General features: G+C 43.7%; 4 protein-coding genes across 4 annotated transcripts; 2 read left to right on the top strand and 2 right to left on the bottom strand.

Annotated features, from left to right (window-relative positions):
• The first annotated feature begins 1,430 nt into the window (after positions 1-1,430).
• Positions 1,431-26,430, top strand: Ddx43 (DEAD-box helicase 43). The gene is made up of 16 exons (XM_075967740.1): positions 1,431-1,711; positions 5,480-5,535; positions 7,564-7,690; positions 10,030-10,158; positions 11,729-11,810; positions 15,007-15,163; positions 15,399-15,517; positions 16,324-16,434; positions 17,875-18,016; positions 18,536-18,636; positions 20,840-20,927; positions 22,010-22,137; positions 22,302-22,411; positions 23,281-23,419; positions 24,848-24,935; positions 26,317-26,430. The coding sequence occupies exons 1-16, from the start codon at positions 1,456-1,458 to the stop codon at positions 26,428-26,430; spliced, it is 1,947 nt and encodes a 648-aa protein (XP_075823855.1). The 5' UTR covers positions 1,431-1,455.
• Positions 26,431-32,184: 5,754 nt separating this feature from the next.
• Cgas (cyclic GMP-AMP synthase) lies at positions 32,185-42,387 on the bottom strand. Its single transcript, XM_075965142.1, has 5 exons — positions 41,592-42,387; positions 39,358-39,577; positions 38,005-38,247; positions 37,175-37,277; positions 32,185-34,415 (listed from the first exon to the last, which is right to left on the bottom strand). The coding sequence occupies exons 1-5, from the start codon at positions 42,249-42,251 to the stop codon at positions 34,073-34,075; spliced, it is 1,569 nt and encodes a 522-aa protein (XP_075821257.1). The 5' UTR covers positions 42,252-42,387; the 3' UTR covers positions 32,185-34,072.
• Positions 42,388-46,971: 4,584 nt separating this feature from the next.
• Positions 46,972-70,287, top strand: Mto1 (mitochondrial tRNA translation optimization 1). The gene is made up of 12 exons (XM_075965141.1): positions 46,972-47,285; positions 48,263-48,462; positions 48,537-48,654; positions 51,219-51,508; positions 55,106-55,218; positions 55,314-55,504; positions 55,812-55,942; positions 58,572-58,776; positions 59,056-59,227; positions 62,995-63,113; positions 67,220-67,380; positions 68,758-70,287. Exons 1-12 carry the CDS (start codon positions 47,072-47,074, stop codon positions 68,872-68,874), a joined length of 2,031 nt encoding a protein of 676 aa, XP_075821256.1. The 5' UTR covers positions 46,972-47,071; the 3' UTR covers positions 68,875-70,287.
• Positions 70,288-76,737: 6,450 nt separating this feature from the next.
• On the bottom strand, positions 76,738-79,923 carry Eef1a1 (eukaryotic translation elongation factor 1 alpha 1). The gene is made up of 8 exons (XM_075965140.1): positions 79,784-79,923; positions 78,667-78,844; positions 78,377-78,556; positions 77,997-78,293; positions 77,765-77,915; positions 77,425-77,681; positions 77,106-77,340; positions 76,738-77,012 (listed from the first exon to the last, which is right to left on the bottom strand). Exons 2-8 carry the CDS (start codon positions 78,808-78,810, stop codon positions 76,888-76,890), a joined length of 1,389 nt encoding a protein of 462 aa, XP_075821255.1. The 5' UTR covers positions 78,811-78,844; positions 79,784-79,923; the 3' UTR covers positions 76,738-76,887.
• Between the last annotated feature and the right edge of the window lie 30,537 nt (positions 79,924-110,460).

The following is a 110,460-nucleotide window of genomic DNA, read 5'->3' as shown; positions in this document are numbered from 1 at the left end:
GTGAAACTGGCAAAGAACAAAATTAATATAAGATAAAAAAAATCTAAATTTATCCTCTCTGAATGTAAAGTGAAAGGACAAACTATAAACAGAAGTATGAATTTGATGTTTGTATGAAGTTAAGGTTACTCAAAAATGACACTTGAATCTCAAATGGCTCTAGAAATCTTGGGAGCAATGCATTTCTTTTGGGAGTGGTGTTCAAGACAGGGTTTCTCAGTGTGTAGCTCTGGGTGTCCAGAAATTGCTCCATAGACCAGGCTGGCCTCCAACACACAGAGATCTGCCTGCCTCTGCCTCCCAAGTGCCAGCTATTTACTGTGGCTACTGGGACTAAAGGCATGTGTTACCACTGCCTGGTCTGTAAAGACCAGTGTGGCTGTTTTATGCTATGATCTACAGGTGAGCTCTATTTATTGAAATACAAATGAAATATCACCACAAGCACCCAGACACAATTCCTCATTAATGTTAGCACATCAAACCCAGCAAAGTCATTTCTAAAGGCTGCTAACCACCCATTTCAGATTAAGGACCAGATACTGTAGGGACATTCAAGACTTGCTCTGCTCCCCATGTCTCCTTGAACTCCTTGTCCACACCCCATTCTGTGCTGTTGCTATATCTGGGTATGATGGCAGTCATCTGTAATCCCAGATGACTGTAATCCCAGCACTTGAGCCCCTGAAAGGAGGATTAAGTCTAGCTTCAGGGAACCTAATACTATAGTTAATTGTGTGGAATTATTTCACCTAGGATGGACACGATCCTACACTTTTCCCCCTGTCCCTACAAGCCCAGTGCTAAGATTCTAAGTGTCCTCTGAGGGATGGTTGACCCTCTGAGACATGTTCAGACAATTTGAGGATCCCAATCCCAGCAGAGACACTGTGGTTTAGCCCAGCCCTGAAGGAGTATATCCAGCTCCAGAATCCTTGCAAAGCGAGGTGTGCTTCAGCCTTGCCTCTAGTCTTTTACTTGCATTAGGTATGGGAGATTGTACATTGGGTCTCCTATGGTAGGCAAGCGCCCTACACCTGAGCTGTATCCCCAAAGCTTCCATCAGTTTATTTTCGTTTTAAAGAGTCTTACCAAGTTGCCAGGCTGTCCTTAAATCCATTGTCGCACAGACCCTCCTGCCCCAGATCTTAAGCCTGCACCATCAGTCCGGCTTGAACGTGAATTTCGAGGCACGGTTGAGATCGTGTCCCAGACTCCAAGGTGCGACGTCCTCAGGCTGGGTGACACCAGGAGCCTTACAGGTCCAGGCGGCCACGTGACTGCGAGCGCAATTGGCCAGGCCGGGCAGGCCCCGCCCCCGAGGCTCGGCGACCAATGAGCGCGCCGAGGACTGGCGGGCGAGCTCGCGGGCGGCCGCAGAGCTTCTCCGACGCCGCGGCCTGTGCTGCAGAGTCGGGGGGAAACGACGTGCGACGCGCGGCTCTCCTGAGAGCCATGTCTAGGCGGGAATCCGCAGCCAACGCTTCCTCCTCGGGCGTTGCTCCCCGGCGAAGCTCGGCGGGGTCCCGCAGCGCCGGTCGAACGGCGGCGGAGGAACCTAACCGGAGGGGCCGGGTCGGCAGCAGCAGAGGGGCTGCCGGCGGCTGGAGAGAGCCAGCGGGTGCCACCGCCGAGGCCACGGCCGCCGCCAGCCACCGCGAACCGCCGCTCTGCTTCGGGGTGAAGAACGACGTGGTGGGCGCGGTGATAGGTGAGCGCGGGTGGGCGGCGGAGGCGGCGGGAGCAGCACGGGACGCGGTTCTGGGGCGGCCGGCGGGGTGTACGGGAGAGAACCTCCTGGGAGACTCGCGCGGGGTCCGCGGTGAAGCTGGGTGCCCTCGAGGGTGAGCCCAGAGGGTGCGGTAGTGACTAGCCAGAGCCTGGGCTTTGCCATAGTTTAGCTTAAGGTGAACTGAAATGCGGAAAGCTGCATCGGGGAGTCCTAGGATTGCAATGTTCAGTTTATCCGAGATGCATGAACAGTGTTGGGGATGTTTCCCTCTGGCGTTAATTCCTAGCTCCAGTTACAGTTTTTTGTTCTGGGTCCTTGGAGTTAATGTTTTTAGTTCTAAAAACCTGCGTTGTAGCATATTTATCGTATTTTTAAGACTGTTTACTGGAGTAAACAGATTCCGTTTCCAAGGTTCATGCCCGAAGAATCTGAGCAAGAATCCAAGTATTTGAGCTGGGCTATAGTGGCGCACGCCTTTAATCCCAGCACTCAGGAGGCAGAGGCAGGCGGATCTCTGGGAGCTCGAGGCCAGCCTGGTCTAGAAGAGCTAGTTCCAGGACAGGAACCAAAAAGCTACAGAGAAACCCTGTCTCGAAAATAAAAAGAAAGAAAGAGAGAGAGAGAGAGAGAGAGAGAGAGAGAGAGAGAGAGAGAGAGAGAGAGAGAAATCCCAGTATTTGAACAGGATCCTCACCAGAGAGCCAATAGGGTTTTTTGTTTGTTTTTGGTTTTTTTTGGAAACAGGGTTTGGGTTTCTCTGTAGCTTTGGAGCCTGTCCTGGAACTAGCTCTTGTAGATCAGGCTGGCCTTGAACTTCCAAGTGCTGGGATTAGCGGCGTGTGCCGCCACTGCCCGGCTTCTTCACTCTCTTTTCCTTCCTGTTGGTGCTCAGGATTGAATCCAAAGCTTCATAAAGGTTAAGCAAATACCTTCCCCTTAATCGGCTACCCAGCCTCACCTTATTTTTGTATTTAAAAATAAATATATAGTTCAGTATTAGCGATAAATGGAAGATTGTAACCATCTCCCATGGTTAGAACTATGCCATTTCTCAACTCGCTTTTCCTTGTTCTTGGACCTCTGCATCGACTTTCTGTGCTGCTGGAGCATTTTATTTTAGATCCTCAAGTAGAATCAAGACACTGTAGTTTGAGATGGGCTCACTGTGCGGAAATAATGCCCACAGTCATCATCTGTTTCTCAGTATCTGACAGAATTTCCTTAAGACAGAAAGTTAACTCCTTATTATATGTCTCTTCCACTGTTGTGGCTATTCACTATCCCTTGGTGATGTTTGAGTGGCTTCCAGTTTTTCACTCTCGTGAGTAGCACCTCTGTGAGCACAGCAGTGGAGATATTCGCCACCATGCTTCTAATTCTTATTACATGTGCGCTCAGACATGGCAATTGCTGGATTAGATGGTAGGGTTTTTTGTTTGTTTGTTTGTTTTCCAATTTGTCCAAATCCTTACCAAACATGTGTCTTTGTTTTAAATAATAGCCATCCTAGCGGTAGTGATATGGGTCCATGGAGCCTAGCATGCACAAAGCTCTTGGTTCAATACCAAGTACTGCTGATTATTATATATTTTTCTCAAGACAGAGAGGGTTTCTCTGTAGCTTTGGAGCCTGTCCTGGAACTAGCTCTTGTAGACCAGACTGGCCTCTAATTCACAGAGATTCGCCTGCCTCAGCCTCCCAAGTGCTGGGATTAAAGGTGTGTGCCACCACTGCCCAGCTGCTAATTACCTTTTTAAAAGAAGGATAAAGTTGGACATGGTGATGTAGGCCTTTAACCCCAGCCCTCTGGAGGTAGAAGCACTTCTGGTCTATATACCAAGATCAGGCAGGTTGGCACTATATAGTGAGACCCTGTGTGATAGCTATTCGTGGTTGTAACTTGACTATATCTGGAATGAATTGAAGTACAGAATGGAGGGCACACTTGTGATCTAGATCTTGAGGCAGGAGGGACCACACCTTCTGCTGGAGTCCTATATAAAGACAATGGAAGAAAGAAGTGTTCCTTCTTTGCTGCTTGCCCGCGCCTTGCCTAAAAATCCATTCCTTCACTTGCAATGGAGCCTACCTCTTTGGGATTCCCGCATATTCTACCGAAGACCAGTTGAGACACCCAGCCTTATTTCCATTCACAGTTGGCCTTTCTCCAGTTCTTCCCCAGAGGGACCTACAGCCTCTTCCCCAGAGGGACCTACAGCCTTTTATAAGGATAAGTGTACATTAGGGGAAAGGAAACAACTTTCCGGGATTGCTTGGATACTGGTTCTGAATTGACACTGATTCCCGGAGATCTCAAGGAATATTGTGGCTCTCCCATTAAAGTAGGGAATTATGGAAGTCAGGTAACTAATGGAGTTTTGGCTGGTGTCCAACTCATAGTCGGTCCCTGAACTCATCTGGTGGTTATATTTCCCCAGTTTCAGAATGTATAATTAGGATTGATATACTTAGAAGTTGGCAGAATTCTCATATTGGTTCCCTGACCTGTGGAGTGACGGCTATTATGTGTGGAAGGGTTAGAGTTGCCTCTGTTAAAGAAAATAGTGAACCAAATACAATATTGCATCCCTGAAGGAACTGCAGAAATTAATGCCACGGTCAGGAACTTGAAAGATGCATTCAGTGTTGGCTCCCACACATCTCTCTCCCCTTTAGCTCTCCTATCCGGCCAGTGCAGAAGACAGATGGGTTGTGGAGAGTGACAATGATCAAAAACTCGATCAGGTGGTAACTCCAGTTGCAGCGGCTGTACCAGATGTAGAGTGTCCTTACTTGAGCAAATTAACACATCTGGTATTTGGTATGATCTAGCAAATGCCTTTTCCTCAGTACCTGACCGTAAGGACCACCAGAAACAATTTGCTTTCAGTTGACAAGGGCAAGCGTATACCTTTACAGTTTTTTCCGCTCTGTGTCATAACTTAGAAAAGATCTTGATCGTTTGTTTGTCTCTTCTACAAAATATCAATCTGGTGTACTATATTTATAACATTATGCTGATTGGATCAAGTGAGCAGGAGGTAGTAACCACTTTGATAACACATATGCATATCAGAGGATGGGAAATAAATCCAGCCAGAATTCAAGGGCCTTCTACCTCAATGAAATTCTTAGGAGTCCAGTGGTATGGGGGCATGCAGAGATATTCCTTCTAAGGTGAAGGATAAATTTTTGAAGCTGTCCCTTTTCACCACCAAGCACAATGTTTACAGGTCTCTTTGGATGCTACTCTGTCCCACACTAAAGTGACTTGGAAAACTGCTAGCTTTGTGTGGGGCCTGGAACAAGAGAAAGCTTCTCAACAGGTCCAGGCTGCAGTGCAGGCTGCTCTACCACTTGGACCATATGACCCAGCAAGACCTATGGTACTTGAGGTGTCCATGGCTGATAGGGATGCTGCTTGGACCTTTGACAGGCCCCTGTAGGTGAATCACAGAAGACCTTTTAGATTTTGGAGCAAGGCTCAACCATCATCTGCATGTTCTTCTCCCTTTGAAGGAGGGATATTGGTCTACTATTGGGTCTTAGTGTAAACTGAATGTTTGACAGTGCGCCACCAAGTCAAGTAGGACTTGCATAGAAGCAGTTTATTATCAAATGGAAGTGGTATATACAAGATTGGGCCTAAGCAAATCCTCAAGGTACAAGCAAGCCACACAAAGGCCTTTGAGGGAACTACATAGATTTCAGTTCATAATCATAGATTTCTTTATTTTTTTAAAACAGGTCGTGGTGGGTCAAAAATTAGAGAAATCCAAAACACAACAAACACTAGAATACAGGTAAGTGATTGGTTCTTGACCCCTGAGAGCATAGCTCTTCATAAGGAGCCCCTGACTAGCATGTGCTTTGTGCTTAACATGGTGAAGTGAGCTGTCAAGGCTCTTCATGTTCTTTATCGTACTGACAGTGAAAGGCATCACTGAACTCTCAGGCCGAGAAAGCAACCCTTGTCTTCTACAGAGTCTTGTCTCTACCCTGTATTTTGCAGGGAGATGCCATGGTTTTCATCTTCCCTTAGTTGTTCAGCTTTCTTCTAGTCTCCTCACCATTCCCCACTAGTCAGAGGAGTCTCCCTAAAATATAGTCATATAGTTCCTTTTCTGCATAAGAACCTTTGGTGGTTCTCTAGTCTTTGATTTTTTTTAAAGCTATTTAGTTGGGGTACTGGGGATTGGACCCACAGTCTCGTATGTATTCTAGGCAAGCATTCTACCACAGAAATACATATCAGGCCCTTTATTTTTATTTTATTTATTTGTGAGTCTGTACATATGTGTGCATTAGTATACTAGCACCTGTGACATGTGGAGGTCAGAGAACAGCATTCAGGAGTCGGTTCTCTCAGTATGTGGTTCTTAAAGATCTAGCTCAAGTCACTGGGCCACTGAACCATCTCACCAGCCCAACCCAAGGTCTCAATTTTCAGCACAGTTTGGCCTGGAACATGGTGTTTAGTTCAGACCGGCCTATAACTCCAGAGTCTCCTGTCCTTCAGCCCGTGAATGGTGGAATTACATGTGTACACTACCCGCAGCAGCTAAGATCTATGCCTGGTAATCCCAGACTCCTTGGCATAGTCCACTTGGCCTGCCATATTTGAAGACTGCCATATACTTCCTCACATTGTCACCCTGTAGTTGTCTCTTTCTAGGCAACTTCTGCTGAGCTTCAGACGAGCCAAGTTATGACATCCTCCCAGCATCTTATAATGGCTTCATTTAGCACTTAACACAGAGTTGTTTATATCTGTAAACCCTGGAGTTGACAAACATTGAATAACCAGCCAAGAAAGACAACACTTGACGTAGAGTAGTTTTCAAGATAAATATTGATAAGTACATTTAAATATGTCATTTGCTAGCCCTGGTGCTGTGGGCTAAAACCCATTTGCTCAGGAAGATCACAAGTTCAAGGCCTGCCTGGGCTACAGTGTGAGTTCATAGCCAACCCCGGGTAAATTAGCATGACTCTGTCTCAAAATACAAAGTGGAAAGAGGGCTGGGAGATAGTTCCCTGGCCTGTGTGAAGCTCTTGATTCAGTCCTCGGTGGTGTGATAAATTGTATTCTATCCTAGTTCTCATTACCCTAGCCTTGAAAACCTAAATCTGAGCCGGGCGGTGGTGGGAGTTCAAGACCAGCCTGGTCTACAAGAGCTAGTTCCAGGACAGGCTCCAAAAACCACAGAGAAACCCTGTTTCAAAAAACCAAAAAGAAAAAGAAAAAAAAAAGAAAACCTAAATCTGCAGGGCAGTGGTGATGCACACTTTTAATCCCAGCACTCAGGAGACAAGGGCAGGCAGCTCTCTGAGTTGAAGGCTGACCTGGTCTACAGATTGAATTCAGGGCTACATAAAGAAACCCTGTCTCAAAAAAACTAAACTAAAAGCAAAACTAACTCTATCATTGCATACATGTATTACTTAGAGAATCCTTTTATTTTCAATTTATTTTTTATGTAGGGGGGAGCACAAACACCAGAGGGTTGTGTGTGGCATTCAGAGAAATCTTACAGAATTGGTTCACTCCCATCTTCAGTGGGATCCAGAGATTAAACTCAAAGCCAAGCTTTGGGAGCGAGTTCCTTTGACTACTGAGCCATCTGGGCAGCCCCTGAATTGTTTTATTTTCTGAATTTAAGTTCACAGATTGTCATTGATACCCATCAGGAGACATAGGATCCCAGTCAAACTGGATATGGAATAGTAGCAAGACCATGTTTACATTCTTTCTTTCTATTTGAAGTAGAGTAATTATTGGCTTGATGAGGAGACTTCAATCTTGCCTTTGTTTCTCCCTTTTTATTTAGGTAATAAAAGGAAGTCCTGAGGCAGAAATCAAAATTTTTGGCAATAAAGCCATGCAAACAAAAGCAAAAACAGTGATAGATAATGTTGTTAAAAAACAACAAAATTACATTCCAGGACACAAACTTGGTAAGTAATCTTTACACACTTAAGTGCTTTAGTCTATTGTTGTTATTGCTGTTGTTATTGAGACAGATTCTCACTATATAGCCTTTGGCTGGTCTGGAACTCTTTGTAGACCAAGCTGGCCTTGAACCCATAAAGATCTGCCTGCCTTTGCCTCCCATGTGTTGGGATTAAAGGCATGTACCACCATGCCCAGCTGCTCTGGATATTTTTTGATTTTCTTTAATTTTATTTATTCTTCTCTGATATATTACATCCCAACTACAGTTTTCCTTCCCTCCTCTTCCCAGGCCCTTCCCATACCTCCCCTCTCCCTCCGATCCACTCCTCCTTCATTTCCCTTAAAGAAAAAAGCAGGCCTCCCATGGATATCAACCAAACATGGTATAACACGTTACAATATGACTAGGTACAAACCTTCATATTAGGGCTGACTCAGTGGGGGAAAAAGGGCCCCAAAAGCAGACCAAAGAGTCAGAGACACCCCCACTCCCACTGTTAGGAGTCCCACAAGAACTCCAAGCTACACAACTGTACACATATGCAGAGGACCGAGCTCAGACCCTTACAGGCTCCCTGATGGCTTCAGTCTCTGTGAGCCCCCTATGAGCCCTGGTTGATTATGTGGGCCTTGTTCTTCTGATGTCCTTGACCCCTCTGACTCCTATAGTCCCTCCTTTCCCTCTTCTGTGGGGTTCCCTGAGCTCCACCTAATGTTTTGGCCCTGGGTCTTCTCCCATCAGTTACTGAATGAAGCCTCTCTGGTGAAGTTATACTAGGCTCCAGTCTATAAGTATAGCAGAATATTATTAGGAATTATTTCATTGATTTTTTTTCCTGTCGTATTTTAAAGATACTTTTTACCATTATTTTTATTGGTTTTATTCTCTTCTGTGATGCGGAGTCTCCATATGTAGGACAAGGTGATCTCAAATTCATAATCCATTCACCTCAGCCTCCGGAGAAATGGGAATACAAATGCGCTTTGCCATACCTGGTTCTTTTTCAGTGTTATAAACATCATACTTGATTCCTTTCCTCAGGCAAGGCTTTAGATGTTCCAGATCTACACATTTTTTTCAGTAAAGGGCTAGATTACTTTGGCTTTTTTAAATTACGTAATGTCAGTAAAGGTGCTTACCACCAAGAATAACAAACTAACCTGAGTTCTATCCCCAGAACACATATAGTAGAAAGGGAAAACTACTTCCTACATGTTGTCCTGTGACTTGTACCCCATGGCATATTCAGGGACATGTCGGTGCACACATATACACACACACTGTAAAAATAAGCAAAAATAAATGGATGTAAAAAACATGTGTAATACCTATTGCTACTTAACTATTATGGTTAAATCTAGTTTGACTTTTAGCCACAGGTAAGTTAAAATGAGAGAACTCTAATGCACACTTTAGTATTAAGGGTAAAGATTGGTCCTGTGTGTGTGTGCTCTGACTTGTGTTCAGAGGCCAGCAGTAGATCTGAGTGCTCTCCACCTATTTTAGGTAGGTTCTTTGATCTGAATGCAGACTTTACTGACTGGGCTACTCGAACTAGCCAGCCTGCTCTGGAGAACCTCTGTGTCTACCTCCCTAGTTCTGTGATCCAGGAGGACCTCCATGCCCACTTGGAACAGACATGGGGCTGGGGATCCAGATCTGGAACAGACATGGGGCTGGGGATCCAGATCTGGAACAGACATGGGGCTGGGGATCCAGATCTGGAACAGGCATGGGGGCTGGGAATCCAGATCTGGAACAGACATGGGGCTGGGGATCCAGATCTGGAACAGGCATGGGGGCTGGGAATCCAGATCTGGAACAGACATGGGGCTGGGGATCCAGATCTGGAACAGGCATGGGGGCTGGGAATCCAGATCTGGAACAGACATGGTGCTGGGGATCCAGATCTGGAACAGACATGGGGCTGGGGATCCAGATCTGGAACAGACATGGGGGCTGGGGATTCAGATCTGGAACAGACATGGGGCTGGGGATCCAGATCTGGAGCAGACATGGGGCTGGGGATCCAGATCTGGAACAGACATGGGGGCTGGGGATCCAGATCTGGAACAGACATGGGGGCTGGGGATCCAGATCTGGAACAGACATGGGGCTGGGGATCCAGATCTGGAACAGACATGGGGCTGGGGATCCAGATCTGGTCCTTGTTCTTGCTTGTGTTTACATAGAACCATTGCCCTAGACCCTGGAAATTACAGATTTCTTTACATTTTAAATATTAATATTCTCATATAAATAAACACAAAAATATTGCATTGGGGATTTTGTGCTGTCAGGATTTACTTCAAAGCTAATTTTGTAAAAATCTTTTAACAGATATTGAATTCCAACCTTCTGTTGGAGCAGACACCAGCACAAGTGACAGTGTAACAGAAGATCAGCCATTGATAGACTGGGACCAAATTCGAGAAGATGCTTTGAAGTGGGAAAAGAAAAAGTGGGCAGGTCAGTGCTGTATCCTACCATTTGTGGGCAGTGATGCTATTTCTTTACTGAAGTTCATGTCTTCTGTAACCCAGCTTCTTAACCTGTGAGTCAAGACCCATGTAGGATCATGTAACTGAATTTAAGGGTCATGAAAAATGTGGCAACAGTACAAGGTTTCTGGACACTCAGTGACCAAACATTAATTCAAAGTCAGAAGCATAACAGATCTGAAGCGATTCGGGCTGTGCTCACGTGTGTCACAGCGCAGGCAGCCTTCACCATAGCCTCGGTTTGGACATGCGCTCTGCATCTACACATAGATGGTGCATCCATCCCACCGCAACATACTCTCACACAGAGATGTTTGTATACACACTCATACATACTTCACATATACACAAAAATAATGCACTATTAATAAATTAATCAAAGTGTTAGTGACTATATCATCATGTGGGCCTGAACCTCTACATGTTAAGTTTTTAGGCAGTTGATGCGCTATGGGGCACTGTGTAAGGATTTAAGCTTAGAAGAGGTGCTTTTACATCCTCGGGCTGCAGAGCCACAACAGAGCTTGTCACATAAGCAGCAGGACCAAGTTCAGATCTCCAACACCACATATAAAGCAAGATGGGTGCTGATCGTCTGTAATCTCATGGCTTGGGGAATGGAGACAAGTAGATCCTAAGAGTTCACTGGCCAGCCAGTCTAACCAGTTGGAGAGCTTCAAATTCAATGAGAGTGCAACTAAGGAGACACCCACCGTCATCCTCTGGCTTGCACATGCACACATGTATGCATGCATGCATACCAACATACATGCATGCATACACTATGCTCACACAAAGAGAGACTCAGCCAGACAGAGACAACCTCAGAAAATTGAGGATTTATATTTAAGGCCAAAAAGTATGGGTGCTGGGAATTTGTGGATCAGTGGTAGAGAAAGTTTCTGAACAAGAAGGTCTGGGTTTGGTTATCAACGTTACAAAAAATAAACGCTAAAGGTGTGGGCCTGAAGAGATGGCTTGATTAAGAGTGTATGTACATGTCAACCTGGTCTACATAGTGAGCTCCAGGACAGTCAGAGCTACACAGTGAGACCCTGCATAGAAAAAAATCATGCTTTCCTTTCCTTTAATGTAAAAGATTCCTTCCTGGAGGCTGTAGACGTGCCTGAATGGTTAAGGATACCTGCTGCTCTGGCAGAGAACCCTAGTTCAATTCCCAGCACACTTGTTGGGCGACTCACAACTGCCAAAGCACCTAACTGCCTTTTCTGGCCACCACGGGCTCCTATACACATGGCATACGCCCACAGAGACATGCATACACATACATAATAAGTAACAAAATACAAATATTTTTTAAAAGAGTCCTTCCTGAGTGAAAAAATATAGTTGAAAGAGAAACCAAAAGGAGATCTTTTAGACTGGCATAAGCCTAGACAGCAACATGTGGAACTATCAAAAACTGTATGCATAGAAAACTTAGTATCATTCTAGTTTGAAATCTGTAGTTTTGAATAAGTGTTAGTAAATGTACATTCTCGTTTTTATCTAAGTTTGGATTGTCATCTTTGTCCCAGATTTACCTCCAATTAAGAAAAACTTTTACGTAGAATCAGCAACGACCAGCTCAATGTCACAAGCGCAGATAGACAACTGGAGGTGGGTAGTTGTTTCATTACCTCAGTGTTCTTAGGTTCTTACTGTTGACGTGTTAGGCAAGGATTTTGAATGGTTGTATTGTAACACTATTCCCAACTTTCATGTTTGTTCTACTGAAACCTTGGCTGCATCTTATGTGATGAGTTTTAGAGCAGTGTTGTCAAATACTGCAGTGGAGCATGGTGGCACACGCCTGTAATCCCAGCACTCAGGAGGCAGAGGTAGGAGAATCATGAGTTCAAGGTCAGCAAGACTGTCACAAACAACAACAAATGTCCAATTGTGATGATGGAAGCTGGTCTGTTTGTGTCTCAGAGGCCATAGATAGCACCTGAACACTTAATGTGGTTCTTATAGCCGAGGAACTAAATGCAATGCTGGGGATGTAACAGTCAACCTCAAACTGCATGATAGTGACCCCACAGATTATAACGTACCTGAAGAAATACTATTTTGAAGTGACTGTAGCTGCAATAAACAATGCAATGCATTGTTCACATGTATGTGGTGACATGACGGTGGTAAACTAAAGCTATGCTAGTCAGAGTATACTATGTTTACGTACAGCTTATAAAACTTTATGCTGAGAATAGACAACTGCTACTAGTTTATATATTTGCTATACTTTTATTATTTTAAAGTATATGCATTCTGACAAAAGTATACTAAGGGCTGGAGGTGCGTCTCAGTAGTAGAGAGTACGTGCCTGGCATGTGCAATACTCTGCATTTGGTCCTCCCCACCCCACTCCTGCCAAATGAAAAAGTTACTCTAAGACTGGGGATAGCTCAATTGGTAGAATGCTTGCCTAGCATGCACAAAACCCTAAGTTTGGTTCCTAGTATCATGGCAGCAAGATGGCACATGCCTGCAATCCCAGCCCTCTAGATAAAGGCAAGGATCAGAAGTTGAAGATCATTCTTGTCTATACAATGAGATTGATAACAGTCTGGAATACAAATCCCCGTCTCAAAGAACAAAGAGCTGCTGTATGTCACATTATCCTCCTGCCTCCACTTTCCTTATGATGAGATTATAAGTGTGTACCGCCATGCACTCGAGGCCACTACTCTACAGCTTAGCTATGTCCGCAGCTTACAGTGAAAAGGTGAAAAGCTTTTAAAAATTGTTTTTTAATATGGTAACTTCTTCTATAATGAATCCCATTGCTTTTGAATTACATTTCTATATGCATGTATGTGTGCATACATATATGCACGGCATTGGCGCACATATGGAGGCCAAAGGGCCACTTGCAGCAGTTGCTTCTCCCCTACTCTGTGGGTCTCAGGGATGGAGCATCAACTTCACTGTCACGCACCTTTACTCGCTGAGCCATCTGGCCAGCACTTTTCATTTTTAAAAATTTCATATATGGCTGGGCGGTGGTGGCGCACGCCTTTAATCCCAGCACTTGGGAGGCTCTCTGTGAGTTCGAGACCAGCCTGGTCTACAAGAGCTAGTTCCAGGACAGGCTCCAAAACCACAGAGAAACCCTGTCTCGAAAAACCAAAAAAAAAAAAAAATTTTATATATATGTGCTGTACTTACATCATTTCTCCCTTCCCTCTCCTCCCTCCAACTCCTCACGTGTCCCTTCCACATCTTCTCAAATGCATGTTTTTTTCTCTTTGTTACTATTACATATCATTGTTACATGAATTAAGCAACCTGCTGAGTCCATTTGTTGTGTATATGTATGTTTTCAGGGCTGACTATTGGTGATAAATAACCAATTAGGGCCTTTGTCCTTGGGATGACTGATTCTTCCTCCCTCAACATTCATTAGTTCCCATAGCTCGTCATTTGGGGGTGGGGCCTTATGAAATTCCCCCTGTCAATCTTGGCATGTGAACTGGTATTTAGGAATATATTTGAGATTTCATGGGTACATCTTCACTCTCATATTTAGAAGATGCAATTTCACCAAAAGATGACCTGGTCCTCTGGCTCTTATAATCATTCCACCTTGTCTTTGGTGATGTTCCTCTGGCCTGAGATGTAGGGCTTGTCTCAGATGTAGATGTATCAATTGGAGCTGGACATTACAGTCAGTTTGTTCTCTCAGTTTTGGCCAGGTGTACTTTTCTGTAATTATCTGTCTACTACAAACAAAGAATAATTTCTCAAACTCTTGAGTTCTTATCTGAAGTCATTAGATTTTTTTTATGAGTCTGTGATTGTTTGGGCTGCATGTATATATGTACACCACATACATTAGGTTTCCAAGGAAGTCAGAAGAGGGTGTTAAATCTTCTGGAACTGGAGTTACAAACTGTGATAGCAAGAGCAAATAGGACTCTTAACCACTGAACCATCTCTTCATCCCGTTAATAGCAACCTTAAAAACTGACACAAATCTTACAAATAATAAGTTTGTTGTAAAAATAATGGGTGGGCATAGTAGTGCATGTCTGTAATCTTAGCACTTTGGAGTTTGAGGTAAGATGATGAGGAAAGAGTTCAAGGTCAGTGTAAGCTACGCGTGGAGTTTGAGACTAGCCAAGTCCACACGAGGTTCTGCAAAAAAAAAAAAAGGTGTGGCAGAGAGATGATTGCGACAATGCTAAGCCTTGGTCAAATAATTCCTCTCAGGACTATTTGTTAGCCTAGTTTTATGTTATCATGCACATGTTTGGGTCCTGTTTTCCATATTCATTCATTCACCCACAGAATTAGGTTTCCCTTTACCTCTGTACCCTCATTTAAGAGGGAAGCAGTCCTATTTCTTTTTTTGTCTGTTCATTTATTTACTTATTTGTTTTGAAACAGAGTGTATAGCCCAAGCTGGCCTCAAACTTTCAATCCTTCTGTCTCCACTTCCAAGTGCTAGCATTCCAGTTGTGTGCCACCATGTCCAGCCCTCCATTTCTTAGTCTATATCACCTTAAAAATCTGGTTTTAATCAGGCACAGATGACTTTCTGGCTATTACCTGAACTGACTGTAAGAAATATGCTTTTCTTGGGCCAGGCCGTGGTGTCACACGCCTTTAATCCCAGCACTCAGGAGGCAGAGGCAGGTGAATCCCTATGAGTTCGAGGCCAGCCTGGTCTACAGGATCTAGTTCCAGGACAGCTAGGACTGTTAAACAGGGAAACCCTGTCTCAAAAAACAAAGAAAAAAGAAAGAAAGAAAGAAATATTCTTTCTCAAGTCAATTGAACAAATCCACTAATACTTGTATTTTCTATAAAGGAAAGAAAATTTTAATATAACATGTGATGACTTGAAAGATGGTGAGAAACGTCCTATCCCTAACCCTATATGTAAATTTGAAGATGCCTTTCAAAGTTACCCAGAAGTTATGGAAAACATTAAAAGAGCAGGCTTTAAAAAGCCTACACCAATTCAGGTATGCTTTTGTTAACTCCAATATTTCATTGAACACTGCCCCCCAGATAATATCTGATAATGTTAGAAGTTAAATCACTAGGGAATAGCTGTGTCTTAATAGCATGTGCCCAGTACCTCCTGCAGCACTGCTAATAACTGACAAGATGTGTTTAAAAACCTAGAGCTGATGGGCACAAACAAATGGAGCAGGAGTTGTGATTCTTGTTTCAGTATTGATCTTTTTTTTTTTTCAGTCACAGGCGTGGCCAATAGTTCTACAAGGAATAGATCTTATTGGAGTAGCACAAACTGGAACAGGGAAGACACTGTCCTATTTAATGCCTGGATTTATCCACCTAGACTCTCAACCACTGTAAGAACTCCCTTGACTCTATTTTCTTATTAGGGATTTAATAGTATATAACAAAAAACTATAATTAAGTTCTGTCATTTCTTCTCTTCTTTGCCAGTCTGCATATGACTATGCTTATGATGTATATGGTCATAAAACCATTTTAGGAAGCAATAGATACTGTCTACCAAAAGTCAATAAAAAACACTGGAATCAAAGTGCCTAAATTGTCCTAAATCATGTTGTTTAATTAAATTTCTATGAATGTGTTGTCCAATATAGTTCTAACCAATGAAAAAAATGTTTATCATTTCAAATGTAATGTTAAAAAAATGTCATGTTAAATGAACAAGTAAATATTTGAGGCAGTGGACTTGTGGTGTATGTGACTTATTTTCTGGCTTTTGTCATTTTATGGTAGCTCTACCTTTATAATAAAAAATTATAGAAACTTATACCAGCAGCTTATTTTTAGGTATGTTAATTGTAATTAATAAAATTAAGTCTACACGAGGAACTTTTTATTTATTTATTTTGAGACAGGGTTTCTCTGTGTAACAGTTATGACTATCCTGGCATCTGCCTTGTAGACCAAATTGGCTTCAGATTCACAGACATGCCTGCCTCTGTCTCCCAAAGGCTGGTATTAAAGGCATGCACCACCACCACCTGGCCTACAGGAGGAACTTTTTAATCATACACTTTACCAAAAAGTAAAAATATGTTTTTTCTGCTTCTTTTGACACTCATCATTACAAATCTTGCTCTAAATGACCTTGCCATGCACTTGAGACAAATAACGTAATGTTATTGTTTCCCTTTTAAAGAGCTAGAGAACAAAGAAATGGACCAGGCATGCTAGTCCTTACACCAACCCGGGAATTAGCCCTTCAAGTAGAAGCTGAATGTTCTAAATATTCATATAGTGATCTTAAAAGGTAAGTCGTTTCTCTATGAGTGTTATATTCACCTCCACATTTGTAGTAACTTTATTTAAATTGTGTGTGTGTGTGTGTGTGTGTGTGTGTGTGTGTGTGTGTGTGTGTGTTTCTTTGGTTCAAATTCAGTCTTGTGCATATTTGCCAAATGCTCAGCTCCTGAACTATCACCCCAGCTCTACAAATTAATTTTCAATTGGTACACAACAATAAAATCATGTTTATTAATGAGGTACCATGTTATGCTTTGGTATGTCCATGAATTATGTAATGTTTAGGTTGAATTAAACATTTCCTCAAACCTTTCTTTTTTGAGACAGGGTCTCTCTTGCTGTCCTGGAACTCACTATGTGTATCAGGCTGGCCTCAAAGTCACAAAGGTCTCCTTTTCTCTGCCTCCCTAGTGCTGGGATTAAAGGAATGTGCCACCACTGGGCTTCTTAAATATCATTTTTTGAGTTGTAAACATTCAAAAGCCTTCTAATTCTTTAAAATGTACATTTTATGGACTGACAAGCTAGCTCAGCAGTTAAGAGTACCTGCCCACTTACAGAAGACCCAAGTTCGGTTCCTAATACCTAAGTCAGCACACACCCACTTAGAACTTCGGCTCCAGGGAAATCCCACACCTACAAGAGCACATGCACTTATGTGCACATACTTGTGTGCAGACAAACACATAATTTAAAATAGTAAAAATAAATCTTAAAAAACATACACTATACACTATCGCCAGGCAGTGGTGGCACACTCCTCTAATCCCAACACTTAGGAGGCAGAGACAGATGGATCTCTGAGTTCAAGACCAGCCTGTTCAACAGAGAGGGTTCCAGGACAGCCAGAGCTCCACAGAAAAATCTTGTATTGCAAAACAAAAATACATTGTATTATTCAAATCACTGCTGTATGGGGCTGAAGAGACTGCTTAGTCAATAAGCGCACTGACTGCTCTTCCAGAGGACCCAGGTTCAATTCCCAGCACCGACATGGAAGCTTACAACTGTCTGTAGTTTTAGTTCCAGGGGATCTGACACCCTCACGCAGACACACATTCAGGCAAAGCACCAATGTATGTAAAATAAAGATAAATAAATAAATAAAATTTTAAGTTACTGCTGTGCTATAATAACACAGCAAGTTCTTGCTCTGAGTTTACCTTTTATTATCATAGCTTCTGACATCTTCATTAGTTTCATACCTTAGGGATCTGATTTAATTAACAATAGCCATGTCATAAAGCTCAGAAATGTAGAAATATTGTTTTTTAGGAAACACTATAGGCTGGCAGTGTGGATAGTTTGCATAATGGGGTGGCTACTCCTAAAAACATCAAATCTTTTATTTCATCTTATCTGTAACTGAAATGCTTAGGTTAGTTGCAATTTTGCATTATGATGGGATGTTCTTTGCTTAAACATGAACTTCTGGATTTTTTTAAAGTGTTTGTGTATATGGTGGTGGCGATAGAGATGGACAAATACAAGATGTTTCAAAAGGTGTAGACATCATTATTGCAACTCCTGGAAGATTGAATGACCTACAAATGAATAACTTTGTCAACCTGAAAAGTGTAACCTATTTGGTAATCATGGAGTGAGGGTTTGGAATACTGGGAGGAAAAAGAACTGAATTTGTAAAAGACGGGGGAGGGGATGGCTGTTTTATAGGGCTTTGTATTCTGGAACTATTTCCCATTCTGCTTAGCATAGTAGGAAAGTTAGACATTCGGTTTTTCTCATTCAGTAGCCATAGAAACTGTTGGGAATCAAGTGAAACAAATCAGTCTGCATTCTTTGTCCACAGAAAGTTTATTCTGGTCTTGAGAAGTTGAAATGTCTTAGATAATAGGGAAAGTAAGTGTTTAGAAAAGAGATTGGTGGGGCTGGAGAGATGGCTCAGAGGTTAAGAACACTGTTCTTCCAGAGGTCGTGAGTTCAATTCCCAGCAACCACATGGTGGCTCACAGCCATCTATGATGAGATCTGGTGACCTTTTCAGGCCTGTAGGCGGACGTGGAAACTAACACTGTATACATAATAAATAAATACTTAAAGAAAAAAGAAAGAAAAGAGATTGGCCACATTCTTAATTTTGAATACAGGTTTTAGATGAGGCAGACAAGATGCTGGACATGGGATTTGAACCCCAGATAATGAAGATTTTGTTAGATGTACGCCCAGACCGGCAGACTATTATGACAAGGTAAGTATACCTAATTATGTATGTATTCAGAATAGAAGTCGGTAGATTAAAAACTTATTCTATTAAGTTACTTTCTCAACTACCTTTCAGAGCATTACTTGAAAGTACTTTGAGGTTCTTGAATGTAACAATGAATACTTTATCTTTGACTATTATACCTTTCCTACATAATAAATGGGTTTGTTATTTTTGTGAGCCACCATGTGGTTGCTGGGAATTGAACTCAGGACCGCCTGAAGAGCAGTCAGTGCCCTTAACCTCTGAGCCATCTCTCCAGCCCCCGGGTTTGTTATTTTTGTTACTTTTTTTTTTTTTTGATTTTCGAGACAGGGTTTCTCCGTAGCTTTTGGTTCCTATCCTGGAACTAGCTCTTGTAGACCAGGCTGGCCTCGAACTCACAGACATCCGCCTGCCTCTGCCTCCCAAGTGCTGGGATTAAAGGCATGCGTCACCGCTGCCCGGCTTTGTTACCTTTTTTTTGAAACAATATGTAGTTCTGTCTAGCCTGGAACTTTCCATGTAGACTAGGCTGGACTCAAACTCAAAGAGATCTGCCTCCCAATTGTTGAAATTAAAGGCATAACTATACTTATTTTTTTGTTTGTGTGTGTGTATGCACTGTGGCACATGTAGAGAGGTCAGAGGACAACTTGCAGGAGTAGGTTCCAGCCACGATGTGGGTTCTGGGAATGGAATCAGGTTGTCAGCCTTGGCAGCAAGTACTTTTGCCTGCTTGAGCCGCTCACAAAGGGTTTTACATGAAAGTCGTGTTTCTTGGAAAGACCTTATGTTGAATAAATGATCACTTATCTTTAGAGATAAATATTTGATTTCTGATTACTTTTCCTGACATAAAACTGAGAAAACAATGATTGTCTGTGTAATCTATAAAGAAAAATTCTTCCTAGGCCCATATTCTCTGTTTGAAAGATGGTTCCGTGATTAAGAATGCTTGTTGCTCATGCAGAGGACCCAGATTCAGTTCCCAGCATCCACATCAGGTACATATGAGCATCCACTACCACCTGTACCTCCATTTCCAGGAAGTCTGATGCCTCTGGCCTGTAGGGGCACCTGCAATCATAAGCATATCCCCATGCACACATATGCGTGTAATTAAAATAATATGACTCCCCCTCCCACAAGGCTCATGAAATATACAGAAAATTGAGCAGAAAGAATATAGAAACCAGAGATCAGGGAGGACTTTAAAACAGGTCTTCTGGACATGGTGAGCAGTTGCTACACAAGACCTGCATACAATCGACTGAGTCAATATCCTAGCAGGGATTAAACAGCGTGGGGTGGGATACTCAAGGCAGTTGCCACTTGCCAGTAGAAAGCCAATTTTCTTCAGGGGTGGGGCCCTGTTAGGCTCTTATGCTAAGGTAGGTAGCCCTATACCCACATGCATGTGGCAACACATTTGAACTCAGTAGGTTGTGTGTGTGTGTGTATTGTGTGTAAAGAAGACACAGAAAAAGGGTGTAGGCATGAAGTTGGGAGGTGGGAGAGAGGAATTTAGTAGGAGTTGGGGGTAGTGTAATAAACAGTAGATTTGATCAAATAAAATGCATTTGTGTATTAATGGAAAATTTTTAGTTTACAGAAAGGATAGTTGAATGGCTTTAGAAAAAATACTAAATCACTTCATTTTCTGTTATCTACCATTTCAAGAAAATGGAGTTATATTTCATTGTATATGAAGGTACAAAAGGGGACCAATTTCATTATTTTATATATGTTGAAGAAAAGTATGAACTTATAGCCTTTGACCAATATACTTAAAATGATTTGTATGGGCCTAAGCACTTGATTTTCCTTGCTGACATTGTGTGATAAATATAGATTGTTTAATTTTGGTGGTTTGTTTGTTTTGGCTTTTATAAAGGATGAAACACAACTAAACTTTTGTTACCCTTTTATAGGTAAAAATTTATTTGATGTTATAGAGGCATTCTTAACCTTTTGGATAATATAAACAAAGAATAAGTAAATGAAAAAAGACTTAAAAGTTATGTCCAGTGGCTTGACTGCAGCTAGACAGCTCAATAGAATTTAACTGTAAATTTCTTTGACTTATTTCAGAGATTAGGAACATAAAGATGTCTTTCATGAGTAGCTTGGTACACAGCATGCTTAAAGAAATTTGGTAACATGTTATAATAAAGTTTTGATGTTTGTGTATCTGGTTTGTTTCCAGTGCTACTTGGCCATCTGCTGTCCGCCGTCTTGCGCAGTCTTATTTGAAAGAGCCAATGATTGTCTATGTTGGTACTTTGGATCTAGTTGTAAGCTTGTTTTTATTTCTATTAAAACTTTGTATAATTATACTTAAAGAACATAGATAAAGGCAGTGGGATGTACTTCAGTGATGGAGTAGATACTTAGCATCCATGAGGCTCTGGGTTCAGTCCCAACACAAGGGGAAAAAAGCCTGATTTTGATATGTCTGTTTCATCAACTCAATTAGTTTACAGAGTGTGTGTAAATATTTTTCTAATATATTATGCATATTTCTAATATGCATATATACTAAATTCTATATATATACATATTAGAAATATATATGTATTAGAAAATAGAGGGGTTAGGAAGAGGGCTCAGTGGATAAAGTGCTTGCTACTCAGGACGTGGAATTCAGATCCTCAGAACCGAAGTGAAAAATTAGGCAGATGTGGCAATCACCAAGACAGATTCCCTAGGACAAGCTGACTGACTAGTGAGACTAGCCAAAGTCAGAGAGCTCCAAGTTCAGTGAGAGACCCTGTCTTATTTATTAAAGTGGGGAGCAACTGAGGAAGATCTTGTCGACTTTGGGCCTCCACACTCAATGTTTCTGCACACATACACATAAAAAATAATAGTAAATATAAACTAATACTCTGAAAAGTGATAATCATTCAGGAAAAACTATGTGAGTACTTCATTCTTGACTAAGTGCTACTATAATCTCTTTTATCTAAAGAGATTTTTAATTAATTATTATTAGTTAAAAAAATGACACTAGTCAATTTTGTATTAAATTGACAAAGTACTTCCAGAGTTGAGATTCATGTTGTATCACCTCATTACTGAAAGTCTGATATGCAAAGTTCAGGAATATAATGCTTACAAACATGATATTACTTGATGGTTGTCCTTACAACAGTAGTCAGTAGCTTTTAGCATGCCTGCCAATCATTCATGTGTTCCCAGACTCAGTGGGGGTAAATAAGTGATAAAAATCAAAGACTGAGCTTAAGTGTTGAGTAGAAATAATAATTTTGCTATGCTCACTACCTTTCTATTTTCAAAGTCTTAGCTGATTATAAATGCATTTTGAGCCATTTGTGGTTGGTATTAATATACTTATATTCTCTGAATTATTTAGGCTGTAAGTACAGTGAAGCAAAATATAATCATCACCACAGAAGAAGAGAAACGAACTCATATCCAAACTTTCCTAGAGAATATGTCACCTAAAGATAAAGTCATTGTGTTTGTCAGCAGAAAAGCCGTGTAGGTATTTCTTTGTGCTTTCTTTATCATCAGCAATCCAGATGACTTACTCATGGCTGTTTTTGTATATAAAATTTCAAATGGGGAAGTTGACAGACTGTTTGCTAGTTGATGAAGGTATTAGAATAAGCACTTAAGTTCATTAACTTTATTCTTTGGTTCAGTGCTGATCACTTATCAAGTGACCTGATTCTCCGACACATATCAGTGGAGTCTCTGCATGGCAACAGAGAGCAGAGTGACCGAGAGAAAGCATTAGAGAACTTTAAGACAGGTGAGTTATAATTGCTGTCTGTTGCAGTTTCGGGGATTCCAGTACCTGGGCTTGACTGAGTGATGATATCTTTTCATATTTTCTATTTCTCAATCTGTCCTCACTTTGTAAACCCAAAATAGACTGAATATTAATATCTGCTTCTGAGAAATAACTAGCTAACTTTACAAAGACCAATTCATGAATGAGTGACGTTAGAATACTAACTTGTAGTTGAGACTGTATTAGTTTCCCTGAAAGATGTATGTCTTAGTTACTTTGCTATTGCTGTGTTAAAACACCATGGCCAAGGCAACCTATAAAAGAAAAGCTTTATTTGGAGCCCATCACCAATGAGCTTGACAGCAAGCAGGGAAGGTGTTGGCGCAGCAGCTGAGCTCTGCCCTGGGAATGGTGGGAGGCTCCTGAAACTTCAAACCCTCTCCCAGTGATGTACATTTTCCAACAAGGCCACACCTCTTAATTCTTCCCTAAAATTATACCTACAGGGACTAAGCATTTAAACATAGGAGTCTATGGGGCCATTTTCATTCAGACCACTGAAACGTTTCTCTTTCCCACATTTGTTCAGATAGTTCAGGAGAGGACCATTTGCTGAACTGTGGTATGTGGTGTTGTGACTTGCCAGTAGTTTTAAAGTCTTTCTTGGGTGTGAGGGCGATCTGGCTGCAACATCTGTCACCCCATTGATCGCCAGGGTTGATTCAGCTGATCTGGCTGGCTAAGCGGGTGTCCCCTTCCTCCCTCACCGCTAAAAAAATAAGTCTTTTCTGCTTTCACTATAAGCAATAATCATTTAATTAAATTTCACATGTCTTCAACTGGCTTTTACCAGACAAGTTTAGTGTTTATTTGCCTTTATTCTTTAGGTAAAGTGAGAATACTTATCGCTACTGACTTAGCATCTCGAGGTCTTGATGTCCATGATATCACTCATGTCTACAATTACGATTTTCCACGGAACATTGAAGAATATGTACACAGAGTAGGACGTACTGGGAGAGCGGGGTAAGCCAGCTGGGTCAGCCCAGGAGAAAAGTTCTGGTTCTGGATTCTCTTCACTCTCGCAGAAACCCATTTTATTCTCTTGTATATGTTCTGTTCTTCTCTAGACCCTTATTGACTCTTCTATCCCTTTTTATCTGGATGAACTAGATCCCGCAGTGATTGGCTTCTCGTAATTTAAGTTCTTTTCAATTGTCGGTCATAGGTTTTGTGTGTTTTGTTTTTGTTGTTACTTAGCATTTTGTTCTTCTTTTAAAAAGATTTGTTTACATAGATGAGCACTTTATTTGAATGTTCATCTGCACATGAGAAGAGTGTAGGATCCCATTATAGATGGTTGTAAACCATCATGTGGTTGCTGGAGACCCAGGACTCTGGAAGAGTGGCCAGTGCTCTTAACTGCTGAGCCATCTCTCTAACCCCTGTGTGTTTGTTGTCATTGTTGTTGTTTTCAGTACTGGGGCTGGAATTTAAGGCCTCACAAACTAGGAAGTGCTCTATCACTAAGCCATATCCCTGGGCCTCTTTGTACTCCCCCCACCACACCCCTACCCCACAGTCTTACTAAGTTGCCCAGGCAAGCTTTGAACTTTGTGATCTTCTTGCCTTAGCTTCCCAAGTATGTACTTGTTTGTGCTAATGTTTTAAACCTGCAGTATTCCGTCAGTGAATGTGTTCAGCTATCACTTTTATTGTTATTGACAAAGTATTCAGATTTGCACTAACATGAGAAGAGTACCTTTTCATCCCTGTTGAATCATTGGGCTGTTTTTAAACTGAAAATTCCACCAGCCTTCTGAACCCAGAATTTCTGTGTTTCAGGTCTGATGAATCATAAATCAAAACTATTTTTTTAAAAAGTACCTGTGTAGGATCCGTGGCTGCTCTTCTAGAGGTTCTGAGTTCAATTCCCAACATCCACATGGCAGCTCACAACTGTCTGTAACTCCTATTTGGGCATCTGGCACTTCATACAAACATACAAGTAGGCAAAACACCAATGCACATAAAATTAAAATTAAAGTAAATAAATTAAAAAAAACTACCTTTGGTGAACAGATTTTTTTTCTTGTCTTTGTTCCCAAGATAAAAAAATTATGACATCTGTTTTTGTAGAGTGTGTATGTATGCATATAGTAAGTAATCTAGATATGATTTACATTATACAGGACAGTACATAGATGTGATACCATTTTATGGAAGAGTCTTGAGTATCCTCTGATTTGATGTCCTCGTGGGGTCCTGGAACCAACTCCACTGAATGCAAAGAGATGACTTTATTTAGATTCTAAATTGCAGTTTATGTGATATTTACTCTATAACACATATGTGTAAAGGTTGAGGTTTCTTGTTTTTCTTCTGTTTTCTGTATTAACCAAATTAAGAGTATATGGTATAAAATAAATTATATGAACTTTTTTCCTTTTAAAGGCGAACTGGTATGTCAATTACCCTTATCACAAGAAATGATTGGAGGATTGCCACTGAATTGATTAATATTCTGGAAAGAGCAAATCAGGTAAGAATTTGCAACTTATAGAAATTTTTATATTAATGTGTTAGTTGTACGTTATGCCAGATACTGAAGGCCGTGCTTGGCAAGTAAGATATATAACCAAACACTAATATGAGGGTTGTGACAGGGCAATGATTGTGAGCTGTGGGAGTATATGACTGAGAAACCTAATGTGATATGAGTGAGCAATAGATAGCCGTAGGAACACTCTAAGTTCAGTAGTGAGACAGAATACATGAGAAATGATACCATTAAAAGGGGGTGTTGGAGCTGGGTGGTGGTGGCACACACCTTTAATCCCAGCACTTGAGAGGCAGAGACAAGTGGATCTCTGAGTTCAAGGCCATCCTGGTCTACAGAGTGAGCTCCAGGAAAACCAAAGCCACATAGAGAAAAACCGTGTCTCAAAAAAACAGACTGAGGTAGACTGAGAGAGAGGAGTTGACCAAAATGAAGGATGTAAAAAAAAAAAAGTCATATAGTAGAAACCTACCTACTGTTTTATGATTCAATTAATATATACATATATATATATATATTAGTGTGTGTGCGTGTGTGTATCTAAATGACAGAAGGGTCATTTAGATGGCTCAACAGGTAGAGGCATGTACATGTAAGGCTGACAACCTAAATTTGATCCCCGGATCCCTCAGTGTGACAGGAGAAAACTGACTCCCAAGAGTTGCCCTTGGGCTGAGCTTGAACATACACAAAATCAAATATATATATATATATATATATATATATATATATATATATATATATATTAAAACGTAATGGAGCTGCAGAGATGGCTCAGCAATTAAAAGCAAGCCGGGAGGTGGTGGCGCACGCCTTTAATCCCAGCACTTGGGAGGCAGAGGCAGGCGGATCTCTGTGAGTTCGAGACCAGCCTGGTCTACAAGAGCTAGTTCCAGGACAGGCTCCAAAACCATAGAGAAACCCTGTCTCGAAAAAAAAAAAAGGCAATTAAAAGCACACTTTTAGGGAACCCGGATCAATTCCCAATACCCACATGATGGCTCATGATCATCTCTAATTCCAAAGAATCCCCCTTCTGGCCTCTGCAGACACCAAACTCGCAAGTGGTATATAGATATACATGTAGGCAAAAGTCATACACATAAAATAAAACAAAAAGATAAAAATAAAAATGTGTTAAAGGAACTGTTAGGCAGCTAGGAAACAATAGAAACGGAGTAGAAGGATGGGCACATGATTCTGTAGCTTAGACATATTTAGGACTTAACTGGCAAAGAAAGACCTTTTTTTCTCTTTTTGAAAGATGTCTTGTGATTGTGGGCTTCTCTGAAACAATTTAAAGGTTATTCAGCATATTGTAGGAAGGAACTCAGAATCCTAATAACACATTTAATAATTTCAGAGTATCCCAGAGGAACTTGTCTTAATGGCCGAGAGATACAAAGCAAATAAACTAAAAAGAGAGATGGAAAAAAAAATGGGGAAACCTCAAGGGAAGCCACAGAAGTTTCACTAATTTACTCGTGCGCTACAGGTAAGTTTTTATGGTGTAGACATTCAGATCTTTGTCTTTCTTTTTGTTTTGTTTGTTTTTTGAGACAGTCTCTTTATGTATCACTGGGTGTCTTGGAACTCACTATGTAGACCAGGTTGGTTCTGAACTCAAAAGATCTGCCTGCTTCTGCCTCCCAAATTCTGGGATTAAAGGTGTGCACTCCCACAACCAGCAAACCTCTGTCCTTCAAAACTAGGTTTATATGGTGCATATATTACAGTCAGCATAATCTCTAAGAACTGCTAACATAATAAATGATGAATTTTTACTTTTTCACCTATTACCAAAGTCTAGTTAATAAACCTTTTTTTAGACATATGCCACCCAGGCTGGCCTCATACCTGCAACCTTTCTGCATTTCTACCTTAGCTTTCTGAGTGCTAGGGGGTTACAGGTACATACCAGAATATGCAGCCCAGAAGTAATTTATATATTTATCAAATAACTATCAAAAAGTATCAGGTTTTGGCAAGCACGTGAAAAATTTGGACGCCTTGTTGACTGCAGGTGAGGTTGTAAGTTGATTTGTCTCCTGTGGAAAATACCACAGTGTTCCTTAGCAATTATCTGATGTCACCAGTCTGCTTCTGGGTATATATTCAAAATGAATAGGAAGCAGGACCTCAAAAATGTATGCCCTTATTTCAGAGCATATACTTAAAAAACAGCACTACTCTCTTAGAAGGAATCCTGTTGTGGAATATTTTTTTAAGTATTCAAAAAGATGTGTTGCCTGGGCTACAAGAGCTAGTTCCAGGACAGGCTCCAAAACCACATAGAAACCCTGCCTCGAAAAAACAAAAAAAAAAAAAAGATGTGTTGAATTTGTTTAATATGTAAACTAGTGTTGCGTATGTTTATGTTGCAAAATATTTGCTTAAAGCCGGGCGGTGGTGGCGCATGCCTTTAATCCCACTCGGGAGGCAGAGGCAGGCAGGTCTCTGTGAGTTCGAGACCAGCCTGGTCTACAAGAGCTAGTTCCAGGACAGGCTCCAAAACCACAGAGAAACCCTGTCTCGAAAAAAAAAAAGCGAAAATATTTGCTTAACTATGTAAAGATGTGTTGCATTTGTTTAATTTTATTATGTAAAGATAGTATTGCTCTTTTGCCTGCCTAAGGCACCTGATTGGTCTAATAAAAAGCTGAACAATTGTGAGGGAGGAGGTATAGGCGGTACTTCTGAGCAGGAAGGGTAAGTAGGAGGAAGAATTTAGGCACAAAGAATGAAAAGGAGAAACCAGAGAGATGTTGGGACAGACAGACAGACATGGAGGAAGCAGGAAAGTATAACATACAGAATAAAGAAAGGTAAAAATCCCCGAGGCAAACATGGGTGAATAGAAACAGGCTAAATTAAGTTAAAAGAGCTAGTGGGGTAAGCCTAAACTAAGTCCGAGCATTCATAATTAATAATAAATCTGTGTCTTTATTTAGGAGCTGTTTGGCAGCCTTAATAAATTTCCAACCACACAACCCAAAGGTCCAAGAATAAGTTAATGCAGTGCCTCCCATCCATAACAGTGGGACAGGCAACCATAAAGGGTATGTGGCCTGTTGCAGTCAGAGTGAATCTTGAGGCTATTATGCTTTAAATGAAAAAGTTGCAAAAAAAAACCCAAATACTATATATGAATCTAGTATGAGGCATGTTAAATAATCAAATTCCAGTGAAGACAGCAGGATCAGCAATTCTAGGGTAGCCTGGGCTTATTGAAACCCTGTCTCAAAGAAGAAAAATCATGGGAACAAAATAATGCTTTCGAGGATGAAGTAAAGTAAGCAAAGTGGACGATACTGTTTAGTGGATGTAGAGTTTGAATTTTGTAAGTTGAAGACTATAGAAATTGCACAACAGTGAATATAGTTATCAGCACTGAACTACACAGGATATATATTTTACATGATGTAATCACACTGCCCTTTTAAAAACTGGAAAGAATTTTGAGCTAAGCAGTGGTGGTACATGCCTTTATAAGCATTTGGGACGCAGAGGCAGGCAGATCTCCGAGGCCAGTCTGGTCTACAGAGCAAGCTCCAGAACAATCAGGGCTATACAGAGAAACCGCGTCTCAAGCAAAACAAACAACGAAAAAAAAAGAAATTTGTAAGTAGTAACCCCCCCCCCGCTTCTTTTTCAGGATTCAAGATTTTATTCAAAGTGGAATTGTTCAAACGTACATCAATGTGAAGAGACTTGGCTGATTCTTAAAATAATAGTGTTTATAAATGTAGAATTCAATGTTTTATACTTTCTTTAATAAAAAGCAATAGTTTTTAACCTTGTTTAACTTTTTTTCATTGTCATTAAGGTAGTACTAAAAGATTTTATTTATATTTTTAATTTAAAAAGAGAACTTTTGGGGGCTGAAGATGTAGCTCAGTGGTAGGGTGCTTGCCTAGCATGTACAAGATCAAGGGTTCAACCCTCAAGTCTGCAGAAGACAAAAACAAGAAGACAATTATCACCTGTAATGTTGCTGCACCAGCATCTATGAAGAGTCTGGTGCTTGCTCAGATGTTATCATGCACTGAAAAGATGCTATGAACAAACTTGTGGATTTTTGCAATAAAAAAAGTTGACTTTTTTCTTTCTGGATGGTATTTTAGTTTCATATTATACAAACAGTTATCTGGATGTACTGTGTTCAGAAAAGCACAGATCCCCTTCTGGAAGTGTGAAACAATTAACAGAGAAAAGGTGAGCCATTTGTCCATCTTTACATTTCAACCCATAAACTTAAGCGGACATCCTGGGAGAATCAGACTGTGTTTGCATCAGCGTTTCTTCAGTCTCATTCATGGTTTTGTGTTACCTGTTCCACTGTAGGGTTATTGTAGCTCTAATCTGTGTCTGTATATTTGTGTGTTATGTATGATGGTGTTAGGCCATCCTCACATCTACATTATTCATCCAGTGTTTGCTGAGATTTTGTGACAAGATTAATAATAGAGCCTGATAGGAGCAAGGAAACCATCAGAAATCAACAGCTGGATCTTCAGAAAAATACACAAGTATCAAGTAAATCTGAGGTTATCAGAAATCAACAGCTGGACCTTCAGAAAAATACACAGGTATCAGGTAAATCTGAGGTTTTCAAGACAGGGTACCATGTGTCCTAGGCCTGCCTTGAACTTGCTGTGTAGCCTAAGATGACTATCAACTGTTGATCCTCCTGCCTTCACCTCCTGAGTGCTGACATTACATGCATGTACCACCACTCACATACCCGTCGTTTTAATGTCTTCCTTCTTTAGATACCCTTTGAAATGTGACCGTTACAAACAGTCCCTTATTTGAGGAGACTGCATTCGAAGCCCCGCAGAAGATGCCTGGAACTGGATAGTACTGAATCAAATGCTTGTTGTTCCTACACATCATATCTGTAAAAGGAGACTGCGCTTTGTTTCCCAACCACCCAGACCCGAATAATCACACAAACTATATTAAATACAACATGATTTGGCTGATGGCTCAGGAATATTTCTAGATAGCTCTTACACCTTTAATTAACCCATTTCTCTTAATCTGTGTATCACCACGAGGCTGTGGCTTACTGGTAAGGTTCTGGCATCTTTCTCCTTCGGCTGCTATATGGCATCAGCCTGACTACACCTTCTTTCTCTCTGTATTCAGTTTAGTTTTCCCCTACCTATATTCTGCCCTGCCAGAGGCCAAAACAGCTTCTTTATTAGCCACTGGTAATAAAACATTCATAGCACACAGAGGGGAATCCCTCATCATTTCCCCTTTTCTGTCTAAAAAAAAAAGGGAGGTTTTGACTTTTAACACAATAAAATTACATACAACAAAGTTGGTATCAAGCAAGAATTAGTTATAATATTTCTCTGAGTCTAAAGATTCATATCTAATTTATCTTTTACCATAACTAAGGAAAACTATAATTAAAACTATCTAGTCTTCAACTCCATCAAAGACGCCAGAAGGATATATTACCTAAGTAAACAGGAAGTGCATTGTAAGCAACTTTCAAATTTCTAGAAACGACAGAGATATCTCCTGAACAGTCACCCAAAGTTCATCTGTAACATTGGGGCATCCATATTTATAGGCCCAGAGTATCTGGCAGGGTTTCTCTGTAGCTTTGGAGCCTGTCCTGGAACTAGCTCTTATAGACCAGGCTGGTCTCGAACTCACAGAGATTTGCCTGCTTCAGCCTCCCGAGTGCTGGGATTAAAGGCATTCACCACCACTGCCCAGCTTGTCAGACATTTCAATGAAGCAGGAAATTTGAAAAGCTGTTCTCTGCCTTATAGTGGCAAAGTTTGTCAGTTGCTTTCCTCTGTGTCCTGCAGAATGTCTGGCAGTTTCTTCTGTGAAGAAGTCACATTCTCGAAAGTTCAGCAGTCACTTTTCTGTGGGTCCTGCACATCCAGTTAATACAACATACTATTAAGCAGTCCAGGCAAGAGCAATTTCTTGCCCAAATGGCTAGTCTTGGCACATTAAAGGCAAATTCCGTAACAGGTTTCTTCAATGCCCATCAACCTTTCTAAAGTAATTGGTGCTGCCAGAAGCAGACATGTCTCACTGTCGGGAAAAGTCTAAGTTCTTAAAATCTTTTAAATGCCATATTCTGTAGGTCTTTGAAGTGTTGAAGATTATCTAACTGAAATATCTCTGTATATCTAGAAAAACTAACATAACAAGTTTGACTATTATAAATGACTATTAATCTAATTTTTAATTATGTGCTACATTTTTAAATGAGCTGTATAAACCATACCTTAAACAAGAGTGACAATTGTACAGTCTGGGCACTGGGCAGCTTTCTATCACTTGATCTTACAGAACCTGCACCCAAGTACTGGGATGATCTGAGAACAATCAGAGCCCCAATAACCATTAGATTAATCCTCATTTAATCCCAGGACTGAGGCACAGGGCTCTGAGTTCAAGGCCAGCCTGGTCTACAAAGTGAGCTCCAGAACAGACAGGACTATAAAGAGAAACCCTGCCCCAAAAAAGCAAGAAAGAGGAAAAAAGAGAAGAAAAACACACTTTTTGAGGGAGTAAAGTGCTGGACCAGCATGTATGTGGTCCTAGGTTTTATCCCTTTTTGTGACAGAAAACAAACAAACTGCAACCATCACATTGAAGGTGAACTGACAATGATTTGGGGCTGAGAAGATGGCTCTATAGTCAAGAGAACTTGCTGGGAATGGAAAGATGACTGAACGATTGGGAACACTACTGTTTTTACAGAAGACCAGGTTCACCATGGAATTGTACACTTCAAATGGATCAATTGTGTTGGGTACTTGATATCTCAAAGTTTTCCTTAAAGTGCTTTAAAAGCCATCAGAACAGTAAGAAACTAGTTTTCCAAAATCTAAGCATGAGTTGAACTCAAAAGAGCGGTACAAACCCAGCCTGGTAGTATATGGATGGAATCCCAGATACTGGTGAGGCTGGGGCAAGGGGAGCTGAAGTTCAAGGCCTCTGGTTTTATTTTTATCATATTTAGGTGCTGGAAACTAAATCCAGGGCTTTGTGTACCTTTTTTTTCAGGAGTGGGAGACAAGGATACATTTGAAGATATTAAGTAGAGCTTGATTTGGGGGTGGTCTGGCATTCTACTTGTCTGTTGTTAAAGCTTTCCTCCCCACGCTGACACTTTTTCTATGACATTCAAACCTTCTGGTTGTTAAGTGCAAGGTGCAAAGACTGATAAAGTCAACTACATTAAAACTTTTAAATCTTATTTATTGTAAGATACCAAAAAGTAAAGAGAACACATATGGTAGACATGATTTGTTACACAAGAACTAACACCTGCAGAGCGACGAGGACAAGGCTCCTGTGACCATCCATGCACTAAGTACCCTGGTGAGTCAGCCTCTGCCCCACACCCATTTCTCTGTGCTGAGTACCACTGATTTCATAGAAACACATATGAAACAAAAATAAATAAAATAGCCGGGCCGTGGTGGCGCACGCCTTTAATCCCAGCACTTGGGAGGCAGAGGCAGGCGGATCTCTGTGAGTTCGAGACCAGCCTGGTCTACAAGAGCTAGTTCCAGGACAGGCTCCAAAACCACAGAGAAACCCTGTCTCAAAAAAAAAAAAAAAGCAAAAAAATAAATAAAATATAAATTACATACATATGCGCACATGGTAAAGGACCTGAAGTAGAGATGATGCAGAAGTTGATTCTCCTTTCTTTTCCTACCCTGGGACACAGGACAGAACCAGGCACGGCTTCCATGTCCATTTCCTGTATTTGAGCAAAGCCTAAATCAACCATTTCTGATACTGTCTCCCACAACCCTCTGTAGACTTCTGTATCACTACTGTAGGTGTGAAGTGATACTCATTCAGTACTTAATGCATTTAATTGGGGAGATATGTATGTTTTCCAAAATGGCAAGGTTTTCATTTTCATCACTTAACTTTTCTTTATAATCTTAATATTTTAGTGAATATATGAAAAACTGAGAACTAAATAATTGTATTCATTTCAGTCACTTCTGCAAACTTTTGAGTTATTAGAATCACATTTGGGGGGAGTTGTTTTACATTCAAAGAAACCATGAGCCACATGATCGACAAGCAGCCTTGTCTATGGTGTGTGTGTGTGTCGAGAGGTTGGGGGAACTTCAAGAGAAAGAGAAAGGAAGCACAAATACTAGGAAAGCCTCCTTAGGTTCTGACCAGCCCCCAAAAGAAGAAAACCAAAACCATTGTACCTTTCTAAGTCAGGACAGATGAGCAGACTCAGGCCAAACCTCATGGTGATTCACAGGGATTACTGCTGGCTTTTGATGTTTTGTTTTTTGAGACAAGATCTTATTCTGTAACCCAGGCTGCCTTGCATTCGTGGCAACTCCCAAACCTCAGCTTCTCAAGTGCCAGGATTATAAGTAAGTGCCAACACACTTAAAATATCATGGATCATTTCACAGTTTCATTTTCTAGTTTTTCTACTTTTAAAAAATATTTATTTTGTATGTGTGTTTATGTGTGAGCACCAAGTGCAAGCAGGATCCTGCAGTGGTCAGACTAGATTCCCTAGAACTGGAGTGACAGTTATGACCTGCCATTGGGTGCTCAGAACCAAGTCCTCTGAAGGAGCAGTAAGTGATCTTCACTACTGAGCCATCTCTGCAACTCCCTTCGTACTTTGTTTTAAGTAGGTTTCAGGTAGCCCAGGCCAAGGATCACACTGAGTTCTTTTGTTCTGCCCCTGCTTCTTCTGTGCTGGGACTAAAGGCATACACCACCACAATGGACTTAAGGCACTTTAACCCAATTTCATCTCAAAATACAATTTCAGGCTAGGAAGATGGCTCAGTGAATACAGTACCTGCTTTGCAAGCATAATGACCTGAGTTCAGATCCCAGCAACAACGTAAAAGCTATAAAGGTAAGGCCCATCTATGATCCCAGGTCTGGGGAAACACAGACAGGTGAATCATGGGAGCTCAAGGGCTAATCATCCTGGACACCTCCATGAGCTCTGGGTTCAGAGGCAGACTGTCTCAAAAAAATGAAGTGTGATCAAGGAAGACATTTGGCATCAACCTCTGTTCTAAACACACACCCACAAGAACACATTATAACACATAGACAAATGCATAATCTCAAAACTTATCAAAAATTGGAAATCCATTGTTTCTTTCATATTCTATTTTCTCTATCAGAAATTCTTTACTTTTTTGGTCAATTAGTTCTTGAGAGAATAGATTGAACTTTGGAATAAAATAATGCATCAGTTTCTCTGTCCTGAGGCATTCAACAAAGAATGTCAAAAAGTTATCAAAGCATCTGCTGAGTTCCTTGGGGTCCCACTCTCTGTCCTGTGGGTGCTCAGTCCACATGTGAAGGATGGCAGTTTTCACGTGGTAAGAACAGAATGCTTCTAGTTCTTGATACTCTTTTTTCAACTGTTCCAAAAGGTATTTCATCAATTTTAAACAGTCTTTCCTGTGAAATAAAAAAAGATATTTTGACTTATTTACAACCTACATCTTTTGAGACGGGGTCTCTCTTTGTAGCCCTGGCTTTCCAGGAACACACAGACATCCACCTGCCTCTGCCTCCCAAATACAAGTGTTGGAATTACAGATGAGCACCATCTTGTCTGTCTTTTTCCTTTTTAAATGTATTTCCTTCTTTATTTCCAGTGCTTTGAGGCAGAGTCCCATATAGCTCAGGTTGGCCTTAAACTTGTCACGTAGCAGAGGCTGGCTTTCAGCTCCTACTTCTTTCCCCCTCTCAAGTGCTGGGATTACAGTGTGTACCACCACCCTTGGCTCAGGCTCACTTCCTGATGGTGTATATTCTAACAAGAAAAATGACCCACTTAGTGTGATTTAAAGTCTGGCCAGTCAATTCCTAACAGCAACAAAACTACTCCTTGCCAGAGCAGCTACCATTATCCAATGAGAACCACTCTTTGGCCTCTTCACCTTTCATGAAAATAATCTACTCAGTCAGGTATAGTGGGTGTGCCTATAATCCCAGCACTTGGGAGATTGAGGCAGAAGATTACAATGAGTTCAAGATCAACATTGACTACAGAGTGAGTTCATGGCCAGCCTGGGAGATCCCAGAAAAAAAAAAACCCACAAAGAAAGAAATTAAGGGAGTATAATAAATATTATGTTGATATAATATGTATATATACATACCTCCTCTGCTTCCTTCCCTTCCTCCATTGCTCCTTCCCCCTTGATCTCTACCCAAAATAATCCCAGCATCACCTTCTCCCAACCCAGCCCAGCAATAATCACCCCCACATCTGGGAGTTAAGCATGGCTTCTTAATAGCAGCACTCTCTTGGGTGGGCTCTTCTTGCTAGAGGCAAGCACTCTCATTTAAGAGAGGCTTCCTGACTCAGCTTTAGCTACAAAACCTTGCAGTTCTTTTAAGAGGTTCTGCCATGAAACACTTAAATGTTGTTGATGAAAAGCTGACTGCAAACTTTTTGGTGGTGGCAGGGACCTTGAAACAACATGTGGCAATAAACATGGCTCCAGTCAGTACCTCTGCCATGAGGCTAGACTGTCAGAAAAAAAGCTAAGGAATGGGCTGGATCCAGCCATCAAAGACATAGCTTTAATCCTAGCCACATCACTTAGCAAATTAAAGACTCGTGTAGTAAAAAAGAGAGATACAGTAAAGATAGTTCCAGACCAAAAAAAAAGCCTCTAAACAATTTACAGTGTGTTTAAAAACATATGCAGGCTTTGGAGGGAAAAAAGGATAAGTTCTTAAAAGAAAAAAGAAAAAAAAGAGTTGGGTGTATTGGCACACACCTTTAATCCCAACACTTGGGAGGCAGAAGCAGACAGATTTCTGTGAGTTCAAGGTGTAGTAGCACATACCTCTAATCCCAACACTTGGGAGGCAGAGGCAGACAGATCTCTGTGAGTTCAAGGACAACCTGGTCTACAGAGTGAATTCCAGGACAGCCAAAAATATACAGAGAAACCCTGTCTCAAAAAAGCCAAAAATTAAAAATAAAATAAATAGAGGTTAAAATAAAGCCACATAAAGATGAAAAATCACAGAGAGTCTGGATACTGTATGTTATTGTGTTGTCTTTAAATTGTTTGATGACTGAGGGAGGAGCAAAGGCTGCTAAAAGACATTTGATTATAAATGCTGCTGGATTAATCCAATATATACATATATGTGTATGTATGTGTGTATATATATGTGTGTGTGTGTGTGTGTGTGTATAATTCTTTGACTTTAAAATTTAAGTCAAAAGGTATGTTACTTTGGAGAAGAGGTTTTGCTTTTGTTTGCACAGGCAATGAGGGACTGTGCAAATTCATTCTGCATTAAGAAAAATCAGGTTTGACCAAGGAAGACCACCTGAGAAATCTCCTATAGGAGGAATGGCCCAGATGTCTGAGTTCTGTATCCAGAATAGTTCAAAGACTGCTGCCTGAGATGATCAAGCCTCACAGGATACTCCAGTCAGGACTTGATCATAATTCTAAATTTTCTTTAGGTCCCCCATAAGATTATCAGCACCCCCAATCAGCAGGAAGTATCCTGGAAGACTATGCCCACATTCCCAAAAAAAATGGATTATGGATGTTTGCCTTTGTTTAGAATGTTAGTTACAAGTTATTATGGATAATGGCCAGTAGAAAAGCTAAGCAAAGGAGATTCAATTCAGAGTTCTTGTTTAAATAAGGGGAGGAGTGTGAGGGCCTGCCACTTGTATTATTTTTAATAAAATGCTGATTGACCAGTAGTCAGGCAGGAAGTATAGGCGGGCCATGAGAACAGGAGAATTCTGGGAAGAGGGAAGGTTCAGTCTGGAGTTGTCATCCAGACACAGAGGAAGCAAGATGTGACTGCCTCATTGAAAAAGGTACCAAGCCACATGGCTAACAAAGACAAGAATTATGGGGCAATAAAGTTATAAGAGTTAATAAGAAGCCTGAGCTAATAGGACAACCAGCTTATGATTAATGTAGACCTCTGTGTGATTTCTTTGGGACTGAATGACTACAGGAACCAGGCAGGACAGAAACCTCAGTCAACAACATACCTCCTCTGTTTCCTTCCATTCCTCCATTGCTCCTTCCCCCTTGATCTCATCCCTGCACCACCTTCTCCCAACCCAGGCCAGCAATAATCATCCTCACATCTAGGCTATGACGCCAAGAGAGCATTAAATGTTAACATCATAGGCAATATTCCGTTTAAATAAAGGACATTACCTGCAACATTTCGCTCCACCAACCTCACAACATGTTTTCTCTATTCCATGATTGTTCAAAATGTATTTTTCAATGTGAGAGAAAGAGAGGCGCCATGTCTTGCCTTTAATTTCAGAAAGAAAAACAGCTATTTTACTAAAAGAAGCCATATGTAAATAATACAATATTTACATTTAGATCATACAGTAAAATATCATTCTGAAGACATTTAAGAGGAAGACAGACCAAAAGAAGTGAATAGATACTCAAAGTAATTATTAAAATAAATATTATGCACCAAAAGTGGGTTTGAGGAAAATTCAGAATTCAAAACTTAATATACTTAGCCAAGATCAGATATATTATCTCTTATATTGTGCTAAGTTCATGTCATTAATATTTTGCTTCTCTGGTGGTTTAACTCCCCCAGAATCTTTCAAGACGCTTTGATTTGCAGAGATGAGCTGCTAAGCAGGTTTAAAGAGGCTCTGAAACTAACACAAGATCACAGAGCTGGTCAAGGGAAAGCCTTGAGATTCAGAACCACAACAGTGTGAGTCCAAGCAGCACTGTCTTTGCTTAAAAAGAAACACAATTTAGTATTCACTATGTAGCTGAGATGACCTGAATCTCCTGTTCCTCCGTCTCTTGCCTCTGCTGCTCCCCTCTTGGCAATACCACAAAAGCCATGCATTTCTCAATCCTAGCTAGCCATGCTCATTTTGTGATCTATTTAGTCTCATGGCTCTGGAAATACCCGCACACCGTGGACTGTTGATCTTGTGCTGCCTTTGTATGTAACACTAATGATCCTTTTATATTCTTCCCAATGATCTTTACATTTAACAAACCTTGAAAACTATTTCCAACTTTGGCATCCTTGGGCACAAGATAAAATGGCTCTCGTCTTAAATTGGTCCTCATTTTTGTGCCAAGCCAGTTTTTGATGGGTAGTCCTTCTTTGGTGCTAATAGGCCAGCTGCTTTTTGATTCCAAAGCCAGAATTATATCCACAGATATTTCTTCTGGGTTTCTGATCAGAAGTGTTACAGCAGGGCTTCCTGGTTTTTCCTCCTCCACACAGATATCGCTGTCTGTTTACACATAATGAAGAAAGAAAGGGTTGATCAATTTTCTCTGGAAATATGGGAAAGTTACAAAACTGTAATTTAAAATCCATAGCCTAAGCTCCAATTACCATCAACTTCAATATACAACTACACCCCATGAGGCATAGTGTTTTAGCATGTAACCAATAGCTATCTGGAGACACTGTCAGGATTCTATCCAGGACCTGTGGTGAAGCATTTCCAAAGACTTTGGATTGGGGAGTGCTGTAATTAATTTTCATTTAGAATTTTAAGTGGTATTTAGAGAGAAGCCACATAGCAACAGGAAAGAGAGTAGTGGAGCAGACCACAGCTACAGTCCAGCAGAGAGATCGTGAGTATCGAGAAACGGTAGAAGTGAGAGCAATTACCGAGATTCAAACTAAGGTCCAGTGGTAGTGCTTGCCCAGTGTGCACAAGATCTTGAGTTCAACCCCTTGTATTCCCCCCCCCAAAAAAATGTTTTCAAGGCCAGCCTGCATTGTTTAATAATACCTCATCTCTAAATACACAAACATATATTCTCAAATCAAGAGGGCACCAAGTCTGTGAGCTAAGGAAGGAAGGCGGATGCCTTTGATGTGATTGCAGGAGTCTGTCCTATAAAATGGTGGACATTTCTATTTCCCAAAACAAAACAAGCAGGAGGAAGAAAGACTGAGCAAAGGGGAGCTCAGCATGAGCTTGCTGGGAGTGTTGGTGTAAAGTTTTAATGATAGCATTCAAGGGACAAGGCCGACCTGGTCTACATAGTGAGCGGGTACTACACAGGTCAGCCAGGGTTCCATAGTGAGATCCTGTTTCTGAAGACAGATGGACAGATGGATGAACAGATAGCAGGAGTGCTCGATATCCATGTGGAGACCGTAGGGTGGCTGGTTCAGGGAACTTTGGAAGGTGGCAGTACACTACTCCAAGAAAAGACTTCTGGAGTGCCCACAGAACGGGGAGAGGGAAAGAGAGGTTGGGGAGAGAGACAGAGAGATACACTCATGGGTGCGTGGAAGAGGGAGAGGCCATCAGAGGAGATCAGGAGAGGAAGGTATGTGAGTAAAACAGCATCTAGTCTGCAAGAAACCAAACCAAAAATCTCACCTTTGATTTCTTTAACTTCTTCTTTGATGATTTCCCTAAACTTTGACAGCATCTTGGAAGCTGATAATATTTCCTCTTCTAAAAAGTGACTCAGAGGATTTCCTCTTGGAATTCTTTTGAACTTCACAAGATAAAAAGCACCAGTGTCATGATACTCCTGCAGCTCGATTCTGGGAACTTCCAGCTTAAACATGACATCAAATTCATTAGGAGCAGAAATCTAAGGGATGGGAAACATTAAAATATTTTCTTGTAAAATATTTCCAAACAATTGCAATTTTTGGTGGAAATTTCACTTGAGACTCTGCATGTGAAAAAACAATCAAAAAGCAAGATCCCACCTAGCCTTGGTGATACACACATTTCAGTCCAGCACTTGGGGATGCACCCATTTCATTCCAGCACGCGGGAGACAGAAGCAGGTGGATCTTTATGAGGTCTCGGACAGCCAGGACTACATAGAACGGACAGCCAGGACTACATAGAAACCCTGTCTGTAGTGGGGGAGGAGAGAGAGAGAGAGAGAGAGAGAGAGAGAGAGAGAGAGAGAGAGAGAGAGAGAGAGAGAGAGAGAGAGAGAGAGAAAGGAAGAAAGGCAAGATCTACAATATCTATCCCTTCTCGGAATAGGATCACCACACCTGAGAACAGGTAATCCCTATTACTATACACGACACTATCGGTTTTAGATTATAGATTCTCTCAATTTTTTTAAGCACAAGCAATAGTGTTTGTTTCATTTGTTTTAAAATAGGGTCTTACTCTGTAGCCCAGACTGTCCTGGAACACATGGCATAGCCCAGGCTAGGTTTAAACTCAAGTTTGGTTCCTAGCATCCACATCAGGCGGCTCACAGCCACCTGTAACTGCAGTGCCAAGTACCATGACACTCTCTGGTAGCCTGCACAGGTCCCTGTACACAGGGTACATATAAACTCACATATATACATAAATAGCATATAAGTAATTTCTCTAAATAAAAGCCTTTCCACAAAATGAACTCTAGTCTTGGACTGCTTCTCTGGCAAACTGTTCCAACACAGTAAACAAACAAACAAAAAAACATAAAATTTACATATCAAAACCCTAGGACTAGGGGTTAATCCCAGCATTCAGGAGGCAAAAACAGGTAGATCTCTGTTGAATTGACACCACCCCAGTCTACCTAGTGAATTTCATTCAGGCAGGGCTATAGTGAGATTCTATCTCAAAACACAAAATCACCAAAAATAAAATATTTTTTAATGAAATTAAAGCCGTTGTGGTTACCATTTTTTTTTTTTTTTTTAGGTTTTGAAGACAGGGTTTCTCTGTGTAGCTTGGACTCTGTCCTGTAACTCGCCCTGTAGACCAAGCTGTCCTCAAACTCACTGAGATCCGCCTGCCTCTGCCTCCATAGTGCTGGGATTACAGGTGTGCACCACCACCCAGTGTGACATTACTTTTATATCACAAAATACACATTGCAGCCACCCCCCTGCCACAGTGGTCACAGAATTGTGCATTGAGGTGACACACACCTATAATCCTGGCCCTTCGGAAGCTGAGGTAAGAGAATCTAAAGTTTGAGAGACCAGCCTGGGCTACACAGTAAAATCCCATCTAAAACCAAAACAAACAATAAAACTCTTTTTCATGTTCTCAACAACAATCATAATGAACACTTTTCCAAATTAAATACCACTGAGAGCTAGGGAGAGAGCTCTGGGAGATGGTTTTGCTCAGCGTGCAGGAAGGCCTGGGTTCCATGCCCAGCACTATATAAACTAAGCGTGATGATGGTGTATTTCCAGCACTAGGGAGGCAAGTCAGTAGGATCATCCTTGGCTAGACAATGCGTTAGAGGCCAGCCTGGGGTACCTGAGACTCCATCCACTCAGCCATAGCATGGTCATCATCCGCACTGGGTGCAGACCTTCCAGTGTGATTGCTTTCAATCACATAGCCTCTCTACCAGAACTCAGGAGGAGCCGAGTTCCTCCAAAGCGAGTGTTAGGAGAAACTACCTATCCATATTGGTCTGTATGATAACTGAATGAATGAGAGAGAGAGAGAGAGAGAGAGAGAGAGAGAGAGAGAGAGAGAGAGAGAGAGACAGAGAGAGAGAGAAAGAGAGAGAGAGGAGCATGGGCTGTTCTAGAAGGGAAGTGGGTGTGGGGAACCCCAAGCAGATGAGCCGAGTGAGGCGGAGTGGGCCTGGAGACCCTCCAGCAAAGCAGATCCCGGCAGCTCACCTTCACACGCTCATAGTAGCTGCCAGTGTTCAGCTGCTGCACGTCTTTGAACTCTGACTCACGGTTCTTCATTCTGGACAGCAGGCGCTTCACGATCCTATTCACTACTTCGGCCGCCTTCGAGATCTTCTCGCGTTTCAACTTCAATTTTTCCAGCACATTCTTGAGTTTTCCCTCGGGGGTCTCTTCCAACTTCTTCCTGGACGCCCGAGGCGCTCTCAGCTGCCCAACGGAGCGCGCGCCTCTCCTGTGGCTAGGACACCTTGCGACCTCAAGAGCCTCGGGGTGCGCGGGAGGCTGGAGCTCCGGAAAGGCGGGAGGCTGGATGGCGGGAGGCTGGAGCTCCGGGGAGGCGGGAGGCTGGATGGCGGGAGGCTGGAGCTCCGGGAAGGCGGGCTGTTCGGCGACTCCTGCGGCGCCGGTGGCCGAGGACCATAAGTCCGTGATGCGCATGGACGCCTGTCTCGGTCGCGCTCGGGTGGTTGGCTTCTTCGTGGGGTCCCCGTCAGGCTCCGCGCCCCGCGATCGCGCCCCCCTTTGCGGACCTTTGCTTCCGGCGTGGGACCGGGCGGCCACGGTCCCGTTGTGCTCCGTCGTGGTGCGCTTCGCAGCCGGCTTCTTAGCGCGCGACGCCGGTGGCCTTTCGCGCCGACCTTCCATAGCTGTGGCTCTCAACTCTGGAAGGGAAGAATCGACTTCGGGGAAAGACCGCAGGAAGGAGAACTCTCGGTAACCGCTGGAAACCGAAACTCAAATATCTGGCGGGAACGCAGCCGGCCTGTACCGCAGCGAGCAGGCGGAGGGACCCACGTGAGCTCACACGTCGCGACCAGGAAGAGGCGGTTCAGGAGATGAGAACTTTCTCACCCACTCCTGGGGACCAGCTGAGCCACTGGCTCAGAAACCACCCACCTCCTCCTTTATCGCAACGACACGGAAAACACTGACTACTAGTCAGACGGCCAGATTTGCTGACCTACGAGATTTATTTAGGGACATCGTCGCTCGAACATTTAAAGTTGAAAATGTTTTCTGTGTAAGCTTTAAATAGGAATTTGGTGTTCTTGTTCATGAGAAATAGAAATACACGAAAGCTTTACACGGTAGATGACTGCCTGGAATTAGTATTTCAACTTATCTGGCTTTCTCAAAAGCACACGAAATCTTCAAGAACTTGCTTAAAGTTCCTATGTGAGTTGCGTAAGCAGCGCAGTGTGAGACACCTACTGATCTGACTGCTCAGATTCCAGAGCACTTCAATGCAGACTTTGAGAAAGCGATCTCTAAAGTCAATCTTGTCAACAGTGGTTGTTTCCTTGAAAGCTGTGCTTAGCTTTAATTTGCCTTCTTTCGCCTTCACCTGACAAAAACTAAAACCGGCTCTTTCTGTAGATTTACACAGCCCAGAACACCACTTAGCCTTCGGCTAACATCAGACTGTGTAACTCCACTCCTTATTACAAAGTCCTGTGTGTCCACTAACACGAAACTCACAATTCCTACGGTGTTTAATTTTCGGGAAAGTAGGTGTGTGTGTGTGTGTGTGTGTGTATGGTAGACAATGGTGCGTGGGGGGGGGGGGGCGGGTGAGATGACACATTGCCTGGATAAAAGACACTAATCACTGTGATGCTGTTCCATCGCCCGTGCAATTCTTTTCCCTCCTTCCTGTGAATGTCTGTACATGAGTTCCCATAATGGGAAATGGTCGTCTAAGTATTGGCTTGTGAATGCCAAGCAGACATGCCTGTGGACAGAAACACTTCCTCCTTTGCAGAAATATGCTTTAGACATGAGACCTCTATATTTAGAATGCCTTGCCAGACATGATGGCGCAAACCTTTAGTCCCAGCACTTGGGAGGCAGAGGCAATTCAGCTGAAGTCTGAGTTCAAGGCCAACCTGCTAGTCTACAAAGCAAGTTCCAGAACAGCCAGGGGTACAGTGAGAACCTGTCTTTTTTTATTATTATTGCTATTTATTGAGCTCTACATTTTTCTCTGCTCCCCTCCCTGCCTCTCTCCTCCCTCCCTTCAATCCTCCTTCAAGGTCCCCACGCTCCCAATTTACTCAGGAGATCTTGTCTGTTTTACTTTCTTCTTCCCATGTAGATTAGATCTATGTAAGTCTCTCTTAGTGTCCGCATTGTTGTCTAAGTTCTCTGGGACTGTGGTTTGTAGGCTGGCTTTCTTTGCTTTATGTTTAAAAGCCACCTGTGAGTTGAGTACATGTGATAATTGTCTTTTTGTGTCTGGGTTACCTCACTCAAAATGATGTTTTCTATCTCCCTCCATTTTCCTGCAAAATTCAAGCTGGTTTTTTTTTGCTGTGTAAATGTGTAAATTTACCACATTTTCTTATCCATTCTTTGATCAAGGGGCATTTAGGTTGTTTCCAGGTTCTGGCTATGACAAGCAAAGCTGCTATGAATATGAACACAGTTGAGCACATGTCCTTGTGGGACGATTGAACATCCTTTGGATATATACCCAAAAGTGGTATTACTGGGTCTTCAGGAAGGTTGTTTCCTAATTTTCTGAGAAATCGCCACACTGACCAGCTTTCACTCCCACCAGCAATGTAGAAGTGGTCCCTTTACCCCACAACCTCTCCAGCATAAGTTGTCATCAGTGTTTTTGATCTTGGCCATTCTTACAGGCATAAGATGGAATCTCAGAGTTGTTTTGATTTGCATTTCTCTGTTGACTAAGGATGTTGAACATTTCCTTAAGTGTCTTTCAGCCATTTTAGATTCCTCTCTCGAGAGTTCTCTGTTTAGGTCTGTACTCCATTTTTTTTATTGGATTATGTGTTCTTTTGGTGTCCAATTTCTTGAGGTCTTTGTATTTTGGAGATCAGACCTCTGTCTGATGTGGGGTAGGTGAAGATCTTTTCCCATTCTGTAGGCTGTCGTTTTGTCTTGTTGACCATGCCCTTTGCTTTACAGAAGCTTTTCAGTTTCAGGAAGTCCCATTTATTGTTTTGCTCAGTGTCTGTGCTTCTGGGGTTATATTTAAGAAGTGGTGACGCTGGGCGGTGGTGGCGCATGTCTTTAATCCCAGCACTCGGGAGGCAGAGGCAGGCAGATCTCTGTGAGTTCAAGGCCAGCCTGGTCTACATGATCTCTGTGAGTTCCAGGACAGCTAGGGCTACATGAAAAATAAAGAAAAGAAAGAAAAGGAAAGGAACTGGAGAGGTGGCTCAGTGGTAAAGGTACTGACTGCTCTTTGAAAGGATCAAGTTCATTCCCCAGCGCCATTTCCCAGCAGTCAATTCCAGGGGATCCATTACCCTCTTGTGGCCTCCAAGAGCACTAGGCATACACATGGTGCACAGACAAAAACACTGGTATTTCTTTTAATGAAAAGGAAAATAACCAGGCAGTGGTGGTGCATTCCTTTAATCCCAGCACTCAAGAGGCAGAAGCAGGCAGATCTCTGTGAGTTCGAGAACTGCCAAGGCTACACAGAGAAACCCTGTCTGAAAAAAAAACAAAAAAAACCCAAAAAAATAGTACAAAATGGTAAGGAAAAAGGCATGTGCATCCCGAGAGCGTGACACTTGAGAATGATCGTGGAAGGGGCATAGTTCACTGCAACAACCATTCCGTAACTGTTTTTCTTCTAATGTGAATCTTTTTAAGCTTATCTGCTCTTAGGTTTGCCTGTGTTGGCACAGGTCCATAGTTCCAGCTACTCGGGAGGATAAGCAAAGCATTTCTGAGCCCAGAAACACAAGTCTGGGTGAGAGGGAGCTCTTGTCTCAAACAACAATAAATATGAGGTCCATTGTCGGGGACCCTGATATAAGGCATCACAGACTACCTTCTACATAAGGGTTTAATATATTTTCACAGCGCCGGGCGGTGGTGGCGCACGCCTTTAATCCCAGCACTCGGGAGGTAGAGGAAGGCGGATCTCTGTGAGTTCGAGGCCAGCCTGGTCTACAAGACCTAGTTCCAGACAGGCACCAAAGCTACAGAGAAACCCTATCTGGAAAATCCAACACACACACACACACACACACACACACACACACACACACACACACGCACACACACACATATATATATATTCACAGTAGAAGTTCAGTTAATCATGTGCTCAAACTACAGGCTTAAAATGTTTAAGATTTATTTATTTATTATGTATACAGTGTTCTGCCTGCATGTATCCCTACAGGCCAGAAGAGGGCACCAGATCTCATTCATTATTGCAAAGCCACTATATGGTTGCTGGGAATTGAACTCAGGGACCTCTGGAAGAGCTGTCAGTGCTCTTAACCGCTGAGCTATCTATCTCTCCAGCCCCTGGCTTAAACTATTTATGAAGTTGTTGTGGAATGATCTCTTTGCACACTATAGATATGTATTACTCTCAATGGTTAATAAAGGAGATGACTGACCTCCAGGTAGAGGTTAGATGGGACTTGTAGACAAAAAGAGCATAAAGAAGTGGAGCACTCTGAGGAGACTCAGAAAAAAGCAAGATAAATTTGCCATGCTGAAAAAAGGTACCGTGAGCCAGGGATGATGAACTGGCGTTCTCTAGCACTGTGTCCTGGAAACCACAGACCAACCAGAGAAGTGTGTGTGTGTGTGTGTGTGTGTGTGTGTGTGTGTGTGTGTGTGTGTGTGTGTGTCAGAAGAAGGCTTTAATACTGTCAACTCCGAAACATTGAACATTGAACTTCCTTTGAAGTCCACCTTTCGCCTGCTCCCGCTGTTCCTCCACAAATGTAATTTGAATTTATTGTCAAGGCTACCCGAATTTCAGACTGTAGGTTCACAAAGTAAAATCATAATTGTTAAGTATTTTCTGGCCGGTAAACCTTCCCACCGGCGTAATAATCCAAATTAGACCAGATCAGACCGAATTAGAAGACGGCCAAGGAAAAAAAGAGAGACCACCTGTTCCGTCGCTGTGGGCGTGGTCTCGACCTTCCCGGGGGAGGGGTCCCCGTTTGGCCGGCTTCCTTGTGGGTGGAGTCTGGACGGCGGCCATTCCCAGGGGAGGGAGCTTGGAATGGAGTTTTCCGCCCAACATTTTAAGATGGATGCCAGGGGACTGGGGTGAAGCCCCCCCCCCCTAAACAATTCAGACTCTTTGTATAAAGGGGTGCCAGGGAGCTGAGGTGTCGCTTCCGACCAAACAATAATGTGCCCGCAAATTCAAAGAACCTGATAAGACAAACTGGTCAAACTCATTGTTCGTGAGTGGCAACCTGGCTATAAAGACTGGCCCACCTGAAAGGTCTAACTTCAACCTTCAAGGCAGAATCCCCAGCCGGCGCCATAGGAACCGGGAAGGTAGAGAACGGACAAACCCAGGCTGCGCGCGCCAACCCGGGGCCTCAGCGACTCCAACCGCCAATCAGAGGCGACGCTGGGCGCAGGCGTGCTGCGCTCTGACGCAGGGCAAGGTGGCGGCGCCCTGTGGGCTTCCACTCTCGGTTGTTTCGGGTTCTCCGTCCGCCCTCGGCATGTTCCTTCTCCGAGCCCGTGGCCGCTGGGCCGCGGCGTCCCTCGGCAAACGCCTGCCCTCGTGTCGCCTCCGCAGCGACAGCGCCGCTCCGTGCAGCGCGCACTTCGATGTGGTCGTGATCGGAGGGGGGCACGCGGGCACCGAGGCGGCCGCCGCCGCCGCTCGCTGTGGCTCGCGGACTCTGCTCCTCACACACCGCGTGGACACGATCGGTGAGCAGCCCGTGGCCTCGCACGGCCGCGAGGCCAGGGGTGGTGCGCGGCGGGAACTCTGCCGCGGACCGAGCACGGGCAGGGTTGAGGTCGGCAAGAGCGGTGGGTGCACGGGGTGTGGGAGCGGAGGACTGGAGAGCGTGCTAGGTTGCTGGGTTAACCTTCCTGGATCTTCACCTCAAAGACAGAGTGAGTGACATTTTCACGCCCGCTCGATTAAGCGACATAGTGCGCTCACCGAGAGCTTGTCAAGCCCTTGTGACCAACGGCGCCATTGAGAGTATCGGACTTAAGACTTGCTGGTTCGCGGGGTCGCATACCCGCCACCTCTTTATCTCTTGTCACTTAACGAACATTAGATTTATCGCGTTTCTTGGTTCTTGCAAGTAATGTTTCTTTAAACGTAGAAGTACACTTGTCGCTTCAGCACAATGCATATGCACACAGTCGTGCAAAACCTTTATTCTGTCAACTCAGTAATATATATTTAAGAACATTTCAGAAGCCTATTAATAATTCTGATAAATGAGTTTAATAAAAGCAGCCCTAGTTTGGAACGAAATGATTGGGCCTGTTGTTATTTTTTGTGACAGGGTCTCAGTGTCTGACTGGTCTGAAACTTGCTGTGTAGACCAGTCTGGCTTGGAACTCACAGTGATCCATCCATCTCAGCCTCCAGAGTGCTGGGATTTAAAGTGTACCCCATCACACCTAGCCAACATGGTTGTTTTAAGGAAATTTGGTACAGTATCAAGAGTTCCTTGGCTTCCAGGAAGAAGAATGACTGCCTCGGAAGGTTCGGTCTAAAGGAACACAGCGGGAATGGGTCACTCATCCTCGGCTACTCCCTCCTGTCTTTGAAGTTAGAGGAAAAAGATGTTTTTGTAAATGAGCAATTACCTAGAGGAGCAACTCTTTATTAAATAATATGTACAAGGTGCTCGTTTATTTCCCATGATTGTGTCCATTCTCTTTAGGTCAGATGTCCTGTAATCCCTCCTTTGGTGGCATCGGAAAGGGGCATTTGATGAGGGAAGTAGATGCCTTGGATGGCTTGTGTTCGCGGATCTGTGACCAGTCTGGCATACATTACAAAGTATTAAACCGGCGAAAGGGCCCTGCTGTGTGGGGGCTGAGAGCGCAAATTGATCGGAAGCTTTATAAACAGAACATGCAGGTGAGCAGAGGTGAGGACAGGAAGGACTGTGGGTCCCTCCAGCTGCTCTTTCAACTGGTGGTCTCTCTTGACAGAAGGAAATCCTGAATACGCCCCTGCTCACTGTTCAGGAGGGAGCTGTAGAAGATCTAGTTCTCACAGAAGCAGAGCCTGGATACGCTGGGAAGTGCAGGGTCAGCGGTGTTATTTTGGGTATGTACTGGCTAATAATGCTCATCCCGGCAAACAGACCCTGGGAGACATGTGCTTTAGAGAAGAGTATGGAGATGTTTTTCCTATGCCAGGAAATTCTTGTTTTCTCTGCCCGGATAAGGAAAATTACGGAAACAGCCCTCTGTCTCTTCATTTTGATCATCATGAGTGTAATGATCCATTTCAATGAGTCGCAGCCCAATTCCGGGTTCATAGGTGCTGTTTTAGCGTAAGACTCCAGAGCCTGCATAGGTTTATCTTTTACCCAGGTTCATCTGTCATAAATTTGTTTCTGTGCTTGTTATTTTATGTGTGACGTGCATGTATGTGTAAGTTAGAGGACAGCTTTCGAGAGTCGATTCCCTTCTCTCAACATGTGGGTACCGGGAATGGAATTCAGGCCACCGGGCTTGGCAGCAAGCTTCATTACCCACTGAGCCACCTCAACCATGTCCCCTTTTTCTTACTATCCCTTCCGCCCCCCTGTACATCCTGGGCAGGGCTCTAACAGTATAGCAGAGAATGGCTTTGAAAAATCTCAAACTCGGGGCTGGGGAGATGGCTCAGTGGTTAAGAGCATAGCCTGCTCTTCCAAAGGTCCTGAGTTCAATTCTCAGCAACCACATGGTGGCTCACAACCACCTGTAATGGGGTCTGGTGCCCTCTTCTGGCCTGCAAGCATACATGGAGACAGAATATTGTATGCATAATAAATAAATAAATATTTTTTTTAAAAAAAGCCTTTACTGTGGAAGTTTCACGCAGGAAGGAAGATGACCTTGGTGGGTTGGAGCCAGGGACACCACCTAGTCACACCCCTCACTCTGGAGGTTTACTGGGGGGAGGTGCAGAGGCATCCTCTGAGTGAGGGCAGAAGGAAAGAGAGCCAGGGGCGGGAGGAGTTGGCCCTGCACAGGCGCGTAAGGAGAGTGGTCTACTTGGTGTCTGCCATAGCTGTAGTGGAACAGCTCGGCTGCTGTTGATGGTGTGTCCTACTAGGTCCCTGAGAGCAGGCCCGTGTAAATGCCTGGATGCTAACTCTGCCTCTTACATGCTGCGATTCTAATTCATGTCAAATTACCTTCTCCCCGCTGAGCTGTACACCTGGCCCTGCATTCCTATCTTAGTTAGAGTTACTGCTGTTATGACAAGACACTGTGACCAAAGGCAAACTGGGGAAGAAAGGGTTTATGCGGTTTAGCTTTCATGTTCATAGGCAGTCATTGATGGAAGTCAGGACAGGAACTCAAACAGGGCGACAGCCTGGAGGCAGGAGCTGATGCAGAGACCATGGAAGGGTGCTGATTACTGCCTTTTCCCCGGGGTTTGCTCAGCCTGCTTTTTATGGCACCTGGGGGGAGCACCGCTCACAATGGGCTGGGCCCTCCCACTTTATTCACCAGTTGAGAAAATGCTCTACAGGCCTGTTTTGTACAATTTTTTATTCCTTTAAGTTTCGATAGTTTCAGAAAGATGAAGAAATCATGTCATATTTAGCCAGAAGTCTAAAATCAGCTAATTTTCTCTTTTTTAATATTTATTTTATGTGTATGAATGATTGTCTCCATGTATTTGTGTACAATGTGTGTATGCCTGATTCCTGCAGAAGTCAGAGAGGGCAATTGATCCCCCAGAATTGGAGTTATGGACAGTTGTGAACTTCCATGAGTGTCCTGGGAATTAAATCTAGTTCTTTTGCAAGAGCAACCATTGCTCTTAACTGCTGATCCATCTTTCCAGCCAATAATTTTCTAAATGAACCTTCATAATTAAACACTGTGCCCATGTGATCTTAGGAACATGCATTTACTGCTTTTGGGGCGTTGGTTTTTGGTTGGTTGGGGGTTTGTTGTTGTTGTGGTTTGGTTGGTTGGTTTTGGTTTTTCAAGACAGGGTTTCTCTATGTAGCCCTGACTGTCCTGGAACTTGCTCTGTAGACCAGGCTAGGCTCCAACTTTCAGAGATACGCTTGCCTCTACCTCCCAAATGCTGGGTAAAGACATACACCACCACTGCCAAGCTGATTTTAGGAATATGTGAATTTGTAATGATATATCATGTTTTCCCTACCATACTTCTTAAATTCTTGAGATTCATTACATATATTGTGTGTGTGTGTGTGTGCGCGCGCGCGCGCGTGTGCGCGCGTGGGTGCACACGTGCCCACGTGCATCCAGGTATGTGTACATGTGCGTAGTGGCCAGAGGTCAGCGTTAAGTGTCTTCCACACATTTATTTTCTGTTTGTGGAGACACATGTCTGGCACACTCATGGAGGTTAGAGAACAGCTTGTAGGAGACAGCTCTCTCCTTCCACCACATGAGTTCCAGGGATCAAGCTCAGGTCATCAGGCATCATGGCAAGTGCTTTTTTGCCAAGCTCCTGCATTGCTTGCTTTTGGAAGCAAGTGTCTCTCGCTGATCCTGAACTCACTGATTTAGCTAGCGTGGCTGAACTGTCTCACGTTTCTAGGGGCAAGAAGTTTTTCTGTGATTCTGATAGAAAGTATTCAGATCTGTCTTGTTCTAGTAGTTTACTGGTTTTGTTGTTTTCTGCTCATTTAGCAGATGGAAGTACAGTTTATGCAGAGAGTGTAATTCTGACAACGGGGACATTTCTGAGAGGCATGGTCATAATTGGATTGGAGATGCATCCTGCAGGACGTTTGGGGGATCAACCCTCAATAGGGTTGGCTCAGACTCTGGAGAAGTTGGGATTTGTGGTAGGAAGACTGAAGACTGGGACTCCACCCCGACTTGCCAAAGATTCCATTAATTTCAACATTCTAAACAAGCACACACCAGATAATCCATCCATCCCATTCAGCTTTCTCAATGAAACAGTGTGGATCAAGGTAAGATGGTTTATGACGATCCAGTTTGATAGCTGATGCTGGCTATTGATAGCAGAAGTATCCTAACCATCTATCTTTCTCTTCATTTGCTTTTATTTATTTATTTACTCATTTATTTTGGGTTTCTGAGAAAGTGTGGTTTTGGAACTTGTCCTGGAACTCACTCAGTAGACCATCTGGCCTCAAACTCACAGAGATCCACCTGCCTCTGCCTCCTGAGTGCCGGGATTAAAGGCACCACCACCCAGCTTCTTTTGCTTTTATTTTTTTAATTTCATTTTTGTTTTTATTTATGTATATGTATCAGTGTGAGGTATGTATTGCCTGTGGGGGCCAGAACAAAGTATTGGAACCCCTTGGAACTAGAATTACAAGAGATTGTGAACTGACCATTCTGGGTGCTAGGAACTGAACTCTGAGCCTCTAGAAGAGCAGCAAGCGTTCTTAACTACTGAGTCATCTCTCCTGCACCTCCTATTTTTTGCTCTCTTTTATGTGTATGAATGTTTTGCCTTTATTTATGCCTGTGCCCATTTGAGTGTCTGGTATCCAAGGAGATTAGCAGAAGATGTTGGATTCCACAGAACTATAATTACAGAGAGTTTTGAGCTACTGCATGGGTGCTGGATATCAAACCATGTCCATTGGAAAGCAACTGTTCTTAACTACTGAACCAGTCCCATCTTGCCTCCCTCCCTCCTTCCTCTTTCCTTCCTCCTTCCTTCCTTCCTTCCTTCCTTCTTTCCTCCCTCCCTCCTTCCTTCCTTCTTTCCTCCCTCTCTCCCTCCCTCCCTCCCTCCTTCCTTTCTCCCTTTCTCTCTCTCTCTCTCTCTCTCTCTCTCTCTCTCTCTCTCTCTCTCTCTCTCTCTTGAGGCTGGGTTTCTTTGTGGAGCCTTGACTGTCCTAGACTAGGCTAACCTCACTAGGCTCACCCGAAACTCACAGAGATCCGCCTGCCTCTCAAGTGCTACCACTGCCCAGTACAGCTGGCATTCTTAACTACTGACCCATCCCTCCAGTCCCCCACATCTTTCTTTCTCTTTCTTTTTTGTTCTGATTTGTTTTGGTTTTGAGATAGGGTTGGTTTCTCACAATATATGTGATCTAGAACTCACTGTAGCTTGTGCTGGCCTTGGAATTTGTGGCAGCCCTACTTACCACGCCCAGCTTCTTCTGGTGGCAGAATGGATAAAAATGTGAAAAAAATGAAAGCGTTAGCTGGTTAGCAGTTGGGTTTTTCTGTACATTCTTGTGACTTTACTTCTACCTAACTTACTTTGTGCACTGCCTTGGTTACTTTTCTATTGCTGTGATAAGATATCATGACCAAGGCACCTACAGAAGAGTTCACTGGGGGTTTACAGATTCAGAAGGTGAGTCTGTGACCATCACAGCAGGGAGCATGGCAGCAGATGTGGCGCTGGACAGGTTAGAGCTTAAATTGTGATCCAACAAGCCTGAGGCAGAGAGAGAGAGAAGGCTAGCTGGGAATGGCCCTAGTCTTGAAACCTCAAGCCCACCCCCAGCGACACATCTCCTCGAACAAGGCCATACTTCCTAATCCTTCCCAAACAGTCCCAACAACTGGTGACCAAGTTTTCAAATATATGGCCCTGTGGGGATTGTTGTCATAGAACTCACCACATACACTAACCTTTTTGAAACAATTTCAGATTTACAAAATAGAAAAACTTGTAGGGCGGTGGTGGCACACACCTTTAATCCCAGTACTCAGGAGGCAGAGGCAGGTGGATCTCTGTGAGTTCGATGTGAGTTCGAGGCCAGCCTGGTCTACAAGAGCTAGTTCCAGGCTAGGCTCTAAAACTACAGTGAAACCCTGTATCGGAAAACCGAGAGAGAGAGAGAGACAGAGACAGAGAGAGACAGAGACAGAGAGAGAGAGAGAGAGAGAGAACGCGTACACACGCGCGCGTGTGCCTGGAGACCTGGCCTCAGTCCTCAGGACACACATGGTGGAGAGAAAGACCCACTCCCAAGAGTTGTTCTCTGACCTCCACACATGCTGTGGCATGTGTTTATGCACACATATACACATGTAAGCACATGTACAAAAATGTAATAAAATACAACGAGACTGTCAAGCTGCCCTTAATTCCAGCACTTGGGAGGCACAGGCAGGCAGATCTCTTTGAATTCCAGTACACCCAGCGTTGTTAACACAGAGAAACCTGTCTTTGGGGGGGGGGACAAGGCTGTTATAATAAACTTTTTTTTTATTTAAAAAAAATTAGACTTATTTTTATTTTAAGTGTATCAGCTTTGCCTGAATGTATGTTTGAAAGCCACTCATGGTCGTTATTTTGCCATGTTACCTCCCCATAAAGTTGTGCGTATTTATTGTTATAGTACAGTTATGGAGCATTCAACAGTAAATGGTAGAGACTGTGAGCCTTTCTCTCTAAAGAATTCAATCTGAACCTCAACTAGACAGACATCCTTTCTTATAAACGCAGAGCAGTGTTGAGATGGAGGACTGAGCAGTGCTGTTGTCTAATAGGCGGCCCCGTCAGAGTGTCCCCATTTCCCAGTGTTGTCCAGAGTCATCCTCATCCTGCTCTGGCTCTCTACAGTTGGTTTGTTTGTTTTGACATTTATTTGTAAATTTCTTTGTATTTGTTTGCATGTTACGCATGCTCGTGGAAGCCAGATGACAACTTTTAGGATTTGGTTCTGTCCTGCCACATGGGTCCTAGAGATTGCAGTCAGGTGAGCAGGCCTGGCAGCAAGTGTCCATCTAGATGGCCCAACACTTTCTGCATTGTGTTTTCTTTTTGGGTTGTTCTTGCTTGGTTTTGGGGGTTTTTTGGGGGGGGGGCGGGTATTCGAGACAGGGTTTCTCTGTCCTGGAACTAGCTCTTGTAGACCAGGCTGGCCTCAAACTCACAAAGATCCGCCTGCCTCTGCCTCCTGAGTGCTGGGTTAAAGGTGTGTGCTACCATTTTCTGGCAGCACCCCTAGCGTTTATGTATAATAAAAGGAGTTAAGTCATCCCCACCCCCAGAACTTAGCATATTCTAGATTTGTCTGTTTCCTCTACCTTCTTTCCTAGAAACTGATAATTAGATTTAGAAACTTGCTTAAATTTAGGTTCAACAACAGCATAAGTTGTGCTTATTTTTGGCAGGAATACTTAGTTATGCACAAATTTAATGTGTGCTAAAGTAAGTCAGTATTGTGTAGGTTTTATTTGAATAAGAGGCAAATCAGTAAGTGAAGAAGCAAAATAGGTAGGCAGTAGTGGTGCACACCTTTAATCCCAGCACTCTGGAGGCAGAGGCAGACAGATCTCTGTGAGTTTGAGGCCAGCCTGGTCTACAGAGTATGTTCCAGGACAGGCTCCAAAGCTACAGAGAAACCCTGTCTCGAAAAACGAAAGAAAAAAGAAACAAAGAAAAAGAAGCAGCAGCAAATTAATGTTATATGCCAGCCATGGTGCCCCACATACAATCACAGCTGTTAGGAAGTAGGTAGAAGCTTCTCTGCACTGAGCGTTCGAGGCTAGTCCAGGCTACTAGAGACCCTGTCTCAAACAGACAGGCAGTGAAATCTGTGTTGTATGTGGTTTCTATTTTCTAGCCAGAAGATCAACTGCCATGTTACTTGACTCATACCAACCCCAGAGTGGATGAGATTGTCCTTGAGAACCTGCACCTGAACAGTCACGTTAAGGAAACTACAAGAGGACCCCGGTAAGGCCTAGAAGGGAGTACTCAGTCTCTTTAAGGAATGAGGTAAACTTTTTCTTGTCATTGAATTTACCTTAAATTTCAATGTCTTATTCTAGATACTGTCCCTCCATTGAATCTAAGGTTTTACGTTTTCCAAACCGTGTTCATCAGGTTTGGTTGGAACCGGAAGGAATGGATTCTGACCTTATCTACCCGCAAGGGTTATCTGTTACACTGCCAGCTGAGTTACAAGAGAAAATGATAGCGTGCATCAGAGGCCTGGAGAAAGCCAAAATGGTTCATCCAGGTAAAGAAGGTCACAGGTCTACTTCAGTAAGCAGTCAGGTGGTCTTCTCCCATTGTTGCTTAGTGCTCCATAAAATTAGCCCAAGCTGGACATGGTGACACACACATCTGTAATCCTAACACTAACACTTGGGAAACTAAAACAGGAAGGTTCCTTCAAGTTTGAGGCTGTGTGTGGCTACATAGCAACAACCTCTGTCAAAGTCTGTATTAATAGATGAAACCCGGCGTGTCTGATAGACTTTGTAGCTCCTCTTGGAGGCAGTGCAGTGATTTTGGCTTACCTTGTGCACTTGTTCTTTGTCCAGGCTATGGTGTTCAGTATGATTATTTAGATCCCCGCCAGATCAGTCCTTCTCTCGAGACACATTTGGTTCAGCGGTTGTTCTTTGCTGGGCAGATAAATGGAACCACTGGCTATGAGGAAGCTGCAGCTCAGGTAAAATTTGTTTTGTTTTGTTTTGCTTGGCTTAAGACAAGGTCTCTCTAGGTTGTCTTAGCTGTCCTTAAACTCACTATGTAGACCAGGCTGGCTTCAAACTCACAGAGATCCACCTGCTGCTGCTTCCCAAGTGCTAGGATTAACGGTGTGCTCTACCATGTCAAGCTCCAGGTAAGAATTTATTCATGGGGCTAGAGAGATGTCTTAGAGGTTAAGAGCACTAGCTACTCTTCCAGAGATTTTTGAGTTCATTTCCCAGAACCACTTCGTGGCTCACAGCCATCTATAATGAGATCTAGTGCCCTCTTCTAGCATACAGGCAAAACACTGTATACATAAGAAATAAATAAATCCTTAAAAAAGAAAGAAAGGCCGGGTGGTGGTGGTGCACGCCTTTAATCCCAGCACTCGGGAGGCAGAGGCAGGCGGATCTGTGAGTTCGAGGCCAGCCTGGTCTACAAGAGCTAGTTCCGGGATGGGCACCAAAGCTACAGAGAAACCCTGTCTCAAAACACACACAAAAAAAAGAAAGAATTTATTCAGATGTTGCTATAAACCAAAAGAGACCATTTCATTATACAGATCTTGCATACAATAGTATTTCAGGCTAAGTGGATATAGCTGTTTATAGCAGCAGCTATATATAATGCACTTGTTTTTTGGTTTTTTGGGTTTTTTTTGTTTTTTTTGTTTGTTTGTTTGTTTTGAAATAGGGTCTTGCTATGAAGCCCAGGCTGATCTTTTATTTTTTCAAATAGAGACTCATGAACCCAGATTGGCCTCAGACTTGCTGTGTATTCAAGGCTGGCCTTGAAAGTCCAGTCCCGCTCTCATTTTGCAAGTGCTGAAACTACAGCTCTACTTTGCCTCCCTAGTGTTGGGACTGCAGACATGTGCATGGTGCCCAGCATGTTGGGCATCATTTTGAAAGCATGTACAGTTAGTTTCTGAGTCCCTGGATCTGCTAGGATATTAAGGGGGAAAAAATATGGAATTGCTTCTAAAGTGTGAAAAAAAGAACATTTAATTCTTTTAATTTCTGAAAATTATGTTGTTGTTACTGTTTTGTCTTTGTCTTTCTGTGTTGTGTATGTGTGCACACTGTGCATCTTGAGGCCAGAAATCAGCATTAGATAACTTTCTCAATTGTTCTTCACCTTTTTTTATTGTATATGAGTGTTGTGTCTGCATGTATGTCTGTGTACCATGTGTGTGCCTAGTACCTATGGGGGCAGAAGAGGGCATTAGGTCCCGTGAACCTAGAATGCAAATGATTGGCGCCACCATGTTGATGCTAGGAATCAAATTCAGGGCTGTGGAAGAGCAGCCTTAACTGCCGAGCCATTTCTCTAGCTCTGTGTTTTGTTTTGCTTTGTTTTTCCTATTAATATGTATGGGAAGGGGGTATGTGCACATGACTGAGATGCCAGAGAATGCCAGAAGAGGGATTTTCTGGAGCTGGAGTTGTTGTTATAGGTGGTTGTAAGCTGCCCAGCATGGGTACAGTAAACCAAACTTGAGTTCTCTGTGAGAGCAGTTACACTCTTTTTTTTTTTTTTTTTTTTTTTTTTTTTTTGGTTTGGTTTGGTTTTGAGACAAGATTTCACGGTAGCTTTGGAGCATGTCCTGGAACTAGCTCTTGTAGACCACAGTATACACTCTTAACATCTTGACCCAATCCCTCCATCTTATTTTTTGAGACAGAATCTCTCATTGCACTCACCAGTTAGGCTAAACTGACTAACCAGTGAGTCTCTTCCTTCTTAGAGCTGAGATCACAGGTCTGTTCCACTCTGCTCGGCCTTTTCATGAGACTGTTGGGTATCAAATTGAGGCCCTTATGCTTCAGAGATAGGCGATTTATGAAATCTTTCCAACCTTCCGTAATATTCTTCACAGCTGTCTTGGTCACTGTTCTATTGCTGTGAAGAGACACCATGACCACAGCATCTTATAAAAGAAAGCATTTGATCTGGGCTGGTTTACAGTTTCAAAGGCTTAGTCTATTCTCATCATGGGGAAGAACATAGTGGCATGCAGGCAGACAGTGCTAGAGAAATACTAGCTGAGAGTTCTATAACTGGATCCACAGGCAGCAGGAAGAGGGAGATACTGGGCTTGCTTTGACTTTTGAAACCTCCAGCCCTTCCCCAGTGACACACTTCCAACCTTCCAAGCTACACCTTCTAATTCTTCTCCCTGATGACTAAGCATTCAGCCTCAAGGGGGGGTTACTCAAACCATCACACAGGGGTAAATTGTATCTTTTGTGTGTTTGTACATATAAAGAAGCTAGAGAAGTCTCACAAGTAGGTTTATAAAGATTATCCACCCCCAAACTCCCAATCCTCTGCAGAATGAATCCTACATTCTAACATGTGTTCTGTTTCTGAATGTGGATCACATTTATGTTCCTGATGAGCCTGCTTTCTTCCTACCCTGTGTGTTTGTTTTGATTTTTCAGATCCACCTGCCTCTGCTTTCAGAGTTCTGGGATTAAAGGTGTGCACTCCTGCTCACCGGCTCTTCCTTCCCTGTGTGTGGTTTTTTTCCAGGTTGTGTGCTAAATAGAATAGCTGTTTGTTCAGTTCATAATGGCCTCTTAAACATTTCAGTCCTCTTATAGGGTGTGATAGCTGGAATCAACGCCAGTCTTCGGGTCAGTCGAAAACCACCCTTTATTGTAAGTCGTACAGAAGGCTACATAGGAGTCTTAATTGATGACCTCACCACACTGGGCACCAGCGAACCATACCGCATGTTTACCAGCAGGGTAGAGTTCCGGTTGTCACTGCGTCCGGATAATGCTGACATGCGCCTCACGTTCAGAGGTAACTAACTAACGTTCCTGTAAGGTATTGCACTGCTTTTTGGGGGTTTTTGTTGGTTTGTGTAGTTGTTCTGAGGCAGGATCTCTTACAGTATAGCTGTTCTACATCCTGCCTCGGGAAGGGGAAGTTGGGGTGAAGGGCTGTTGACAATGTCTCATGTGTAGCCATCTTTGAATTACTGTAGTCTCCCTCCCTTGCCTCTAAGTGCTCTTATAATGGGTGTGTGCAGCCGCCCTGCATTCTATTGTTCTTGAAACCTCTTCCCTCTTCCTTACCTAGCCCATAAGGACGCTGGCTGTGTGTCCCCACAGCGATATGAAAGAGCTTCCTGGATGAAGTCGTCTTTAGAAGAAGGCATGTCTGTGTTGAAATCCATTGAGTTTTCAAGCTCCAAGTGGAAAAAGTTAATTCCACAAGCTCCTATAAGTATTAATAGAAGCCCTCCTGTCAGGTATGGTTTCCTTAGTTTTTACTGAAAACTGAGATTTCAGAGGCATACCATATACAGACCCTACCTACACATTTTAAATGAATACAGCTTGCTCTTAGCTTCTCGGCAACTTTAGTATAATTTATCTACTTATTCAGTATATGTAAATATGTGAGCATGTTGACATTAATCTCAGCAGTTAGGAGGTGGAGATGGGAGCAGGAGTTTCAGATCAGTCTAAACTGGGCTCTGTAAGACCCTGTCTTCAAAAATAAATTTTAAAAGAAAAGTAAAATATGTATACCTGGGCTTATAACTTGTTTGTAGACTGCATGCTTAGCATGAGTGAGGCCTTAGATTCAGTCCCCAGAATCTCTGCCTCCCAAGTGCTTGGCTAAAAGCATATATCACCATAGCTAGTGAAAATTTTTTCTTAATAAAATACATTCATGTATGATTATAAGTTATTTTTTACATATAGGTGTTTTGCCTACATGTATGTGCACCATATGCATGTCTGGTGCCCAGGAAACCAGAACAGGGCATCAGGTCCCATGAGCTAGAGTTACAGATGGTTATGGGCTGCCCTGTGGATTCTGGGAATCAAACCCAGCCCTCTGGAATAGCAGTCAGTGTTCTTAACCCCTGAGCCATCTCTTCAGTTCTTAACTTTTTGTATATGTATAATTTCTTTGTGGTACCCATCTTTTGTTGTTCTTCCTCAATTTTAGAAGCTCCAAACCAAAAAATAGAAGGACTCATTTTCTTGGCTAGGTTCAAACCAATTAGAGTGGTCCCATCTAATACATGGTCTATGGTAAGGAAAATCATTTAATTAAAAAAAAAAATACATTGCTGGGTAGTGGTGGTGTATGCCTGTAATCCCAGCACTCAGGAGGCAGAGGCAGGCGGAACTCTTTGAGTTCGAGGTCAGCCTGATCTACAGAGTGGCTTCCAGGACAGCCAAAGCTTCACAGAGAAACCCTGTCTCAAAAAAAAAAAAAAGAAAAGAAAAAAGAAACCAAAAAACCCATATTATAAATTCTTTTTTGTTTTTTTCATTGTATTATATATTCTAAGTTTTTTTTTTGTGTGTGTGTTTTTTTTGTTTTTCAAGACAGGGTTTCTCTGTGTAACAGCCCTAGCTGTCCTGGAACTAGCTCTTGTAGACCAGGGTGACCTCAAACTCACAGAGATCCTGCCTGTTTCTACCTCCCAAGTGCTAGAATTCAAGGCATGTGCCACCACTGCCCGGCATGTTCTATGTTCTTATTTGTATTTATTATAAATTTTTTGAAATACCATGCCTTCTGAGATTTTCTGTCCCTCAGTTTAGTTACACGGCCTCAGACTAAAGGACGTTCATAGAGGAGCACTTTTGCTATAGGAACAAGGGACGTGTGTCTGTGTTATGTAGTCCAAGCCAGCCTTAAACTTGCTCAAAAGCTGCGGTAGCTTAGGATGAATAAATTGCACCCCTGATTATCCTGCCCCACACTCAAGTGCTAGGACAAAAATAGATTCTGGGGACCTTGAATAACACAAAATGTGGTGTTCACCATTGTTTTTTGTTTTCTTTTTTGTTTTTTCTCCATTTGGAAAATGTGCTTTAGATAGGAGAGGGAGCCGCAGGGCACAAATCAGTAATCCTCTGTACTTTAGAGGTGCAGTGTGCATATCACGATGGCACTGGTGCCCTCCCTCTTATGACACTTGCTTTCTGTGACGGCTCTTATGGATGTTGTGTGCTCCCAGTTTTTGTTGTGTTGTATTTAGTTTTATTTTGAGAGTGAGTGGCCCAAACTTTCTTCGTGACTGACAATTACTTTAAGCTCTTGGCCCTTTCATGGCAGATATGAGGGCACTAGTCCTTATGGCTGACCTCGCCTCTTTATAAAATAATAGGATATTAGTTATTAGGCTCCATATTACAAATTTGGAAACACCACATTGTCACCATTGATGTCAATATATCTGTTTACTAGTTCTATTAATCAATTTTTTTTTTTTTTTTTGGTTTTTCAAGACAGGGTTTCTGTGTGGCTTTGGAGCCTGTCCTGGAACTAGCTCTGTAGACCAGGCTGGTCTTGAACTCACAGAGATCCGCCTGCCTCTGCCTCCCAAGTGCTGGGATTAAAGGCGTGCGCCACCACCGCCCGGTGCATATTTTATTTTATTTATTTATTTATTATGTATACAATATTCTGTCTGCATGTATGTCTGCAGGCCAGAGGAGGGCACCAGATCTCATTCCAGAGGGTTGTGAGCCACCATGTGGTTGCCGGGAATTGAACTCAGGACCTTTGGAAGAGCAGGCAATGCTCTTAACCACTGAGCCATCTCTCCAGCCCCCGTGCATATTTTATTTTTTAAAAAGCTTTATCTGGCTACAAATTTGGAAGCTGAAACTCTAAGGTTAGGCAGCTCCCTCTCTTTGAACTCTGCTGAAGCTTTTTTAGGGTATTCTAACCCATCAGATCGATTCATGGTGGCATTTAATTTGAAAGTAACCCATGAGGGCCTAGAGAGGTATCTGTGGTTAAAAGCGTGTGCTGCTCTTCAGAGACCATATAGAGAGATGGGAAACCGGAATGTAGAGAACTCACTAGCATGAACACTGACTTTAGAATAGAGTGTTGCCTCTTCTGAAGAGCAGAGACCTAGTTATTGTGGTCACTGTCCTTCCTCGGGTGTGCCTCAGCAATGTGACATAGACTGCACTTCCAGAGCCTCTGAGGGACACCAATCATCTGAACCCTAGCCTGCAGAAGGACGGCTCATTCATAGTATACTAACCAAGACTGAATAGACGTGAAACACTTTCCTCATCCTCCAGATGGATGTGACAAAGTCCTGGTCAGCAGAGGATATTCTTTGTAAGCAGAGAGGGAGGGAGAGGGAGAGAGAGCGCGTGCACGAGTGCCTCATAAAACCTTAATAACAGTGTAATTCTAATGTAGTCAGGAAGTCAGGAAATCAATACTTTTGGATGGGGGTTTTAAGCTGGAATTTTATGTAACCCAGGCTGTCCTCAAACTTTCTGGGTAACAAAGGCTAGCCTGGTACTCCCAGTGCTCCTGCCTCTGCCTCGAGTGCTAGGATTATAGACATGTGTTACCACGCCCAGAGAGAATCAATTGTTCCTTTTGTTGTTGTTGTTTTGTTTGTTAGTTTGTTTCTTTATGTGCATTGCTGTGAGCATGTCAAATCCCCTGGAACTGGAGTTACAGACAGTTGTGAGCTACCATGTGGGTGCTGGGAATTGAACCCAGATCCTCTGAAAGAGCAGCTGGTGTTCCTAAACGCTGAACCATCTCTCCAGCCCCAATTGTTCTTTTTCCTTTTTTTTGTTTTTTTGTTTTTTCGAGACAGGGTTTCTCTGTGGCTTTGGAGCCTGTCCTGGAACTAACTCTGTAGACCAGGCTGGTCTCGAACTCACAGAGATCCGCCTGCCTCTGCCTTCCGAGTGCTGGGATTAAAGGCGTGTGTCACCATCGCCCGGTTTATGGTCTTTATTTTATTCTGCATCAGGGTCGTAGCCCTGACTGGTTAAGTAGACTAAGCTGGTCTTGAACTCAGATCCTTCTGCCTCTGCCTCCTGAGTGTTAGGATTAAAAGTGTTCACTACCCTGACTGACCTGGTGCTACTGTATTTGCTCACTATATATGGAAAAAAATTAAAAGTCTCATTTAATTATTCTAATATTTGGTATTACGCCAAGGATTTTGTTCTTAGTTTGCCTTATAGGGTATAGATCCTTATGTTGATAAAGGTTTTGCATCGGCAGTGCTCTAGATGTTCTTAAGTATGAAGGAGTTGACATGGAGTTGCTGGCCAGTGCTGTTCCCGAGCCCCTGAAGAAGTATACTGCTTACAGAGAGCTGGCTAGAAGACTGAAAATAGAAGGTAAAAGGGAGTGTTTCCTTCGGTGCCTGTATTCTCTTCTCTGGATGTGCAGATTATGAATGAGTAGTAGACCTGTCTAACTACGCGCTGAATATAGTGATGCATGCCAGAGGATCACGCTGGCTTTAGGTTTTGGCAGGTTTGCCCTCCGTAGATACCAAGCCGTGAAAAGGGCACAGAACAGGATGATTATGGGAATGGTAGGAAAGTTTGATTGATAGTGCTGTTTATACAGGAAAAGACCTTTACTCTTTGGGGAACAACCAGGGTGGTAAGAATGGTGCATTCCTTGCAGGGTTGGCGCTCTCTTTCAATTCCAGAGGTCTATCAGCTTACCATGCTTTGGCTGTGTATGTAGAATGGCCATATGTTGACTGCCATTGCATTGTGTAATGTTATAAAAGGCTAGCAATGAAAAGAAACCTGTGAGAAATTCTAGAAACATTATTTAAATGACCCATTATTAAAAAATTAAATTTGATTAAAAAGTAACCCTGATGGGGCTGGAAAGATGGCTCAGTGGTTAAGAGCACATGCTGCTCTTCCAGAGGACTAGAGTTCATTCAGTTCCCAGCACCCACGTCACAGCTGCAACTTCAGCTGCGAGGGGATCCACAGGCACCTGCACTCACACACATACACCACAGACGCATGGTTAAAAATAACTTGTGAAATCTGAAAAAACAAAACTCGTCACCCCGTACTAGTGACAACCTACAAGAAGAGTACAGACTTTATTTCGCCATTATGACTCCTCTACTAAAGAGCTTCGTTAGCTATTTAGGGTGTAGCAGTGGAAACAGCTGCTTAGATTACCTTTTTTAACTTGGTGCACAGCTTTACTTTGGTCAGTAAATATTAGGTTCCAGTTAGCATAGTCCAGAAGCACTTATCATTAACTTGTTTCCAGGAAATAATTTAACCATGACATAGCTGTTCTTGCTCTGTGAAGACCAGTACCTAAAAAATTCCAACACCCACTTGAGGTTTAGAAGAAACCACATTGGGTTAAAGTACAATATATACGGGTAATTTTCAAGTTGCCACTTTAATATTCCAACCTTACAAGTTTCTTTTAATCCTTTTTGTTTTTAATTTTATTTTTATTTACATTTTTATGTTTGCTTCTGTGTGTGTATGCACATGTATGTAGGTGCTCATGGAGGGCAGAAGAGGGTGTTGGATCCTCTAGAACTGGAGTTACAGACTTCAGTTGTGAACTGTGTGATATGGGTGCTGGAAACCAAAGGACCCTTTATAAGAGCAGCAAGCGATCTTAACTACTCTCCAGTGATTTGTTTGTTTGTTTGTTTGAGACATGGTCTCATGTAGTGCAGGCCATCCCAAACTCCTAAGCAGCTGAGGATGACTGTGAGCTCTTAGATCTCAGTGCCGGGATTGCCAGTGTGTGCCACTCACTCTGCTTGGTTCTGTGCAGTGGTGGAAGACGATGGTTGACACCAGTTGTCAGCGTGGTAGGATTTAGAGTCACCCAAGGACACAAGCATGCCAGACAAGCCCTTTGCCAACTGAGCTACATGCCAGCCCCTAGACAAAATTCTTGAGGGCAGAAGTCAGTGTCACGTTGTATTATCTTTCTTGTTTTGCAATTTATATCTGAGAGATTAAAATAAATGTGCCCATGGCCATATACAAGATCTCAGCTATCCATGTATTAACATAGTTACTCTCTTGTTGCTGTGACAGAGTACCTGGCAAGAAGCCACTTAAGGGCTTGGAGAGATGGCTCAGTATTTAAGAGTACTGACTGCTCTTCCAGAGGATCCAGGTTCAATTCCCAGCCCCCTCATGGCAGAGCACAACCATCTGTAACTCCAGTTCCAGGACTTCTGACACCTCCATTCATGCAGGCAAAACACCAAATAACATAAAATAAAAATAAATTATTAAAAAAAAACATTCAAGGAAGAGTTTATACATGCAAACTTCAGAGAATTAACCTTCAGTGTTATTCATCCGAATGAGTCTGCTTTGGCTCATGACTTGAGGAGACAAAGTCCACCCCGGTGGGAAAGGCATGGTAGTGAGAGCAGCTGACCTATGGTTTGCTGCACATGAGGCAGATAATCGGAGCGCATCCACAGTCAGGAAGTAGAGATGCCAGCACTCACTTCCTCTCTCCTTTTTGTTGAGTCCAAGGCCACAGCCAGTGGGGTGATACCACCTGCTTTTAGGTGGGTCTTCCTTTGCATTTAAACCATTTTGGAAACATTCTGGCAGGCATGCTGGGAAGTTTCTGTAGAGATTTTAAATCTTGTCAAATTGATAATCAGTATTAACCACCCCTGTAGCACGATTACTGAAAACCCAGAGGCAGATATTGGGGTTTAGTCTGAAGGTCAGGAAAGCAAAGCAGCCAACCACTGGCTCTTACTTCTACCTCAGTCTGAAATGGCAATCCTGCCTCCAGGAATCTCAGAATGAGACTGTGTGAGAGCTGTCTCCTCCCATCTTATATTCCTCTCTAGGGCTGGGATTAAAGGTGTGCACTACCACCTGGTTTCTTTGACAAACTAGTGTGGCTACTGGGATTAAAGGTGTGCCACCACTGCCTGGTCTGTAAGGCTGACCAGTGGGGCTGTTTTACTCTCTGATCTTCAGGCAAGATTTACCTATTAAAATACAAATGAAATATCACTACACGTCACTTTACATTATACCCTGAGGGCTATTTATGAATCATAAGATTATGCCAGGTATAGTGAAGCATTCCTGTGTAATCCCAGCATTTGGGAGCTGAGGCAGGGATTGTAAAAGGTCTTCCTGGCCAACTCAGTAAGACAATGTCTAAAAAGTATAAAAGGGGCTAGGGACATAACTCTAGTAATGGTAGAGTGTGTGTCTTCTTGCCTAGCATTCACGATGCCCTGAGACCTGGTCTTAATCACCAGTACCAAAACCAAACAGCTTTATTTTTTTATTTTATTTTATTTGTTTATTTATTTATTTATTTTGAGAAAGGGTTTCTCTGTGTAGCTTTGGGGCCTTGTCCTGGAATTTACTTGGTAGTCCAGGCTGACCTCGCAGATCTGCCTGCCTCTGCCTCCCGAGTGCTGGAATTAAAGGCGTGCGCCACCACCACCCAGTTTGACTTTATTTTTCTAAGAATAGAATGCTTGATAAAATAATTGCCAAGCTCTCTTTATAACATTACTTCTCAATAAAAACCTTAACTAAATTGCATAAGTTATGTTTGCCAACCAAGAACCCCACTTGTGAAAATGATTGCCTTGGGGCCAGGAGCACAGCTGAGCAGCAGAGCTCTTTGTCAGGCATGTATAGGCCATGGTTCATCCTGGGACCACACACAGCTTCACATGAAAATAACTTAAGAGGGCTGGAGCGATGGCTCAGTGGTTAAGAGCACTGACTGCTCTTCCAGAGGTCGTGAGTTCAATTCCCAGCAACCACATGGTGGCTCACAACCATCTGTAATGAGATCTGGCGCCCTCTTCTGGCATGTGGGCATGCATGGAAGCAGAATGTTGTCTACATAATAAATAAATAAATCTTTAAAAAGGGGGGGGGGGGCTGGAGAGATGGCTCAGAGGTTAAGAGCATTGCCTGCTCTTCCAAAGGTCCTGAGTTCAATTCCCAGCAACCACATGGTGGCTCACAACCATCTGTAATGGGGTCTGGTGCCCTCTTCTGGCCTGCAGGCATACACACAGAATATTGTATACATAATAAATAAATAAATATTTTAAAAAAAAAAAAAGAAGAAGAAGAAAATAACTTAAGAACCATTTTCTTGGAGAAACAGCCCATCCTTAGGATTTAACATTTGCACTGACATGGTCAGATTCAGCTGGGCGTGATGACAGACACCTGTAGTGCTTACTACCCCTTTGCCAGTGGAGGCTGAATGACAGTTTTTTCACCTCAAAAAGGACACCAACCAGGAATTCAAGGTCAGCCTCACTGCAAGTTTGAGGCTATCCTGGGATACATGAGATTATCTGCCCTACCTGTCTCAGAGTATCAAGTATTGATGAGGTGATGCATGCCAAAGCTGTTTGTAAATAGTAAAGGGCTGTACAAACACAGTTATGTATCATAATAGAATTCTCATTCTTTTTTACCAGCTACTTATGAGTCAGTATTATTGTATCAACTACAAGAAATAAAGGAGGTTCAGCGAGATGAAGCTTTCCAACTGCCACAAGACTTAGATTATCTAACAATCAAGGATGTGTCGTTGTCCCAAGAAGTTCGAGAGAAGCTACACTTGAGTCGCCCACAGACAGTAAGCAAACAAGTAATGGGGAAAAACAAGTTAGAAGCTAAGCCAGAAAGGGCTAGTGCTTTATTTTAATGACTTAGAATGGTCACATGAGTGATCTTGAGAAACCTAATCTTGGGGCTGGAGTGTTGCTCTAGAGCTAAGAGCCCTTGCTGCTTTGCAAAGGACCCTGGCTTGGTTCCCATGGTGGCTCCCAAGTTCCAGGGAATTTGATGCCCCCTTCTGACCTCTGAGGGCACTGCACGTACATGGTGTACTTATGTACATTCAAAAACACTCATGATCTGGGCATTGGTGGTGCACACCTTTAATCCCAGCACTCGGGAGGCAGAGGCAGGCGGATCTCTGTGAGTTTGAAGCCACCCTGGTCTACAGAGTGAGTTTTAGGACTGGCTCAAAAAGAAAACAAAAAAAAAAAAATTTCATGCACATGACAATAACCTAGAAAGAAAATTTTTCTTTAAAAATAAATGGATTTTATTCTAACCCTGTGCTAAAGCATTGGGACACACCCTCTGTGTACCAATTTGTACAATTGGTACAGCCACTGAGGCAAAGCAGTGTAATGTAAGCATAATGTTTTCTCATCTAAAACAAAAGCGAAAAACAAAACTGATTCTTTCCCTCCCTCCCAGTAATTATGAAAAGACAATAACTGAGCTACAGGGGGACTTTGTGCTCTCCCCCCTCCTCCCCTTCCTCACTCCATCATGAGATTTTTGCCTGGCTTGAACTTAGGCAAGCCTTGTCTGTTGTGTTCTGAAAACACTGCTTCCTTTAAGTAATCCACTCTGAGCATCTTTCCATCCCTTCTTCCTCCACGATCCCTGAACTTGGAGGGAACAGTGTTGGTACAGATGTCTCGTTTAGGACTGAGCACTCCAAAGTCTTGTATTTTCTGCATGTTGACCAGTTGTGAATCTGTGTTAATTGCCATCTAGACCAAATTATTTTCCTTCTTAAAAAAACGGGGGGGGGGGGGGTGTTGTATATGTATGTTTTCCCTACATGTGCCTATGCACAGTACATGCATGTCTGGAGCCTGTGGAGGTCAGAAGAGAGCATCAGATTCATGTTCCCGGGAACTGGAGTTATAGATGGTTGAGCCAGTCACTTTGTGGGTGCTAGGAGTGGAACTAGTTGAACTAATGTAGTCCTGGCTCTAGACCAGGCTGGCCTAGAACTCAGACAATCACCTGCCTCTGCCTCCCGAGTGCTGGGATTAAAGGCTTTCTAATGGCCATCATCACACCCAGCTCTCAGATAATTTTTAATAGCTGGGTGTTATGGCACCTGCCTGTAGTCCTATCAACGTGGGAAATTTGATGTGTTTTTATGTGCCATAGCTCACTTTGCTTCTTTCGTCATTTTAATTCCTAGATTGGGGCTGCTAGTCGTATACCTGGAGTGACACCAGCTGCCATCGTCAATCTGCTCAGATTTGTGAAGACCGCTCAGCAGAGACAGGCCGCAGTGACAGAACACCAAACCAATTAGTGCTTATGTGATACAAAGAAACTTCCAGACAGAACTGTAACTTCCATTTCATAGAGGACTGTTAGAAAGAGGGTTTAGAGAGTATAAAAGGAGATAAAAATAATACCTGTGAGAATAGCATTGGTAGATTATTTTAGATTTGTCCTTATAAGACAAAGGTTGTATTTATAAGACAGTTGTACTTTTTTTTATGTATGTAGGCAAAATACTTCAAAACATCAGTAGGTCATGTAGCATTCATCAAAGGGTAATAATTAAGCCAAAACTAAACCTGAAACTGAATGTTGATACAGATTTTAAGCAATCCCATCTGTTAAGAGGTTGGAGCTGGGCTGGGCAGTGGTGATGCACACCTTTAATCCCTGAACTCGGGACGCAGAGAAACCCTGTCTTCAGACCTGGTCTCTAAGAGCCACGTCCAGAGCCTATGCCCTTTGGGAAAAAAAATTTCAGTTTGTAGATTTTCTACTCTTAAGGCCATATGTAAAGTTAATTTGCTATTTTTTACTCATAAAGCACCCCAGACCACAGACTTAGTCTTGTCTGCTTACTGTGGTTAGCAAACGGTGATTCAAGTCCTAAACTAGGATGAAAAATGAAGACTGAACTGGGCAGTGGTGGCACACACCTTCAATCCCAGCACTGGAAAGCAGATGGATCTCTGAGTTCAAGACCAGCCTGGTCTACAGAACGGGTTCCAGGACAGCCAAGTCTACACAAAGAAACCTGTTTCAAAAAACTCAAAAAAAAGAAAAATGAAGACTACAAAACCACCCCGATTCACTCAGCTGTTTTTCCTCTTTTGAGAACAGTTTTCAGCTGGTGTGCTATTACAGCATTATACACCTCATCTACTACTGGGATAGGCAGGGGAGAACAGGAGAAATGGGTCAGCAGGTAAGTGCAATGGCTGCTTTTTCAGAGGACAGGGATCAAGACGGGATCCACACCTGGCCTTCATGGCCATGTGGTACACAGGCATACATGTAGGCCAAACACCCATATGCATAATACTTTTCTTTTTAATTTTAGTTTGACAGGTAGCAGGAAGCTCAGAAATTCAGCTATCATCAGTTTGAGATGATACTACATCATCATCTGGACTACATGAGACTCTGCCTCAGGGGTGTGGGTGGGTGAGGGCTGGATGCCCATGCAGTTTCTAATTCTGGAATTAATTGTGTAGGTTAAAAGCTGACCCAGGACATTTAAATCTTAGATTTCAGTACTTTGGAAATTTTCAGTCATTAGTTTTGAACATTAGTGGAAGTACTATAAAACAAACACAAACTTATTTTGTAAGCTGGTTAAAGGAGGTTAAAGGTGGTCATATTTCATACAATAAAAATGTTTGCTGATCCAACTGACCTGGCCATGATTTAACATTAATAAAGCAATCTATAATTACTGATGAATCGTGTCTAGTAATGCCATATCCTTTCTTTACTGGTACAGGGATGGTATGTGCTGCATTGGGGTGACCAATATGGGTCCCTTGACTAGCCTTTATGAGTAGACTAGGGGATGAATATAACTAAATGGGCCAGAGGGTTCTGGGTTTTTTTGGGGGGGGGGGGGTTGAGACAGAGTTTCTCTGTAACTTTGGTGCCTGTCCTGGAACTAGCTCTTGTAGACCAGGCTGGCCTCAAATTCAGAGATCCACCTGCCTCTGCCTCCCAAGTGCTGGGATTAAAGGCGTGCACCACTGCTGCCTGGCCCTGTCCCAGCCGTTTTGTTTCTTTAATACTAGCCGGGCTGTTAGCCCCATGTTTGCTTAGGCTTCTGCTAGAAGTTAGTGTTCCAAGGCCTCTAGTCACTTTGGCCCTATATCTAAGATCTGATTATGGGGGAGGCAACCAAATATTTTGTTATATATAATTTGGCACAACTATTTGAATGTAGTTCAATTTCTTAGATTTGCTTGTTCATCTAGTTTTCGTCTTTCCAGGTCAGGTCAGGGTTTAATGATTTAAATTTTATTTTTATGTGCATTGGTGTTTTGTCTGTATGAATGTGTGAACATGCCAGATCCTCTGAAACTGGAGTTACAGTTGTGAACTGTTGGGTGGGTAGTGAGAATTGAACCCAGATCCTCTGGAAGAGCAGCCACTGTTCTTAAGTGCTGAGTCATCTCTTTAGCCCTGATACCTTTCGAGGTGTAGCTTTTAATCAATACCATGTGTGTATACAAATACAAAGAATACATAAGACTTTAGCCAGGCATGGTATGTGACAGCATTTGACAATTGAGCATAACTTGGACTGTACAGTGAAAATTTAAAAAAAAAAAGTGTATTGTACACCTATAATTCCAAGACTTGAAAGACAGGAGGATTGCTCAAATTGGAGGCAGAGAACACAGCAAAACAAAGCCAGGCTAGCCTGTAATCCCAGTGTTGGGGAGGCAGAGACAAGAGGAAAGCCACAAATGTCTACCTAGTACCTAGGAAGTTCCAAACAAGCCAGAGCCACATAGCAATATGTGATCAAAAGTAGGAGCGTTGTCAGTGGCCCCTTAGTCTGCCCCAGCCATGCAGCTGACTAAGGGGCCACTGGCAATGGCACTAGAATTTATCTTTACTGCATGTATTGGCTTGTGGGGACCCTTATTCTCTTTGGATGGATACCTTGCTCAGCCTAGATAAAATAGGGAGGGTCTTGGGCATTCTACAGAGCAGTGTACCTTTCCCTCTCTGAGGACTAGATGGGGTGGGGTAGGAGGGTACGTGGAGAGAATGGGAGGAGGAAAGGGAGTGGGAACTTAGATTGGTATCTATAATAAAAAAAGACAGTTTGTTTTCTTTTTTAAATAAATATAAAAAAGTCATTTGGAACAACAACAAAAAAAAAGGAGCGTGAAGTAGGGAGAGATGGCTCAGCAGTTAAAATCACTCACTACTCTTTCCAGAGGACTTAGGTTCAATTTCCAGCACCTACATGGTGGCTAATACCCAGCTGTAACCGAAGTCCAGACGGTCCACACAGCCCTCTTGTGGTCCTTACAGGTACCAGGCATGTATGTGGTGCAGATACATATACCTACAGGTAAGACACTTAAATAGGAAAAAAACTATATGCAAAAATGGGCGAACCTTAAACATGCTGCTAAATGGGGTGCAAACCATGAGCTCCAGGCTAGCTGAGCTGCAAGAGTTGGACTTGCCTCAAAAAGGGAAGCCATGCCAGGTGGTAGGTAGCATGGGCCTTTAAATAATCCCAGCACTAAGAAGGCAGAGGCAGGTAGATATCTAAATACAAGGCTAGCCTGGTCTACCGAAGTTCCAAGACAGAAAGAACCTGTCTCAAAAAAAAAAGGGAAGAGTGGGAAAGATGATGAATTTTAGTGTATGTAAAGAATTTAGCGGGGCTGGAAAGATGGCTCAGTGGTTAAGAGCATTGCCTGCTCTTACAAAGGTTCTGAGTTCAATTCCCAGCAACCACATGGTGGCTCACAACCATCTGTAGTGAGGTCTGGTGCTCTCTTCTGGCCTGTAGGCATACACACAGACAGAATATTGTATACATAATAAATAAATATTTTAAAGAAAAGAATTTAGCAAGTGGGTGAAGGGCGAACCTCTTGCATAATTTGCTCTTTTGCTTATATGTAGGATAATACATTAAACTTAATGTTCTTTATTGCATATCTCCTATAGAGATTACACTGGATATAGATTTCCAAAAGATGAGAGGTCAACACAATTTTTATTTTTTTGATTCTCTGTAGCTTGAGCCTATCCTGGAACTCCCTCCTTAGGCCCCTGTAGGCCTCGAACTCAGAGATCCATCTGTTTCTGCCTCCAAGTGCTGTGGTTAAAGGCGTGCACCACAACCTGGCAAAGCCAACACTATTTAGTACCCAGCTATTTTCTAAAATAATTTTTCTTAAAAATTGGTACTAAGAAAACAATCTATTTGAGTTAGTATTCTAGTTTGTCATTGAAGATCCCATCACTTGCAAGTGACGGAAGTGGCATTGTGTTACATAAGCAATATTGGGTAAGGGAGCATGTAGGGTTTGCAAATAACCTAAGTAACAAGAGGCAGGTCATGCCAGGTGGTGGTGGCGCACGCCTTTAATCCCAGCACTTGGGAGGCAGAGGCAGGTGGATCTCTGTGAGTTCGAAACCAGCCTGGTCTACAAGAGCTAGTTCCAGGACAGGCTCCAAAACCACAGAGAAACCCTGTCTCGAAAAACCAAAAAAAAAGAGGCAGGTCAGTTAAGTTTTGTTTTTTTTTTTTTAAACAGGGTTTCTATGTAGCTTTGGAACTAGTCCTGAACTAGCTCTTGTAGACCAGGCTGGCCTCGAACTCAGAGATCTGCCTGCCTGTCTCCACCCGGCAGGAAAGTCTTAGGAAAAGAAGATGAAGATGTCTCATCCATACAGGATTTAGAAGACACTGTTCTCTCCTGTCAATATAGGTACTATACATCAAGTAATTCCCATGGGCCTGGGTCATGATGAACTAGTACCATTGAAGGCCATCTGACATTAGTTTCACCCATGTTCTCAAACTGAACTTGTACAGTCAAACTTGCTTTGTATCTGTCTAGTTCAATTCAAGAGTAAAAGATGATCTGCCAGGCGGTGGTGGTAAATGCCTTTGATCCCAGAACTCAGGAGGCAGAGGCAGGCAGATCTGAGTTCGCAGCCAGCCTGGTCTACAAGAGCTAGCTCCAGGGCAGCCTCCAAAGCTACAGAGAAACCCTGTCTCGAAAGAAAAATTCATCTTCATTCCCAAGACAGAATCTCAGAGCCAACAAGGGAGTGCCGGGATTAGAAGATATGTGCCATCACCCAGTTAAGATATTTTTTTAAATATTTATTAGTGTTCTGCCGGCATGTATACCTGCAGGCCAGAAGAGGGCACCAGATCTCATTACAGATGGTTGTGAGCCACCCAACATGTGGTTGCTGAGAATTGAACTCAGGACCTCTGGCAGAGCAGCCAGTGCTCAACCTCTGAGCCATCTCTCCAGCCCCCAGCTGTTTTAGATTAAAAAGAAAAAAGGTTTATGTAGCTAGGCATTGTGGCAAGGCCTTTAACCCCAGCACTCGGGAGGCAGAGTTGCAGGACAACCTGGTTTACAGAGCAAAACTGGAGTTCCATGTCAGGGCTGGATGCACAGGGAAACCATGTCCAAAAAAAAAAAAAAAGTATTTTAAGAGCCAGGTTGTGGGGGCTGGAGAGATGGCTCAGTGGTTAAGAGCACTGCCTGCTCTTCCAAAGGTCCTGAGTTCAATTCCCAGTAACCACATGGTGGCTCACAACCATCTGTAATGAGATCTGGCACCCTCTTCTGGCCTTCAGGCATACACAGACAAAATATTGTATAAATATTTTAAAAAAGAAAAAAAAAAGAGCCAGGTTGTGGTGGTGTAGCCTTTAATCCCAACATTTGGAAGGCCAAAGCAGGCATATTTGGCATACCTGTCCCAAAATAAGTATTTTAAAGTTCACTTATTGATCCAAATATTAACAGGTTGTAGTAGGCTGGAATAAAGGATCACAAATTTAATGACTGCCTGAGCCTGACTGAATTTTTATAAAGGAATAAGGATTATAGTTCAGTAAGTAGTACACCTACACTACCATGTTCAACACCCAGTACCCACTTCAAAGGAAATTGCCAGACTAGGTCGATTTAAACACCCCCGGATGACTCAGTAGCAGTATAGGCACAGCATTGAAGAGCACTTACAATGATTCATCCTTTACTAGAGCCATGTGCCTGTGGAACCTAGTTTTCTTCCACTTGTCCTCTGCAGCACCCCTTTACCCACTGAGCCACCTGTTTTCAAGATGTTGGACTCCCAAACCTGTGTAATCCAGACAGACCTGCACCTCCTTGAGTTGCCAGGGGTAATGTCAGTAGCAACAGCCCTTTATTGATAGGCCAAAGGCCAAGTAGTTCAAATTTCCCAGCATTAAAAATATGCCCAAGCAGGGTGCCTTGGTGCTCACATTTAATCCCTGCACTATTAGCTGGAGTTTGAGGTCTACAGAGCTAGTTCGAAGGACAATCAGGGTTAAAGAGAAATCCTGTTTGTTCTCTTTCCTTTAAATTCCTTAGCTTCATTTTACCCACACATGTGCACATTCCTGCCTAGTACACAGGCCATTCATTAGACTCACCCAACTTAGAATGAAGAAAACACCATTTGAGTGCTGGAATGAGGGCAAGTCCAATTTTTGTAACCAGAAATGTAATCAGCTAGCCGACTTAAAGCAAAGTAATTAGCTTTCACTTCTGGGCCTCTCCAGTGCAAAAGGACTACAGATGCACCCCTGGTATGTAGCTAACTTAGTAGTGGGGCTTGTCCGACAGGCCTGGATCCCATACCCAGGCTTTTTGTACCAGTAGGTGGTGCTATCCACTAAATTCTACACATGCACAGATCTGATTCAATCCTTCCTTTATCTACTTTCCAGATCTGGATTCCTTTGGAGTTCGGCTTATTAAATCATGTTAAGATTTCTCAAACCTGCAACCCAACTAACCTAAACTGAAAAACCTTTAACCCACTGATTTACAGACCAATCCCACTTACTCAGTTTAGTGAAAATGCAACTTCTTTGCTTATGGCCCAGGTACTTCAAACTGCTATACCTAAACTTAAATTAGGCCACCTGTTGTGATCAAGGGACCCATGAATAGCAGCAAACCCTTGCGGGAATAGTGGTGCAGGCCTTTAACTCTAGCACTTGGGAGGCGGAGGCAGCAGGACCTGTGTCTAGAGCTAGTAGCTACAGCAAAACTCCATCTTTAAAGCCTCCTTCCCCCAGAACAAAGAGCAAACCCTTAACACATGCTTTGCCATTTTGCCCATCCACACCTAGGACACAACTATATTCTGCCATCTCCAGCTCAGAAAATATCCTGCAGATAATCTTAATTCCTATTTATAATTATATCATTGTAATTCAGACTTGAAACACTTTCAAATTTAGGTTTTAAAACACAGGATGTTTCTGGGCTGGAGATGGCTCTGGTGTCAAGAAGCACTAGCTGTTCTAGAGGATGAGTTTAATTCCCTCTGAACAAAGTAGTTAACAAAAAAGTTCAATCAATATGGTACCTCAAAAACAAATCTATGAGATGATCTGATGCCCTCTTCTGGCTAAGTTACACAAAGAGAGTCACAAACCATTTTACATTTTTCTTCCTACTCTTGTTTCCACACTAACGTCCCACCTCTGAAACACCTTTCAGCTGAATCAAGCCCCAGGATCTTGAATACCATTTACAAATATTTACACTACCAAGTGTTATATTATATACACCACGAAAAGCTATGAAAGACTAAGCTTTTTAAAAAACTATTGCTTAGCATTTATCATTGTTTCTTTGGTTTTTAAACTGTAGCCAACCATTTACTATTTCTCCTTGAAGAATGTATCTTGGACTAAATCACTAAACCAAGCCTGCCTCCCATTTTAATTCTCAAAACAATACTCTTCAAGTATGGTAGGACAATTTACCTTTCATATATACCCAAAGAGTGAGGGTATTATTTCCAGTCCCCATGCCAGCCAAAACTATGCACTCCTAAATCACAGACCAGTTTTGCCCTAACCAGTAACTTTGAGACTCCCACAGCTAAGATTACAAGTCATCACCCTTAAAATGGCTGAGCTCTGAAATACAAATCCCTTGGGACAAAGTGGACCTCCACACCTTTCCAAGCACTTAGAAATGACATTTCAGCATTGACAAGACAGATTTCTCATTAAACTTGTTTTAATGGGTCTCAAAATTCTGTGACAGATTTTTGGTCAAGTTGTTTCCATTAAAAAGTACTGATTTTGAAAACTAATAACTTAAAACTGCCACACACAAAAAAAATGGTCCACAAAACATTCTCCTTTCCTTCTGAAGGTTTTACGATGCATTGTTATCATTAACCAGTCTTTTACTATTAAACTTAAATGGCCAATTGAGACAAACAGTTCTGAGACCGTTCTTCCACCACTGATTAAGACTGGGGTGGCAGGTGTTAGGGATAATATTCATTTAGCCTTCTGAGCTTTCTGGGCAGACTTGGTGACCTTGCCAGCTCCAGCAGCCTTCTTGTCCACAGCTTTGATGACACCCACAGCAACTGTCTGCCTCATGTCACGAACAGCAAAACGACCTATACAGAAGAAGATTGCTTGTGAGAATTGGCTCATGTATCATTTCATATTCCATGGTATCCAGTACAACAGAATCTCTAGGTTATGCTTACCCAGTGGAGGATAGTCAGAGAAGCTCTCGACACACATGGGCTTGCCGGGAACCATATCAACAATGGCTGCATCACCAGACTTCAAGAATTTCGGGCCATCTTCCAGCTTCTTGCCAGAACGACGATCAATCTTTTCTTTAAGCTCAGCAAACTTGCATGCTATGTGAGCTGTGTGACAATCTAGTACAGGAGCATAGCCAGCACTAATTTGGCCTGGGTGGTTCAGGATAATCACCTTTAATTAAGAAAAAGCATTTAATTTTTGCCTTCAAGTTCTGGTTACATGCAATCATTCTTATATACTTGTAAACTATGTTACCTGAGCAGTGAAGCCAGCAGCTTCCATTGGTGGGTCATTTTTGCTGTCACCAGCAACGTTGCCACGTCTAACATCTTTGACAGACACGTTCTTCACATTGAAGCCCACGTTGTCCCCAGGAAGAGCTTCACTCAAAGCTTCATGGTGCATTTCAACAGACTTTACTTCTGTTGTCACATTGACTGGAGCAAAGGTCACCACCATGCCAGGTTTTAAAACACCGGTCTCCACTCGGCCCACAGGGACAGTCCCAATACCTACAATTTACAATAGGCAAGGTGAAGGCAATTGGAGACATACCTTAGGACAATTCAGTTCAGCGTCCTACTGTTCTACTTACCACCAATTTTATAGACATCCTGGAGGGGCAGTCGCAGAGGCTTGTCAGTTGGACGAGTTGGAGGCAGGATACAATCCAAAGCTTCCAACAGGGTGGTTCCACTGGAACTACCATCTTTGCGAGTGACTTTCCATCCCTTGAACCAAGGCATCTAAAATACAAACGTTAAAGTTATTAATAACCTCCCCCACTTCCAGCTTTCTTCATTCAAAAACATTAAAAAGTCACTTACATTAGCACTTGGCTCCAGCATGTTGTCACCATTCCAACCAGAAATTGGCACAAATGCTACTGTGTCAGGGTTGTAGCCAATTTTCTTAATGTAGGTGCTGACTTCCTTAACAATTTCCTCGTATCTCTTCTGGCTGTAGGGTGGCTCGGTGGAATCCATTTTGTTGACACCAACAATTAGCTGTTTCACACCCAGGGTGTAAGCCAGAAGTGCATGCTCACGGGTCTGCCCATTCTTGGAAATACCGGCTTCGAATTCACCAACACCAGCAGCAACAATCAGGACAGCACAGTCAGCCTTTAAGAAATGAGTTACTTTGTTAATTAACAATAAAGCTTTCCCACCGGAATGCAAGCCAGGTGTTAGTAAATTTTACGAACCTGTGATGTGCCTGTAATCATGTTTTTGATGAAGTCTCTGTGTCCTGGGGCATCAATGATAGTAACATAGTACTTGCTGGTTTCAAACTTCCACAGGGAGATGTCAATAGTGATACCACGCTCACGCTCAGCTTTCAGTTTGTCCAAGACCCAGGCATACTTGAAGGAGCCTTTTCCCATCTGCAAAGTGATTCAGAGTACACTCAAACCTCTGGTTCTTAAAAAATTTCAAAATTCCTCCTTACATGTAGAGTATCCCCCACCCTTCTCCTCTCCCTTCTTATACTTGCCTCGGCAGCCTCCTTCTCAAACTTCTCGATGGTTCGTTTGTCGATTCCACCACACTTGTAGATCAGGTGGCCGGTTGTAGTGGACTTGCCGGAATCGACGTGTCCAATGACGACGATGTTAATGTGAGTCTTTTCCTTTCCCATTTTGGCTTTGAATTAGCGGTGGTTTTCACAACACCTAAAAAAAGAGGGTTTGATAAGTACCTTTGAACCGCCAAGCAGCTTGAGAATTAAGAGCTTCGCTCCAAACTCAAAGGGGCAAATTCCAAGGATTTCTTCCACTGCCAGGCTGGCCTGGCTGCAGTCTCCACCCACCAAACGTGAGCAAACTCCAACGCCATTAGATTCCCCTCCCCCTGCCGAGACGAGCGGTGCTCCGAAAGGAGGCTCCGGGGTGACTGAACTGCGGCCGGTACACCACGGGGTCACAGGAAGCAGCGGCCAGCGAGGGGCAAGGCCCTCTTCCTTTGTGTGGGTGACTCACCCGCCCCGCTCCGCCGGGCAGCCGCGTCCTCCATTTTGAGCTCCTGGCTACAGGGCCCGGGAGCGGCCATCTTTCCGCGCACGCAACTGGTGCCGGGCGGGCCGGCCTCACCCTCGTCGGCGACCAGACGCACTGCCCCGCTGGGGCAGTGTTGTGTCTGGCACCGCGGCTGCCCGATCCCGGCATCTAAACCCCACGTCTGGTCACCTCCGTAAACCCCAGGCCTCGCCCCGTCCGAGTGGCGTCGGACATGTGCTCCGAGACGGGCGGGCCCCAGCTCCCCCACTTTGGCCGCCTTCTTGCCCGCCCAAAAGGTATGCTGGCTCCGGCGGAGCCAAACCCACAACCTCCCTTTGTTAGCCCGAGCTGCTGGAGCAAGGGCGGAAAACGGGGACGAAACCGAAGTGCGCTCCGAGTGGCACGCGGCGGCGGCGCGGAAGCCACGCTAGGCCTCTGGGCGGACACGAGGCGAAGCTCCGGGACCGCCGCTAGGCCGCACTCTCTCCCGCCCGCCGGGCCCGCCGATCGGGGCGGCGATGCTCGCAGAGGAGCTCGGCGGACGACGCCCGCACGCCGGCCCGGCCCGCTGGAAGCGGGACTCCCGGGCCCGCGGAAGCCACACCCGCCACTCACCTGCGTTCTGACGGCAAACCCGTTGCGAAAAAGAACGTCCGAGGCGACTACCGCACTTTTATACCGTTCTCCCCCACCCTCGGGAGGAGGGCGGAGCCAGCACACGACACCACTTTCCCAGTCTGCCCCGCGCCAGCTCCCCGGCCCCCGCTCCGCGCGCCCTTCCCCCACCGCCGGGGACCGTGGGCTTGTGCGCTCCGGCCCACCCGCGAGCAGCCCTCGGCGCATGCTCCTCCTCCCCGCTGTGCAGGGCGGGCCCGGAGATTCCGGGTTGTGACGAAGGAGAGAATTTAGCGACGGTCCCTGGGATTCCCCGGGGCGAAGGCGATCCCTCCTTTTGTATGAATTACTCTGTGCAGCAGCTGGGGGTGGGGCGGTGAGGAGCTGGCCAAGAGGGCGTCCAGAATCCGTCCCTACCCTTCCTGACTCCATTGCCAAGGCTCCATCGAGATCCTGGTGTCCCTTCCCACGGAGGCCACTTCCCGACGTCAGCCCCGCCATCCCCTCCTGCTCGCCCCACGCCCTCCTTGCCGGAGAGGAGCACAATGCTGGGGACCCTTCGTGGTCCCAGAACGCAAGGGCTCAGCTCAGGGACCGAGAGCTCGACGGATCTGCCCCTGGCCTGGCCTCTTGGTTCGTTCCAGAGAAGCTTCTCTGGAAGCCTGAAGCGCGCTTCACGCCCTAGGAGTTTCGTTCAAAACGTACTTCAGCCCTACAGTTAGCTGTACTTCTCATTCTGGGCTTGTTAACGCTAAAAATTATTGTGTGTGCGCGCATTTGTGTGTGCGTACAGTTATTCGACAGAGCATGAGGAACCTGAGAAGAATATTCACGCCACATGGTCTCATTTAGAGGCCAGCATCAGCAGTCTTGCCCTAACACTTATGAAATCAGGGCTTATCAAAAATGGCTCGTACTATTATTTAAATGCTTTTCTTTCCTGCAGTTCCAGGGATGACTGCATTTTTTGTTTTGTTTTGTTTTTTTTGAGACAAGGTCTCTCTTGAAGCCTGAGTGCCCTGGAACTCACTATGTAGACCAGGCTGACATCAAACTCAGCAGATGTCCGCCCTACCTCTGCCTCCAGCGTGGGATTAAAGGCGTGTGCCACCATGCCGGCCCTGGCCATTTTTAAATGCCTCTCAGGGCAGGCACTCAGAAGTGTGACTGAGGAGAAAGAAAAACTTCTTTGTTGTTTTGTTTCTTAATGCTAAGAATGGAAAGAAGTATTTTGAATGGGATGTGGGCTGGTGGAGATAGTACCCAGGGCCTCTGCACACCAGACAAGCACTCTAATCTTAAAGTTCCATTTTTAGCTCATAGAGCATTTATTTTTAATAACCTGACTGTGGATCATTAGATCTCCTCTTCCAGATGTACAACATCACTGCCTAGTAACAAACATTTGATGTCTTTGAACCAACTCAGTAAGGAGCACTAAAGGACTTACTGTCCAGTGTCCACAGAAACACATGGGATCCTCAAAGGAACTATTTGCTTCTGCACAAGAGTTCGCAGTCAAGCTAGAAAGGAAGAGGCTGAAATATAAAACAATTTTGAAAAGAGTTCAAAGCGAATTTACATGATGCTTACTTGCTTCTTATCTATTATTTAGCTCTAGTTTTCAACTTTTTCTACTTGCTTCTTATCTATTATTTAGCTCTAGTTTTCAACTTTTTCACAACCCAAACTGTTGTAGTTTTTTAACTTTTTAAAAAGTAGCATTGTCTAGTGTGTGTGAATGCACGTGCCACGGCGGCTGTGTGGGGACCGGAGGGCACCTTTCAATAATTACTTCTCTCCCTCAACCACGGAGGCCCTAGGGATCCAACTCCAGTCAGGCTTTGCTGAGAACGCCGGACCCACCTCCTCACCACCTCCTTATGTTTTTGTTTGTTTGGGACAGAACCTGGTGTCGCTCAGGCTGGCCTCAAACTCACTATCTTGCCGAGGCTGGCCTTCAACCTCTAAGCCTCTACCTCAGCTTCTCAAATGCAGGGATTACTGGCGTGCCCTATCACACAGGCATCTTTTCTTCCATGGTTGAAAAAGAAAAGAGCCTTCGGTAATTGCCTTCCTAATTCTTATTTTGCAGCTCTTTACAACCTTCTAAAAGCAGGTTTTCTCCGCCATCAGGAGGTGTCAAGCTTCGTTTTCATTTAACTCTGGTCATTTGTAACCAAAGAATCTAGGACAAAGTTTCCCTAAAAGTAGATATAACTAATCATTTTCTATCCACAGAAGCTTTTTGTGGTCCAGGAGGGCATTAAGGGATCAAACACAGGGTCTGTGCACGCTAGACACACCAAAGCCTTTTCTATAATGTCCACATTACCTTCTCCCATTTCACAAATTCTGTTCACAGGGAATTGTTCTAGGATTCTTAACCAATCATACAAAATTATCTTGAGACCTTAGTGCCTATTTGTAACAAGAGAAAGGGTAAGAAATACACGAAAACCAATCACTAGCAATAGAACCAATCTCTCTGCTCTCATTTATTTCCTTGGAAACACTGGTTAGAGATTCCTCTTTGGAACTAGTTTCCCACAGTCAGCTAGCTATATTAGTGTATTAGAGTAGTAATAACTGTACCACACTAGATATTATTTCCCATGCTTGCTTTAACAGTATATGCTTCTAATGGTTTAGGCTTATTAGGGTAATACAATAGTATATTTTTTTCTGTTTTTTTCCCCCCAGATAAGGTTTCTCTGTTAACAGCTCTGGCTGTCCTGGGATTTACTTTGTAGACCAGGCTGGCCTCATTCACAGAGATTTGCCTGCTTTTGTCTCCCCAAATGCATCACCATGCGTGGCAACAGTACATATCTTAACAAGAAGGGCAAATGTTTGACCACATTAAGAAATGAATATTTCATGACCTAAGGGATTGAAGCAAAGATTAAAGAAAAGCTGAAAGTTTGGGTGTTTTATCTGTTTTAATTTTTTTTAAATATTTATTTAACTTTATTTTATGTGCATTTAGTATGATGGTGTCAGATTTCCTGGAACTGGCGTTACAGGCAGATGTGAGCTGCCATGTGGGTGCTGGGAATTGAACCCAGGTCCTCTGGGAGAACAGCCAGGGCTCTTAACCACTGAGCCATCTCTCCAGCCCTAATTTTTTTTTTAATTTTATGCGTAAGGGTGTTTTGCCTGCATCTGTATCTGTGCACTATGTGTGTGCCTGGTGCCCTAGGAGGCCAGAGTGGTCGGGTCCCCTGGAGCCAGCTACAGATGGTTGTGTGCTGCCAGATCTGGGTGCAGGGAATTGAATTCATGTCCTCTGCAAGAGCAGCAAGCGCTCTTAACTGTTGTGCCATCTCCCCAGTCCTAGTTGTGTGTTGCGTGGTTGTTTTCTGAGGCAGATCTTACTGTGTAGCCCTGGCTGGCCTAGAGTTTACTATGTAGACTTTGCTGTCCATAAAGATCCTCTTGACTCTGCCTCCCAAGCTTGGGGGTCTGGTCTTTGTTCTATTCTGTTTGTTTTCTTGAGACAGAGCGTCATATAGACTAGGCTGGCCTCAAATTCATATGCCACTAAGGCTAGCCCTGCCTCTACCTCTCAGACGCTGAGAATATAGGCATTCATCACCTTGCCTGGTTATATCCAACCTCGGGCTTTCTAAATGTTAGGCAAGCACTCTAGCAACTGAGACTGGTCTTCAGCCCTAAAACCTCAAAGTTGAGCTTTTGAGGTTTTTTGTTTTTGTTTTTTTGTTTGTTTGTTTGTTTGTTTTTTTGAGACAGGGTTTCTCTGTGGTTTTGGAGCCTGTCCTGGAACTAGCTCTTGTAGACCAGGCTGGTCTCGAACTCACAGAGATCCGCCTGCCTCTGCCTGGGATTAAAGGTGTGCGCCACCACCCCCCAGCTTGCTTTTGAGTTTTATATGAGGTCCAAATCAAGACTAAAATCTACTCCTTAAGGAGTCATGATATTTAATCCCCAGTACTGAAAGAAATGGAAAAATGAAAGTAGATATTGGTAAGAAAGAAAAGCATCAAAGATAATTTTAATTTATTAAAAAAGTAATTTCCAAGAAGTATGCAAATTTATTGAAATAACATTGCAGACAAATGATTCTGTACCATCTGGAAACTAATAATTAAAGGTGTGCATTCAGTTTAGTTATTCTAATTGAGGTCAGCCTGATCTACAGAGAGAGAGAGCTCCAGGACAGCCAAGGCTACACAGAGAAGCCCTGACTCAAAAAAACCAAAAAACGATGAAAGGACAGAGCTGGAGAGATGGCTCAGTGGTAAAGAGCACTTGCTCTTCTTCCAGAGGGGAGAAGTTCAGTTCCCAGTTCTAGGGGATCCATCGCCTCACGCCTCCCAGGGCACCTGCATTCGTTGGCACAGGTCCACAGTGCAGACATACAACATACCTACATATTATTAAAACTAATAAAAAAAATAAAGGCTGCAGAGATGGATCAGCACCAAGAGCAGTTATTTAACTGGTCTTCCTGAACATCTAAGTTCAGTTCCCGTCTTCTGGGGAACCTGATGTCTCTGGCCTCCAAGGATAACCCACTTAGGAGGCAGAGGCAGGAGGGTCTCTGGGAGTGTTCGAGGTCAACCTGGTCTACAGAGCAAGTTTCAGGACAGCCAGGGTTACACAGAGAATAAATAAGTAAATAAATAGAAATAAAACGAGTGACTCTAACTTTTAAAATATATGGACCTATTGCAAACTGTCTTATAGAGGTGTGTTTGTGTATATCCAGCAATATGTTGCATCTCTTTAAGAAACTATACTTCCACAGCTTATGAAAAGTACATTTCCTGATTGAAATATAGCTTAAGCTTTTGCCTATTGTTTAAAAAAATTCAACATTCTAATCAAACATTCTAAATATAATTAACTGACAGAGTGGATCCAAAATTACTGTTGGAACGAAAATGATATTTAGTCATAGATTCACCATCACCATTTGTTATTGCTATTATTTTTGTTGTTATTTGATAGTGGAGGTTGAACCTAGGCCCTTGCACACACCAAGCCAGCATTCTATCTGTATTCTAAGGCGGTTAAAAAATATTTTACTTCAGCCGGGCGGTGGCGGCGCACGTCTTTAATCTCAGCACTCGGGAGCAGAGGCAAGCGAATCTCTGAGTTCGAGGCCAGCCTGGTCTACAAGAGCTAGTGCCAGGATAGGCTCCAAAACTACACAGAGAAACCCTGTCTCAAAAAAACCAATAAAAAAAATAGTTTATTTCCTTGGATTTGAAGGTAGTTTCACATAACCTTATCTCCCTAAGTCCTGGGATTTCAGGTGTGGATCTCAAAATCTGCTTTGCTTTAGTTTTTGAGACAGGGTCTTGCTAAATTGTCCAGGCAGGCATCGAGCTTGGGATGGTACTGCCACAGCATCCTGGATAGTTAGAATTACAAACCTGTGACACCAGGTACAGCTCACATTTTGGTTATGCTAAGACAGAAAGGCAGAGAGGAAATATTCAAACATTGAACCACTCCTCCCAAACCTACCCTAGAATGTAGGTCTTTTCTTAGATATTAAAGAATGAGAGCATTCACTTTATAAACGCCATATGGAGGATGCTACCTAAGATACCAACCCCAAAACGAGAAAAATCACATGAGACTCCTTAGTTTGTAAGTAGCCTACAGGGTGCTCTTGAAGTTAGATAATGGCTGGAACTTTCTACAGAGGAAGGGAAAGCGCCAGTCTTGTGTTTCAGCGTAGACACCTTTTAGCCTAGGGGACCCTAGTACTTCTGGTCGACACTGGCGGCAGCTTGGGCTCCTGGCAGGCAGCCACTTCCGCTTCGGGGTGGGAAGGCAGCGCAGTCCCCTCCCATCTCCTCCCCTCCCTTCCCCCCGCAGGGGGCCGGCGACTCCCTGTTGCCGGTGCACACGCTTACCACCTGCCCCACCGAGGGCCACGTCTGTTCTCCCAAGGATGAGGTGACCCAGGCCACCCTTCCACCCGTCCCCACACTGAGGTCATTTTCGTGTGTCCTCAGTCTGCAGAAGAGATCTGGAGGATGGAAAGGTTCAAGGGTTTCGCTTCTAAAAGACTGAAGTTAATATCAGGTTTTATTAAAAGCACATTTTGCACAACCCCTATTTTGAGCGCAGCCCTAACTCATTTTTGTCTCCTCCTCCCCGACTTCATGTTACAGCTGATACAGTATGCTTTTTACTAAAATCAGTGCTAAAAACAGTGACTTTGTTTTCTTTTTTTTTTTTTTTTGTTTTTTGTTTTTCGAGACAGGGTTTCTCTGTAGCTTTGGAGCCTGTCTTGGAACTCCCTTTGTAGACCAGGCTGGACTCGAACTCACAGAGATCCACCTGCCTCTGCCTCCCAAGTGCTGGGATTACAGGCATGCACCACCACCGCAAAACAGTGACTTTGTTGAGACTATATGTATCTATATTTATACACACACACACACACACACACACACACACACACACACACACACATACATGTATATATAAAATGTTTTTTGAGACAGGGTTTCTCTTTGTAGCCCTGACTGTCCTAGAACTCTCTCTGTAGATCAATCAGGGTGGCCTCAAACCCAGAGAACCGCCTGCCTCTGCTTCTCTAGTGCTGGGATTAAAGGTGTGCACCTCCACCGCCCAGCTGTTTTTGACTAATAATCATATTTTGCCTGACACTTTCCTTAATTTGCTCATCCATCCACGAGGGTGCACTCTTAGGAAGGTAAAGATTACAAGTACTAACAGAGTAAAGTGACAAACTAACATTCCTCCATTGTATGTATATGATTGCAGTTCTCCAAGCGTCTTTCTGGACTGGCTAATCACTGTACTGTAGGTCCTAATTTAAGGCGCTTTTAGACACTAACACTTTTCTATCATATCTTCATCTTGCTATACCAATTGAAAATGACTTCTCCTGAGCATGATGGCACACGTCCTTAATTCCAGCCCTCAGGAGGCAGAGGTAGGTGGATCTCTATGAGTCTGAGGCCAGCCTTGTCTGCAGAGTAAGTTCCAGGACAGCCAGGGCTACACATAGAAACCTCGTCTCAAACAAAACAAAACAACAACGAAAAGAAGATTATTTCTTCACTACATAGCTCAGGCTGGTCTTGAACAGAGGCCCTTCCTACCTCAGCTTCTCAAGTTCGGGGATGGCAGGCCTGCATCTCCACGCTCACTCAGACTTCTCAAGTACAGGGATGGCAGGCCTGCATCTCCACGCTCACTCAGACTTCTCAAGTTCGGGGATGGCAGGCCTGCATCTCCACGCTCACTCAGACTTCTCAAGTACGGGGATGGCAGGCCTGTATCTCCACGCTCACTCAGCTTCTCATGTTCGGGGATGGCAGGCCTGCATCTCCACGCTCACTCAGACTTCTCAAGTACGGGGATGGCAGGCCTGCATCTCCACGCTCACTCAGACTTCTCAAGTACGGGGATGGCAGGCCTGCATCTCCACGCTCACTCAGACTTCTCAAGTACGGGGATGGCAGGCCTGCATCTCCACGCTCACTCAGACTTCTCAAGTACGGGGATGGCAGGCCTGCATCTCCACGCTCACTCAGACTTTGAATGTAGCTCGGTGCTGTTCTAGCTGTACAAGGCCTTAGTTCCAGACTCGCACATTTTCTTGTTCTCATCCTCTCTCCTGCTCTCTCTCTCCCTTCTTCCCTCTCTCCTCATGCAGCCTGAGCTGACCTTGAACTCCCTAAGTAACGGAAGGAAAATTAGCCTTAAACCCCTGAACTTCTGGCCTCCATCTCCTAGGTGCTGGGATTACAGGAGTGCAGGATCAAAGTGACTTTTTAAAGGGTAGGATTAGGGGGCTGGGGGGGGGGGACACAGTGGTTAAGAGCACTGAATGCTGTTCTTGAGGACCAGGTTCAGATCTCAGGAACCACATGGCGGCTCACAACTGTCTGTACTATCCAAGATCTGACACTCACATATAGACATCCATGCAGGCAAAATACCAATGTGTATCTCTGGAGTAGGATTAGACCAGGAAGTGGTAACACATGACTTTAATCCCAGCACGCAGAGGCAGCTGGATCTCTGTGATCCAACTTGTTCTATAAAGCAAGTTACATAGTGCAACCCTACACAGAAACAAACCACACACACACAAGGGAGCAGGCAATTAAATAATGTTTTGAAGTGATAATCCAACTAAAATGGCCAAATTTTCAGTCTATAATGTAGGCTCACTATTGACATTTTTGAGGTGTAGCAGTTAATAGCCACAGTGTCAGGAGCAGAGGAAGCCCTGTGTGAGTGAAGGCTGAAAAGGGGCCAGGTGGTGGTTGCACACGCCTTTAATCCCAGCACTTGGGAAGCAAAAACAGGTGGGTCTCTGTGAGTTCAAGGCCAGCCTGGTCTACAAGAGCGAGTTTCAGGACAGGCTCCAAAGCTACAGAGAAACCCTGTCTTGAAAAGCAAAACAAAAACAAGCCAGGCAGTGGTGGTGCAAGCCTTTAATCCCAGCACTTGGAAGACAGAGACAGGTGGGTCTCTGTGAGGTCGAGGCCAGCCTGGTCTACAAGAGCGAGTTTCAGGACAGGCTCCAAAGCTACAGAGAAACCCTGTCTCGAAAATAAAAAACAAAAACAAAAACAAAAGACTAGAAATTGAACTCAAGGCCTTCTGCATCCAAAGCACAGGTCATACCCCTATGCTAAAACGCTGTGCACTCAGTTCCAGCAAAACATATTGGAAAGCTCTTTCTATGTGCCTGCTCTCCTCATATAGAGCCTCAATGTGGAGCACTGGCTTGGGACTTGCTATGTCCTGAATACCGAGATTACAGATATGCACCAGCAAATCCATAGGGCCTTAAGCATGCAAGGCAAGTATTAAGTTATATTAAGTTCTGTCATTAAGTTATATCTCAGACTTAGCTTAATTTTCAGTCTGCTCCGGTTGCTATAACAAAATGCCTTGGGCTCAGTAATTTATAAAAGTCCTCTTGAAACAGACTTTCTGAAAAGTAAATAAACAAATGTACCTTGGCATTTTTGTCACAGTGGCTGTGGACAGCTGCCCAATAGGCATGAACCTTCGTCATCAAGTAGACCCCCTTAAGACTTAATCACTTCTCAAATGTCCCACCTTTTAATAACAGTACACTGTTATTAGGCTCCGATATATGAAGCTGGGAGTGAGCATTAACATTCAAACCATAGCATGTGCCAAGTTTTAAATGCTGCAAAGTTTAAGCTGGACGGTGGTGGGATGCGCCTTTAATCCCAGCACTCGGGAGAAATGTGCAGGCAGATCTCTGTGAGTTCAAGGCCATCCTTGTCTACAAGAACTAGTCCTGGTCTACAAGAACTAGTTCCAGGACAGACTCCAAAGCCACAGAGAAACCCTGTCTCGAAAAACCAAAAAAAAAAAAAAGGAATCCTGATATTAAATCCTCAGTACTGAAGATATAGAAACATGAAGTAGATATTGATTGAGAAAGAAAAGTGTCAAAGGTAACATTAGTTTAATTTTTTTTAAAAAAATTATTTTCCAATAAGTATGCAGAATTTATTGAAATGTCATTGCAAACAAATGATTCTGTATGATCCGGAAACTAACAGTCAGAGAGGGGCTTTCAAATTCAGTTATTCTGTTTGAAAATATGGAGAGATGAACTAGCTGCTCTTCTGGAGGACAAGATTTAATTTCCAGCACTCACAGGGTGGCTCACAACTTCCTATGACTCCAATTTGAAGCGTCTCTTCTGGCCTCCACAGTCACCAGGCATGCGTGTTGTGCACAGACACACACACAGGCAAAAACTTATACACATATAAACAATAAATAAATAAATATTTTTAAGACCGCTGACAAGCTGGGTATGATGGCATACCCCTACGATAGTCCTAGAGCTCAGGATGCTAATGCAGAAGGTTTGCATTGCATTTTAAGCCACCCTGGCTACAAGAACAGAACCGGATCAGGCAGGGTGCACACATTTAATACCAGTACTCAAAGAGCAAGAGTGGGTAGATCTCTGTGAATCTGAGGCCAGCCTGGTCTATACAGTGAGTTCCAGGCCCAGCCAGGACTACAGAGTGAGACCCTGTCTAAAACACAGCAACATATAAAAACAGAAGGAAATAAATAATAAACAAACCCCCAAACCAACCAGCCAAAAAATAAAAGGTACTGCTCCCCCCACATCAGTTTCTCTTTCTGTCACCTGTGAGCCACGGCAGATAAATAACCTGTACTGACAACTGTCACACATTACTGCCTCATTTCCTTAATTGACTTAATCTCAGTCAACCGACAGCAGCTTTTGCTGGCTGTTTATGGGCTAGAATAATAAATGCTCAGCTGCATCCACTAAAATAACTAACTTTATATGCAAGGAAAAGTATTAAGATGACTGAGCGGTGTGCCCAGTGCTCACGAGACTGAAGAGCAAAGTTCCCTGTCCTAGGATTTCAGAAGACAAAATAGTAAAGACTTCAAATACGCCTTCTAGAACTGGAGGTGTCAGCCTGTGCCTGTGTTCCTCCTCGGTAGGCTGAGGTAGGAGAGTCCAAGAAGTCAAGGTCATCCAGAACAACCAGGTCAACCAGGCAAGACCTCGTCGTTAATCCGAGCACTTGGAGACAGAGGAGGGAAATCTAAGTGAGTTGAAGCCAGCCAAGACTATAGAGACCCTATCACAAAAACAAGAACAAGGCCAGGTGGTGGTGCATGCCTTTAATCCCAGCACTCAGGAGGCAGAAGCAGGCGGATCTTTGTGAGTTTGAGACCAGCCTAGCCTACAAGAGCTAGTTCTGGGACAGGCTCCAAAGCTACAGAGAAACCCTGTCTCGAAAAACAAAACAAGATAAAACAAAAACAAACAAAAAACCCCAAGAACAAACCAACAAAAAAAGAGAAGAGAGGAAAAGAAAGAAAAGCAACCTGATGTAGTGCCAGGTGTCTGTAATCCCAGGACTCAGGAATGAAAAGATTAAAAGTTCAAAGTCATCTTTGGTTATATAGAGTTTGAGGCCAGCCTGGGCCACACTCAGAAACAGATAAAAAGGGGGCTTGGCTTGGCGAGATAGCTCAACGGGTTAAGGCACTTGTAAAACCTGATAACCTGAGTTTGCTCCTGGGAAGCGCAAAGTGGAAGGAGAGAACCAATCCCACAAGTGGTCTGGTGGTACCCTGACATCCACACAAAGGTTGTGCTGTGTGTGTGTGTGTGTGTGTGTGTGTGTGTGTGTGTGTGTGGTTGGTTGGTTGTTGTTTTTTCAACAGGTAGAGTTCTCTGGGAAAGGGAGACCCTAACTGAGAAAATGTCTCCATCAGATCAGATTGGCCCATAGGTAAGTCCTTGTGGGCATTTTCTTAATAATAAATGGGGGAGGGCCCAGCCTGCTGTGGGCATTGCCACCTCTGGGCAGATGGTGCCATGTGGTATAAAAAAGCAAACCGAGTAACCCATGGGGAACAAGCCAGTAAGAAGCATTCCTCCATCGCCTCTGCCTCAGTTCCTATCCTGACTTCCCTCAGTGACGGCCTACAACTGGAGTATGTGGGTCAAACAAACTATATCCCCCTCAAGTTATTTTTGGTCATGGTCTTTTCTGTTTGCTTTTGTTTTTTCGAGACAGGATTTCTCCGTGTAACTGCTTGTACTGGAACTAACTTTATAGACCAGGCTGGCCTGAAACTCACAGAGATCTGCCTGGCTCTGCCTTCAGAGTGCTAGGATTAAAGGCTTGTGTGTGCCACCATGCCTGGCTTTGGTCATGGTCTTTATTACAGCAATTGAAAGCAAACTTGGACAGCGTGTATGTGAGAAAAATTCCCCCCTAAATCACTGTGGAGTACTGGTTCTCGTGGTCACTTCATCGGCAGGTTTTGGTCTCAGAAGAACAGTGAACGCTGTAGCCAGACTATTCTTAAATTCTTTGATCTATGACACAGGTCATGGAGAAATAACGGCTATGCACTTGCCAGGCCCGGCAAAAGACTCATTTCCGATCAGTGGGATTCACACGCGTTATGGAGACCTTCCTAGACACCAGGCTGCCTAAAACAAAAGCAAAGACAAACAGAAAGGCAGGAAAATGCTTGGAGCAGAAGAGGAAAGTAGCCGACTACATGGAGGGCACAGGGACTCGGTGTGGATGGCTTAGGAGAAACGAAGAACAAGAAAGAAAAAGAACTATGTCTTAAACAGTTGACAGAAACAAACAAACAACAACAGAACCAGATCTCTCTATCTCATGGAAATCTTTCACGAGTGGAGATGACGAAATCATTGAGTCCTTTACAAGTCTTTGGAAAGATACTGCCAGTGACAGCCTTGGGAGAGCAGCTGGGCCTTGCGGGTGTGGGGATGTAAAATGGAAGACGCTCTCAAGCAAACACATGTAATTTTCTTTCAAAGAGAAATGAACACAGAGGTACAAGCCTGGAATCCCAGCACTTGGGAGGTAATGGCAGCCGTAAGCTCAGGAGTTCAAGGCGAGCCTGGGTTACATGGTGAGTTTTAGGCCAGCCTCGACTACATGAGATCCAGTCTCAAAACAGAACGAATAAGTAAAAGAGCTGGGTGTGTCGCTCAGGAGTAGAGGGCTTGTCTAACAACTACAAGGCCCTAGGTTTTGTCCTCAACACTGAAATTAACAAAATATATAATACAGTCATCATCCAACTTCTAAGACTTTTGTCTTTTACTGCTTTATTTCCGAACACCATCAGAGGGGGGATAGGGATGGGGATGGCAGTGAACTACATGGGCCTTCAAACCCCCACACTGGGCTTAATCCAAAATGCTCTGGAAAAAAAGAGCTTCTACAGGAGAGGAGCAGGCACTGGGGAGTTCTGGTATGATCTGCTCCTGGGGATGGAGGAACTGTGCAGGGGAAGGGATTGGAAGATGTTTTGGCTGAAGCTCAGGCAGGGGTGTTGACTCAGGCAGGCGTCACCAGGCCTGTGTGGTGTGTGTGTGTGTGTGTGTGTGTGTGTGTGTGTGTATTGTAATCAAGGAGCCAGGTTTCTCCTGAAGCCAGGAATCAGTTTTTCACTTTCTCCTTCCTACGGATAGCACCCAGGATCTTGGGCATGCTCAACATGCACCCCACAGCTCAGCTGCATCCCCAGCTCTGAACTGCTCACTCTGAATCATTTGGTCTTTGCAAACATGGGTCAGGAGGTCAGGCAGCAAAATCCACAAGTACAGAGGTAAGTACATAGCAGGAACAGACTCTCACCCGCATTGATCACTCTTTCTGTTTGTTTTTGTGCAACAGGGTTCAACTAAGTAGTCCAGGTTATCCTGACCCGCGGTCCTCCTGCCTCTGCCTACCAGGTATGGAGATTACAGGTGTGTAGGTGTATATATAGCACCATGCTTGGTGTAATCCATCCCTGCTCCCATCAGTTCTCTGTTGCTAGGACGGAAGCTGATGAATTGGGAGAAGCAGGTTTGAAACAATGCAAAGTTCGCCACATATTCCTGCCAATCTGTCTGCACTGCAGTTTTAGATATTCTTTCCCCTCCCCATTCCTTTCTCTTTCTTTCTTTCTTTCCTATCATTAATTTACATTTTTGGTTTTGTTGTGTTTTTTGTTTTCTGAGACAGAATTTCTTCTATACATCGCACTGGGATTAAAGGCATACGCCACCAGGCCCAGCTAATTTTAATTTTTTGAGGTGGGGTCTCATGCAGCCCAAGTTGTCCTCAAACTTACTATGTACCTGAAGATGACCTCGAGCTTCTGCTTCTCCTGTGTGTCTGTAAGTACCCTGTCTGGTAGAAGTGAGGCCGCGTGTTGGTGCTGGAGTAATCCTCTTGCCTCGGCTTCTTCAGTGCTATACACCATGCCTGGCTTTATTTTTACTTTTGTGTGAGTGTGTGCTTAGGTCCTAGGGATTTGAACTCTAGTCCTTATGCTTACATGGCAAGTGCCCTCGTTTTTGGTTTTTGAGACAGGGTTTCTCTGTCACTTTGGAGCCTGTCCTGGAAGTAGCTCTTGTAAACCAGGCTGGCCTCGAACTCACAGAGATCAGCCTGTCTCTGCCTCCGGAGTGCTAGGATTTAAAGTGTGTGCCACCACCGCCTCATGGAAAGCACTCTTACGTGATGAGCTATCTCTCCAACCCCAACACCTGCCTTGATGTTGTTAATCTTTATAATAAGAACCATGGGGGAGCAGGGCGATGTGCTGCCCAGGGAGTGTCCCCACACAGAAAAGCCTAAAATGCTTCCTGTTGGTACAAGGTATTCATGCACTGTTGGGTAAACTCAACTTTTCCATGGCAGGTAGACATGATTCCCCACGCAGGAGCTGTCGTTTTCCAGTTACAAACTGGAGTCTGTTTCACGTCTAGCGGCTCCTATCCTAATCCTAGTTACCTGGGATGCTGAGTTTGAAAGGCTACAAATTTAAGGCCAGCTTGGACTACAGAGTGCATCCCTGTCTCAGAAACCCTAAAATAAATAAATTAAAGAAAGAGATACAAATAAAAAAAATAAAAGCAAGCCGGGCGGTGGTGGCTCACGCCTTTAATCCCAGCACTCAGGAGGCAGAGGCAGGCAGATCTCTGTGAGTTCGAGACCAGCCTGGTCTACAAGATCTAGTTCCAGGACAGGTTCCAAAACCACAGAGAAACCCTGTCTCGAAAAAACAAACAAACAAACAAACAAATAAATAAATAAAAGCAGAAGAAGACTGAGGATATAGTTCAGTGGTACAGTACTTCTGCATTCTGCATGTATGTATTTTTATTTTTTTTTTGGACAGGGTCTCATGTAGTCCAGATTGACCTCAAACTATGTACCAAAAGAAAACCTTGAATTCACGGTCCTTGTTCTTCTGCGTCCCAAGTGCTGGGATTACTGGCAAGTAACACCATACTCAGTTACATACAGTGCCAGAGATCCAACCCACAGCTTCAAGCATGCTAGGTAAGGACTCTTCCAATTAAGCTCCCTCTACAGCCCTGTTTTTTTTTTAATTTAATTTTATTTATCTATTTGTGAGACAGGGTCTCACTGTGTAGCCCTGGATGGCCTGGGACGAGAAATGCAGACCGGCAGTCTCTGCCTCCCAAGTACTGGGATTAAAGGCATTCACCCTTACAACCAGCTTCCTGTTTTATCTTTTTTTTTTTTTGTTTTGAGATAGGATTTCTCTGTGCAGTGCTGGTTGTTCTGAAACTCCATCTGTAGACTAGGCTGGCCTCAAACTGCCTGCCTCCAGAGTGCTGAGATTAAAGGTTTGCTCTACTACTGCCCAGCCCTGTATTATCTTTAATAGTCCATGTTACAGATGAATCTAAAAGTGCAACTTTGGTATCAATACATAAAATTAGCTGGGTGGTGATGGCACACACCTCTAATCCCAGCACTTGAGAGGCAGAGGCAGGCACATCTTTGTGAGTTTGAGGCCAGTCTAGTCTACAAAGCGAGTTCCAGGACAGGCAGGGCTACACACAGAAAACCTGTCTTGAAAATAAAACCCATAAACAAACAAACAAACAAAATTAAAACTGACTTTTGTGTGGAAACTGATATTGATTCTCAGTTTCATACTTAGGGCAGTTTCTTAAAGTAACCTCCTAGTGTCTATACTGTTAATTCCACTAATAAAAAGATGGCAGAGGTCCCGTGCGGTGACCTTTAATCCCAGCACTTGGGAGGCAGAAGTAGGTGGATCTCTGTGAGCTGGAAGCCAGCCTGGTTTACAAACTGAATTCCAGGAAAGCCAGAGTTATATAATAGAAAGGCCCTGTTTTCCCTCACCCCCCCCCCTTTTAAAGATGGTGGGATTTCTTGGGGCTTCCACATTATTAGAGAGAGAAGCTATACCCACTGCCACCTGTCCTCCCTACACTGCCAAAGAAATCAGAAATAGTCGAGTAACAAAAAGATATTTCGTAATAATTTTAGATTTGCAAAAAAATTACAAAAATATTAGAAACTTCTTATTATATACTCATATAGCATTTTTGAAAAAAAGTCTCAAGTGACTGGCAGAATATTTGTGTAGCATATTTAAGGCCCCGGGGTTCAGCCCCCAGTACCCACACCCCAATTTACTTTCTCCCCCACAAAAACCCAACAGTGAAGCCAGGCATAGTAGCACAAGTCTGTAATCCCAGCACTCAGGGGCAGAAACTGGGCCAGCCTGGACTTCACAGGAAGATCCTGTCTGATAAAACAACAACAAAAAAGCAGATGACCTCTGCAAACAGCCAGTGCCCCCCCCCCCCCCCCCCCCCCCCCGCCACCGCCCCTGTGCGGGTGTGTTTACAGATCCTAGCTACTCTGTTCTAAGACTCAATTTCAATCCAAAATTTAAATCTATCTGGGTGGTGTCACACATCAAAGGCTTGCAATCACAGGGCTGCGGGAGGTGGCGGTTGGAGGATGGGTAATTTCATACCAGCCTTGGTCTTCAGAGCAGTTCGGGGTTAGCCCGTGCTAAATGAGATCTTCTAAGTAAACGAACACAGTCTGAGCGGATGGCTCAACTGGGTAAACGGAGTTTGCTGTGAAAGTTTGACAACCCGCGTTTGATCCCTAGACACATGTAAGAATTGTGAGGCAAGAACTCCACCAAGTTGTCCCGACCTCCTCATGTGTGTTTCGGCTTCACATGTGTCCTAGTTCCTTCTCTGTTGCTATGGAAAGGCCGGGAACAAAGCAACTGAATAAAGGGTTTGTTTGGCTTACGTAACCAAAGTAGGAACTCAAGGCAGAAACTAGAAACAGAAGCCACGGAGGAGCTCTGTTTACTGGCCTGTTCTCCGTGGCTTACCCTGCCTGCTTTCTTTCTTTTTTATTGTTTGTTTGCTTGTTTTGTGTTTTGGAGACAGGTTTCCTCTGAGTAACAGTCCCGGCTATCCTGGAACTCACTTTGTAGACCAGGCTGGTCTCGAACTTACAGAGATCTGCCTGCCTCTGCCTCCCAAGTGCTGGGATTTGAATTTTAATGAAAGCTATTCATGGAGCCTGGTGTTAAAGAGTGCCCCCACTGTCCATGTGGCAAGTCGTGATGATTTGGCACATTCGGGTAACCCCAGCTCCGTTGGCAGCAGAGACGGGAGGAGTGCCAGCACTCGGGAGGAAGAGGCAGAAGGATCTCTCTGAGTTCAAGGCCAGTCTGGTCTACAGAGTGAGTTCCGGGACAGCTAGGGCTGTTACACAGAGAAACCCTGTCTATAAAAAAAGAAAGAGAAAGAAAGAAAGAAAGAAAGAAAGAAAGAAAGAAAAAAAGAAAAAAAGAAAAAAAGAAAAAGACAGCCTGGTCTACAAGAGCTAATTCCAGGACAGGCTCCAAAGCTACAGAGAAACCTTGTCTCGAAAAACAAAACAAAACAAAACAAAAAAAGCCAAAACATTATGATTAAAAATTACAATACGCCAGGTGGTGGTGGCGCATGCCTTTAATCCCAGTACTTGGGAGGCAGACACAGGTAGGTGGTAGGTCTCTGTGAGGTTGAAGCCAACCTGATCTACATGGTAAGTTCCGGGACAGCCAGGGCTATATAATGAGACCCTGTCTCAAACAATAAAAGAAAACAAAATGAAGTTATGTAATGGGATCTTTATTTTTGTTGTGTGAGAGAGAGAGAGAGAAAGAGAAAGGGAGAGGAAGTAGTCTTTCCTCAGACTTGAAGTGAGTCTGCCCCTGCCTCACCATGACTAGTATTACAGAGGGGATCACTGTGTCTGACTTTGATGACGGCCTTATAAAATTATGGTTCCTGCGGCAACTTAACACTGATAAAGATACAGTTGAAAAGCGACTGAGCAGAATTGTGAGCCCACGTGGAGGTGTGAGAAAAAAATGAGGTTTTAGGATTAGGTTTTAGCTGCTGTGTGATTAGCAGCGTGAGTGACTTCAAAAATTGCTCTTGGAAAAGAGTAATTAGCGAGAATGTTAATTAAGGGGTGGTTTATAGTTCCACCTAGGGACCCGTAGCTTGTTAGCCCGAGGACGGTTGCACCTTTTGGATCCTCGCTTTCATTTGTTCAGACGTGAATGAGACCTGACATTAGAAAAATGTTATGCCCTGGATCTGACAGTAGCCCCTGTCAATCCTGCACGCCAGAGCCAGAAACCGGAGATTGGGATTTCAGTCTCACAGTCCCAGCCTGGGCTACTTGGTGAGACCCTGTCTCAAAGAATGTGAACTGACAAGTTCTAAAGCCTTGGGGAGAAGGAGCTCTCCAGGTCCCCAGCCATCAGGCGGTTCTTAGAGACCTCCGTTCTTTCTCTCTAGCTATGTCAAGTGGTGTAACTCCAGCGCCAGGGGATCCAAGGCTTCTGGTTTCCGAGGGCACCCGCACTTGTGTGTGAGTGAACATACTTATGCAGATATACACACCTATGCGTAATTAAAAATAATAAAAATCGGGCTGGAGAGATGGCTCAGAGGTTAAGAGCATTGCCTGCTCTTCCAAAGGTCCTGAGTTCAGTTCCCAGCAACCACATGGTGGCTCACAACCATCTGTAGAGGGGTCTGGTGCCCTCTTCTGGCCTGCAGGCATACACACAGACAGAATATTGTATACATAATAAATAAATCAATATAAAAAAAATAATAAAAATCTTTTTTTTTTAAGTTCCAATCAGTCAATGAGCTAAATAGAGTCCGTACCATAAGTATGCCCTCCCACAGCCCAGGGAAAACAGAGAGAACAAGAGAATCCTCCCTGCCCATCAGATGCATCTGTTACTAACTTATGGAAGTCTTACTCTGTCTCCAGTGGCTGCAACTCTCTAGCTGAATTCTTTTGAAGCATGTCCTGGAGCTGAATGTAGTCGATCGTATCTTGGTGAGTTGGAAAACCAAAGAAGCACAACCAAGACTTCAACGAGTGGAGAAGGATTTCCTGCGGTGTGCAAGGAGAGCGCAGGAGTTCTTCCCAAAGCAGCGTCCTCTCCTAACAGAGGAAGTGCAGAGATTTTTGTTCTTATTCGGGTAGAAAAGTACTCCAGGTTGGGGGACATGTTTGAGCATGTGCAGTTGAAGATCCTAATCTAAGAAGAAAAGATGACAGACACATTTTTGGGAATGATTAGCCTGTAGTCATAGATCACGTGTTTGGAGGTTAAAATGTCAGACAGGAATTCCTCTCCTCTTCTGGGTCTGCTCAGCCTGCATCATACAACTTCAGCTGAAAATAAAGGAAGGACACTCTGAAAAGGCCTTGGGTCAGGTGTGGCAGGCTTGCTATTGAGACACACACTGAATCACGTCAGGCTTTGAGGATGCGTAGGCACTTGCTGACGACGTGGTAGGAGACTCTGCGGGACTGAACTCCAGCAGGGCTAGACTGTTTGTAGGTATTTGTGAGAAAGAAATCAGAAGTTAAGACAGAGTGAGCCTGCCCCTTCCTCTTCTTCCACCCATCCTCCTCCCTCACCCCTTCTCTCTCCCTTTCCCTCCTCTTCTTCTGTCTCCATACAGGAGATTAAACAGAGGGTTCCATTCATGCTAGGATCTCATTAATTCTTCAATGTTGGCCTTGAATTTGGAACTTCTTTCAGCTTCCCAATTAGGTGAGATTACAGGCCTGTACCATTAGGCTTGGCTCATGCTTGGTTTTTATTATTATTATTTTATTTTATTGAGACAAGGTCTCCCTGTACATTCATGGCTGGCCTGAAATTTCTTATTTAGATGGGTCTGATTTTGAAATCACAGAGATCCACCCATTGCTGCCTTCGGAGTGCTGGGACTAGAGGTGTGAGCCGCGAAGCCTGACCTTCTGGTTCATACTTCTCTTTTTGGTCTTTGCCTTTCTTGAATCCCTGTGGTGCTCGAGGGAGAGTAGTGCTCATTTAGATAAACACTACCGGAAGCTGTCGTTTTACTCCAAGTGACATCACAAACTAGACTAAAAGTCGGGATGGAGTCACTCATAATACAATTCCAGGTTACACAACCGAAACTGAGCTGTTTATCTGATCTTTGCGGGATCAGGAAATCAAGATGAAGGTCATAACAGTCTGAGCAGGTGTGGTGGTCCACACCTGTAGTCCCAGCAGTGGGAAGGTGGAGGCAGGAGGATCAGAATCTTGAGCCCAGCTTGGACTATGTACATACATACACATACGGAGATAATACAGAGTGTTGCTCATTTCTCCAAACTGGAAAATGTCAACGTTCCTTGTGCTTTCCTGTACACACAAAAGAGGTGTCCTAATGCTAATTCATCTCCTAATTATAAAATCCCTAGTCACAATGAAAGTAACTTTAGGGGGCTGGAGAGATGGGTCAACAGTTGAGGAGTACCTGCTGCTCTTGCAGAGGGTTCAGGTGTGGTTCCGAGGCCTACATCAGGAACACAACAGTCTAACTCCAGGTCCAGGGTGTCTGCAGCCTTCTTCAGGACTTCTAGGACACTGGCACACATGTAACATACATGCATACATACATCCAGACACATCTACACATAAAGCAAAAATAATCAGGGTGTGGTTGCACACACCGCTAATCTCAGCACTTGGAAGTAGGCAGTGGCAGGTGGATCTCTGGGAGTTCAAAGCCAGTCTGCTTTAGAGAGTCCCAGGCCACCAGGTCTACAGAAGGAGATCCTTTTTCAAAATAAAATAAAATAGATAAATCTTTTTATTTGTTTGTTTTTGGTTTTGTTTTTATTCAAGACAGGGTTTCTCTGTGTAACACAGTTCTGATTGTCCTGGAACTTGATTTGTAGACCAGGCTGCCCTTGAACTCACCTAGATCTGCCTGCCTCTGCTCCTCTGGGACTAAAGGTGTGTGCCACCACTGCCTAGAGGTTTATTTTATTTCATGTGTGTGAGTGTTTTGCCTGTATGAGTATATATGCATCATATGCATGCCTGGTGCTGCAGTCCAGAAGGCAGCATCAGACCCTGGACTGGAGTTACAAATGACGGTGAGCCGCCATGTGAGTGCTAGGACTTAAACCTGGGTCCTCTGGGGAGCAGCCTGTGCTCTTAGCCACTGACCAATTTCTCCAGCCCTCTTACTTTTCACCTTTTTTTTAAAAAAAAATAAAACAAAAAAACCCTACTTTTTTGAGTCAGAGTCTTACTCTATAGCTTACATTATCTGGGAGCTCACTGAGTAGTGGCGCTAGACTATGGACTCGTGATAACCCTCTGTCCTCAGATTCTGGGAACTGGGATTATTGGGGTGAGCTACTCTGTCTCCTTTTGTTTTGCCCTTTTTAGCCTTTCTTTTTTCTTTTCTTTTTCTCTGCTTTTTATTTTTTGGTTTTTTGAGACAGGGTATCTCTGTAGGTTTTAGGCCTGTCCTGGAACTATCTCTTGTAGACCATGCTGGCCTCAAACTCACAGAGATCCACCTGCCTCTGCCTCCTGAGTGTTGGGATTAAAGGCATGCACCACCACCACCTGGCCCCTTTTCAGCCTTTCTTAGTCTATAAAAGCAACCTTCTCTGCTTAGTTCACCAAAATATGATGTGCTGCCTGTTACAGAATTGAAAGGGAAGCCCAGAGCAGGGATGTAGCTCACTGTTAGAGCATTTGCCTCGTGTGACTGAGGCTGTGGACTTAATCCTTGGCATTGGGTAAAATAAGAAAAGCTAGAGCCAGAGAGATAGCTTAGTGGGTAGAAGTGTGAGTGTGCGCGTGCACACACACACACACACACACACACACACACACACACACACACACACTACAACAAGGCACCATGGTACATATCTGTAATTCCAGTACTTTAATGGTAAGGCAAATGGTAAAGAGATAATACTCAAGACACTGCTCAACTACATACTGAGTTCAAGGCCAACCTGGGCTAGAAAGTGCAACTCTGAGGTATAATCCTTCCTTAAGCCCAAAAATGTTTAAATTGGGGAGGACTGGAGTGAACTAGTTTCTTCTGGACACATTAGGCACACTGTGCCCCTGAGCTCACAGCGGCCTGCACACAATTCAACTGAGATCAAGCTAGCCAGCATTCCAGCAAGGAAGAGGGAGGAGGCTCCTGAGCTCCACCCCTGACTGAGCAGCTGTTGAGTTTGTGAATCCCAGAGGAGGAAGAGTCAGTTTTCTTTTTCTGGGATCCTGCTGGGTCAACCACACTTCAGTGAGTGACCCTGCACCCATAATTGAACTCAGTGAATTATTAAAAATAAGGGGTGGGGACTGTGCTAAGTGTACTGGTTGCGCTTCCAGAGGACCTGGTTCAGTTTCCTAGCACCCGCATGACAGTTCACAACCATCTAGAACTCCCGATCAAGGAAATCTGAAGCCTTTCTCTGGCTTCTGCAGGAGCCAAGCCCAGAAGTGCTTGCTGCATAAACATGCATGCAGGTAAAAGACCTTACACGTAAAAGTAAATAAATCTTTTTTTGTTGTTTTGTTTCATTTTTCGGTACAGGGTTTCTTTGTGTTACAGCCCTAGCTGTCCTGGAACTAGCTCTTGTAGATCAACCTGGCCTCGAATTCACAGAGCTCTGCCTGCATCTACCTCCTGAGTGCTGGGATTAAAAGCACGCGCCACTACCGCCCCAGTTTAAATAAATCTTAAAAAAGAGAATAGAGGAAGTAGGGAGGTGGGGGTGGATATGGGAGGAGTTAGGTGGAGGAGTAGGAGGTAAATTTGATCAAAGGACATAGGAAAATTTCAAATAATTAATAAAATATATTTTACAAAGAATATGTCAACAGAGGTTGGGAGCAGACTGAACATAGTTCTGAGGCCACGGAATGAGTAGTTAATGGGGAAGTGCTTGTGATATGGTTAAATGGATGTGTAGAAGATGAATTCACATACAATAAAATGTATCATTAATATGCCAGTACTGAATGGGTGTAAGCAGTCTAGGAGTTTATTTTAGACTTAGCAGCCCCAATAAGCTAGCTTCAGTCATCTGTCCTGGTATGTCAACTAATGGTGGAAAGAAGAGAGATTTGTTCAATGGCTCACACTGAGGTGATAAAGGGGTTTAGTGACCTCACGCTTCGTCTTCGTGGTGTTGACAGGAACTTTAGGCTCAACTAGAAGACAAATCAGAGCGAAAGGCAAGTGGTGTGCAGATCCAGATTCCGATGTGTTCTCTGGTGAATGACTTAGCTCTGGGCCTGCAAACTGGTTCGGAGCAGTTCTCGTGGCTTGGAGGAACAAGCTGGTTTTCAAGAGATGACTGTTTCTGCTCCAGGGTGTGACTCTCCTGGTCAGTTGCCTTCATCTGGGGTGGAATCCAGAGGTGCTCTGCCAGGTCCTGCTGTCCCTGAAACCCAAGGTGGCTCCAGAAGCAGAGATGAGGGCAGATAGGAAGGTAGGCACGTCTTGCTTTCGTGTGACTTTTAGTGCCCTTGTGGGTACAAGTGAGGATGACAGGGTTTAGGGGAATACACAGGGCACTTTTGCACTCCACAGTGTAGGAAGGATGGGCGCGCGCGCGCACACACACACACACACACACACACACACACACACACACACGCACTGCTATGATTAGCTGGCTCTGAGTTAATCCCTAACCTAAATGCTGGAAGGAATGCAGGCCAGAAGCCAGCAGATACTAATCAAACTCGGCATCTTTGGATGTGACCAAACCCAGCTGTGCAGAGGGACAAGGGAGAGATAAAGAAGGGGACCAGGAGGAGATAAGGAGAGCTGCATCGACCGGGTGACTCTCAGGGCCAAGACTGACCACCTGGCGAGAGGGCAAGACCGAGTTCTCCAGTGCTTGGCTGCCTGCCTTTGTCCCGTCCCGTCTCTACTCCCCCACACTTGCTGGCTGAAAATGAGGTATAACGTGGCCTGTTTCTCAGAGTGTGAAATTGCTGTTTCTTGGGTTGCTGACTGTCTGAATCAGTCATTACTTGAAGACAGGCAACATAAACACCCGTTTTAGTTACAGGCAGCCAGAGTCTTTCAATGGAAGCTGCTTCTCAGCATTTGTCTTGCTGGGGATTGGCAGAGCCTTAGCAGGAACTTCCGGATCAAATGTCCCCTGTCCCCGGGCCTCAGCAATTACGGAGCTCATTAAACTTTTTTTTCTCTCTTTCCCTGCATTAACCTTTAAAATAATGATACTGACTATGGTAGTATATGCTGGTAATCCCAGTACTCGGGTGGCCAAGGATTCAAAGCTAGACTGGGAAATACATGAGATCCTGTCTCAAAACAAACAAACAAAAAACAAAACGAAACAAAACAAAAAGAAAGAAAATAATGAGGTAAAAAATAAAAAAAAAAAAACAACATACAGCTTTGCTGGGTGACACTTGTTTGTCATTTGCTTGTGTACTCTCAGTTATTTGCTCACTAGCTAAACACCGGTTCAGTGTCACATGGCAAAGCTGGCACCGAATGCAAGTGGTGGATTGCTTGCTCCGACTGCTCGGGCTTTCGGAGTACTAATCAAGACACAGAAGCAGTTTCAGCAAAGAAGAAAGAACACAGAGGTGCGTTCAAACTACACAATTGATGGAGCCCAGAAGCGTTTCTGAGAGATTGAGAATGGATCTGAGTCTTGGATCAATGGGGACATTCTTATCTAGGTCAAAGAGCCACCTCAGAGGCAAAGAGGCGAGAAAGCCGATGGCTTGTGCAGCACTTCAGTCCTGCGGGGCGTGGCAGCGATGAGCCTGGAAAGGTGAGGTGAGCAGGGCTAGCTCACAGAGCAGCGTGCAGCAAGATATGCCCGCTTTGCTCCTGGATGGTATTGTTTGGAATAGATTGGTTGAAATGATAAAACAGGAAACTTTGATCAGCTGTGACAAACAGCTGGAATTTCTAGTTTGAGTGTCTGAGTTGAATGTTAAAGGGTTATCATGAACTGCTGTCAAAGCATCCAGTGAAATGGGAGTTAGGAGGGGCAGTTTATCTATTTTTCGAAACATTCTATTTAATTATGTGTATGTTTCTGAGTGTAGGTATGTGTGTATGAATGCAGGTACCCACGGAGGTCAGAGGTGTTAGATACCCCAAGAGCTGGAGTTACAGGTGATTGTGAGCGACCTGACACGGTGCTGGGACTGATTTCAGGTCCTCTCCAAGAGCAGTAACTGCTCTTCATCACTGAGCATCTCTCCAGCCCATAGAGAGGGCAGTTTAGGGATCAAAAGAAGAAATGAGACAAGCTTATAGGATGTTGGTAGACAGGGTTTCTCCGTGTAACAGCCTAGCTATCCTGGAACTAGCTCTTGTTGACCAGGCTGGCCTCAAACTCACAGAGATCCATCTGCCTCTGCCTCCTGAGTGCTGGGATTAAAGGTGTGCGCCACCACTGGCCCAGTAGCCTAATGGGTAAGGCACTGGCCTCCTAAGCCAGGGACTGTGGGGTTGACTTCCACCTGGGGTAAAGACTGTTGGTAGACTCTTGTTTGTCTTTTGAAGCATGGTCTTGGAAGCTCAAGCTGGCCTCAGACTCACCATGGAGCCCAGACTGACTCAAACTCACAGCCATTCTACCTCAACCTCCAGGGTGTTACTCCTACAGGCCTGCATCGCCATATAGTGCTAACTCAGTCACAGATGTAAGTTCTTGGAAGTTTTAAGCTGGATAAGGCACAGATGATGATCGTCAAGGTGGCTGAGGAAAATCCTACAACAGCCCTAAGGATTTGGGGCGGGGGTGGGGTAGAGGCAGCACTGAAACAGGGTCTCTCTATGGAGCTCTGGCTGTCCAGGAACTTGCTATATAAACCAGGCTGCTCTTGAATCTACGGATATTTGCCCCTGAAGTTTGAGGTTAAAGGCATGTTCCACCACATTTGGCCCTAAAGACTATTCTTGAAAATTATATTTATAGGGGCTAGACAGATGGCTCATGGGTTAGGTGAACTGGCTACTTTTCCAAAAGACTCACAACCATGTGTAACTCCAGTTAATCTGGTACCCACCTCTGACTCCCAAATGCACCAGTCCTATACATGGTGCACAAACATGCATGAAGGTGAAATATCCATACAAATACAATAAATACATTTTGAAAAAAATATATTTGCTGGGTATTGTAGTTTAAACCTTTAACCCTAGCTCTTGAAATGTAGAGGCAGCAGAAAGACAATTATCACATGGTCTCACTCATAAGTGGTTTTTAAACATAAAGCAAAGAAAACCAGCCCACAAATCACAATCCCAGAGAACTTCAACAACAATGAGGACACTAAGAGAGACATACATAGATCTCATCTACATGGTTAGTAGAAAAAGACAAGCTCTCCCGAGTAAATTGGGAGAGAGGGGACCTTGGGAGAGGGTTAAAGGGGAGGGGGAAGGCAGAGAGAGGAGCAGAGAAAAATGTAGAGCTCAAAAAATCAATTAAAAAAAAAAGAGCCAGGCCATGGTGGTGCACGCCTTTAATCCCAGCACTCAGGAGGCAGAGGCAGGTGGATCTCTGTGAGTTCAAGGCCAGCCTGGTCTACAAGAGCTAGTTCCAGGACAGGCTCCAAAGCTACAGAGAAACCCTGTCTCGAAAAACAAAACAAAACAAAAAAACAAAACAACAACAAAAAATTCATACACGAATACAGTTTGTTTTGACCCTAACCCCAACTTGGTTCACTCCTAACCTTCTACCCCTTACTATGCCCTCTTTTGCATATATATACTACCAAATCCAATATATGTTGTTTATGTACTCACGGGTGAAGAGCCGCTCACTGGAACACAGTCACAGCCTTAAGGAAACTGACTCTCCCTCTCCCGGAAACCATCAGCTGTTAATGGCTCCTCTGCCAAGGTTATGGACTAGTGAGCTCCTTTCCCCTCTATGCCAGAATGCTGGCTTATAGAATATTTTATTTATTCCTTGACAATTTTATACATGTATACAAGTCACAATAATGTCCTCCTCAATTCCCTTCTCCCGCTCCTGGGCCACCGGACATGTCTCCCGCTGACCTTCATGGCCTCTTTTTCTGCACTACCCTCTGAAACCAAGTAGTAAGGCCTCTGTGCGCGTGAACGCGGGAAGGCGAACCAGAGCCTGGCCAGCCTGCCAGCAGCTGTCAATTACCTGTAGTCCTTCAGCTAGGAGTGGCGCTTCAGGAGCCCCTCTCTATCCCTTGCTGGAATCTCCACTCATCTTGTGCTGTGAATTCATGAGTACAGTAGACATCATGTCCGGCAGGCAGAATTCTGGATTATCAGCAGTCTTGTTAAAATGTACCTGGTTGTGCACTAACGGCATGATGGTTATGAGCGCAACCAAATACTTTCCGACTGGATATAAAGGAACCCATATTTGATACTGTGAGCAAAGAGAAAAACTCTGTAGCTAAGGAAGTCACGGAGCTAGTGGGAAATTTGCTGTTTTGTTAGATGGCTATGATTGCCCTCTAAACATTTGTGTACAGCCATTGATTGCTGCTGCTGTTTGCCTTGGTCAGAGAAGCTGCATCTTGCAGTAGACAGTGGTTACTTCAGAGACTCATAACCAGTCAAAGTTCTGAGAATACATGACTATTGCAAAGGCATAAAAGCCCAATGCTCCTAACTAAGTAGGAAAAAATACATCTATATCACTCCCACTCTGGGGGAAAAAAAAGCTCAGGAATATTGAGGTAGAGGGAACCAAAAGAATGTAAAGTCAGGCCCAGCAGTGGTGGTGCACGCCTTTAATCCCAGCACTCGGGAGGCAGAGGCAGGCGGATCTCTATGAGTTCAAGGCCAGCCTGGTCAACAAGAGCTAGTTCCAGGACAGCTAGGGCTGTTACACAGAGAAACCCTGTCTAGAGAAACAAAAACAGGAACAAAAAGAATGTGAAGCCAGAGGAAGAGGTGGAATGTTGAGGAAATCTCTTTTCGGCACGACACAGGCATTGCCATCTTGAAATCAGAACAGTTGTAACTATCCTCACGAGACCGTCTATTCTCTTGTTGAGGTCAGGAGGCCTCAAAAGGCAGCACCAAGGTGCATGAAAACATGTCTTCTCCCAGAAGGAAGCTGTGAACTAGAAGAGGAGGCAGAGGCGGTGGTGTATGGTGGTGGTGGTACAGCCGTCCACAAGTTGGTCACGCTCCCATAAGTATCTTCTAACTCATGCTCCACAAATAGCTTCAAGTAAATCGACTGTTTCATCAAGCTGTGCTTGGGTGGGGTTCTTTGGTCTGTCATTGCTGACCGAGCTAGTATAAAGAGACATCCTAGGAAATGTCACACAGCAGTAATACTATCTGGACACTAAAAACCTACCAGATAAGTTAGATGAGGTGTCGAATGTCTGTATTCTAGATACTCAGGAAGCTAACACAGAATTTCCAAAGCTTAGAAGATAGCTAGCTTACTCATCATAGCAAGACCCCATTTCAAACACACATGTATACAAGAGTAAAAACGGGGCTGGAGAGATGGCTCAGCGGTTAAGAGCATTGCCTGCTCTTCCAAAGGTCCTGAGTTCAATTCCCAGCAACCACATGGTGGCCCACAACCATCTGTGATGAGGTCTAGTGCCCTCTTCTGGCCTGCAGGCATACATGTATACAGGATATTGTATACATAATAAATAAATAATTTAAAAAAAAAGAGTAAAAGCACCAACAGAGGTAGGTTTTCATTTTTTTCCTCATAAAGGAGTCATAACGCAGCTGGGCGATGGTGGCGCACACCTTTAATCCCAGCACTTGGGAGGCAGAGGCAGGCGGATCTCGAGTTCGAGACCAGCCTGGTCTACAGAGCTAGTTCCAGGACAGGCTCCAAAGCCACAGAGAAACCCTGTCTCGAAAAACCGAAAAAAAAAAAAGGAGTCATAACGCAACCAACAGTTTTAGCACTCACAAAGCAACTTTTAGTGTAAAGTAGGCATCTAGGGCTGTGAGCGATAATGGTGCACACTGAAGACCAGAAAACATCCCCTGGAGGTCTGCGGCTTTCCCACATCGTCCTGGCACTGAGGCCAGTTTTCTGCCCGCAAAGCCACACTCTTCTTTTCATACTACTTCCCCTAGCTGGTGCAGGCTGTGTGTCTTCCAAGACACACTGGGAATTGACTTCTTTCCTGACTGCCTGGGAAGTGTCTTCTTTCCTGATTGTTGTGGGGGCTACAGTGCCTGTGTACCATCAGGGAGCTATCAGCGCTAGCCTCAAGGTTCGTCCACATGTTGCTAATCAATACTGTGGAATGAATTGAATATATATGAGCAATTCCCTCTCTCCAGTGGCCCTTCCTTGCTGTCTAAAGCCACATAGTTGCCAATGCTCTTGTCAATCTTTCTGACCTTTCCTTCTTTTTCTTTCTTTCTTTCTTTTTTTTTAATTGGTTTTTCGAGACAGGGTTTCTTTGTAGCTTTGGAGCCTGTCCTGGAACTAGCTCTTGCAGGCCAGGCTGGCTTCGAACTCCCAGAGATCCGTCTGCCTCTGCCTCCTGAGTGCTGGAATTAGAGACGTGTGCCACCACCACCCGGCTATCTTTCTGACCTTTTCTCCACATCCCTCACAACGTTGGCTGGCCTAGGACATGCTGATCCTGTTTTTCAGTGCCTGCCAGAGAAGGTTGCCATAGCGCAGTGGAATGACTTTCTGGGCAGCCTCCTGGTAAAGGGAGTTTGCTTATCCAGCTTTTGGACAGCCCCAGCATCTACTGGGTCCAGGAGAGGTGTTGAAAGGCTGTGACAAATGACCGACCTGGCAGATGGTACAAGCAGTGCCTAACTTGTCTGAGAAGGGACTTCCCATCCTTGCATGCTCTTCAGATGACACTTGCCGTTGTGCAGACTCACTTGGGGTGACGGGTGAGGGGTCTTTACCTCAAGTTTATTGGTCGCTCCCACCACTTTGCCACAGAAAGACTCTAAAAGGGATCTGAAGAATCACTTAAGTATCTTCCTGGTGAGGCACCACGGCAGATAAACTTGAAGAACTGGATTCAGTGGTTAGCTCTGACCGTTGTATGTTCTGACACAGTCTGGCTTAAATAAAAGGAACTATTATAAATAGGAACAAGATGTAGACCTGTTACCATGTAGAGTAGGCTGACTTTGAGCTTACAGTGATTCTCCTGCCTCCGCCTCCCAGGCAGGTATAATTATTGATCTTATTAAGGATGTGTTCTTTTTGTCTGTCTGTTCTTTCAGCCCTTGATGCTGACACCCTCCTGATTCTTGATGCTGACATCCTCCTGATCCTGGGCCTGTCAGTTCTTTTTTTTTTTAATTTTTAAATATCTATCTATCTATCTAGATATTTATTTATTATGTATACAATATTCTTTCTGCGTGTATGCCTGAAGGCCAGAGGAGGGCACCAGACCTCATTATAGAGGGTTGTGAGCCACCATGTGTTTGCTGGGAATTGAACTCAGGACCTTTGGAAGAGCAGGCAATGCTCTTAACCGCTGAGCTATCTCTCCAGCCCCCTGACAGTTCTTGGTTGCAAAACAATTCCCACTAATCAAAATCCCAGGCTTCTTTGGTCAGTACAAACCACAGAAATGTCTCAGAAACACTTTGTTTCAGTTTGGTTGGCACTTTGTTTCAGTTCAGTAGGACCCCAGGCTGTCACTCCTGGGCCCATTCTGAGTATATTTTGGTTTGCAGGATTGTGAGGGGTGGGGGATATGGTGTTGATCAGTTCAGACCTGCCCTGACCAAAACTAACTCTGTGTGTTGGTGGAACTTGAATGGCAGCTGGTCTAAATTAATTTGCTTTGCAAAAATGTAATACTAAATCCCAGAAATTTAACTCTCTCTGAGTGTTTTGTTTTTGGTGGTATCGGAGACTGAACTCAGGACTCCATATATATTAACCAAGTGCTCTGGTACTCTGCCA

This window comes from Microtus pennsylvanicus, chromosome 3 (assembly GCF_037038515.1).
Source record: "Microtus pennsylvanicus isolate mMicPen1 chromosome 3, mMicPen1.hap1, whole genome shotgun sequence".
In the NCBI taxonomy this organism is placed as follows: domain Eukaryota; kingdom Metazoa; phylum Chordata; class Mammalia; order Rodentia; family Cricetidae; genus Microtus; species Microtus pennsylvanicus.
This window is presented reverse-complemented; position numbering and strand designations above follow the sequence as displayed.

Bases quoted from the DNA above. Each gene is read 5' to 3' on its own strand.
- Ddx43 (XM_075967740.1), top strand. From the start codon at position 1,456: ATGTCTAGGCGGGAATCCGCAGCCAACGCTTCCTCCTCGGGCGTTGCT. The intron at 15,518-16,323 runs GTAAGAACTCCC...TCCCTTTTAAAG, and splicing joins CACCTAGACTCTCAACCACT to AGCTAGAGAACAAAGAAATG. The intron at 22,138-22,301 runs GTAGGTATTTCT...TCTTTGGTTCAG, and splicing joins TTTGTCAGCAGAAAAGCCGT to TGCTGATCACTTATCAAGTG.
- Cgas (XM_075965142.1), bottom strand. From the start codon at position 42,251: ATGGAAGGTCGGCGCGAAAGGCCACCGGCGTCGCGCGCTAAGAAGCCG. The intron at 39,578-41,591 runs GTGAGCTGCCGG...CCCATCCCTTAG, and splicing joins GCTACTATGAGCGTGTGAAG to ATTTCTGCTCCTAATGAATT. The intron at 34,416-37,174 runs GTAATGTCCTTT...TTTATTTCACAG, and splicing joins GGTGGAGCGAAATGTTGCAG to GAAAGACTGTTTAAAATTGA.
- Mto1 (XM_075965141.1), top strand. From the start codon at position 47,072: ATGTTCCTTCTCCGAGCCCGTGGCCGCTGGGCCGCGGCGTCCCTCGGC. The intron at 59,228-62,994 runs GTATGGTTTCCT...TTGCATCGGCAG, and splicing joins AATAGAAGCCCTCCTGTCAG to TGCTCTAGATGTTCTTAAGT. The intron at 67,381-68,757 runs GTAAGCAAACAA...TTTAATTCCTAG, and splicing joins ACTTGAGTCGCCCACAGACA to ATTGGGGCTGCTAGTCGTAT.
- Eef1a1 (XM_075965140.1), bottom strand. From the start codon at position 78,810: ATGGGAAAGGAAAAGACTCACATTAACATCGTCGTCATTGGACACGTC. The intron at 78,557-78,666 runs GCAAGTATAAGA...ATCACTTTGCAG, and splicing joins TTGAGAAGGAGGCTGCCGAG to ATGGGAAAAGGCTCCTTCAA. The intron at 77,013-77,105 runs GTAAGCATAACC...TCTTCTGTATAG, and splicing joins CTCTGACTATCCTCCACTGG to GTCGTTTTGCTGTTCGTGAC.